We start from the raw sequence: 142,989 nt of genomic DNA, 5'->3' as shown, positions 1-142,989 counted from the left end.
AGCAACAAAAATAATTTTAAACAATTTTTTACCAAGTTGATATACAGCTACAAAAATATTTTTAGGGGTAATATCTGCTAAAAAATGTAGCTACTAAAAAAATGACTTACCAAGTGGCTACTACACGTTGTAGCAGCTACATGGACAGTTAGCTGCTACAAGGTGTAGCAGTTAACTGTCGAAATAGCTGCTACAACTTGTAACAACATTCGATGTCCAAGTGGCAGTAAGCGTTTATAGCTGGTGTCGGCCTTGCACGTCGTAGTATAAATCCTTCCTTCTACGACCACCATTCCAAATTAGCTGCTATAAGTTGTAGCATCTATATGGATAGTTAGCTGCAAAGTTGCTGTTGCAACGTTCAGCAGCAAAGCAAAGGCGTTGCATCAGTAAAAATAATTTCAAATAATTTTTTACCAAGTTGATATACATCAACTTAAATATTTTTAGGGGTAATATCTGCTAGAAAATGTAGCTGCTACAAAAATGATTTAGCAAGTGACTGTTATACATGGTAGTAGCTACATAGATAGTTAGCTGTTACAAGGTATAGCAGTTAACTGTCGAAGTAGCTGCTACAACATGTAGTAGCTACCTTTCCAAGTGGATGCAACCTGCAGGCGTTTGTAGCAGGCGTCATCCTTGCACGTTTTTGTATTAATTTTTCTAATATATGTTCGGATCACGGTGGGGAATAACAAATTAAAATGAAACGAATTATCATTGGATGTGAAATAAAAGGAATTAATGATGTCGTCCTTATGATCGAGATTGGAAAGAGGTGGTAAGCACAATAGCAGATGTCAGACGTGGCGTTGCCAGTGAAGGAAGAGACGAGAGCGAGAGAGAGAGCGGTGAGATAGAGAGTGACGAGACAAGTATCTTGCAACGCCTTTGCTTTACTTTACTTTCTCGACAGAAGCACGAGGTTCGACGGACAACGAAGAAGGAAGGCGCGAGAGAGTGAGGTGAGGAAAATTTAGAAATTGAAAATTTTCACTCGATGATGTTTTGAAAAGAAGGCCAAAGAAGAGAAAGAATAAATAAAATATTTTTTTACAAAAAAAATCGAGTTAACAATATCACATCTGTGTGTCACTCAGATCACACACAAATAGTAGCTTAACATATCATATCTCTCTATATATATAGAGAGATATCTTATTCCTTAGAAAAATAGAACAATAAATATAGATGCTATAGCCAATAAGATTTCTAGTAGAGAATTCACTCACATATTGCTATTTTAATGCTACTATTATGATATACGTAGAAGTTGCCGCGTTGCTTCATCACCAGCCCCGCCATCGATGGCCACCGCCGCGTCCGCTCGGCTCCTTCGCTTGTTGCTGCCACCGCTCACATATTGCTATTTTAATGATACTATTATGCATACAAGGATTTACAAATACACACACTTTAAGGGTAATCTCGCCAGCAGACGAGCATGATGATGCAGCGACGCACGATGTAGAACTTGCCGCGTTGCTTCTTCGCCAGCCCCGCCATCGATGGCCACCGCCGCGTCCGCTCTGCTCCTTCGCCTGTTGCCGCAACCGCTGTCATCGCTGGCATCGCGTTTTCTCAGTGCAGCTTCCACTAATTATCGCGACCTCGCATGCGAGCTGAGATCGATATATGCATCCTTCGAAGTGTATAGTAAATTAATTACAGGGACAGGATCACAGGAGTAGTGTAGGGGTCCGATACCAGATCTAGATTTAGACGAGTGCCGTACGTAAGACTCCAAAAGGTTACAGTCACCGAGTGTTGCATGGTCTGAGGAACCATCACTGGTGGAATGGACCAGGTTCTGAAGAAGTTGAAGGAGGCCATTAAAAGATATAGGAAGGTAACCAGACCCCTACCTTACGTGTCGATATGGAGGAGGAATTAGGGTACAACGAAGTGACTGCGAAGGCAGATGGAGGTCAGATTTAGAGAGAGACAGGGAAGAGGCGGTTGGTGGACATGCAATTAGTGCGTTCTGATACTGGAGTTAATAATTAAGTCGAACAAATCGACTGGGAGAATTATTTCGATATAATTTTTTTTTTTAAAAAAATAATTTATTCTGTTAAGTGTTAAATACAAAAATTAATTAATTTCAGTCAAATCTTTAAAAAAAATTCAATTAACTTAATTTTTGACTAAATTAATCGTTATTTATTGGTTAAATTTATTTCATTGTTATTAAAAATTCAATCAGTTAAATTAATTTAAAATTTTTAATTTATTCGATTTCGATTAATTCAATTTTAACACAATACCTCTAATTCTTCCTCCAGTTATAGAAGTAGTTAGAAAAGGAGATAGAATTATAGTCCTTAAGATAATAGTGACGAAAGAAACTATGAACATAATTAGCGTATATGCACCACAAGTAAGTTTAGATGAAGCTACCAAATCAAGGTTTTAGGAGGACTTAGATGAAATATTACAAAATATTCCACCAAATGAAATGATTTTAATAGGAGGTGATCTAAATGGGCATGTCAGAGCGAAAAATAAGGAATATGAGAGAGTACATGGGAGTTATGGGTTTGACACGAGGAATGAGGAAGGGGAAACTATATTAGATTTTGCGATAGCATATGACCTTATTGTTGGAACCCCAGGGTGTTTTGATGTAATCGAACGAGTTAAGTTAGATCCTGTTTTGTCTAACCCTTGTGTCTAAGTGTACAGGAGCTTAGGAACACAAGAAGTCGAGCGGAAGACGAGGCTAGCGAGAAGGACGACACGAGAGAGAGCCGACGGGCTCGGTGCGTCCGAGGGACGCGGTGACCGCGGAAGAGTACATCGGCGGACGAGAAGAACGTACGCAACGTTCGAGGGATGAGAAACTGGGAAGGAAGGTTGCTCGAGAAGAAGGTCGGAACTTGGGTTCGGGTGAGCCCTATTCCGGATGGCCGAGATCACCCAAGCTAGTGGAGCCTGAGCGAAAAGACCCGGACCGAGATGAGCTGAACTGGAGAAGGGAAAAAGTCAATTCCTGTTGACTTTAGGGCTCCGGGCGCCCGGAACAGCCCTGGGCGCCCGGAACCCTTCCGGGCGCCTGAACTGAAGATATTGACCAGATCGAGTCAAACTCGATCTGAACGTTGGGGGATAAAGTTTTATCCCCCCAGGGCGCCCAGAACCCTTCGGGGCACCCCGACCAATGCTATAAATATAGCACTGATCTGCACAGCTTATTCATCTCTCACTCGTAATCAGTTTTCTCTGTGCTTTCATTTCTATTCTTTTTATTTGTGCTATCAACGCTGTAAAGAGGCTACTCCGCCCGAAGGATGTCATCAGATAGTGCGCTTACTTTCCTTGGATTAGCAATCCCCTGATTGCAAACCAAATAAACCTCTGTGTCTGATTTGCATTTTATTAGTCTCTTTATTTTCGATTACAAAGTTTTTTTGAATTAGTTGAATATCCGAGAAAGGTTTGTGATTTTTTTTTGTAGGGCAATTCACCCCTCCCCTCTTGCCGGCCTCCAAAGGGACCAACAACTGGTATCAGAGCCGAGGCACTTCAGGAGGACTAACCACCGATCGAAGCAACGAGATGGCCGGACCAAGCATTGTTCCACCAAAATTCGAGGGGGACTTCTCACACTGGAAGCGTCGTATGGAGGTATTCCTAAAAACTGATTTCGAAATTCGATTAATTATAAAGTATGGGTTTGTATCTCCGACGGATCAAGATGGAGAAGAAAAAGAAGAGAGCCATTGGACAAAGAAGGAGCAGAATGATTCCGTAGTGAACAACCATGCGGAATATCACTTGCTGAGCGTGTTGCTGCCTCAAGAAGTCAACTACATCGGAAGCTACTCGTCGGCCAAAGAACTCTGGGAGAAGTTCCTGGAGCTCCACGAAGGAACATCCGAAGCTAAGCTAGCAAGAAGAGACATCCTTCGGAATAGACTGACGAACATCCGTCTGGAGAAAGGTGAGAAGGTAGCCGATCTACACGCGAAGGTAAAAGAATTGATTACCGGTCTTGAGAACCTTGGTGAAACGGTAATAAACCGGGACACCATACGCTACGCTCTCAACGCGTTTCCCAGAACTCCAGAATGGACGTCAATCATCGACGCCTATTACATTTCAAAGGACCTGGAGGTAAGTACCTTAGAAGAACTGTTTTCTACTATGGAATTGCATGAAACCAGGTGTGCAGGGACAACTAAGGAAACAAGCCAGATAATGGTGCTGAACGCAACCAAAAGGGATAAACCCGAGTCAGACTCAGAAGAGGACCAGGAAGCATACATGGTAAGAAACTTTAAAAAAAAATTAGATCTAATAAATTCAAAGAAATACAGAATAAAAAGAATCTTAGAAATAGAAGAAGGATGCGTTTCTACCAGTGTCAAAAGGAAGGACACCTAAAAGAGGATTGCCCAGAACTAAAGAAGGACAAAGGCAAGATTCTCAAGAAGCACAAGAACCTAAAAGCTACTTGGGACGACACTTCATCATCTGAGTCCGAGATTCAAGAATATGCCGGGCTGGCGCTGATGGTAAGCTACGAAGGACAAAGTACATTAGAACCCAGCATCGATGAAGGGGGAGCGACCTCAGATGAGAACAGCGAAGCAGGGGGAGATTCAGGCTTCAAGTCTGATATGGTAAGTGAGGTATGCTTCTTACCCCCTGATCAACTTTACTTTGGAATTAAGTCTATGACAAAATCCATGTTTAAATTAAAAAATAAAAATACTAAATTAAAAATTAAAAACTTAGAAATAAAAAGAACTTTAGCAAAATCTTGTCTAATAGAAGACTTTGATAAAATAAAATTTGAAAATAATAAATTAAAAGAAGAAATCGAAAAATTGAAAAATTCCACCTACTCAAATATTTCTACTTTTAGAAATTATAGAGGTTTAAATTGATACTATAGGTTTCATCAAAGTCAAATCAGAAAAATATCAAAAGCCTATATATCTAGAAAATATTTAATTAATCATATAGGTAGGAACCTCTACTGGGTTCCGAAAACATGTTTAACTTGAATTTAAAATTAAACTTAGCATTTTCAGCGAGAAAGTTAAACAAATAGTTTCTTTATGAGGCTTTGTCTAAGGAAGTGGTTGTTGCTCCAATAACCAAGAAGGTCTAGCGGCTCGTCACGACCTCGAAGCCAAAATACTGAAATCAAATGTTTAATTAACTTTCTGGAAAAAGTATTAAAGTTAGAGTTAAATAATGTTTTAAAGTTTTTAAACATTTATTTTGAAAATTTTGTTTAACTTAGAAAATTTTTCTGTTGCAAATAATGCTTTAAAAGAGTTATTCAATTTGTTTTAGAAAATATATTAAAAAAATATTCATATTTTCAAAAACTTAGAATTTTTTTTTAGAAAATTTTTACGTTACAATTTTTTTATTTAACTTAAAGATTTTTTTTAAGGTATCTATTCTGTTGCACAAAATTTTGTAGAAAAATTATTGTTTTACTTAGAAATGTTTGCAAACACTTAAAATCCTTGAAAAATTATCACAGTTTCTCTAACATCATTTTTTTTTTATAAAACTTCAATTTTTATTAGAAAGTTAATTCCGTGGCACATGTTTGAAAACTTCGATAAATGTTAAGAAAGTGTTTAAAAATTTCATTTTTTTAAGTTAGATTTTCACCTTAGACTTGTGTAGGAACCCCATTTTTTTTAATGTGATCAAAGGAGGAGAAGTATGTTAAGTCTAGGAGGAGGTATATAATAATTGTTGAATTGACAAATCTTGGACTTATTTGCATATTAATTATTTTTATTGCATTTGTTTTACCCTAACTTAACTTGGGTTGTTCACATCAAAAAGGAGGAGATTGTTGGAATCCCAGGGTGTTTTGATGTGATCAAACGAGTTAAGTTAGGTCCTGTTTTGTCTAACCCTTGTGTCTAAGTGTATAGGAGCTTAGGAACACAAGAAGTCGAGCGGAAGATGCGGCTAGCGAGAAGGACGACACGGGAGAGAGCCGATGGGCTCGGTGCGTCCGAGGGACGCGATGACCGCGGAAGAGTACATCGGTGGGCGAGAAGAACGTACGCGACATTCGAGGGATAAGAAACCGGGAAGGAAAGCTGCTCGAGGAGAAGGCCGAAACTTGGGTTCGGGTGAGCCCTATTCCGGATGGCCGAGATCACCCAAGCTAGCGGAGCCGGAGCGAAAAGACACAGACCGAGACGAGCTGAATTGGAGAAAGAAAAAAGTCAATTCCTGTTGACTTTAGGGCTCCTGGCGCTCGGAACAGCCTGGGGCACCCGGAACCCTTCCGGGCGCCCGAACCGAAGATATTGACCAGATCGAGTCAAACTCGATCTGAACGTTGGGGGATAAAGTTTTATCTCCCCAGGGCACCCGGAACCCCTTCAGGGTGCCCCGACCAGTGCTATAAATATAGCACTGATCTGCACAGCTTATTTATCTCTCACTTGTAATCAGTTTTCTCTGTGCTTTCATTTCTGTTCTTTTTATTTGTGCTGTCAACGTTGTAAAGAGGCTACTCTGCCCGAAGGAGATCATCAGATAGTGTGCTTACTTTCCTTGGATTAGCAATCCCCTGATTGCAAACCAAGTAAACCTCTGTGTCTGATTTGCATTTTATTAGTCTCTTTATTTTCGATTACAAAGTTCTTTTGAATTAGTTGAATATCCGAGAAAGGTTTGTGGTTTTTTTTTGTAGGACAATTCACCCCTCCCCTCTTGCCGGCCTCCAAAGGGACCAACACTTATATTAGCTAATACGTTTTTTAAGAAAAGAGAAGAACACTTAGTCACATTCAAAAGTGGGAATAATAAATCACAAATTGACTTTCTTATAGTTAGGAAGAAGGATAGAAAGATTTGTAAAGATTGCAAAGTCATCCCTGGAGAAAGCTTAACTACCCAACATAGGGTAGTAGTGTTGGATATACGCCTCAAACGTAGTATCAATAGAAAGAAAATATATACAATTCCTATAATTAAGTGGTGGAAGTTAAAAGATGGAAAACAAAATATATTTAAGAAGAAGGTAGAAGTACAAGCATTAGGTGAAATATACGATCACTCTAATACAACATGGGATAAGATTGTATCAAAGTTAAAAATAGTAGCTAAGAGTGTACTCGGTGAGTCAAAGGGACATGCACCACTAAGTAAAGAATCTTAGTGATGGAATGAGAAAGTACAAGAGAAAGTGAAGGAAAAATGAATAATTTATAAGGAATTATATATTTGTAAGAACGAGAAAAACTTAAAAAAATATATAATAGCCAAGAAAGAAGCTAAAAAGGTAGTGAGTGAAGCAAAAAATGAAACTTTTGAACGGTTATATCGAAAATTGGATACAAAAGAAGGGGAAAGAGACATTTATAGAATAGCTAAAGTGAGAGAAAGGAAAACAAGAGATCTTAGCCAAATAAAATATATTAAAGATGAATGTAATAGGGTATTAGTAAATGATGGAGAAATAAAAGAGCGGTGGAAGAGGTATTTTCATCAACTTTTTAATGAAGGTTTAGGTGACCAACTTAACTTAGGTAATTTAATTAGGTCAAATGAGCATAGAAATTTTAATTTTTATCGTAGAATTCAAACATCAGAAGTAAAACAAACTTTAAATGAGATGCACAATGGAAAAGTCGTTGGACCAGATGATATTCCAATAGAGGTATGGAAGTGCTTAGGGAAACAAGGTATTGAATGACTTACAAAATTATTTAACATGATATTGAAAACGAAAAGAATGTCTGATCAATGGAGGATAAGTACTCTAGTTCCCTTATATAAGAACAAGGGAGACATACAAAATAGTGCAAACTATAGGGGTATTAAACTAATGAATCATACTATGAAACTTTGAGAAAAAGTAATAGAAAAAAAAATTAAGGAAGAAGACCACAGTGACAGAACATCAATTTAGGTTCATGCCTAGAAGGTCGACAATAGAAGCTATACATCTCCTTAGACAATTAATTGAAAAATATCGGGAGTAAAAACAAGATCTACACATGGTATTCATTGACTTAGAAAAAGCTTATGATAGAGTCCCAAGAGAAATTATATGGAGAATTTTAGAAAAGAAAGGTGTTAGTGTAACATATATTGAACTAATTAAGGATATGTATGAGGATGTAACGACCAGAGTAAAGACTTCAGGCGGAGTAACTAAAGCATTTTCAATAAAGATAGGGTTACATCAAGGATCAACCCTAAGTCCCTATCTTTTTACACTAATTATGGACGAACTCACTGCGCACATTCAAGACACAGTACCGTGGTGCATGATGTTTGCAGATGATATTATTTTGGTAGGTGAGACACGTGAAGGAGTAAATGCTAAGCTAGAATCTTGGAGGGAAACACTAGAAGGGAAAGGTTTTAAGCTTGGTAGAATAAAGACAGAATATATGAAATTTAAGTTTAGCAATATTAGAAGTAATGAAATAATTGTTAAGATAGGAGAGGATGAGTTGCTCGGAACCGAGAGATTTAAATATTTAGGATCATTTTTATAAAATGATGGAGGGATTGAGAGAGACGTCTTGCATATAATACAAGCAGGATGGTGAAATGGAGGGTAGCGTCGTGTGTTTTATGTGACCGTAAAATGTCTCTTAAACTTAAAGGTAAGTTCTATTAAACCGCTATTAGACCTGCTATGTTATATGGAACTGAATGTTGGGCTATGACTCGAGGACATGAGCATAAGATGTGAGTTGCAGAGATGAGGATGTTAAGGTGGATGTGTGGACATACGAAGATGGACAAAATAAGGAATGAGAGCATTAGAGAGAAAGTCGGAGTTGCATCTATTGAGGACAAACTCCGAGAGACACGTTTAAGATGGTACGGACATGTACTTAGACGACCAATAAATACTTCATTTAGGCGATGTGAAACTATGAGAAACATGCATATCAAATCAGGAAGAGGAAGACCAAAAAAGACTTGGTTAGGAACAATAAAATAAGATAAAATTTATTTAAATATAGATGATGATATAATAAGAGATAGAGCTCAATGGCGTATCACCTAGTGGGAAAAGACTTGATTATTGTTGTTGTTGTTGTTGCCTCTAATTCTTCCTCCAAGTATTACTTCCAGAATAACCCTACTTCAAAAAATGAACCAGTGATTGGTTAATTAAAATTCAGGATAAAAAACATGTAAAATATAGTTTTGGATACTTAAACAATCATTTATTAAGTTCACACTGCAAAATACGATTATGGATGATAAGAATCTATAAGAAATTTTGTAAAATTTTTTAATATTTGGAAAATTTATTATAGTCCTAAAGGCCTACCAAACCTGACGGGCCGAGATAATCACGGTCATGGGCCTAACGTCTCAATTTAGCTCCTCTCTCCCATATTCTAAAGAAATGAACATTTTCATGTCCCAAAATTTGAACCAAGGAGAACAAACGTGTCGCTGCATCAAATTTAGAAATCATAAAAAAATTGTTAAGTTATCACAAATATAGTACATAATTAATTTTGGAAATCATAATATATAAATCCTTTTAAAAAAATACAAGACACGTATGAAAATACACTCTACAGACAATTAATAGGCACCAATAATTGGAAGAATTCTTCAATGTGAGCTCAGTTTGCGATCAATGATGAATACATATTTTATTCCGCGACAGGAGCGCTGCGCTGTCGCTTTATCCACACGATACCTTCCGGAGAAAAGACACAGAGAACACAACAAGTGACATGAAGAGAGAGCTTGAGATCAACTTTACGCAATAATTCCTCATCAATTGATTTCATTAAATAATCAAGCCATGTGTTTCTTTTACAAAATACACTTAATGCTGCATTATCAACATATTAATTAATCAATTAAGCCATGTCGCACGCAGAGAACAAATTACAAAACAAAAACTAGGATCCCATTTTATCAGCACCACTCGTTCTGCTAGTGTTCAGTATTATTCAAACCCTCTCTGACATAAAACATCTTTAATTTATTTTCATCTTTTGGTTATCGTGGCACAGGATCAAGCCAGGACAGATTTGTCACTGACAAATAAATGGTTCTAGAAGATGGCATATCAAGCATTAATTCAAAAGATCCTGCAAGTGCACAAAGTTAAATTTATATTAATATCAGAAAAGTAAAATATCACGTGTTGAGGACCTCGATGGAAGTTGTCCCTCGATTGTGGTCCTTCGTGAGTCTCACGTGAATATCACGTGCGAATGTGGCCAAATGTGAACTCTTGAATCATTATTGGAAGCTCTTCACTGATTAATGCCATCATATCATTGATCGTTGGTGCAGCTTGCAAGCTTCAATTAGTGTGATCTGACTTAAAGAGAGGAACCAAGAAAGCACAAGTTCACAAAAGGGGAAGGTACATATGGAGAAGGCGACTCTTGTCTACAAATACAATTGATGCATAGTATAATTGGAGGATGGTGCAGGGCCCTCTTAAATTATTTTCCTCGAACAGCTTGTTGCTTGTAAATTGTAGCTGGTAGCTTGAGTAAATTTATAATAAAATGACTTTGAAATAAAACATTTTCAATGAGGCGACTCGAACTCCAAAATTTAATATTTTCTTCACAGTTTGTGAATGTGTGTGGTGAGAACAGGCATGACGAAACTTGCCACCAACCTGGCGCACAATTTGGACGGTCGATGTCAAAAGTACGTCTCCCTCGTGCCGTTCAGCGACCTTCTTGTTTTTCCAGAGAGCTGTTTAAACATCGCGCTACTGTCTGTCCAATTTGACCTCAACGTCTCGATGCGCCTCCACGTTGCACCGCGGATGGTTCCGTGACTTGTCGTAATCCAGAACCTTACGGGTGATCCTACCGCATCTAGACACGTGGTTGAATCGAGAATCTACAACGCAGCTACTTGGTCTCCGCGGCTCAATTGCGTATCTTATTCTCAGTTAATCGTTGTCAATTTTGATCGAATTATCTAAATGAAGGGATTGACGCGGTTGCTAATGGCGGGTTAGGAACGACGATGCCTCGGGCTATATTAATCGATGCATTGCCGACTCTTTTCCTTCCCTTTCGCCTTCTCCTTCGATCAAGCTGCTTCGCAGAGGATCAAAATACTTGCTTTCTTCTCCTCTTTGTTGGTCGCTAAACTTCGCATTGCTTCTGCGCGTCGTCCGCCCCTTGATTTCTGTAAGTTTCCTTCCTCCGCTTCGGTAATCGAGTCAAAAATTGGCTCTTTCTTAGCAGGATTTCGATTTCGTTTTTTTTATTGACAGTCTGTGAAGATATTGGGAATGTATGTTGTGTTATGCTTGGAAAGTGATGATTGGCCTAAAAAAAGACGAAAGATTTGATCTTTTAGCTTTCTTTTTGTCAAAGTTGAGTTTTTGCTGATTTTGGTTTTATAATTTTTCAAGCTTGTGAGGTATCGATATGGAATTTGAGGGTAGGTACAAGAAGGTTCAATCTCAGGGTGGCCGATTTGATTGCCTTCTCTTTGGTGAGTCTTCGCATTTGCCTGCTTGGAGTTTTCTTTTTGTAACCTCTGAATGCAAATGAGATGTTTATAATTTTTCCTCTGAGATCAAGCTTTATTAATGCAGATCTTGATGACACACTATATCCATTGAGTTCTGGCATGGCCGCAGAGTGCCGCAAGAACATCGGAGGTAGAGCAAACTGATGTATCTTTAATTCATTGTCTCTATGGAGTTTTCCTTCTTCTCTCATTCTTTTTTAAGAAGATCATTTCTTCATTTTTTACAGAGTATATGCTTGAAAAGCTTGGGATTGAAGAGAGCAAGATACCAGACTTGTGTAGTGTACTGTATCAGAAATATGGAACAACAATGGCTGGTCTAAGGGTACTTTCACAAAGTTGTTTTGTTCAAGTTTTGCTTAGTAGGTGTAAGCTTGTACTAATGCAAACTTTGCTTCTTTCTTCTCAGGCCATTGGCTACAACTTCAATTATGATGATTACCACAGGTTTGAATTTGACTGGATTCTTGTCTGATAGTGTTTATAAATCAAAGACTGTTTTGATATCTTGTGGTTTAACTTTAACAGCTTTGTTCATGGAAGATTACCTTATGAAACATTAAAGCCAGATCCTGTTCTAAGGCAACTCTTGTTGAGCCTTCCAATTCGCAAAGCCGTAAGTTTGCAAGACTAAGTTATTCAAAAACTCTGTTCGCAGCTAATTATCCTTTTTTCATTTCACTAACAAGTTCATCTATCAATTTGCTTACACATAGATATTTACGAATGCCGATCGAGATCATGCTGCCAGAGTTCTCAAGCGGCTTGGTCTGGAGGATTGTTTTGAGGGAGTTATTTGCTTTGAGACGCTGAACCAGCCATCCTCTTCCTCTGGGGAAGAGACCTCAAGCAACATCTTTGACATAGTCGGTTACTTATCGACACCTGACCCTGCAGTTGATCAACCAAAAACACCAATACTGTGCAAACCATCCGTAGAAGCCATGGAGCAAGCTCTCAGAATAGCAAATTTTGACCCCCAAAGAACTGTGAGATACACAAGCTGGATGCCTTGATCTCTCATCTTCAGCATGAATTTAGTTAATTGTGCTAAAATAAAAATCTTTTGCAGGTTTTCTTTGATGACAGCGCGCGGAATATTCAATCTGCAAAAGCAATCGGACTCCACACTGTCTTGGTAAATATTCAAAAATTTGCTTCTTCTTGTGGACTATATCAAGCAAACAGTTTATGATATCAATGAGCCATTGGTGGATTTAGGTTGGCACTTCACAGAGAGTCAAAGGCGCAGACCATGCTTTAGAAAGCATCCACAACGTAAGGGAAGCATTGCCTGAGCTCTGGGAGGAGGCCGAGAAATCCAGCAACATTCGACCGTCGAACAATGTCACTATGGAGACCTCTGTGACTGCCTAAGCTAATTCTTCTACCTTGTCGTTGGCTTTGTTCATATGTTTCCTTTTCTTTCTTGTTAGATGGCTCTTATTCCACGATCATGTATTTCCTACAATGCCTGCAATATTCCACGATCATTTTCATCAGAAACTTCAGAGTATTCTCCTCTTGAACCTTCCTGAAAATAATGTTTGGTGAAGCCATTAACATTTTGCTTGACTTCAAAGGGAAGAATCAGAGTTGAAACAATTAAAATAAAGAGAGAAATGCTCCGATCTTAATGGGCCAAAGAACAACAATTATAGTCAAATCAAAGTTGGATTAATTAATTGATAAACAGCCCATTGGAGTGCACGTCTTAGTCTGTCTCTGAAAAATCAGCGCTCCCTTTCAGGTCATCAATTTCCTTGAATTGCCCCATAAAAAAAAAACGTGATGGAGGCCACGAGCTAATTCAATAATCAATTTGCTGAGCGGAAGTGAGACCAAAGTGCATTTTTCTGTAATGCTCAAGCAGTTCCGTTTCCATGGCGTTGCAAACACTGGAGTGCGAGCAGAAAGGCCAGTGAAGGTCAAGATGCTAGACACCAATGTGCTCAATAAGCTTAACTTGATGCAAGCTAGACTAGAACACAACTTGAGAATGAAAAATAATAAATATACACACTAAAATTCTTAGAATGAATCCATTCTAGAACAGAAAGGGATGAACAACAACAACACAATGTACAACACATAACACACTCATAAGTTGCTAAATGTAAAACACTGTATGAGTTCCATCTTTTCACTTCCCGTGAGGCATTTTTGTGCTTCCTCTATAGCTGCTCAACTTCTGTTTGGTTTTAGGACTCCTCCCTATGTCTTTAGCATCCTGAAACTGCTCTAAAGCAGTGACAACTTGATCCATCGTTGGCCTTTGCTTTGCTTCCATGGATAGGCACTGGAGCGCAAGAAGTGCCGTTTTCCGAGCTCCTGACGGCGAGTACTGCCCTTCCAATTTCGGATCCAAGATGTTCATAGTACTTCGCTTGCTCGCAAGCAAAGGCTTCGCCCACTCTACCAAATAGTGTTGTCCTGCCGGCCGGTTCTTGTCGATTGCACGCCGTCCCGTCAGCATTTCGAGAAGAACAACTCCGAAGCTAAACACATCGCTCCTAGAAGTCAAGTGACCTGTTAGAAGAAGAGTGAATCAATAAGTTGGAACATCTCTTAAGAACATACTCAAGCATGAACATCTCTTAAGAATAGGGACGGTGAGGAACAAGATATGTCGGAAATTCTTAAACTGATTGAAAGTATTGTGACTAGTTCTGCAAAAATTTAAGATAACAAAGGTGAAGCAAACTACCGGTTGCTAGATACTCCGGCGCAGCATAACCATATGTACCCATCACCCTTGTAGATACATGGCTTTTGTCCCCGGTCGGACCATCTTTCGCCAATCCAAAATCAGAAAGCTTTGCGTTGTACTTCTGCACAACAATACAAGGCACAAAGATTAGCATTCAAAGTGAGTGAAAACACATTCAAATGGAAGGGACCGTAATGAACTACACACCGAATCAAGAAGCACATTGGAGGTTTTAAAATCGCGGTAAATGACTTCCGCCTTGCCTTTGTCACTATGCAGAAAAGCAAGTCCTTTTGCAGCTCCAAGAGCGACCTTCATGCGAAGATTCCATGAGAGTGGCTGATAGTATGAACTCCCTGTATTGTAGAAGAGAGTTTTTAACCTCTTGTACTTAATTTACTCTTAGGAAACAGTCAGAAAAAAAAAAGCAATGGAAATGAGATTTATCCAAGAAAAAAAGTGGGATTTTATCATTGATATTCTCATCAATAAATGATGTAAAACGAGCCATGAACCTTTGTCTACACCGAAAGACCACTTTCAAATCCGGATATTGGACGATGAGGCAGGCTCATAGGTGAATCCAAACTCAAGGTCGAATTGCAGAACACTGTGGCTCACTGCGATAGAACACCAAACACTGGCTTGATTCAGTAACCGACCGATATAACTCCAACCCGTGAGTAACAATTCCGACAAATGAGACTCTTGTATTGCACCGTTCGAAAGAAGGAACAACATTCTGAGACTATTGGTGAGTTTGAAAGGAGGAAAAGCTAAAAGAAGGATTGAGAAAGAACATTGCCACTGCAGGAATAGTTATTTCTACGAACAAAACAAAAACAAGCAGGCACAAGACTTCAGGAACACAAGCATGAAGAATGAGACTAGAATTGCAATAGCATAGATCACAGAGACAGAGACTTACTCCGGAAAAAATGATTCTCCAAGCTGCCTCTCGGCATAAACTCATACACCAGAAGCCTTTGCTCATCCTCCAGGCAGTATCCGATAAGCTTTACGAGGTTTGGGTGCAACAGCTGACCCAAGAAATTAATCTCAGCCTACAAGAGTTGCGTTGAATTTGTTTTTAATTTACGTCGCAGTTAAAATCCAACCAGCAGTTCAGTGTTAATGAAGTTTGAAGGAAGGAACTGCCACTCACCAACCACTCCCTGTGACCCTGAAACCCTTCCTGGTTCAGTTTCTTCACGGCAATGACCATTCCAGTCCCAGGCTTGGCTGCTGCAAGCGTGTTCTCATCAATCCAACCCTTGAACACAGAGCCAAAGCCTCCCTCTCCGAGAACACTGTCCGGCCGGAAGTTCCTCGTTGCGGTTCTGAGATCATTGAAGCTGAAGCTCTTCAGGTTCGAAGACGACAAGATCTCGCCCTCGGTCCGAGACAAAGAGGAAGCAGAGATGATCCTGCTGCTGGAACTGCTCAACACATTAGCTTTCCTAGTGCCATGTTTTAAGTCACCTACAAGAAAAGACATTATGATCCTACAAGAATTTTCTCAAATGCTCAGAACCCAGAAAAAAGGTGAAGTTTAGTACCGGAACTGAAGGCTGCATCGGCGGGGCTCTCCGCCTTGATTTGTTTAGCCCAGCAATTTCCCATGAAGATCTCTGAGCTCTGTCAAGTTACTCAGCTCTTTTTAATCTGACTTAGTGACAATATAACAGTGGCCAAAGAGAGGGAGAGGCTTAATTAATAGCAGAAGCTGTGGACCTACTCAGCAACTAGTTCAACTTGATTTAAAGGGAGGAGAATGAACAGGGAATGACGTGGGCCATTTGGTTTCATCTGTATAAAATCTAAAGTGATGGCCATGATTAAGTAGCATCACGAGATTGAGCTGAGGCATCTAGATATCAAATCTATTGTACTAGATTTTGTTGAAGGAGGCCTGGTTCATTGTATCAGTAGTCCAAGCTAACATCTTTTAGCAGAAAGCTACTGCAGCTAACTAACATCTTAAAGTTGCACCACAAACAAACCTAAAGTAAAAATTTTAGAAGACACCTTTTTTCAAACAAAAAATCACTAGAGTTATTAAGGTGATTTGGTAATACTATCTTGATGGATCTAAATATATCAGAGGCTGAAATTCATCATTTTATCCCCAACTTTGGATGCCAGAGCTTACAAGGCTCCAAAACTGCGTTGGACTTTGTCAGAAGTGGAGGCCAGGCCTCATTTGAAACAGTGAGTTGGTTTGAACTATCCTCCGTCTGCATGCGCTGCAGTTTGGCTGACGTTGACTCTTGTAGCAGAGTGCAAGTTATACCTTATAATATGGAGAGCTTTCGATTCATGGAGACTCCATGACAGAGGGCGTTGACCACAACTTGGACGATGCATTGTGGAGATATGGTTGGGGAAGAGAAGCGAGGACATAGCATGTGGATGCCTTTTGGCCAAAGGCATCTGGTTAATCACAAGAATATTTTGGCATTCGAAAAGAGGTCCAAGGATCTTTGTCTTTGATAGGCGACTGCATGTAGTTCTTCAGCCTTCGGGCCAATTGAGACAAGTCAAACCTCATGCATAATGCTATGTACGATTTACAAGGCAGCTCTCGGAGTAAGATTAAGGTGACGTTTGATTCTCTCCTAAAAATCAGAATGAGAATAAGTATTATAATATTATCGAATGAGAATGGATATAAGCTTGGGTATCATTCTTAAAAATAATATTTGATTAGTTGAATATTTTCAATCGGAATGAATCTAAATTTCTTTTTTTATCTTTAGAGGAAAATAAGAGAAAAAATTAGATGGAAGAGAAAGTTGAAGTGAAAGAAACATATGATGAGAAAGAAAGTGTGATGAAAAATTTGAAGAGAGGGAAAGTGTGATGAGAAAAAAATGAGGAAAGAGAACGTCATAGCAGAGATTGAAAAGAGAAAAAGTATGATGAGAGAGAAAGTATGTTGAGAGAGAAAAGTGATGGGAAAGAAATGAAGAAAGAAAAAGTATGATGAGGGAAAATGAGAGATTGAGGAGAGAAAGTATGATGAGAAAATGTGATGAGAGAGAAAGTATGATGGGAAAAATAAAAAGGGGAAAAGTGTGATGAGAGAAAATGAGAAGAGAGTGTAATGAAAGAGAATGAAGAGAGAGAAAGTGTGATGAGAGAAAATGTAGAAAGAGTATGATAAGAGAGATTGAGGAGAAAGAAAGTATGATGAGAGAGAAAGTATGATAAAAAAATGAGGAGAGAATGAAGAAAGAGAAAATGATGAGAGAGTGTGTGTGTGATGAGAGAGAATTTAGAGAGAAAATGGTAGAGAATGTGTGATGAGAGAGAATGAGGAGAGAGAAAGTATATTGAGAGAGAAAATGTGATGATAGAATGAGGAGAGAGAAGTATGATGAGAGAGAAAGTATGCTGAAAAATGAGGAGAGAATGAAGAGAGAGAAAATGATGAGAGAGTATGTGTGATGAGAGAGAATATAGAGAGAAAATGGTAAAGAATGTGTGATGAGCGAGACTGAGGAGAGAGAAAGTGTGATGATAGAATGAGGAGAGAGAAAGTATGATGAAAAAGAATAAGGAGAGAGAGTGAAATGAAAGAAAAATTGAACAAATATACTAAGGGTTTTTTCGTCCAAAACTTAATTCTCATTCCCATTCCATCAAAACTCAAGGGAGGGGGTGAGTTTCATCCACACACAAATTTTTGGGTTTCATTCCAAAATCTTGATTCCATTCTCATCAACCAAACACAAGATTTAGGAATGAATCCATTCCCTCATTCTCAAACCTTTACACCAAACGCCACCTAAGTTGGTTAGGGTGAGTTAAAGTTATTATTATAGGATAAGAGTTTGAATATTAGTAAAGTTCAAGAAAAAAATTCTTTTTTATTAATTAACTATAGATTTTTAATTTTTCTCTTCATAAATGATCGTGAGATTGATCATGTGGGGTCGTTGGATGGTAGATTTTACATTTTACTACCATATACTATTTATAAGGTGATGAAATTGAAAGTACAGTTAGGAAGATGGGTAGGTTGATACAATTTTAATAGCGAGTCATGTCATTATAGTCATGCTCGTTTGAACAATATTATTGTTGATCCTATCTGAAAGTGGAGAAGATGACACGCTGGGTAGGTGGCTCTAATGTTGATCGTGTAAAGACTCTAAGCTGGGAAAAAATGACTCCGAGCAACCCTATGTGTCAAAAAGAACATCAGCAATTGGGCCAGGGAGAGGGTTCCCGGCACAAGCACTCTGATGCTCAAGTTAATGACCGATTGAAGCTGTAAATAGTAGATAAACAGTGAATGCATAATGTAGCTTGTGTATAGCATTTGCTTATGTAAGCATACTTGTGCCTGTAAATGGAGACTCTCTTTTATAGTAATTGTTTGTCTATACACGAATCTCAAAGCGTTTTCGAAAAAGGACAAACCATAAAGTTGCTCTGACACCTTTCTCAAAATAGATCTACAAATTCTGTGTTTGACAGAGTGGAAGCTTTTAAAGTACAGCTTGCATATGGAATATTCTCTATCATCCATGACATAAAATGCTAAAAAGGAATGTGAAGTCGTTGGGTTGAGGGCCTTTAATATGGTTAGCTGGCAAATCGACGAGCCCCTTCCATAGTCTTATCGGTTGTCGCTCATAGGAACGACTAGGTCAGATTTGATAAATGTTATCAGGGACTCATCCTTCATTCAGCCACCCCAGTCAGACCAAGTGTCCAATTTGTTTAATCGAACCATAGGTACGATCGACTAGATTACTCATCCAAAATAGTTAACTGCACTATCCCTAGGTGATGAAGAGGACCTGACTCTGGATGGTATTGACTTGGCTTAGAGTTTCATCAATATTGAGAGACTCAGTATCCGATCGGTACAAAGGTCCGATCAAATAACCTCTTGACCTAGATGATCGACTGCGCTAGCTTGAGTGTTGACCACTCCTTAACTTTAATTGCTATGTCAGCCAGCCTCTTTGATTTTGACCGGACTCAAGGGCCCTATCTTATTTGTCGTATCACAAGTCTCCCCTTCAAGTCTAGTCGAAGGAGACGCAGGTTTGATTGACTAGACAATTGTGTTTATTTGTGTTCTTTGTCCTCTGATTAAACATCCACTCTTTTGTTCTGACTCCTGACACTAACTAATGTTATACTTAGTTAATGGTGCTTCTCACATCTCGTATTTCTCGACCGAATGCTCATTCTTTGTACCATTGCTTGGCTTGAGCTGACGTCGCTCTAGCACCTAGGAAACAGGGGCACGTCATGTTGGTGTTGGAAACACTAGATAATCAAACTTGTGTTTTGATATTTGGCAAAGGTTCAAAGTTAAGCTGTGTTGTGATCTAACAAGTCTAACTAAGTGTACAAGAAAGTTTTAAATGATCTTAGACAAGGTGAAAATCCTAGTCGAGGCTAGGCAAAGAAGTCCTAGTGGACATTAGGCAGGTGAAAAGTCCTAGTTATGACTAGGCAATAAAGTCCTGGTCTATGGGACTGAGCAAAATCTTGGTAGGTTGAGGACGTCGGACGAAATCCTATGGTCGAGGACACTAGGTGGAAGTCAGGGTGACTGGATACTCGCGGGGAGATCTAGAGCAGTTCAAGACTGACCAAATGCTCACAGGGAGGCTTACACTATGAGAGTAATAGTGATCCTTCGTTTGAGAGAAGGATTGCTGGTATTCAATCAAAGTCTCACATTAGAAAAATTTGAAAAAGATTATAGACTTAAAAAGATGTAAGATATTTACATTGGAATGAGACATTTTGAATAGAACCTAAGAGCAAAGCCATGAGGGTTTAAGCCCAAAGTGAACAATATCATGTCATTATGGAGATATATAAATATCCTTTTAAATTCATTATCTTTTCTAAATCTTTCCAATATAGGACTTTGATTGAATCTCAATACGTCATTTAATAATTAATGCTTGATATGATGAGCATGTCTTTTTATTATAAGCTTGTTTATTGTCTCCCATCCCTCCACGTGTCGCATGCCTGTGATGAGGAATATCTTATGTGATAGGTGACTATTGAGATTTGATGTAACTGTTGGCAGTTTAAATTCAACGATATAGATTGAACCTCTCTCCTCCATCCCCTTGATCGCACGGTTGTGAGTGGCCATGACTAGGGTTTTTAAGGTTCACCCTTTTTAAAGTTTTCTCAATCATCTTCTTCTTCGCTTTCTCCTTTCTACTATCACCGGTGATTCTCCAAGCTTTCTGTTCCTATCATAAGTTCGTTTTCTTCTGTCCTTCATTTAACTTTCTTCCTCTTCCATGGCTTTCAATCCCCTTGTCATTACTCATGGGCTCTACACCTCTACCGCCTCTAACTTCAATGGCGGGAAGGTGGACTAGATGCATCTCATCTATCACATCCCACCCGACCATCGATATCACATCATTATCCCATCTGGCCATGACTGCCCTAATCTTCCTATGGCCGACTATCTTACTTTCTTCAAAGACCAGCTCTTTACCGGCCTTGGTTTTTTTCCTTTCACCATTTTTTCTCAAAAGTTTGTTCTTACATTCATATCCCTTTGCAACAACTAGCATCTAATTTTATTAGGTTACTATACAGGATTATTATACTGTTCCATCTGTATCGAGTCCCACTACACCCCCAAATTTTCCACTACTTTTATTATCCGAAGAAGTCTGAGCCGGGCATCTTCATCTTCTAGACTCAAGTGGGTGCGGTGTTTTCAATAAGATGCCTTCATTTAATAAAGGATGAAAGTCTCATTACTTCTATCTTCAATCGGTCCCTCCAATGTCCTTCCCAACCAGGTGTCAATTGGAATTGTTCAACCCTCCCAAGTTGGCTATGTATCGATGGGAGCTGGTCTACCTCACAACATCCACTCAGCTATCTGATCTCAAATACCACATCCATAAGTTGCTAACTGAGGGTGTATTGTACATGTTTGGACTGAGTCCCATCGGAGTCCGATTGTCTGATAACTTTGGTAAGGAATTCAACCTCCTTTCGTTGTTGAATCTAACTAATTTCCTTTTCTGTTTTACAACCAAAACTATGTTGAAGCTTTATTGAGTAACTCCACGAAGCTGGCAGATGAGGAGATGAACGCTCGTTGGGAAGCTGAGCTGGAGAGCCATGAGCTTATGCCAATTGACCAAGACAAGGAGTCGATCGGCAGAGACGAAGCCAGTCAAGTTACGAAGAGTGATGTAGCCACGAACACTAAGGAGTTACCACCCCCTCGACCGTCTTTATTACCAATGGTGATCCCCTCTAAGTTTGCTATTTTTGATGGGCCTTTGATTCACCGCCAGTGACATAAGTGACATCGATTGACTACGCTTGTCCAATCGGCTACACCCGCACAAAAAATGTCCACTAAAACTCCATCCACTCTCTAGTCATCAGAGTGAGGAGAGGCTTTTATCCCTATCTTTCCAGAAGTTGGAGTTGTTGGTGCAATCAACCTCTAAGATTTTAATGTCCGACAAATATATTTAATAGCGTTTGATCAAGGAAAATCCTAGTCACGGCTAGGTAAGGGTGAGAAGTCAACCGAGTGACTAGTCCTAACTGTTGTTTAGAAGGGAGGTCCTAGTTGCGGTTAGGTAAGGGAAATCTCAGCAGATAATGGAAGCCAGGTAGAAGAATTCGGTAGGTCCGAAGGACCCAATATCTAATCCTTGGTGGGTCGATCCAATATTGAGTCATGGTGAGTGAAGTCAGGTGGAGAAAACCCTAGAGGAGGTAACTCTAGGTTCTGGTAAGTGAAGTCATATGGAGAAAATCCTAGGGGAAGGTAATCTTAGGTAACGAGAAGTCTTGGAGGAGTGAACTCCAAGCAAAATTGATTGAATGCTTTTCGGTCTACCACACACGGTAGATTGGACTAGCGGATCTAGGTAAATCTAAGTTTAGTTTTACTATAGTATTTTACATTACTGTTATTGTTGTTAGCTAATTTAGTATTACAGAAAAAGTCTTACTGGGTCAATCGATCAGACACTGAGCAGAGAAAGTCCAAATAGGTTTGGAGAATCAAATGTTTGGCAGGCAAGTTAAGGTAAGAAATTGGAGTGGAGCCATGGGGAGTGTTGGTGCAACCTTAGGTCAAGGTTGACCTGGTTGACCCGACTCGAGTTGACGTGACTCGAGTTGTATTTTGATGTTTGACTTGGGAAGATTGTCGGTGCAACCTTAGGTCAAGGTTGACCTAGTTGTGTTGCATGTTGATGTTTGACACTCGTGAGAGAGTTCTATTCTTGATGTGGGACAAGAATAGATGTTTGGGAGATTATTGGTGCAACCGTAGGTCAAGGTTGACCTGGTTGACCTGATTCGGGAAAAGTCCAAGTATGGAGACTTGGCACGGAAAAGTCCAAGCAGGGAGCTTGGCACTGGAAAAGTCCAAGTATGGGGACTTGGCACGGAAAAGTCCAAGCAGGGAGCTTGGCACGCGAAAAGTCCAAGTATGGAGACTTGGCACGGGGAAAGTCCAAACAGGGAGTTTGGCACGGGGAAAAGTCCTGGTGAGTGAAGCCAGGCAGTCGGGAAATCCTGGTGAGTGAATCCAGGTGAAAATCCTAGTGAGTGAAGCTAGGTGAAGGTGAAAGTCCTGGTGAGTGAAGCCAGGCATTCGGGAAAATCCTGGTGAGTGAAGCCAGGTGAAAATCCTAGTGAGTGAAGCTAGGTGAATGGGAAGTCCTAACTGGGATGTTAGGCGGTGTGGAAAAGTCAGTGAAGCGAAGCGGTGAAAATCCTAGTGAGTGAAGCTAGGTGAATGAGAAAGTCCTAATCGGGATGTTAGGCGGTGTGGAAAGTCCCGGTGAGTGAAGCCGGGCGGTGTGAAAATCTCGTGAGTGAAGCCAGGCTGGGAAAGTCCTAACGGGATGTTAGGCAATGGGAAATCTCGTGAGTGAAGCCGGTGAAAGTCCCGTGAGTGAAGCCAGCAAGGAAAATCCAGATGGATCGGGGATGATCGGACTTCGGTGTTGGAAAGTCCAAGTAGGTCAAAGGGATTGACCGGACACTTGGCGGGAGTTCTAGCGGTCAAGGGAGTGACCGATGTTAGGGATGAAGTACCAATAGGTCGAGGTTGACCGGATATTGGTTTGAAGTCTTGGGACTTGGTTTGGGCCAAACCCAAGCTCCGGATCGGTCACCAAACCGATCCATGATACTGTTTGCTCGATCGGTGCCGGTGACCGATCGATATCTGTTGATTCTTGCCATCGATCGTGACCGATCGCCAAACGAGGCAAAGAGAGGCGGTGATCGGTCCACAGACCGATCAGGCCATGTCCTGATCGGTCTGGGGACCGATCAGAGACGATGTCGCTGAGGTTGGGATCGGTCTGTAGACCGATCCAGCTGTGGCCTGATCGGTCCATAGACCGATCAGAACCCGCACAGAAGGTGGGCAGCTTTCTGTGAAGAAAGCTGATCGGTCTGGGGACCGATCAGAATAGGTCCTGATCGGTCCCCTGACCGATCCAGGCACTAGCCGTTGCGTCGCAACGGCTAGATTTCTTCTGTGTTTTCTTCGCTTTCTTCGCAGGTTATAAAAGGAGGGCTACGGCTGCGAGCCAAACGTTCCTGCTCTTCTTCTGCTGAATCTTTTCTGCTTCCTGCTGAGCTTTGGTTGAGCTCTCATTGTGCTGAGTTCTGTTGAACTCGTCGAAGCTCTGCGTGAGTTTCCTGCTGGTGTTCTAGCTGCTGGATCCGAGAAGCTGCTGCTTCATCAAGGTTCCAGTCGACAACAAGAGGCAAGCAAGGGTATTACAATTTCTATTGTTCTTGTTTGTTTTCTCCATTGTTGTACTCCTTTGTTTGCTGTTGCAAAAGAGTGTGGCGAGGTTTCTCCACCCATAAGGAGTTTATATTAGCCGGTTCTCCGGGGACTCATCCACCGACGGATTGACCGGACTCGTCCACCTTACGGACACGCCGAGGAGTAGGAGCCCTAATCTCCGAACCTCGTTACATCCATCGAGTTTGAGGTTTGATTTCTTTCTTTGTCGCTTCTATTGTTTTATTTCCGCTGCGCTAACTCGACATTGTAGAAAGAATCGAACGAATTGGGGTCGGCTATTCACACCCCCCCTCTCTAGCCGTACGAAAGGATCCTAACAAGTGGTATCAGAGCAAGGACGCTCTTCGTCGGATCAACACCCGTGGGAGCAAAGCTAGAGATGGATCAATTCGGAGAAGACATCACGATTCCACCCTTCTACAACGACAACTTCACATATTGGAAGGTAAGGATGATGTATTTTCTTAGGACTAATATGTTGAACTGGTTTTGTGTACAAGAAGGTTTTACTCCTCCAATGGATAAAGAAGGAGAGCCTCTAGAGAAGAACAAGTGGACAAAGGAACAAGTCCATCAATCAACGATCAACAATGAGGTAACTAAAACAATTGAATTTTCATTACCTACTAATATTTTGCGTAAGATAGGTGAATACAACAATGCCAAGGAGTTGTGGGATAACTTGGCCAAGTACCATGAGGAGAGTTCCACTTCAAGCCATGAAGAGGAGCCTAGTGAGCCAAGTAGCTCACATCATGGAGGGAGCGAATTGGGAGTTGAGGGCTACTCAACATCCAAGGAAGAAGAGGAGGAGAGTTCCTCTTGCTCAAGTTCGGAGCAAGAAGAAGAAGTTTCCACCTCCGGAAGGGTTGAAGAAAGCTCATCTCCATCCACAACCCTAGGTAACTCAAACACTGTGATTTCAAGCAAATTACACATAATGTGTTTTGAGTGTAGGAAACATGGACATTACAAGAGTAAGTGTCCAAAGAGGGTAAGAAAGACTCCACCGGCGCCAAAGGTCAAGGAAGCCGGAGTCCCGAAACGCAAGGGCAAGGAGCACATCGTGTGCTTCCAATGCAAGCAAAGGGGACACTATAGGAGCCATTGTCCGAGGGGGAGGCAACCTCACAAGGGCAAGAGACCGGGCACATCGATAGGGGGAGCTAAGGCAAACCCTAAGGTAACCTCTAAGGTTCATTTTTGCAACTCTAATAAAATGCATGCTAGGAATTTTATTGCACTTGTCGATAATAACAAGCATGATAACCTTAGGAATCAATACATGTGCTTAGGTGCAAAACATGTGAGCCTAGATAAGGATAACACTAGGAAAGCCAACCCTAGGATCAACCCATCTAAGGCTAAGGATAACCTAGGTAGGAATCCTAAATCAATTAGACACATGCCTAGGAATACCTCAAGGAAGAGTGATAAATCAAAAATTGAGGTATTAGAGAAGGAGAATCAAGTCTTGAAGTCAAGACTTGATACTTTGGAAAAGACTCTTAAGAATTTGGAGAAGTCATCTCTAGGCTCTAAGAGTCAAAAACCAATGTCCAAGGACAAGAAAGGTTTGGGTCACAAACCTAAGTCCCAAATGGTCAAGCCCACTTACCACAATGTTCCATTTGATTATGGAACAAAACCTAGGGCTAGGAAGACCATTACCAAGGTCACAAGGGGAGTCACCCCTATAGTTGACCTTGATGAGACCCAAATGACCAAGGCTTTAAAGCCTAAGAGGGTCATTAGGAGGGTTGCTAGGGAAGTTATCCCTAGTGAATATTTAGTGAACCCAATGAGCTCAAATAGGTATTGGGTTCCTAGGAGCATCTTCTCTACCCCATAAATGGGTTAGAGAGTGTCAACTCAATAAGAAGGGTAGTTAACCCAACTTTGAGGAAATTGACACTCAAGGAGCATTTTCAAGGTTTTGAGAACTTTTGAAAATGAAATGGAATTATCATTTACTCCTTTGAAGAGCTAAATGTGCCTAATGGTGGAAATATCATTTTTAATCTTAAGTGGCACAATTTGAGGAAAACCTAGAGAAATACCATAATTGGGATTTTGGTTTTCTCTTAGGGATATATGGGCAATCTAGGGTTAGATTTTAAGTTAACTAAGAGATTAAGGATACTTAGATAGGTAATCTAGGTATTTTATTTGTGTTAACTTACCATGGTTGTTTGCCATATGACATGTCATGACATCATGTTTAGTTTTATCATCATTTGAAATGTCATGATAGTGCTAGGCTAGTTTATATGTCATGCTTTATTTAAGTTTTCAAACTTTATGCCATGACATCATGACATTGGCACATGTTTTTACTTATGATATCATTATATGCCATGTCATCATCTCTTGCATTAATAATCAATTGAATTGGTTTAAGGATGAAAAACACATTTTGATATTGAGATCAAAGTGTAGTTTAGAAAATGCATGAGAACTTAGCCTAAGTTGACTTTAACCCATATCTCACATCAAATTGACTTGAATGTGGTTTGATACACTTTAGATGTGTGTGAGATATTAGGATCATGAGTTAGGATCAAGGTGCATAATTCTTGTACCTAGATGACCCTAATTCAAGAAATGGAGGATCATAGGGAAAGCTTATGTACAAGTCATGTACATTTAGCCCTAAGATTATGGTCCTAAATTCAAATGGTTTTAAAAGCATTTTAAAATTGATTTGAAAAACCTTGATGAAGCTTTCCTAGTGATAGCATTCATCATTGAACATTGTGATACAAAGTTGACTTAACTTTGAACTATTTCAAAGTGGTTGAACTTTGTATCAAGATTTGAAAATGGAAACTATTTTCATAGAAAATTATTTTTCCATGGTAGTGTATGATATGAGGAATGTATCCTCAAAATTTCACAATTTTTCGAATTTTCTGGAATTTATTAGGGGTTTCTGAATTTCGGGAGAGGAAAAATCAGAAATCCCTGTGATCAGTGTCTGGATCGGTCGCTGGACCGATCCAGGGAGGGCTGGATCGGTCACTGGACCGATCCAGAGTGCTGTGGATCGGTCTGGTGACCGATCCAGTGAGGTCTGATAGCGTGCCAATGTGCTGAAATTCGACTGCATGTCTGAAATTTCGGCTGAAAGTTGGGTTTTAGATTTCTAAAGGTTTGAAACTCTCCAAGACATTGTTGGTGCAATGGTCAAGGGGGAGTTGGCCTTTAGGGGGAGTTTTAACTATTAGTCAAGGGGAGTTGACTTTTAGGGGGAGTTTTTACTCCTTGAGGATTAGTGATATGGGATTATCACTAAGTGGATTGTTGAGCTTAGTATCAAGGGGAAAATAAGAGTTTCAATGAAAGGTATGGGACTTTCATTAGGAAGAAACTCTTGACCTTGATACCCTCCTTATTCTTTTTGATGTGTGTCAAAAAGGGGAGAGTGTTCATTGGAGAATTATTGGAGAACCCAAGTTAGGTTATCGGTTTAACCTAAGCTAGGGGAAGATTGTCAAGGAATGTTCGAGGAAGAACATTGGAATACTTTTTGATGTGTGTCAAAAGGGGGAGAATTATTAGAGAACCCAAGTTAGGTTATCGGGTTAACCTAAGGGAGAATGTCTAGAGAATGTTCAAGGAAAGAACATTGGACATTGGAAGATGGTTGGAAAACCTAAGTTAGGTTATCGGGTTAACCTAACTTGATTATGATTTTGTCAAACATCAAAAAGGGGGAGATTGTTGGTGCAACCTTAGGTCAAGGTTGACCTGGTTGACCCGACTCGAGTTGACGTGACTCGAGTTGTATTTTGATGTTTGACTTGGGAAGATTGTCGGTGCAACCTTAGGTCAAGGTTGACCTAGTTGTGTTGCATGTTGATGTTTGACACTCGTGAGAGAGTTCTATTCTTGATATGGGACAAGAATAGATGTTTGGGAGATTATTGGTGCAACCGTAGGTCAAGGTTGACCTGGTTGACCTGATTCGGGAAAAGTCCAAGTATGAAGACTTGGCACTGGAAAAGTCCAAGTATGGGGACTTGGCACGGAAAAGTCCAAGCAGGGAGCTTGGCACGCGAAAAGTCCAAGTATGGAGACTTGGCACGGGGAAAGTCCAAACAGGGAGTTTGGCACGGGGAAAAGTCCTGGTGAGTGAAGCCAGGCAGTCGGGAAATTCTGGTGAGTGAATCCAGGTGAAAATCCTAGTGAGTGAAGCTAGGTGAAGGTGAAAGTCCTGGTGAGTGAAGCCAGGCATTCGGGAAAATCCTGGTGAGTGAAGCCAGGTGAAAATCCTAGTGAGTGAAGCTAGGTGAAGGTGAAAGTCCTGGTGAGTGAAGCCAGGCATTCGGGAAAATCCTGGTGAGTGAAGCCAGGTGAAAATCCTAGTGAGTGAAGCTAGGTGAATGAGAAAGTCCTAACTGGGATGTTAGGCAGTGTGGAAAGTCCTGGTGAGTGAAGCCAGGCAGTGGGAAAGTCCTAACTGGGATGTTAGGCAGTGGGAAAGTCCTAACTGGGATGTTAGGCAATGTGGAAATCCTGGTGAGTGAAGCCAGGTGAAAGTCCTGGTGAGTGAAGCCAGGCAAGGGAAAATCCAGATGGATCAGGGATGATCGGACTTCTGGTGTTGGAAAGTCCAAGTAGGTCAAAGGGATTGACCGGACACTTGGCAGGGAGTTCTAGCAGGTCAAGGGAGTGACCAGATGTTAGGGATGAAGTACCAATAGGTCAAGGTTGACCGGATATTGGTTTGGAAGTCTTGGGACTTGGTTTGGGCCAAACCCAAGCTCTGGATCGGTCACCAAACCGATCCAGTGATACTTGTTTGCTCTGATCGGTCTGGTGACCGATCAGATATCAAGCTCTTTCGTTCTTGATCGATCGGTGACCGATCGCCAGCGAGGCAAAGAGAGGCGGTGATCGGTCCACGCATCGATCGGTCCATCGATCGGCGGGGACCGATCGAGACGATGTCGCTGAGGTTGGGATCGGTGCGGGACCGATCCATCTTTGATCGGTCCGCACCGATCGTAACCCGCATGAAGGTGGGCGGCCGTGAAGAAACGATCGTCCGGGACCGATCGAAATAGGTCTGATCGGTCCCCGACCGATCAGTACCAGCCGCGCGCCGCAGCCAGATTTCTTCGTGTTTTCTTCGCTTTCGCAGTTATAAAAGGAGGGCTACTACCGCGAGCCAAACGTTCTCGCTCTTCTTCTGAATCTTTTCGCTTCTGCTGAGCTTTGGTTGAGCTCTCATTGTGCTGAGTTCTGTTGAACTCGTCGAAGCTCTGCGTGAGTTTCCTGCTGGTGTTCTAGCTGCTGGATCCGAGAAGCTGCTGCTTCATCAAGGTTCCAGTCGACAACAAGAGGCAAGCAAGGGTATTACAATTTCTATTGTTCTTGTTTGTTTTCTCCATTGTTGTACTCCTTTGTTTGCTGTTGCAAAAGAGTGTGGCGAGGTTTCTCCACCCATAAGGAGTTTATATTAGCCGGTTCTCCGGGGACTCATCCACCGACGGATTGACCGGACTCGTCCACCTTACGGACACGCCGAGGAGTAGGAGCCCTAATCTCCGAACCTCGTTACATCCATCGAGTTTGAGGTTTGATTTCTTTCTTTGTCGCTTCTATTGTTTTATTTCCGCTGCGCTAACTCGACATTGTAGAAAGAATCGAACGAATTGGGGTCGGCTATTCACACCCCCCCTCTCTAGCCGTACGAAAGGATCCTAACAGGGGAGATCGTGTCCCGGGAAGAGAAAAACCTTAGGTCGCTAATCCAACTGAAGAAACTAGAAAGATTTTCAAGTTGAGATTAAGACAGTTTTACCGTCAATTACTACTCATACATCATATATCACTGTACTAATTTTGTTTTGCAGAAGTATTTATTTTAACTCTATTTTACAGGAACTAAAGTTATCGATAGACCGAACATCAGGATCAGTCGACCGAACCAGGTTATACAAACCAAAAAATAGGTACAATTCATTTGTCTTTGCACCTGGCCAGGGAGGATGAATCGGTTGGAATATGGTCGGGCCCTCCACTTGGGTCCCACGCTCGGCCTGAGGGCCAGTCATAGATACAACCAGGTCATTGGGAAAAGGATATTCTATCATTGTTTATTGTTGTTGCACTAATTTAGCCACTCGGGCGGCTATGAGCAGTTCCAAATCTTCTTGTGGCAAAGTTATTATAGTGAGTCATCTAGTCTCATTCATCTTCACGTTTCAGATGCAACAAACGATACCAAATTTTATCTTGTCTAAAAGCGAAGAACATGACACGCTGGGTAGGTAGCTATGATGCTGACCATGTAAAGACTCTAACCTGGCAAAAAATAACTCTAAGCAGCCTTGTGTGTCAAAAATAATGTCAGCAACCAGGCCAGAGAAAGGGTTTCTAGCGCAGACACTCCGATTCTCAAGTCAGTAATCGATCGAAGCTGTAAACAGTAAATGAACAGTGGATGTGTAATGTAACTTGTGTATAGCATTTGCGTAATGTATAGTGGATGCGTAAGTTGTACATGCACTTGTAGATGGAAACCCCTTATATAGTATTATTGTTTGTCTGTGCATGAATCTCAAAGTATTTTTGAAAAGGGAAAAATCATAAAGATACTTTGACACCTTTCCTAAAATAGACTTGCAATCTCTGTATTTGGCAGAGTGGAAGCTTTTAGAGTACAACTTACATATGGAATATTTTATGTCATCTGTGGCACAAAGCGCCAAAAAGGAATGTGAGGTCATTGTGTTGAGGGACCCTTAACATGCTTAGTTAGCAAACCGACGGAGCCTCTTCCGTAGTTCGATTAACTGTCGCTCACAGGAACGATCAGGTCAGATTTAAGGAATGTTGTCGGGGATTCATCCTTCGTTCAACCGCCCCAATCAGACCAAGTGTCCAGTTTGTCTGATCGAACCATAGGTTCGATCAACTAGATTACTCGGCTGAAATAGTTAATCGCGCTATCTTCGGGTGATGAAGAAGACCTAGCTCTGGATGGTACTGACTCGACTTAGAGTTTCATCAATACTGAGGGACTCAGTGTTCGACCGTCATAAAGGTCCGGTCGGATAACCTCTTGGCCTAGACAATTGACTGCGTTGGCCCAAGTGTTGACCCCTCCTTGACTTTAACTATCATGTCAGTCGGTCTCCTAGACTTTGACCAGACTCGGCGGCCCTATTTTATTCGTCATATCAATTGCAGATTTGCAGTCATCACTATTTTAGGGAGAACTCTATCTGTGATGATGACACAAACACGCTGGCTGGGAAGGAGGATATCGAGGAAGCTGAGGATGTGCCAGACGAAGAAGATATATACTTCCCTCAATTGAGGTTTAAAAACCTAATGGAAACTAGCACGGATAATATAGGAACCCCACTTAGAATGAAAGGGTCAAGTTTTCCGCTAAGGTGGAGGTCAACGTCTAGATGGGTCCACTTGAGTCGCCTTCCGATCGAACCATCTGAGAGATATATCCAATTGGACCGTCCTGATGCTAGGGGATTTGGTCCCCTTCATCCTCCTGGTCGGACCATCCCAATCGCAAGGGCTCTTCTCCCTTTTTTCCTCTCGGTTGGATCATCCTGGCCGCAGGGTGTCTGCTCCCCTTCATCCTCCCGGTCAAATCATCCCGACCGCATGGGCTTTGCTGCCCTTCATCCTCTTTGTCAGTTAGTCTTGATACCAGGGGCTCTTATCCCCTTCATCCTCTCGGTCAGATCATCCCAACCACAGGGACTCTGCTCCCCTTCATTCTCCCGGTCGGATCATCTTGATCGCATGGGCTCTACTCCCCTTCATCCTCCTGACGGGAACATCTTGATACAAGGGCTTTGCTCCCCCCTCATCCTCCCGACTAGACCATCCAGATACCAGGGACTCTGCACCCCTTCATCCTCCCCGTTGGACCATCCCGACCACAGGGGCTCTGCTCCCCCTCATACTCTCTGTTGAACCATTCCGATACCAGGGGCTATGCTCCCCCTTATCCTCTCGATTGGACCATCCTGACCGCAGGGGCTATGCTTCCTCTCATCGTCCCGATCGGAACTCTGACTCCCAAGGCTCAGTACCTTTCAACTTTTTATAAGATGGACATGCCTATAAGCAGACCCATCAGTCTATAATCAAATATTAGACTCCTTTTTTACTAACTCATTATCTCACTATTTAGGTCAGGCCAGAAGGTCCAATGAGTCTTTCAACTCAAGAGTTCATTCCATAATTAATATTGCGCGTAGAATTGTCAAAGGCATGTGGAACCATATCTTTATATAGAATACATGATACAAGTAATGTATGGGCAATGAGATTGCACAATACAATAAAGATATGATCTATCCCTTACTCTAATATGACATTTAATTAATGCGAGGATATTAAAGGTGTTGGAACCCCAAGGTGTTTTGATATGATCAAACAAGTTAAGTTATGTCCTGTTTGTTTTAACCCTTGTGTCTAAGTGTGCAGGAGCTTAGGAGCACAGGAAGTCGAGCGGAAGACGCGGCTAGCGAGAAGGATGGCACGGGGAGAGAGCCGATGGGCTCGGTGCGTTCGGGGGACGCGGTGCCGCGGAAGAGTACACCGGTGAACGAGAAGAACGTGTGTGACATTCGAGGAACAAGAAACCGGGGAGGAAGGTTGCTCGAGAAGAAGGCTAGAACTTGGGTTCGGGTGAGTCCTATTCCAGATAGCCGAGATCACCCAAGCTAGCAGAGCCGGAGCGAAAGACCCAGACCGATACGAGCTGAACCGGAGCAGAGGTCCCGGACCGAGAAAAGTCAACCCTGTTGACTTTCCTGGTCGGGGCACCCGGACCCGACTTTTTGACCAGATCGAGTTTTGACTCGATCTAAACGTTAGGGGATAAAGTTTATCCCCTCAGGGCGCCCGGACCCTTCGGGGCGCCCCGAACAGTGCTATAAATAGAGCACTGATTTCCACGGTTTAGAACAACAACTTGTAATCCAATTCTTTCATTTCTGCTTTTTCTTTTGTCTTGTCAACGCTGTAAGAGGCTACTCCACCCAAAGGAGATCATCAGATAGTGCGTCATATTTTCTTTAGATTAGCAATCCTCTAATTGCAAACCAAGTAAATTCTCTATATCTGATTTCATTTAATTAGTCTCTTTTTGTTTTGATTACAAGTTTTATTATTAGTTGAAAATCCAAGAAAGGTTGGTTTATTTTTTTCAGGGCAATTCACCCCTCCCCTCTTGACGGCCTCCAAAGGGACCAATAAGAACCAACAAGTGGTATCAGAGTCAGGACGCTTCAGGAGGACTAACCACCGATCGAAGCAATGAGATGGCCGGACCAAGCATTGTTCCACCAAAATTCGAGATGGACTTCTCACACTAGAAGCATCGTATGGAGGTATTTCTGAAAACCGATTTCGAAATTCATTTAATAATAAAATACGGTTTTGTAGCTCCTACAAATCAAAATGGAGAAGAAAAAGAAGAAAGTCTCTGGACGAAAAAGGAGAAGAATGATTCCGTAGCAAACAACCGAGCGGAGTATCACTTGTTGAGCGTGTTACCGTATCAAGAAGTCAACCGCATCGGAAGCTACTCATCAGCCAAAGAACTCTGGGAGAAGTTCCTAGAACTCCACGAAGGTACATCCGAAGCCAAGCTCGCCAGAAGAGACATTCTTCGGAACAAATTGACAAACATCCGTCTGGAAAAAGGTGAGAAGGTAGCTGATCTACACGCGAAGGTAAAAGAATTAATTACCGGTCTCGAGAACCTCGGTGAAACGGTAACCAACCGGGACACCATACGCTACGCACTCAACGCGTTCCCCAGAACTCCAGAATGGACCTCAGTCATTGGCGCCTACTATATTTCAAAGGATCTGGAGGTAATTACCTTAGAGGAATTATTTTCTACTCTTGAATTACATAAAACCAGATGTGCATGGACAATGAAAGACTTAAGTCAGATTATGGCACTGAACGCAACCAAGAAGGATGAACTCCAATCAGACTTAGAAGAAGACCAAGAAGCATATATGGTAAGGAATTTTAAAAAATTCTTTCGATCTAATAAATTTAAAGAAATACAGAATAAAAAAATCCAAGAAATAGAAGAAGGGTTCGTTGCTACCAGTGTCAAAAGGAAGGACACTTAAAAGAAGATTACCCATAATTAAAGAAGGACAAAGTCAAGATACCCAAGAAGCACAAGATTCTAAAAGCCACTTGGGACGATACTTCATCATCGGAATTCGAAGTACAAGAATATGTCGGACTAGCACTGATGGTGAGCTATGAAGGGCAAAGTACATCGGAATCCAACATCAATGAAGGGGGAGCGGCTTCAGACGAATGCAGCGAAACAAGGGGAGAGTCAGGCTTCAAGTCTGATTTGGTAAGTGAGGTATGTCTCTTACCTCCTGATCAGCTTTATTTTTGTATTAAGGCTATGACAAAATCCATGTACAAATTAGAAAATAAAAATACCAAATTGAAAAATAAAATTTTAGAAATAAAAAGAATTTTGGAAAAATCTTGTCTAATAGAAGACTTTGATAAAATAAAATTTGAAAATGATAAATTAAAAGAAGAAATAGAAAATTTGAAAAAGTCTACCTGTTCAAATATGTCTGCTTTTAAAAATTATAGAGGATTAAGCTGGTACTATAGGTTTCACCAATATCAAATCAGAAAAATATCAAAAGCATATGTGCCTAGAAAATACTTGATTAACCCTGTAGGAAGGAACCTCTATTGGGTTCCTAAAACTTGTTTAATTTAAAAATTAAAATTAGACTTAGCATTTTTAACAAGAAAATTAAACATTTAATTTCTTTATACGGCTTTATCTAATGATCCGGTAGTAAGGAGGGGGGACCCCCCTTTAAGCAGAGTCAACGCCACGTGGAGGTTGAAAGGTAAAAGTTCAACCAGGGGTTTGTCCGAGCGGATAAAGATTGGGGCAACCGGCCGAAAGTTTCGAACGGAAGCAAAGACACCCCGGCCGGGAGTCGGGGTTCCTACGCTCATGTTGAACAGGGTTGTATGGCCGAGCGGGTAACCCGCTCGGCCGAAGGCTTAAAGTAATACTGCGAACAGTCTCCACAGAGCACACAACCGGGAATCTCCCGAGCGGACTAGCACATACGACCGGCCAGACGTGAGGGGACTGCCGACCGACCGGACGCTCGGAATGAGGTAAGAAGAGACAAAAGGACAAGGGAACATCTTCTGACAGCGGGTATGTTCAACGATCAGGTCATACGCAGGATCTTACGACAGAGGGTTCCGCTGTCCCATCAGAGATGTGCTCGGACTGTAGCAGTATGGTGTCAGGTAAGCTCTTCTGACAAGCCCATACTGAGGTATGGTTAGTGGACACGTATTCACCTCGGTATATGTGCGTGAGCCTCTTCACAGCTCTATATAAGGAGTCTCACACTTCGCCGGAGGTACGCATTCTCCCGTGTTCGAAGCCACTTCTGCATTTCCTCTTGCCTGACTTAAGCGTCGGAGGGTCGTCGCCGGGAACCCCTTCCCGGCCCGACTTCTTTGCAGGTTCGCTGGAGGTCCACACAACTTGTCGGAGGTCTACGTCAGCCCTTCGGAGAGTGTCTCGTACCCAGCGTCCGTTGATTCAGCATTCGGACAGGATCATCTAAGAAAGTGGTTGTTGCTCCAATAACCAAGAAGACCTAGTACCTCGCCACTGCCTGGAAGCCAAGTATCGAAATAAGAGTTTAATTAACTAACAGGAAAAAGTATTAAATTAATATTTTTTTAAAAAAAATATTTTAAAGGGTTACTCAATCTGTTTTGAAAAATATTTAATTTTAAAATATTTTTAAGTTGCACAACAAATTTTATTGTTAATTTAAAAGTATTTCTTTTAATTTTTAAAAAACTCTTCCAAATGCTTAACAATTTCATTTTTTTTAAAAAAAAAATATTTTTCCCTTAGAAATTTTGCCTTAGAAATTTTTTTTCTTACTTAGAAATTTTTTTTTTCTATTGAAAATATATTTCTTGTTGGAGTTTCAAGGTTGCAAACATAGTCCCACATTGAAAACACATGGGAAAGATCGTAGGTTTATAAGAGAAAAGATATCTTTACTGGCATAAGGCCTTTGGGGTAGAGTCCAAGAGCAAAACCATGAGGGCTTAGACCCAAAGTGGACAATATCATATTATTGTGGAGATATCTAAATTCTTTTCGATCCTACATTTCTAACTTAGAAATTTAACTTAGAAATTTTTTTAAGTTACTTATTCCGTTGCACACAATTTATTTTTAACTTTGAAAATTAAATTTTCTTTTAACTTAATTTTTTTTTAAAAATTAACCTTAGACTTGTTAAGGAACTCCGATTTTTTATGTGATCAAAGGGGGAGAATATTAACTCCAGGGGGATGTATAATTTCATTGAAAAATCATATTTGCACTTATTTGCAAACTTAATTGTTTTTTACTTTATGTTTGTTTTACCCTATCTTAACTTGGGTTGCTCACATAAAAAAGGGGGAGATTGTTGGAACCCCAAGGTGTTTTGATGTGATCAAACAAGTTAAGTTAGGTCGTGTTTGTTTTAACCCTTGTGTCTAAGTGTGTAGGAGCTTAGGAGCACAAGAAGTCGAGCGGAAGACGTGGCTAGTGAGAAAGATGGCACGGGGAGAGAGCCGACGGGCTCGATGCGTCCGAGGGACGCGGTGCCGCGGAAGAGTACACCAGTGAACGAGAAGAACGTGCGTGACGTTCGAGGGACGATAACCCTGGGAGGAAGGCTGCTCTAGGAGAAGGCCGGAACTTGGGTTTGGGTGAGCCCTATTCCGGATGACCGAGATCACCCAAGCTAGCGGAGCCGGAGCGAAAGACCCAGACCGAGACGAGTTGAACCGAAGCAGAGGTCCCGGACCAAGAAAAGTCAACCCTATTGACTTTCTTGGTCTGGGTGCCCAGAACCATTCCGGGCGTCCGAACCCGACTTTTTGACCAGATCGAGTTTTGACTCGATCTGAACGTTAGGGGATAAAGTTTATCCCCCGAGGGCACCCAGACCCTTTGGGGCGCTCCGAACAGTGTTATAAATAGAGCACTGATTTCCACAGTTTAGAACAACAACTTGTAATCCAGTTCTTTCATTTCTGTTTTTTCTTTTGTGCTGTCAACGTTGTAATAGGCTACTCAACCCAAAGGAGATCATCAGACAGTGCGTCATATTTTCCTTGGATTAACAATCCTCTGATTGCAAACCAAGTAAATCCTCTGTGTCTGATTTCATTTAATTAGTCTTTTTTTTTATTACAAGTTTTATTATTAGTTGAAAATCCGAGAAAGATTGATTTATTTTTTCAGGGCAATTCACCCCTTCCCTCTTACCGGCCTCCAAAGGGACCAACAAAAGGGCCCCGCCCCCACAAGCACATGTACGTGTTAGGGTCGAAATGTGCTAGAGGGGGGGTGAATAGCTCGTCGTCTTGCTTCTTGGTGATGATAGACAGCGGAAAATACAATAAATAAAAACACAATGCTAACACGAAGGATTTACTTGGTATCCACCTCAAGAAGAGGTGACTAATCCAAGGATCCACACACGACACACACTCTCCACTATGAAAATACTCCTTTACGGTAACTACCAAAGACGGAGAAGCCTTGTACAAACCCACACAACAAATACAACTCACGCAAGAAGAAAATACAAAATATGCAAATAAAAACTCCTTCTTCTTGTTTACTTGTTGCTTGTTGTTGCCTCTTGAACCTTGGAAGTGTACCTACACTTGTCTCCAAGAGCCTTCAAGATCTGGCTGTGAGAGAGAATAAAGTGTTGTGAAGATCGGAGAAGAATCGCAGTTGTAGCTGTGTAAGTTGGCGAAGAAGAACGCTTGCCAACGGATATAATTTGCGTCAACAGTTGGATCCCAATCGATTGAATTACTCTCAATCGATTGGGGAGGCTTTGGATCAATCGGTTGATCGATCCAGAGCGCTTCTGTGCTCTCTGGAACTCGCTTGAATCGATTACCCGATCGATTCACTAACCCTCGCGCGATTCCAGTCTCTCAATCGATCGCCCGATCGATTGGAGGCTGTGCGATCGCGATGCTCCCCCAATCGATCAATGGATCGATTGGGAGAAGTTTTTATCGCGACACCTCACCCAATCGATCAACCGATCGATTGGGCATGAGTCAATCGATCGGTTGATCGATTTGGCCCATTAGTGACTTTCTAAATCAAGTCCAAAGTCCCTAGAACCAACGCCCGGTCAACCATGACCTGTTGGGACATCATGTCTAGCATCCGGTCACCCTCGACCTGTTAGGACTTCCTCACCATGTGTCCGGTCAGTCCCTTTGATCTACTTGGACTTTTCTCCTTGTGTCAAGTATCCGGTCAACCCTTTGGCTTACTTGGACTTCTCAATACCAGGTGTCCGGTCAACCTTGACCCACCTGGATTTCCACGTGTCTGGCTTCACTCACCAGGACTTCCCTTCTGCCTAGCTTCACTCACTAGGATTTCCCATCTGCCTGGCTTCACTCACCAAGACTTTCACCTAACTTCACTCACTATCAATACTAGGTGCCCGGTCAACCTTGACCTACCTGGATCTGACTTCACTCACCAGGACTTCCCTTCTGCCTAACTTCACTCACTAGGACTTCCCATCTATCTGGCTTCACTCATCAGGACTTTCACCTAGCTTCACTCACTAGGATTTTCATACTGCCTAGCTTCACTCACTAGGTCTTTCATCTGGCTTCACTCACCAGGATCTCCCAACTACCTGGCTTCACTCACTGAGACTTCTCCTCTGCCTAGCTTCACTCACTAGGTCTTTCACCTGGCTTCACTCACCAGGATTTTCTAATTGTCTGGCTTCACTCACCATGACTTCCCAGTCAAGTATCCAGTCAGTCTTGACCTACTTGATTCTTCTTCACATCTAACTGGTCAACCTTGACCAGAGGAGAATTGTACCAACAATTTCTCCAAATGAACGATTACACCTGCAATCTTCATGTATTATCAGTCTCTATGTATTGTCAAACATCAAAATCCAAATATCAAAACTCAAGCTTGAGCAGGTCAACCTTGACTTAGGGAATATATTGCACCAACAGTACATGTGTTTTGCATACATCTTGTATTATTCTACTATCCATCTTTCACATTTTTTCTCTATTTCACTGATTTGAACGTTAGAATGATGGTGCCAAGAGATCCCCTAGCACGCTGGCTAACGCTCCTGGTTTTTTGCTCCACCATCTTGTGATCTTACAGATGACCCCCTTTTGAAGTGTTTCTCCTTAGGAGTCTTCTTACAGTTAACTTCAAAATTATGTATCCGTGGTTCATTTTTCGTCGATTTCAAACGGGATAGTGAACTAAGGGGGCATTTGGTTCCTTCCTAGGAATAGGAATCGGAATGGGAATCATTGTATTGTGGAATGAGAATAGATATGAGCATGGATATCACTCTTAAAAGTAATGTTTGGTTACTTACATATTTTCTATCGGAATAAATCAAAATTTCCTTTTTTACCCTTAAAGGAAAATAAAAGAAAAAATTAGATGTGAGAGAAAGATGAATGTGAGAGAAAAATATGATGAAAGAGAATGATGAGAGAAAAAGTGTGATGAGAAAGTGTGATGAGAGAAAATGAGAAAAGAGAGTGTGATAGGAGAGAGCATGATGAGAGAAGATGAGAGAGAAAATATGATGCGAGAGAAAGTATGATGGGAGAGGATGAAGAAAGAGAAAATGTAATGAAAAAAAGAGGAGAGAGAGTGTGATGAGAGAGATTGAGGAGAGAGAAAGTATTATGAGAGAGAAAGTGTGATGAAAAAAAAGAGAACAGTGAGTGTGATGGGAGAGATTGAGGAGAGAGAAAGTATGATGAAAGAGAAAGTGTAATGAGAAAAAAAGAGGAAAGAGAGTGTGATAGGAGAGAGAAAGTGTGTGATAAAATGATGAGAGCGAAAATATGATGAGAGAGAATAAGGAGAGAGAAGTGATATGAAAGAAAAAATAAATAAATATATTTTGATATTTGATATTAAGAGGGAAAATTTTAGTTTTAGGTCAAGGGTATTTTTGGAATAAAGAAATATTTTGATTGATGAAAATAGGATAATGACTCATTGAAGGGGAGATACATGGGAATGAGTTATTACCCAATTTCAAGGATTCATTCCCTTATTTGTATTCCTATTCCTATAATCCAAACATTAATAATACAATCAATAATTCCTATTCCTATTCCCTACTCCTATTCCTCTAAATCAAACGTCCCCTAACAATTTAATTTGAGCTGGTCTTGTAAAAAAACAAGATGTTGCTGCATCATTGTGATGGATGCGTTGACTGAGGTCTGAGGGGTATGCATGTTCGGTGAAGAAACGGATGAATTGATTAATGTGTTAAATTTTTAGGGTAAAATAGGGATTTTTTTTTTTTGATGAAAACTTAAAATAGATGTTTTTTTTATGGTTTTAATAAAAAAGGATGATCCAGTAAACAACATGACAAAGTTACAAAGGTTATTTGACCCCTGTTCACTCTTCGTAGTGATGAAAATCATCGAAGAAGAATTAAGCCAAGAAGATGACCAGAGGATTTAGAACCAATAAACTTTTTTTATGGTGACAAAATGACCATGGAATAGCTTCCAACTTCATCTTCGCTTTTGATGCTGTTGCTGCCGCTGCTACTGCTTCTTTTGGAGTCGATGGGGAAGAAGAAGGGGTAGATCTCGTAGCGCACCATGCAGCTGCTGTACAACACACGGCATCCCTTCCGATGCACGCAGAAGTCGGCAAACCTCTCCACCGCCGACGCCGTGCACTGCCCGCACGCCAATTCCCCGATGTCCCGCGTGCACTGCGCAAGCCCGTAGATATTCACGTACGGCGAGAACCCCGTCGTCTCCCTCCCCAGCCCTCCGGTCCCCGGCGCCACCGCCGCCGCCCGCGCCTTCCTCATCACTTCCCCTACCGCCGCGTCGAACGCGTCGCCGTCGCCCGTCACATTTTCCACGTTGTACAGGATGAGCGAGTAGCCGGTGTCTGACTCCCCGATGAAATTCTCATCGTCGTACCTCAGGAAGCAGTAGTCGTACCTGTTGAGAACACAAATCCATAAATTGATTTTCTTTCTTAACAACAATTTAATTAATTCGTCAATTAATTTTAAAATGATATATATACCGGAGTACAAAGTTCAACAGTACCAGATTCGGGCGTCGGCTAGGTGCGGGCACGCCGCCGGGAGGGCCTTGGCGGCGTCTTGGAGGCACGCCGAGCAGTCCTGCGAGCTGACGTCGGCTCTGCACTGGGCGAGGCCGTAGATTGTCGTGGCGGGGGCACGACCTGAGGAGGAGGTGGCGAAGCCGCCGATTGAGGCGTGTGCGACGATGTCGGATAGCACAGTGTTGATGCGGGCCTGGGTGGCGCCGGCGTTGAAGGGGTTGGCACAGTAGTAGCCGATGGGGTTGTCGGCGTAGGCGGAGAAGGGGAGAAATAAGCAGAGGAGGATAAGGTGATAAAGCTGAATCAACGCCATGCAGCCGATTCAACAATGGCTGTGTGTTTGGAAGGCGAGCATGGTCCTCCACGAGATGGGAATTTTATTTGATCTCTCGGTGCTAGCCAGCATTTTTTTCCTACAATGACGTGGCAAAAATCGATTTTTTTTTGCCTAAGTATTTTCGTCAATTCATTTTTAGATAATACGAAAAAGATATACATGACTACTAATTATTATAAAACATAAGAAGATATATTCAGACATCTCATGATATGCTACATGTAGCAGGAGTTATTAAAGAATATTTTAGTATAATCCTATTATATATTTATAATAATTTTAAATAAGTTAGAATAATTTTTAGTACCTTTAAAATGAAAAATATGTTTGAATGCTGTTTAAATATTTTTAAATCGCACTCATGATAAAAATATAATATTTTTTAAAAAAAATGGCCTTAAAAGGTGCCCATTAAAAACAATCTATCTAGTAACTGTGGCACTACTTCAAATTAGTGGTTGTATTCAAAGACGCTGATTTTGGTGGGGTTCTTGATGGTATCTGTGATGGGATGCATGGGCATTGATAGTGGGCCGGAGTACTATGGAGGAGACTGAGCTACAAGAATACATATTCCGTAGAAATCTCTTTTGCCAATGATTTGTATTAGGATATCTCTTCTATATAACGTTTATTATATAACGAACTTTTATATATATATATATAATCCTATTCGGAATATGAGTTAGACGAAAGTCAGATGAACTGCTATTGATATTGATAAAGAAACGATTAGGACAGTCTTATTATATGTGTCACAGAGAACGGACCCTTATGTGGTACTGACAAACGACGGTCACTGAGCCGACGATACTTCGGTACTTTAAGCTCTGCGCATACTCAGACAAGCACACAGAACGTTAGAGACCAGACACCAGAGAAAAAAATCCTCGACGCAGACCCTCCGACGTTCAAGTCAGGTACTTTTTCCCCATAAGAATAATATACGAAGGAAAAAGAACTGTAGAAGACAAGTGCGAATGTGCGAAAGAGCATACCTACTTAAGGGAGAGGACCTCCCTTTTTATATGACCGTGCGTACCTCTGGAGCCTGACTGATGTCAGAGAATGTCGGGTGTCAGGATATGTCGGGTGATGGAGGACGCGTAGTACCCTCCCATGGACTGGAAGAAGGTTCCATTCGCAGATGACCGCAAACAATTGGAATAGTCTCTGACATATAGCAGTTATTCTCTGACAAGCGGTTACGATTCCCTGACCTTGTTGTCGCCTAGTGTCTTCTGTCTCGCCCGGGTGTAACTAAGGGCAGCTCGGGATGATCTATTAAGTATAACACCGGGCTCGAATCTTGATGAGAAGGGTGAGCTGTGGCGAGAGCCTCATCTTCCCTTTTGGATTGCCCAAGAGCCGACCAGAAGTCGGTCTACCGAGAGTACCAGGTCTAGATATGTAAACAGAGATGAGAAAACTTGACCAGTCAGAGCAGGTCAGGCATTACCCTTGGTCGCACACCGTGTATCAGATCTGGGATCCCGATCTGTAAGCACTCGACCGGGCATCATGCGGGTGATGATGTCCTGCAGAAAGACCTGGTGGCCAAAATAGCAGACCTATCTGCCAACACCGACCGGGAAATTACCCTGCAGAAGCAGTGGGAAGTAGCTAGGGCTACTCTCAAGTCTCTTCAGGCAAACTTCTTAGCGGCCAATGTCGAGACCGCGGCTATGCATCAAGAGCTGGCTAAGGTCCGGGGCGATGCGGACAAGGCCAAGGACGAGCTAAAGGACTACCAAGCAGGCGAGGCTTCTTATCTAGAAGCTCACAAGGCCTCCTTCATATCTTCCAAATAATTTGGGGGCTAAGATAGCCAACCTCGTTGACCAGATGATCTGCTATGGCGGTGCAGGGGCCTTGCTATAGCTTCAAGAGAAAGGTTTTCTCCAGTTGCCCCCTCCTGACAACTTCCTGAACTGGACTCGCCTTCTCAGAGAGCTCCTTGATGAAGTTTTTCCTTCTTTTGAATAGCCCAGGTTCGCTTGTAATTGCCTTCATTTTGTAAGATAATGTAAGGCTATAAACTTCTTGGCAACTATGAGTATGACACTCTGTTAAGATGTTGTGAAATTTTGTGCAAATGAGCTCGCTATCAATGTATGACGTGGTATTCAAATATCTACGGGATCCAGTCAAGTCCCTTGGACCTTTTCTCTTGTTATGTATATTTGTTAAGTGATGACAGCCTCCGTGGAAGACTGGCTAGCTTATTACCTGAACAGGCATTATCCAGGGTCGCTGCCCCTGATCGAGCGTTGATTCTTCTTATCCACTCTGTCTCCTCGATCGGGTTATCTAATATAGCCATTTAATTGGTCACGAATCATCACGATGAATAATGATTGCAGGGTCTTCTCACCTGCCCACGTTGAGATTGCTAGAGCCTTGCCCATCTATGAAGTCATAAAGACGTCCACTTTAGTTTTCCCGACGCGTCTTTTGCTGCAGCCTTTTCTGACAAGACCCTTCTGCACGATTTGTGAAGGCAATCAAACAGCCAACCTTATTCCTATGTTCATGATTAACGTTAGCTTTCTGGTCTACGGACCGTATGATCGGCACTGATGTCGAGGTCCTTTGCGCCCCCTTGACAACTATAAATATCCTTCTTCTATCGCTCCACTGAACCTTTTGCCACTAGCTTAAGTATTCCTCTTATTTCTGCTACCCTTTGTGTTCTGGCTCTTTTGCTTTGTGTTTGCAACCTTTCATGGACTCCCCTGCGCCTACATACGCTCCTGAAGTCTCGACCTTCACTGGTGTAGATTTGGATGATCTCCGCTTCATATATGAAGTCCTCATGGCTATGCATATCATCATACCCTCTGAGGTTCATAGGGTCTCTTCCCTTCCGGCGGGTTATGTGACTTTTTTCAAGGAGCAGTTTATCGTCGGCCTCCGTTTTCCTATCCACTCTTTCTTCTCTGATTTGAGTCGTTACTTTCACATTCCTCTTTGTCAATTTACTCCCAATTCCATGCAGATCTTGTGTGGGTTCGTTCTCCTTTGTGAAGTGTGTGACGTCCTCTGGACTCCCCGTCTATTCCATTGCTTCTTCACGCCTCGTCGCCATAGCGAGGGCCTTTTCTGTCTTCAAGTTTGTACTCGTACTACCTTCTTTGCTCCCCTCCCATCCTCAGAATTAGAATGGAAGGATAAATATTTTTTCCTACATTTCTCCATCGTTGTGGAGTGGCCTACCCAGTGGTGATCAGTCCTTCCTTCGGCGCCCTATCTGGGAGATTATTGGGCAGACCCCAACTTTATGGAGGCATTCATGCAACTGGAAGGTTAGTGCTTCGACTTGCTCATGCTTCTGACGGAAGATGTGTTGTTTCTGTTCAGGTTCAGATGCATCTCTTCAGAGCTACCACATTTTCTAGGCAAGGATTACCCTAGCCTGGCCTGCCTTTGCCATCTTATTCTGATTTTAATGCTCTCTTGCAGCGAATACTCTAACTTGAGCATCCCTGATCAGGCCTCTCCCCCTAAGCGATTTGGAAATAAACCGCCACGGACGCATAATTTTGGATAGACAGGGTCTTTCACATTCTGCTCCGCCTGCTTTAGGGGTGGCTGCCCCACCTATTTCTCGTCCTGCCGCTTATGCAATCTCGCATATCCGTTATGTTCCTGAACCTATAAGGTGCACTCCTCCAGTTCCTCCTGCTCGTCGGCCCTTGACTCTATCAGAGTAGTCAGATTCGGATGAACAACCTCTTTCGTGGTAGCCTAGACGTAGACTTATAGAGTCGTGTTTAGTAGCCGAGGGCCCAGTTCGACTCGAGCGCCCAGATCAACTCTGTTCCCGCTCCAGCTTCCCGAGTCCCGGTCAGCTCTACTGCTCCTTCAGAAGGCCAACCCTGGGACCCTCGAGGAAAAAACCCGATCGTTAAGGAAGAGATTGCTACAAAGAGGCCTTCTGCGCCAGCCTCCCAAGCTACCCCAGCTACTCATGTCAGGCCTTCCTCCTCCACAAAGAGACCTTCTGTGCCAGCATCCCAAGCTACCCCAACTGCCCAGGTAGGGCCTTCGGCGTCAGCATCCCAAGCTACCCCAACTGCCCAGGCCGGACCTTTCTCCTCCTGACCATCTACCTCTACTCAACCTGACCCTAACGAGACCACTATTGGGCCATCATAACCTCAGCCTTCTTGCCATCGCGGTTTCTGAGCCACTAAGCCCTCAAAATGGGGATTGCATTGTCACCCAGCTGCCAAGGCTAGCAGTATTCTATTGCGGGGACAACTAGCGACTCATTGGGAGGAGAGTATGTAGTAAATGTATACTCTTCACCTGCTTGCTCAGTTGGACCGATTCTCCAAAAGAGCTATGGCGAGAAGCCCTCACTCTCTCTTATTGCTCCTCTTCTTTTTATTCTAACTATTTGCTTATCTGCACAGACGTTTACCGAGTCATTACTATTGAGTCAGACGTTCTCCCACATATATCGACAAAATAAGATCTTAAAGGATCGTGTTGCCAACTTGGAGTCTCAACTATCTGACCCTTCCTCAATTGTCTTCCAGTTAAAAGCAGACGTAGAGACTTTATGGAAAGCAAATGCATCCCAGGAACAACTCCTAGGTGAAGCCTTAATGGAGGCTAACCGGTTGCGAGATGATAAGAAGAGACTGGAGACTTTGCACCAGTCAGCAAAGGCTAAACACCAAGAGGAGCTGACCCTCAAGGAGAAGGCACAATTAGAGTTGATTCAACAAACTGCAGCTCTGGAGGCCACTTCAAGCTCATGTATAAACACGAGATGGATTGCCTGACTCAAGAGCTAAACTCCAAGGATATGCTCCTTATAGACCATAGAAGGGATCTGGAGTCTCAAGCAACAGAGCTGGGATCCTTACACGCAGAGCTGTCTCAGACCCAGTCTGCCTTATCCAGCTCCGTTATTGCCTTAGAGACTCATCAGGCCAGAGAGAGCGATCGTCTACAAGCGAGTCAAGAAGAATACTTACGTTCTTCAGAGTTTGGCTCTCAAGTGGAGGATCGCTTCATCCAATCTGTGGCCTATGGTGCAGTAGGAGCGATCCAACAACTCAAGGAAGGAGAGTATCTGCCCCTGATCCTTCTGAAGACTTTCTAGACCATCGTCGGATCCTCAAAAAGATGCCCAACGATGTCTTTTCTGAATTTAAATAATCCTTCATATTATATATGGTACATCGGTCCGACTTACTTATAAAAGTTAATTTTCACTATCCTTGCTACTACTTCCTCTTTGGATTTTATGTCTTTTCTTTAGTCCTTGCTCAATAGAGCTCACGTTGTTTAGCACTAGCACTGGGACCTGAGTAGGTCTTAAAGAAGACTCGACCATATTCTAGGCCGAGTTACCTCGACTGGGCATTTTATGCCCGGACTAGTCATGCTGTCTCGATCTCAAATCTTACAAAGGAGTGACCTACTCAGGTACGATAAAGCTGGAGGCAGTTAGCACTCCATGGGCGATCCAACCTTTTACCCCGAGCGTCTTGCAGGTAGTAGGCCCCTGACGCTAACCTTTTAACAATTGTATATGGTCCGTCCCACTGAGGTGTTAATTTAGCTACCTCTCCTACATGCTTCTGTTGGAATGTATACTAAAAGCCTAGTTTTTTGTATAAACATTTACTTAGAAATAAGAATCATATTGGTCAAATATCTACAAGTTAAGTGTAGTTGTTCAATTAATTTATATTGTAGATAACATAGTGTGTGGTGTCACACACAGAAGATCATGTTATCAATTCCTTATAAATTATAAATAATAACTTACGACTAAGATGGAAAGGAACAAACCATTGAAATAGTCGTAATTGATAGATCGAGTAGTGCAATAGAGGGGGGTGAATATCGCGCTTTTAAAAACTCTTCTTTTCGTATTTTAAACACAAAGTTAAGTAGCGGAAATTAGAAAGAGACACAATTCGTTTACTTCATTCGGAGCCTAGCTCGACTCCTACTCGAACGCCCATGGTCCTTGACCGCACCGATGGGCAAAGCACTATAATCTTTCTTTCTGAAATCCTCGGAAAGAAGTGAATCGTACAATGGAGCAAGATAGTAACACCCTACTATCTTGCTTAAATAAAATTACAATGCAAGCTTAAATTAAATTATACCGACAAGTGAATTACAGATGAGGCTTAGGTCGGCACTCCGGATGATGTTGCTTGCTGAGCTGACGAAGATGAGTAGCGTGAGCAGCTTGTAGAGGAGCACAAGAATTGATCAGAAAGTTCTATACAGCCTCTGACTTCGAGCCTCAATTTATAGGTATGATGGATATTCGATCGACCGATCCCTCTGTTTGGTCGACCGAACCAGCTCTGATCCCTTCCAGCTGGAGTCTGACGCTGGCTCGATATTCTACATTAACTGACCTTCAATGGTTCGATCGACGGAACAAGCATTTTCCTTGTTCGTCGAAATCTGCAAGAGATCTTCTTTTAATGCTATTTAATGTTGATTGGATCGGTCGACCGATCAAGCTTCGATCAGACTGTGCTTCTCTTTGGTCTGAACTGATCTCTGGTCTAAGTCAAGATGGTTCGATCGACCGAACCCGATCAGGCCGAATCTGCAAAATAGAGTTAAACAATATTCCTGCAAAACAAAGGTTAACACAGTAATATAATGCATGAGTATTATAGACAGTAAAACTGTCTTGATCTCAACTTGGAAACCTTCCCGGTTTCTTCAGTTGGATCAGCGACTTAAGGTTGTTCCCTTTAGGAACCTGACTTCACTATTGCTCCTCTAGTTGCATACCTCAACTTACCTGCCAAACATTGGTCCTCCAGACCTGTTTGGACTTTTGCCTGCTCAGTGTCTGATCGCCCGATCCACTAAGACTTTTCTTGCAATACTACATTAGCCAACAACAATAATAGTAATACAGAATACAATGGTAAACCTAAACCTAGATTTACCGAGATCCGCTGGTCCGGTCGACCGTGCGCGGTCAACCGAAAACCATCCGATCAACCTTGCTTGGAGTTCACTCCTCCAAGACTTCTCATTACCTAAGGTAACAATCCCCTAGGATTTTCTCCACTTGACTTCACTCACCAAGACTCAGTATTCGGCTACCCAGGGATTAAGTCCTCCAGACCTATTCACCTGGCTTCCACGATATACCAAGATTTCCCTTACCTAGCCTACAATTAGGACTCAGTATTCGTCTACCCAGGGATCAAGTCCTCCAGACCTATCCACCTAGCTTTGACGATATACCGAGATTTCTCTCCTTGCCTAGCCTCCAACTAGGACTTCCCTTGCCTAGCCTACAACTAGGACTTCCCTAGATCAAGCTCTATACTTAAGCATACTTAAACATATTTGTCTGACATTAAAACCTTGGAGGTCGATTGCACCAACAGTAGTGTAATTAGGTATTAGTTTATCTTGACTGATAAATTACACTAGTACACTCTGAGTGTATTGAGCAGGATCATTTAAGGTAAGTCCTTTTTATACTGACTTAATAAAAGAACAAGACCTTAGTTATTATGGAAGTGTGTGCTCTTAATCCTAATATAATAACAAGCACATATATTTAGTATTTATTTCTTTGACTTATCGAAGGGTGAGATTTAGCTCGATAAATCAATAGACCCTATAAGTTGGAAAATGATATTACTTATAGTGTGTGTTGTTGATTATAGAAGGAAACTGTGTCTTAGTAATCTAGGTTGATAATGTCCCCAAGAGGAGCTCATAAGGATTGTCATGTTAAACCCTGCAGGTGGACTTAGTCAGACATGACAATAAGGTTGAGTGGTACTATTCTTGGACTAAGATATTAATTAAAGAGAGTTGTCAGTAACTCAATTAATTAATGGACATTCAATATCTTAAACATAGGGAGACTAACACACTCATGATAAGAAAGAGCCCAAAATGTAATTTGGGATTGGTGCGGTAGTTCAATAATAATTCTTTAGTGGAATGAATTATTATTGATGAAATTAAGTTGAGTGTTTAGGGCGAACACGAGAAGCTTAATTTCATTGGGAGACCAAAATCAATCCCTCCTCTCGGTCCCTATCGTAGCCTCTTGTTTATAAAGTATTATATCCACGTATATCCACATTTATACCCATCCTAAGGTGGTCAGCCAAGCAAGCTTGGAACCCAAGCTTGGACCGACCAAACAAATAGGATGAGCCAAGTTGTGTGGGCGGCCCTAGCTTGAATCCAAGCTTGGTGTGGTCTGCCACATTAAATTAAAAAAGATTTTATTTTTTAAATCTTTCTTATGTGGATACCATGGTTTTAAAAGAGAGTTTAAAATTTAAATCTTTCCTTTTATAGCTTTCTACAAAAGATTAAGTGAAAAGTTTGATATCTTTCCTTATTTGTAGTTAAAATGAAGATTTTAATTTTTGATAAAACTTTCCTCTTATGAAACCATCCTCATGATTTTAAAAGAGAGTTTTAAAATTAAATCTTTCCTTTTATAGTTTCTACAAAAGATTAAGAAAAGATTTGATATCTTTATTTATTTGTAGATTGAAAGAAAGATTTTAATTTTTGATAAAACTTTCCTTTTACGAAACCATGTTCATGATTTTAAAAGAGAGTTTTAAAATTAAAATTTTCCTATTATAGTTTCTACAAAAGATTAAGAAAAGATTTGATATCTTTCCTTATTTGTAGATTGAGAGGAAGATTTTAATTTTAAAGATAACTTTTCTTTTTGAAAATCATCCGGATGTTTTAATAGAGAGATTTTAATTTATAAAAGTTTCTTTTTATAACCAACCATGAAGGAAATTTTATAGTGAAAATTTTATTTTAAAAATTTACGGAAACAAATAAGGAAGTTTTAATTTTGTATTTAAAACTTGCCTAAATTGGAGCTCTTAAGGTGGTCGGCCATAGAAGGGGTTAAAAGGAATTTTTATTAAATTTTCCTTATTAACCAATGGCAAGGAAAATAAAGAGAATTTTAATTATAATTAAATTTCTTTATTTGTCATGATCAAGGATTATAAAAAAGAGGGTAGGGGTGCCTTCATGGGTGATAACTCTCTTCTATTTTTCCTCTCTCTTTTCCTCCTTGGTGGTGGTCGGCCCTAGCATCTTCTCCTCCTTTTCTTCCTCCTTTGTGGCCGAATCTCATCAATCTCAAGGAGCTTGTTTTGGTGGCCGGATCTAGCTTGGAGAAGAAGAAGAGAAAGGAGGATTTTGTTTCCTAGTTTTCCTTAGAGCTTGGTTGGTGGCCGAGACTTGTTTTTCTTGGAGAAAGTTGCTTGGCCGAAACTTGATAGAAGGAAGAAGAAGGACTTGGGTGGTTCTCATCTCGGTAGATCGTCTCCCACATGACGTCCGAGAAAAGAAGAGGAATACGATAGAAGACCAAGAGGTTGTTGCTTACAAAGAAAGGTATAACTAGTAATTCTATTCCGCATCATACTAGTTTTCTTTGTATAGATTTGAAATACCAAACACAAGAGGTTAGAGATTCTAGATTTCCAGATTTGTAATTCGAAGTTGTGTTTCTTTTATTTTATTTGTCGATCTTGTGATTCGATTGTTCCTTTTGGTTAAACCTGAGGTTATATAAGGAAATTAAATATTGAATTTCGTTAAGAGACTTTGTCGAGGCAGTGGTGGATGTTCTCATACCCAAGAAGGTCATGTACCTTGCCATGTTTGACCTGGGAGCTGATTTCCAAAATTAATATTTAATTAAATTTGTAACTTAGGTGGATTTGGATCTATAATGTTAAGTATCGTTTGCGATCCAAGTCTAAACCACAAAGAACAGATAAGTTAAATTTAGAATAAATAATGTTAAGTTCCGTTTGCGATTCCGAATTTAATTTCTAAAGAACATAATAGGTTGTTAGGAAAGGTTCGACACTTGTACAAAATTTTGTGCAGTGGAACCGGTACGATATTCCTAGGTCCAACCAACAACTTCGTCCTTTTCCACACTAAGTCCCCTCCTCCGAAGAACCAGAGAATCACCCTCCTATTGTAACTTTGACGCCTCCATTGCCGATATGCAGTTAATTGGGCAGCTGCTCATTCTCGAATTTCACTGATAAAGTTCAATTCTGAAAGTCGTCGCTCGGCATTTTCTGCGTCATACAACAACATTTTGACGGATGACACCCCAACTTCTATGTGCACAACTGCCTCACTCCAACACCGTAGACCAGGTGAAATGGGGTGAGCCATGTGCTTTCTAGTGGAGTCGTGCAGTATGCCTAGAGGATGCTATGTAACTCTTCCACCCAATCACCGCCTACATGATCCAGCTTGACCTTCAACCCTTGAACTATCTCTCTGTGTGGGGGACCTCCGTCTGCCCATTACTTTGAGGATAAGCCACGGATGTGAAGGTCTGGTTTATTCCAAATCCTTGACACCATTCCTAGATCTTGCGTCCTTGGAACCGTCTTCCATTATTTGAGACCAGCTTGTGCGGTATTCCAAATTGACATAGGATGTTCTTCCAAAGAAATTGAATAACGACACCCTCATTAATCCTGGTCAGGGCTTCTGCTTCCACCCATTTGGAAAAGTAGTTCACTGCTACGAGCAAAAATCGTCTCTGACATGGTGCCATTGGGAACGGTCCTACAATGTCCATGCCCCATTGATCATAGGGGCATAAGACTATTGAGGTTTTCAGCGTATCGATCTACCGATGGGTCAGGTTCTGATGTTTTTGGAAAGATAAGCAGGTATTCACCAATCGCTGGACATCTCTCTACGGAGTGGACCAAAAATACCCAACCAACAATACTTTTCGAGTCAGCATCCTTCCTCTAATGTGGTTACCGCAACACCCCTGATATACTTCTTGCAAGGCATACTCCACCTCATCCGTACCTAAGCATTTGAGCAATGATCTGGGCAATGCCCGCTTATACAGTTGATCCCCGATCAGAGTATATACGTGAGCTCTTCTCCTGATCAATTTAGCTTATTCAGGATCGGCAGGTAGGATGTCTTACTGAAGATAAATGATCATTGGGGCTCTCCGGTTAATCAACTCTTCTATATTGTTCTGTAGGTCTATCTGATCTATTAGGAAGCTTTGAGTTATCGACTAATCCAGCACCCATGTGGTCATAGAGCTAGCCATTTTGGCCAATTCATCAGCTCTCTGATTTTTCGCTCGAGAAATCTTGATCACTGTAACTTTCTTGAAGCCTTCATTCATTTTCTCATATGCTTCTCTATATAGCTGCATCTTCTCATTGCTAACTTTAAAGTTATCGGTCACTTACTGAGCTAGCAGTTGAGAATCTAAGTGAATGATTACCCGAGCTGCCCCCACATGCCGAGCTGCTTGCAATCCTGCCAGTATTGCTTCATACTCCGCTTCATTATTGGTGGCTCTAAAGTTTAATCTAACAGTCAGTTGCATGATATTTTCTTGAGGAGATACGAGGAGTACCTCTACTCCACTTCCCTATTGAGTGGATGACCCGTCCACATACACTTTCCATATTTCCTCCAAATCAAGCTAATGGACCTCCGTCAAAAAAATCTGCCAAAGCTTGTGCTTTAATCATCGTTTGGGGCTGATACTATATGTCATATTCTCCCAACTCAGTTGCCCATTTGATGAGATGACAGCTACCTCTATGTTGGTAAGGGCCTTCCCCATGGTACTATTGGTCAGGACCATGATCGGGTGTGCTAAGAAATAAGGTCGCAGACGACCAGCCATGAGAACCAATCCGTAAACTAACTTCTCTAGGGTCGTATACCGAGACTCGACCCCTTTCAATAGATGACTGAAGAAATACATTGGTCGTTGCATTCTTCATCCCAATGAAACTTGACTGCTCTCCTGAGCACCTTGAAAAAAGGCAGTGCTCGATCTGCAGACCGAGATATAAACCTGGATAGCGCAATTATTCTGCCCACCAACTTCTGCGCTTCTTTCAGATTCTAAGGTGCTTTCATGTCTCGAAGTGCTCGAACATTCTCCATGTTAGCCTCAATTCCTTGCTCAGTAATGGGTATCCCAGGAATTTTCCCCCTCGAGCTCTAAACAGACACTTCAATGGATTTAATTTTAGCTCATATTGTCGTAGCGTGCCACAAGTCTCTTCTATGTCAAAAATCAAATTTATGGTCAAGGTGGATTTGATGAGGATGTCGTCTATATAGACTTCCACGTTCCATCCTATCTGCTCTCGGAAGATCTTATCCATCATTCTATGGTAGGTATCTCCTGCATTTCGCAATCCAAAAGGCATGACGGTGTAACAGAAAGTACTATCTGTCGTGATGAAGCTGACATTCTCCTGATCTTCCAATGCCAGGGGGATTTGGTAGAATCCCTGGTAAATGTCGAGCATACAGATCCTTTCACAACCCGAGGTTGAGTCTATCATCTGATCAATCCTCAATAGCAGGTAACAGTCCTTAGGGCTAGCACGGTTGAGGTCTCGGAAGTCGATGCAAACTCTCCACTTGTTGTTCGATTTGGACACCAGGACCACATTAGAGAGTTAAGATGGAAATTGTACTTCTCTAATGTGTCATGCTTTCAAGAGCTGATCCACCTCAGCTCGGATGATCTTATTTTGCTTGGCCGAGAAGTTCCGATTCTTCTGCTTGACCGGTCAGGAATCAGGCAGAAGATATAGTTTGTGTTCAGCTACCTCGAGTTTGACTCTGGGTAGCTCTTTGGGGGACCAAGCGAAGACCTCTCTATTGCGTGTCAAGCATTTGACCAGATCTATCTTGATCTCGATCGGCAGGTCGCTAGATATGCGGGTGAGACTTTCGGGATGCTCGGGATAGAGCTGGACCTCCTCCCAAGGGATGAGTTCCTCTGTTATAGGTAGAGGTTCCTCTTGGATGACATGGATCCTGCCATCATGGGTTCTTTGAGCCTTACGGGCCTCCACTTTCACCATGTTGATGTAACACCTGCAAGAGACCAATTGCTCTCCTCTAACTTCTCCGACCTGATCTCTCATAGGGAATTTAATCTTCTGATGAAAGGTGGAAACTGTCACTCGGAATTCGTACAATGCCGGTCTTCCCAGAATGACGTTGTAGGAAGATAACGAATCCACTACAATGAAAGTGCTTCTTCACATCCTCAATAGGGGCTCACTACCTAGAGAAATGGCCAACTTAATTTGGTTCATGGGTCTTACTTCATTGCCTGTGAAGCCGTATATTGAAGTGGCCATGGGCTGGAGCTCACTGACATCGATTTGCATGCCCTCGAATGCATTCTTGAATAGCACACTGACAGAGCTTTCGGTATTAACGAAAACTCTGGCCACGTGACTATTGGCTATGACGACTTTGATTATTAGGGCATCATCATGAGGAAGCTCCAACCCCTCCAAGTCTTGCGGTCCAAAACTGATTATGGGTCCGGCAGCTTGTTCCCGGCTACATCCTATGACATGTATCTCCAAGAGACAATGATCTGTCTTCTGGTATTTCCTGCTACTAGCGAAATGGCGCAGGAAAACGGTCTTGAAGTCATGGAAGCTCGGGTGGTTACAATTCCCTGATCTTGTTGTCGCCTAGTGTCTTCTGTCTCGCCCGGGTGTGACTAGGGGCAGCTCGGGATGATCTGTCAGGTATAACACCTGGCTCGAGTCTCGATGAGAAGGACGAGCTATGACGAGAGCCTCATCTTCCCTTTTGGATTGTCCAAGAGCTGACCAGGAGTTGGCCTATCGAGAGTACCAAGTCTAGATATGTAAACCAAGCTGAAAAATTTCGACCAGTCAAAGCAGGTCAGGCATTACCCCCGGTCACACCTCATGTATCAGATCTGGGATCCCGATCTATAAGTACTCGACCGGGCATCATGCAGATGATGATGTCAGACGACCTGACTTCTTCTCTCCTTAACTGCTGACTACTACGCTCCCTTGACTTCTGACTACCACGTCCTCATGACTTCTAACTGTCACGTCCCCTTGACTTCTGACTGTCACGTCCCCTTAACTTTTGACTACCTAACTTTATTGGACCAACATTATTAATTTTTAATAACTCAAATAAAGAGAATATATATCAATTTAAGGCTATCAAATATTTTTCATCAAAAAATACTTATAAAATTATTTTTTTTATTATGAAAACTTTGTTTTTTTATTATATAATGAATTTAAAATATATATATTTTAATTCTGTGGCAAAAATTCCAGGACGCTGACGTTTGTATGGGCTCTAAGTGCTGGTGCATGTGAGCCAGGGCCACTGATGGTTGGCTTCGAAGGAGACCCATCCATTGATATCTTCTTGCCAAGATTGTCATGAACGGCATGCATGCCCTTATCTATATGAGTTTTAATTTATCTAAGACATCAATCGCAAGGGATTAACTTCCTCGAGAGAGAGTTATAAAAGGTTGCTTTATTCTATATATGATTAAAACTTCTCATATGTTAACGTCTGTAGATTTTTTGTGGCATGAAACCATGCACAATATATAATTTATGACTGTATGTTGAGATGCATGGGCCTTGTGTTTGGTCATCAAGAGAGGTTTAATATATATATCATGTCCAATTGAATTCGTAGAGATTTAAATTGCATTCGATAAAAATTATCCTATGGTTTCCCTGACTGGCTTTATTCTGTAATATGTGTGATAACAATAGAAATAAATATAATTGAAATACTCTATTTATTTTAATATTAATTATTTTAATTAAATTTTATGGTTTTCTTTCTCCTAATTGACATATCACATGTTATCTGATTCAATCAATATCTAGTCAATATTGCGACAACTTAATCGCTTGCCAATTGACGAACAGATTCTAGATTGGGCCCACGTTCAAAGTTTGATACTTCGTATGTAATTTATGATCGCGTGCTGAACGCTATTTTATTTATCTATTTATTTTTGGGGTTGTTTGGCGATCGAGAAGAACGATTTATTAAATCGAACGGTGGCGAGAGAAACAGATGTGGCGATCGCTGTTTGGGAGATCGGAAGAAGGGGAAGAACCGAAGAAGCGGCATCGAGCTGTTCGGAAGAAGCGATCGGCCAGCGAAGCGGTGGGAGCTGAAGGAGGAGGAAAGAGGGCGGAGTTGGGCGGGCTTCGATCGAAGCCAGCAGCGTGGCTGCCATGTCTGCGGGGATCTGCGGGAAGCGCCTAGGGTTGGAGGAAATCTTCGGATCTCCGGCATCGCCGCCTCCGTCAGCCAAGAGATCGCGCTGCAGTCGCTACGGATCTGAGGATACACTCTCCGTGCTCCTCCGCATGTTCCCCTCCATGGATCGGGAGGTAGTCTTGCACTCTCGCTTCTTTGTTCTAATGCTCTTTCTTTCCGCCCCTTGCTTGTTGGCTTCAATCTGTGGAATTGCTACGTTGCTTATTAAAATTTTCGAAACTCAATGAATCGAGGAGTGTGTTGGGCTATATAAAGATTAACAGTCGATCCCTTGGAATGGATTATATAAAGATTAACATTGGTAGGTGGAGCAAATTTGAGCAAACAACCACATTTCCTCTCGATTTATTGATAATTCTTTGCTTTTCGTCACAAGGACGTACCTTTTTTGCTGTTCTTGATAGGGGAAACTAGAAACAAAAGAGAAAATGGAAATGAAGGATAGCTGCTTATTTGAGTTATCATGCGTGGCTATGAAGTCCCAAAAAAGATTAGGTTGAGGGACAGGACCTGCTGAGATGAACTGATGAGACTAATACCAGCCTATCCTTATGGGATATAATTTGACAATTGTTTGGTCAAGAGCACATTTTGTTAGAATTTTAAAAATGGTGAGAGATTGAAGTTTTCTCCTATCGTCGGGGTGATTTAGCTGTGTTGTCTTTATGTCGTAACTTCATGATTTTTAATGTTGTTGTTTCTCATCTGAAACGCAACTCACTGAAAAATGTTTGAGCAATTGAGCAGTCCTTGGGAATGTCTTTGTTGTCTGTACTACCCCAAATGAATGAATGCATTGATACTCTTCATGACTTATATTGTTGAAGGCAAGGCTTGAAGAATACCTTTTTTTCTTCATGAGGCACTTACTTTATCTATTGTCTGAGATATTGTGATGTTGATAAGCCTGACAGTGTCATTTTCATCAGAGCTATGTCTTACTTGGCATTCACATGCACTCTCCATTTGACATGCATGAGTTGTTGCAAGATCTATTATCATAGTATGAGCCGTCACAATTTTTCCTTCTTATTAGTTGAACTTTTGTGTAACAAATGTACCAAAAGAGCTAGTAAATAGTAATTCAAATCATTTGAGTAAATGTATCATTCAAATTTTATGAAGAAATTACCTCTTCCATCATTCAAGGATATTTTATCTATTGTTTTCCCATGTCTTAAATTTGCCTAAGGTGTTCTGTTTAACTATTACACAGGTTGTTGAAACAGTTTTGAATGCTCACGATCACAAAATTGATGATGCTATTAAAAGTCTCCATGCTTTGTGCCTTGGTGATGGTTCTGTGAATGTTGAAGGAATTAACTCTATTTTACAATCAAGTGACAACACTGTGCAAGGTCAGCTTCTACTTCATTTGTTTCCACTACATATATCTCAGTTGAGTTGACTAGTGATGGTTCTAATTCTATGTGCAGAAGCCTTGTTCTCTCCTACATATTTGATCTTTTCTGTGACCGTTCATTTCAGGTGTTCTCAAGTCTCAGACATTTGAAGGGAATGCTGAAGTCTCTCAGAACAAGGTAAGTTGCCAACCAGAGGAATCACAGAACGGGACTTCTTGGGGCGATGTATTTGTAAAGGAAATGATGAATGCTTCAGACTGGAATGATGTCCGAACTCGTGCTATGAAAACCTTGGAAGTATTCGAAAGAGACATCGTTACTCGAACAACAGCATACATGGAGGTTGATAGTTTATTGGTGCTCCATTCATCTTACATGCTGATCATTGCTCTTTTCTCAATATTTTCTTGCGGTTATGCAGAAAGAGAACAATTCCTTGAAAGAGCAACTGCAGTGTTTATTAAGAGACAATCAAATCCTAAAGAGGGCTGTTGCGGTCCAGCATGAATGCAGTTTGGAGCATGAGGAGAAGATTAAGGAGGTGCAGCATTTGAAGCAAGTGATTAGCCAGTATCAAGAGCAAGTCCGAGCATTAGAGGTAATTATAATTTACTATTTGTTTTCACTTTGAAGTTGTTTGGTTCAAAAGATAATAAGCTGATGTCTACTAGCTTTCTCTGCATAACCTTCTTGATCTTGAGTTTTCTTCTTCTTTTTCTTTGGTTGGATGATTGGAGGCTAGTTGTTTGTTGCAGATGAGTAACTATACATTGAAGGTCCATCTTCAGAAAGCGCAAGACGCCAGTTCCATGCCAGGCCGTTTCCATCCAGACATTTTCTAGGTTTATTCCTTCAATTGCATGCCTGTAAGCCTGAAGTATCTCTCGTAGAAATTAGTTATATAGGTACAGCAGGTGCAAAGGGGAGCCTTTGTGTTATGAAGAAAGCCTTTGTTGGTTTTGTAATAGACTATTTATATCATCTTCCTTGGCATTCGAATCACGTTATAGAGGGATCAAAATTATTCTTGTTTGTTTAAATTAACAAGTTCTTGTGGATGCCAATAGGTTTGTCTGATTAGAATGCTGATGAAAGCTTGAATTAAATTGTTTCCAATGTTACAGTGCATTGATCTTTCAGGCATAATAATGGTACAAATTAAATCGGAACTTGTTCTGTGGTGGAATTGATCGTCAATCTACCTCGTGTTCGTGCTCCCGAGCGGCAAACTGGTGTAGAAATCAAGAACCTGTGGCGACAGTGAAGCAGAGGCAATCCCACTTGCTCAGCTGCATGATGCTCTCCTTATTCACCTTGTATATAATATAAGATAAATATTTTCATGTTGACACGATTTTAACTTCACCTTACTTTTTTTCTTTATCCGTCTCCATCTCATCCTACACAAGAAGGGAGTATGAGAAATTAAATCTTCTCCCATTGCCATCCTTAATCAAGCTTCCATCACATATAATCTCATTTCATTAATGCAAGTAGTTCAGACCAAAATTTTCATTTATGGAGCTACAATTTTACTGAGAGAAATAAGGAGTTTGGGTGAAGGGTGTTTAGCTACATTGTATTGTGGAATTTAGATTGGAGTAGTATGGTTTTTCAAGAGCCTCTAGAGACGAATGGGTGGAAGTCAAGACCAAGTGTCGTAGGGATGGTAGTTGGGGTTTATTTAGATGAACCAAAACCACCAAACAAGAGAAAGACAATACCATGGGGCAGAAATCATGTTCTGCTTAGCACGATACCATGTTTAAATGCATGGACTGCAAGTTTGACATGCCATTTGAAATCTGGTTGGCTTGCAGTGTGGATGAAGGTTGCCACAATTTGTCTTCATAATGAAAGTCTCATGTTATCTCATCATACTCTAAACTCGAAATGATCCTCTGATTAACTGATTGGAGAGCTTCTAGATATCTCAACACTAACCTTTTATCATTGTTGGCAGCAAGAAAGGAGCTTCTCATCGAGCATGGCTTCGTGGCCAGAACAAGTGTCCATGTATTGATGGCAGTGGCTATGTCTGAAGCGGCAACTATAATGACTCATCCATGTGCGTTACTGTCTCTGGAGTAATCACCTATCCAATACTGCAGTCGATTTTTGTATCCATGCCATCTTAATCAGTCACAAAGAATCAATATTGTAATGACTTTGACCTTCAAGCCATGAGAAGGAGACTTGATCTGTAAAATGAAGCCAACACCATCAATGAAGTAGAGTAAGAAAATCAAAGTGAGACCTTTAATGACACTCATAGCTCATCATGCTACATCATTCCTTCACTATCGCAAGAGGGCTATAAAATCATATCGATATCTGAATTCTCACTGGCACTTTCCTCACTTTTCTTGTAACTGAAGCTTCGCCCACATATATCCTTTCTTGAGGAGTAGCTAGATTGGATAAGAACAGGGGAGAACGGACGACGAGGCCTAGCCATGAGTTCCGGCTGCAAGTCTTCTTTGAGTTGTATCGACGCCCATGCACCGGTGAGAGCGACGTACGTGAACCTCTACAAGTGGCCAGAATCTGATGCGGAGTTCGTGAAGTCAGTTACCAGTGGAAGAAGAGGAACAATCCTCGATGGCAGTGCTAAAGGCATCAACCTCCATGGAAGGAGGAAGTGGAGTGCAGAGCCGGCAGTGGTCGACGGTTTCTCATGCAGACAGATTTATCTCAGGAGTTACACTTTCTCCAAAAAGGAGACCGTTCCCGAGAAGACACTGCGTTGCCTTGGACGAGCCAAGGAGAGAGCTGCTGCGTTTCCTTTCCTCCAACCGAAGAGCGAACACACTGCAAGTGGTGTAACCGGTGGCTCCGCTAGTAAGAAACAGATCAAAACAACTAAAAGGACTAGGAAGAAAAAGAAGAAAGCTTGCGTTACAGCAAGCAAGTTAAGAGAGGTCTCCTACGCAACACTTTACTTCATCTTCCGTCGTCTCCTTTCTTGCACTGCTAGCGTCGATGCGGTGGATCGAGGGAGAGAGACATCCCAGAAATGATTGTGAGCAACCTGATTTTTCCCGTTTCTTAAGCTTATTCTTTTGAGCACTGGTGCATCTATCTGTGCTTTTCCACTCTTGATAAGCAGATAATTAAGTTATCTGTGGCTCGATTTTGTGCCTTCTCTGCTGCATAGTTTGTATCGTCGCCTAAGTTTCTTTTGATGTGAAAAAGCTGGTTCTTCCTCTCCATTTGGACATCATGCATTCCCAGATTTCAAGCTAGATTTACAAACAATAATGCAAAACTTTTGACTGAGAATAGCATTTAGACACCAATCTATCTCTGAAGCAATTCATCTTTGCCTTTTGTGCTTGCTTCATCAATTCTTCGCGACTAGTTAATCTTCTTAGTTGGGAAAGAAGTGAGAATTACTCTCATCGGCTGAAACACTGTATGGCCCTAGTTGTGAATTAAGCTACTCGATCAGTTAAAATTAGTTCCTCGATCATTAATTTACATTATCGTCCGAACTCAACACCTCCCGTTAAGGTAATTGGTAATTGTATTGTATTAAATTGGGTACATTTTCTTGTACTCTTTGCCGAGCAACTCGCCGGAGGCTGACCACGACCGCGATCGGCTCAGCGACGCCGTCTGCCGGATGTTCCTCAGCTTCTTGGCCTCGATCCGGTGCGCTATGACCCAGAAGAGCATCGTCCCGATGGTGGCTGCCAGTATGACAGACCCCATCACCGTGACAGCCACCGCCAGCCACCGCTCGGTCCGCCCCACCACAATGAACGACAGCGCCAGGAAGGCGATGCTGATGAGCACGCACGCCACCCACATCAGCTTGTTGATCACCGACATCATCTGCTTCTTCGCCTGGCTCTCGATCACCACCACCGACGTCTGCACCACCACCACCGCCAGCGAGATGAAGAGAGACACCGAGTCGAAGACGAAGAAAATCATGAACGGCGTCTGGTGCGCCACGTTGGCTTCCCCCAGCGTCAGCCCGGGGCTCAGACTCTCGTAGTCGACGTAGTTACCCGGCACCGTGAAGATGCCGGCGAAGGCCACTGTGGCGATCAGCACCGCCACCACCGTATTGGAGTTGATGGCGTTGTTCAGGCCGTCCTCGTGCAGCTTGTTTAGCCGCTTTGCGATGCCCTGCACGCGACGCCTCGTCTGCCGCGTGTGCTCCAGCTGCGAGTGCACCTCGTGCTTGATGTCGCTCACCGTCTGTTTCAGCTCACGTGCCGGATTCGTGCACGCCCCGCCGCCCGGCCGGAGCGTCCTCGCGCTCTCCACTCCGTGCTTTTGAAGTATTCCGGCGATCTCCGAGCTCGCCATCTTCTCCGCCGTGTCCAGAGCCGTTTCCCCTGACTTGTTTATGGCCTTCGTCTCCAAATCCTCTTTATAGTCTAGCAACCTCTTAATAATCTACAAGCAACAAAAACAGGGCAATCAGAATCCAATTTTACCTACTTTTATGTTTACACCCTATAGTTTAAACTATTACATAGACTAATTTTATAATGAACTAAATTATTAAAGGATATTTTAATATTTACAAAGCTTTGAGAATATTTTAATGTTGGGAGGAAGGGATGTTTTTATTTTTATAATATAAATTATAAAGAACAAAATCTTATATTTAAGTTATTAAAAGATAAAATAAAATAATTAAATAAAGTATAAGGAGGGAAATGAAATTTATTCCCGGAATCAAACGGCGACCGGTGAACCGTCTTTTACCTCAGCCCGCCCTTTCCTGGCGGCTATATGCAGCGCGGTGTTGCCCTTCGTGTCGACCAAATTAAGCAGAGAAGGTTCATACTCGACGAGCACCTCCACGAGCTCCAGGATCGTCCCCTTCACGGCCATGTGAAGAGCAGTTTGGCCTTTCTTATCAGTTCTGGTGGCGATCGCTGCTTCCTTCGTTAACAGAGCCTTCACCACCTCTACGTGCCCATTTCTGGCAGCGGAATGCAGCGCCGTCTTGCCGTTGCTCCTCGCGATCAGCGCAAGACTCTTGTCGGCATTCAAGAGGAGGTTCACCATCTCGATGTGGCCCTGCGCTGCCGCGGTGTGCAGCGCGGTGGTGTTCGACAAGTCGACCGTCAGCGAGAGCTCTGGAAGAGCATTGAGGAGCTCCTTCACCACATCTGGCGGATGTTAAGCAATTGTTTGGGAACGAGATTGAATTTACGATCAAAATAAAATTTCACCGGAAAAAAAAAAGAGCAATTTGCGAAAGAATGCCGGGAAAATGAGAGAAGTAATAATACCAACATCGCCTTGCTTGGCGGCGATGTGGAGGGCGTCAAATCCATTCTTGGCCTTGATGCCTGCCATGGAGGCGTCGTGGTGCATGATCATCTCGCGCACCACGTCGACGTAGCCGTACTCCGCTGTGACGAACAAAGGCGTCTCCCCGACCTGGTTCTGCTTGCACAGTAAGTCGACCAAAGCCTCGGCAGTGGCGGCGCCGGAAAGAAGCTCCTTCACCGCCGCCAAGTTGCCTGCTCTGGCGGCTGAATGCAGAGGCGTGTCGTCTCGCTTCCCGGTCACTTGTTTCGCCATCTTTTTCCGGCGAAAGGCTGGAGAATTCATCTCCACAGCTTATTTAATTGCCGGAATTTGTGATTCCTCTTCAATACGGTGGATTAATTTTCTCCATACGAGTTCCTGTTAACAAAAAGCTAACAATTGCATCAAACTCATAATAAAAAACAGGGGAAAGAAAGGATGGGAAAAAAAAAGGACAAAAGATGGCACACTACGTGAATTGATCACATTTCAAAGTCACCACCAAAGATTGTAATATGGAGAAGAAGAAGAGGAAGAAGATGATGCGATCGACAGCTTGAGGAAAATGAAGTACCTACAGAGTTGCGTGTCTCTGCGATCGGAAATGAAGTTTAACCTTTCGTCCTCTGGAGATGGATCCTCGTAGGGTTCAACAGGCTTCCTGCCTCCCAATTGTTGGGCATTGACTATATGTACACCGGATTAACAGGGACGGATCCTTATTTAGATGCACGCACCCATCGATTGTTCTACGACAGCACAGGACCGAGTACTTTTCTATTTTTTGCATGCAAGTGACGAACAAAGACAAGAAGCAGGTGCAATCAGACAATCGACATGGAAAGTAAATCAGATTTCTTTAAAAAAATATGATAAAAAAAAAAGAGAGTAATTTATGAACAGAAATGAGATGTTATCTCTAATTAGCGAAGGTTCCTTTTAAAATGATTTTATATTAAATTTAGTGATACGTAAATTACAATTTAATAGCATCTAAAATGTGATTTAATAGCATCTGAAATATAGTTTAAATATCAACTATTCGCACAAGTCTTAAGTGCCAAGTGCTGTAGCTGCATCAATTTATTTCGTGAAGTACTCGGCTAAGAACTTCTTACAACATACGAAGCATTTTGATTTTTGAGGGTTTACTGTCATAGAAACTTCTAAAAGAGCCATGAAAACAAAACCACCATCTAGATTTTCTAGTCATGGCCTAAGAAATTGGCGAATGTTGCTAAATTGGTGAAGGATCTGCATAGCTGCTGCACATAATGACCCACGCAGCTTGAAGCTCAGCAACGAGTTCCTCCAAAAGATCAGCATTCAGTATCTTCTCCATTTCAATCACAACCAAATCCATATTATATTTCCAGACAAACAATCCTGGCTCAAGGACCTTGTTATCGCTGCACTCTGCTGGCCCTTTCTTTTGTTCAGCCACAATTTGCCAGAGACCTTCGATAAGACTGCCGCAGTCACAGGCTGGCAGACATGTGCTTGATATTAACTGCGGGCAAACACCCATGGACGAGCTAACTAAATCTGCTAAACAGCAACCTATAAGATCAAACAATAATTTTCGCTCTAATCTTGACCATGTTGCAGCAATTCCATCATACTTCTTCTCTAGTTTACTGAAAACACTTTGGTCTAAAGGGCAATCGAGCAAACAGCAAGCGTTCAAGAGCTTACTGTCGTTGATATTTTGAATACCTGACTCCACAAGTATGTCAAGAAGGTATGTGAAATCTCTATCGTCATCATCTCTGAATCCTTCATGTGAATCCCCTGAAGATAGAAGTATGGTATTGCTTCCTGCACAATCTTCATCACTTAGCATGAGAACCTCACTTTCCTCTGCACATGTACCAGCTGATTCCATTTTTAGACGCTGAAGTTGTGACCGAAGTTCTGCGGTTTGGCCAAATAATCAAATATGAAAAGATACTAAAATAAGGGGAAGCTAAAAACAGTAACAATTTTGTAGACTTGCCTTTAAGCTCTGCACTTAATCTATCAAAGCAACCAGAGCTATAAGTTTCATTCTCGGATAGGGTTTCTGAAACCAAGATTGGACTAGGCTGTTCAATGTCATTGGATTTCAGTTGTGATTCTGCTATATTTGATTCAGGTAGAATGAACTTTACTCGAGGATGGCTGCTTAATTTTTCCTGGAGAGATGAATTTGCTTTATTGAAATTGAAAGTAACACATACGCAATATTCAAAATTGTATCAACTTAATTAAAGAAATGAAACGACAACAACAAAGACTGTTCTCATCGAGTTTAGTCATATTCCTTTAAAGCTCATATATAATGCACGTAAGTTGATAGAAGTCTCCTGTTCAGGCAGCTGGAGAAAGCTAATTTTCTGCTAACTTTACTAATGTGTTGTAGTGTTCAACCAGCAACTACTTATACCAAAAGCTTAAATTTGTAGAGGACCTATTAATATATTAATTATTTTGCAAGGATCGTGATCTAACAACCTCGACTCTAACTACATAACAGATTTGTTGGTATTGCTTAAATTACAAGGAAATGACCCAATTGGAGAAGACCTAGTGCTAGATCTGCCATGCCACAGACTGAAGAGTAGGAATACTTCTAAGACATCCATCTGCTGGAAATTATTACACTCTAATTAAGTCTTACTTTATGGAACCATGACATAGTGAAATGAGATCTTTCATCTTACATTAAAGTTGTTGACAAAGTTGATGGGGCATGGTAAGACTTAGATGAGTTTTAACTAAATTGGACTTGATATTTTTGAACTAGAGATTCAAGAAATCGAAGTGAAGAAATTAGATGATAAATGTTCTATAACATGTTACCATAAAAAATAACTTTTGCTAGCCAAACATAAGAAAAGAGCACATAGCATCTGAAAAGAGAGTCGACTTATGTGGTAATGCATGATGGTTGTTTACATGTTTTATGCATAGATTTTTGATAATCTTTCACAGAGTCAACTTGAACATACTAAAATGCCATGATAATATGTTCTATGCATCAGAACATAATGTTGGAAGATTACTACCAATATAATTTGATGACATTAAACTAACAAGATCTCATTAGCATGACAGGAAAAAAAAATCACGATGCTAATCAGTTACTAAACATAGTGTTTCTTTTTGGTCACATGGAACCTGACAACCATAAAAAATATTTATTAAAGAATTAAAATGGTAGAAGGGCACCTGGATTACTATGTGATTATGAGTATGACTAGATGGAACTTGAAATGTAGACCCAAGCTCCTGGTCATGAGTGATCAATTTCCATGCCTCATCTCCAGGTATAGGAATGTAGATACTATCGTTTAGGCAATATCTTCCAGTCATGGAATGATTAGTGGGTGCAGTATTTAACTTAGAAACTTTCTTTCCAAGTCCCTCTGAATCGACATGGATCTCACATTCAGGTAGCATATCTTTATCTTCAATAGAATCATCAAATTGATAACTGTGATTTTGGTGTTCAGACTTTTTAACTTGTGGTATTAGCATGCAAAACTTTGCATCTAAAGAGTCAGAGGATTCTACATCAGGTACATTTCCAAGTATAGTCTTACCACCAACTAATTTTCTGTCAATTAATTTTGGCATGCCTGAATCTGGAATTGATTTTGAGCTTGGAGAGAATCTGGAACTTCCAAATCTACAGGCATCCTTGCTGCTAATACCCAAATGACAGATTTTGTCGAAGAGTACCTCATCTCTAGACAAATTTTTAGCAGAAATATTCTTGCTAAAATCTAGAGTATACTTTGTTGTCTCTTCCTCAAATGGTTCAGAATCTTCATTGGGCGTGCTTGAACATCGAGAAATATAACTACTATCATGAAACTGTTGGGTGACATTCCATCTCTTAGAATAGTGGCTTGGCTCCATAGCAACATAAGATTTAGTTTTTATAGTTGATGAGGTAAAGCTGCTAACCAAATCCCCATAAGCATCAGGGGACTGAGGAAATGTGTCTGAGTGGACGAGTTCTGCAATACATGGCATCATCAATGAGTCCCTAGTTCCAGCATACGCACCGGTTTGAGAGGTAAAATTCCATTTTGCAAGTCTATTCCTATTGTGCCTCATTTTTCTTGTGATATTCCTATATATTCTTTCTGAACCATCTACTTTGTTATTCAATCCGTAATTACAATGGAACAAATTCTGTCCATTTCGCTCTCCATGAAACTCCCGAGTTCTAGATTCTGCAATTTTTCTGTCTTTTTTAGAATCAAACCAGAGGTGATCATGTTTTAAAAAACTAGCCTTTGTGACCTTTTCTGCTTTCTTGCGAATTGGCTTTAAGACAACAATGGGAACAGGAAGAACACCTGTTTCAGATCTGCCCCTTGATGGTGGGGGATTATATGGAAGAGACCTTCTGTCTTGCTCACTATGCCATTTTTTAAGTCTTGTTGCATATGGCATATAAGAGCCTGTGATTTCAGAATGTAGATGATAGAACCTATCATTACCCTTTTCTGTTCTGCATGGCCTACACTGAACTTCATTGCTCCGATGCTCAGTACTACCTTTATATGGTTTTAGTACAATGATCCTACTTGACCGAGACGAGGATGGTGTATGTTTCAGATCTTGAAGATGCCTTGCAAATGGAGACTTCGAATCTTGGATATGTTCCAAAGAAATATCTTTGCCAGAATCTGTGATTTCAAAGGCACAATCGAATTCCTTACAATCGTGAAGCAGTTCTATGGATGATTGCCCCTTTACACCCACAAATTTCTTCCTTGCAATACTTGCATCGACTTCATATACTCTTCGTTTATGAGTTGCCATCGTATCAGAGTGATTTGTATGCTTCCTACTCTTGGGTGCTTCGGTTACTTCAAAAACATCTTTGAACTCTTGTTTCTCGGTGTTTCTCCAAGGCGAGCAGTTCTCACCATCTGCATAATTACCCAAAAGACTTGGGTATGAGGTTATTTGGCAGTCACTGCCCATATCTTTCTTTCTTGGGGGGAATGCATCAAGACCCATCAGTCTTGCAATTAAACTGGGTGGTGAAGGATGCTTAGTTTCTTTCACTTTTGACAATTCTTCCTCTAACAGTCTCATTTTAGGAATTTCAATAGTTTTCTTGGGAGATGACTTTTTCCATATCTCATCAGCAAACTGGAAACACAAAAGCAATTGATCAAGGACATGAAATTCAAACAATAGTTTGGTAAATGTGCAGCAAAATGATATCGGCTTAAAATAATCGTTACAACTCAAATCTACTCCAAAATCATTAATACAACATTTTTGTTAAAAAGAAAATTTCTGGTTTTTACACACTTAAATTTTGCAATAAAGCATCAAATTACACAAATAATTTTAAACTTTGCAATGAATGAAGGGAACGGGATTGATTGGTATGACTTCTGGTAATGAGAAATTAATGATGAGACTGATACTTACAGAATCTTCTGCAGGAAGGACTATGCTGCAACCAGAATCAATTGCAGCCCTTTTAATATTTGAATCTTTTCTGAACCAACACTGACCTGAAATGAGTATCTTAATATGAAATTCAAGTCTCCATACTGTATGATAGCTTTTTAGGGTCAAAAAACAAAACACTATAGAAAAATATCAGGATCCAATCATCTGGAATAATGATCATAAAGAATAATGTCAATATTATAAGATTCCTAATTTATCAGACAAACTATTTCAAGGAATTTCACATGTAAATGGCAATCACAATATTTATTCATGTTTAAATAGGATCTACAATTTAACAAATAACAATCCCTTACAATATTTTGTGAATTATCTCTGAAGGAAGAAACCAAGAGAAGCAAATAAAATCTGACAGTAGGAACAAGAATCTGGAAACAATTTCCAAAAGGAAAAATAAGTTATACTTTGGCACATAAAGAAGTTAAGTGGCACATAATATTAGAAAGTACATCCATGATTTAGTATCCGTTTCCATGTTAGTCATAAGAAAACATGTAAAATTCAAAATATGGGGGGAACTGTAAGCTAGTTACATCTGTCATAACTGCATATGAGCCTTTATGTGTGAACTATAATTAACAAAGACAAGCATTTGAAGCCATTTTTCATCCCTTTCAAGTTGATGGACTAGTTAAATCATCGGGCTAGTCATAAACAGTTCACGTCAACCTAGTCATAATCTTGCTAGGTGATCCAACCAGGAAGGCTGCGCTAGGGAAGGGGAGGCTCCCTTTAAGGAATGCTATTAACTTTGGCCTAAGTATGATTTTACGTACCCTTTTAAGTTAATAAGACAGTTCAAACATCAACATCAGACTAAGTCAGGATATCTAAAAGCTCCTCAAGCAATAGAAAAATGCACCTAAAACCCTTTGAGAGGTTTGAGGATCTTATAACTTCTTGTTGCTGAGCTTCTTTTTTTTCATAGCATCGATGGTTTATTGAAATCCCAATCAAGTAAGACTTGAGGAAGACAGAAGCACTATTTATCGAACAAAGTGCTCGTTTTTCTTGGAACACCTAGACACACACACACTTGGAAGACCAGAAAGAGCGTAAGCATCCTAAAGAGCTAAAAAAAACTGTTAGTCCGTTCGGAAAGCTCGCATCTTCCTACACATTACTTTTTGTAAAATATGTCTCTGAATAAAATGGAAAACCAAAAAGAACTGAACACTGCAACTACGAAACGGGACGGAAAAAAAAAGTTCCTGGCTTTCTACGTGGTATCCTATGCAGAAAGACTCGCTCTAAAACGTACAGAAAAATCAAATCTTTGCAGCAAATCGGAACTCAAACGAGAGAGAGAGAGAGAGATTAAAGAAAGGTACCTTCAAGTGGATCTGGGTTCACGAAGACCCGAGGCCGGGCGAACTCTACCGGCGACACTTCCCGGCGCTGTAGTCTGCTGCTCTGATTCATTTTATTCTCCTCCGGAGCTTAAGCATCACAAGTTAGGCTCTTCTTTAGAAACAAAGGAAGTGGGTCTGCAAGAACAAACGAAGCGGGACGAGAATTGGAAAGATGGGAATCGTAATAGCAAGAATGATTAGATTAAATGAGGGTTGACGCAACGGCTCGGAGCAGCGTGCAATAAATGAGCGACCGCATCGGAATGCAACGAAGAGAGAGAAGAGAAGAAAACAGATACGAAGCATTGAAAAGAGTACCCGACACGACATTCCACTCTTTAATTTCGCACTCTCTCCCTCTTTCTCCTCCTAGCTCAGCTGATTGCTCTTTGCAGCTGCCTTGTTTTGGAATACTACTGGCAAAGCCTGTGCATCGTAGTTTACTCAAGCATGCCTGTGGCTGGTGGAATCAGCGTGAGAGATATTGCTGAGCAGTCGCTGTGGATTTCCATGAGATCCGTGCGGTCTCACATCCGACGATCATCGTGTTTTTTGTTTCCGAAATATCTGCATCAGAATTGATGTCGCCATTAGCAAATTAGCAATTAGCGCAAGTGAAAAAGGTTAGCTAGAACAAGAATCTACGTTATGGAGTTTCAGATTCTCGAGGCGGGAAAATTGTTAGAAAAATCAACAAACGACAGCAGAGCATTAAAGATTCGAAGTTAATATTGATTCCCTCAGTTATCCTCGCCCCCAAGGACGCAATTAAAAAAGATCTGACCCTGATTTATCCAGTAGTCGATGAAACTCCCAATAGTTGGACCGAATTGATCATCTTCTTATAGTTGGATACCTGAACACTCCCAATATACTATATTTAACAAGGAAAGAAACTCTAAATAATTTTTGCTTTAAACATGTTCTATTAAAGTAAAATTATAAAAAAACAAAACATTTCCCCATGGGGAGCCATTTTATGAATCAGCTTACTTATGATCCCAAAAATATAAATTGATGACACACTGCGTTTTTTACAGAACAATTGCAATTAACTATTCTTATGTCGGAAATGAGAGCATTTACAAAACAACTTACATCCAAAAAAGTATTTATGATATTTTTTAAATTGCAAATTATTTGTGAATCAGTTCTCAATATAAAATAACACAGATTGACACTGCCATGCAAATTGTTTAAGAATCAACTGTCAGTTGCCGGAGATTTTCAGGACTTAATTGAATTAAATTACATGAAAGAAATTTAATTTATATGTTGAAATGACCTAAGTTGATAATCTCAGACTATCAGCAGGAGCTGGTGTCTGCTAAGTGTTGAACGCAAATTTCACAGTGGCCAATCGGGCGAAATAGGCTAAGGCCGATCGAGAGATGAGGCTAAGGCCGACCGAAAGTAGAGGTTTAGGTCGACCGAGCGAAACTTAAAGCTGATCGAAAGTAGAGACTTAGGCTGATCGAGCGAAGCTTAAAGCCGACCGAAAGTAGAGGCTTAGGCCGATCGAGCGAAGAGGCCGACCGAGTGAAGAGCATACTTTTGTCAAGTGAGTTGCAGACTTCTGCCGAGCGAGTTGTTGTCGAACAAGTAGCATGCTTTTACCGAACGAGTTGCTGCCGAACAACAGAGCAAAGCCTAGAAAGTGGTCGGATGAGTGAACTGAGTAAACCGAGGCCTGCGACGAACGTAGTTTCCTTGAAACAGATTTGCCCCTCCTCCGGTTATGCTTTGAGGCTTTCTCGGGTCGTTTGTTTCCCAGGATACAACGGTAAACCGTGATTCTCCCCAAGCACTGAGGGTCACGACAAACTGAGAGATACTCGAACTATCACGGGCACTCCGTCGAGCAAAAGTTGCACAACAGACGAGGGAATGTAGGTGGAGAGTGTCTACTGTTTTTCTATGTGTGTAACCTTTTGCCTGTGGCCACAACCTCCTTATATAGGAGCTCAGACCAATAGCAGCGTTAATGATAGTTTAATGATCATTATTTGTCATTTGTGTAACGCTAACGTTTCACTCGGTTGTATTAATCTTTCTTTCGCTTGGGCAAATTTTGCCCCAACTGGTTCGACATTCCGCGCGCGTAGGTCGTGCCCGCATATGAGTCAACACGGTTCAGTGCAATTCGGACCCAGGATTTGCACCCCCCTTGCGCATCCACGCGTGAGAGAGAGTCTCTCCCCATGCATTTGTTCACATCCTCAATGCATGTGAATCAATATAAACCAACCTATTTGCCTTAGAGCTCCCAATGTAAGACTAAAGTCGCATTCACAATGGAGCTCCATGTCTCTTCCACCTCTTCTCCATTCTCAAATCTCCAACATCAGCTTTCAATCTAACAATCACAAGTTGACACTGATATGGGTTATAGCAAACGAATTTAGAAGATTACGTGACGGTCACAGTCAAGATGATGTCATGGTCAAAATCAGAATAGAGGAACACTCCTATCTGATTATGTTAATCGCCCAACATCAAAGTTCTCAGGTCCTGTCCGAGTGGCTCCAAAGAAGAACGCTCGGATAGGGTCGATCGACTATAAAGTTGGCCGAATAAAAAGATTCTAGTATTTATTCTGGAATTCAAGAAGTAATGTACTTTGTTAGTCAAATAGCCGACCGAGTTCAGGGGAGCATGGTCGGATGAAAGGATGATCGGGCTCTAAATACTCAAGCCTTCTAAAACCTCTTTATAATCGTTCGACCTGATAAAGGTCGGTCAAATATAAGACTTTCTTTGTACCCCCGGTCGGACAAAGACCAGGTGGACTTAAAGATACTTAGCCTCATAAAGTTGTTAATATATCATCGGTCAGCTAAAAGTCGGTCAAACATAAGACTTTCTGTGTATGCTCGCCTAGTCAAATATCAGGCGGGCTTAAAGACACAACATCACAAAGTTGTTATCAGTCAGATAAAGGTCGGTCAAACATAAGACTCTCTGTGTATGCTCGGTCGGACAAAGATCGAGCGGACTTACACTTATCCTTAGGAGATTTTACATATATAGCCGATTGGGCAGAGATAGGCTGGGTTTAAAATTACCTGATGTCATATTGTCTCATACATAATTTATCACATAGCTCCTTGAATTGATTTCTGGCATATTGTGGCCACCATATTAGTCTTTAAACAAATCTTTGCAGTATTTAACACACGACAATACGAGTTAAAGGTGCTCCATTTTAGGGGCTTACCATAAATGCCCAGTCAAATGAGAGATCAACCGAAATATATTCAATAAAAGATATTTCAATTAAGCAGCCGACTTAAGGACCAGTCAAAATATATTTAGCAGACAAGCAGCAGACAACATTATAATAGCCTGTTAATGTTGACGGGGAATATTCCTTGAAGATTCCCTCACTAATTGATCCGTTATAACAAGTATACTCCAACAACTTCACCAAAGGCCTAAGTCATAAGCAACAAAAAAGGTACATCTGTGGATAGAAAAAAAATTTCTCGGACTATCATTATGGATCACCTAGACTATACTTTTTCAATCACCTAACAAACTCCGATGCAAGGGGTCACCTCACGATCACGAAAGTTTTGTGAAAGGTGGTATATAAAGGGGATCTTATCCGTTGGCAAGATATGCAATTAACATCATCTAAACCTTACACTCATCCTTTGTTGTTCTTCATTCATCCGTTGGAGATTGTACTGACCTAAGCATCGGAGGACCTTATCAGGGATTCTTTTCCTGGTATTTGGTCACTAATGATTTGTTGGATTGTCGGATTGTGTGCAAGATCATGGAGGAGCTTCATCGTTGGTTAAAGAAGTCTTTCATCGATCAACAGATCATCCACTTGAGCCAACGTGCTATCTTCCTAGTCTTCAGACAAGATCAAACACACTATTTTGAGTAAAAAGATATCATATCAGAGTTTAAAAGAATAACAAAATTAAAATATCTGAATACTAAAATGAGAATGTATGTTGAATTGTAAAATAATTTTCCGCTTAAAAAAATATTTTATGTTGTTTCTCAGAGCACAACTTGTTTACTCTATCAACTTGTAGTTAGAAATTGCAAATTCATATTATTCTGAGAACAAAAACATAATTTGAAGACAATCTGCGATCTGAAAAATGACACATAATATATTTTTTCTAGGTTACAATCAACCTGCACTCTTATTTGCAAACAACTTGGAATCTGAAATTGATTTTCCAGTTCAAATCAAGGTAGATTCAACACTCCAATGGATTGTGTTTTAGGCATGTTTTCAGTGAAAAATTCTCACATTTCCAGCATAATAAACAGTGCCATGACTATTTACATCGCTTAATCCGGCTCATTAGCAATTCGGGTTGAATTGTCATTCAATATAAAATTATGTAAATCTTGTAAACACTTAAGGAGGACAGCAGAGGATGAGTGTAAGGTTGGGAGAGTGGAAAGTAAACACTTAAATTGTCATTCAATATAAAATTGCCTATTAAACTTATTAAAAATATTTTAATTTGATAAATAGATCCATCAGTAAATTTTATTTCTCGTAATAATAATAACAAGAAGTTGTTTTCAAATAATTAAATATTTTAATTTGATAAATAGATCCATCAGTAAATTTTATTTCTCGTAATAATAATAACAAGAAGTTGTTTTCAAATAATGGCAAAGTTCAAATGGTTTGTGACTATGAAATGTAAAATATTATTAAAAAAAATGCTATGAAACTTTTAAAGAAAGAAAAAAAGACTGATAATTGACTCTTACATATCAATAGGGATTTCATAAATTATAAATTAAAGGATGATCCATTACATGAAGATTTTTGATTTGGATAGACTCTATTTTTAAATAGATGGAGTTCATCCAAATCAAGGGTTTAAAAAAATGGATCATCTTCTGATTCGTAAATTATTTATGGACCAGCGGATCTGTCCTCCTTACATACCCCACTCACGATTATAATTACTTACCAAGAAAATGATTAAATACAAAGAAAATTCATATAAAAATTAAAGAGGAAATCCTACAACAAATCAATGAGTGTGTGTAGATGTAATGGTCAAGTGATTGATTCTCGACCAACGGGTGTACTTATTGTTTTTTAAATGAAATACGGCACAACTCACTCTCCTCAGTCCCCACCTTTTGCCCAATTGAATGAAGTGTCAGTAAGAGACTATAAATACTGGGCAAAGGCCACGATGCAACAGAAGACAAACTACGGACGAGGCAGCAAAAAGGAAACTGCTTCCCTCTGGATTCACAATAATTGTATTAAAGTTGGACGATGAACGGAAGAGGACGAAGAGTTATCTGAGATATGACAATTAGACAAGATTGGATCATTTGATCTCGTCGCGACGCCCACGGCCATCTTCGCAGACTCAGCCATGCCTCCGTGCATGCCACCGCTTTTCATTATTCTCTCCGACAGACTGAGTCGATGTTGTCAGTAACTGTAACCGGTGGCAGCGGCACCCGTGAATAATAATATATCGCACCCTTCTACGTGGATGCCCACAGAACCTGTCGATTTTTGTCTCACGGGTTAGAAATTGAAAATATTTGATGAAGTGACGATACAAATTACAACATGCAGAACATGATCGAGGCATCGAGCGACTGGTTTTAATTAACTAGCGTTTACAAATAGATGTAATTAGATCGATGAAAATTTGCCTGAAACAAATGACTTGACCCAGTTCGAGAGCAATGGCATGAACAGCATTTAAAATGACATGAAGTCCGAACTGCAAGAATGATTATGTCGTTTGGAAAGTTTGAGCGCAATGGGGCGAGAGACCGGGTGGAAGGCGGCGACGGCTATTGCCGTGCAGAAGGGGTGAGGAGCCGATCAAATTTGCGGCCGAGCAGGGAGGTCAGAGGTGTCAAATGAGTTCGGCGCTGTACGGCCCATTAATCGGGCCAGGCCTGAAATAGTTATTTGGGCTCAGCCCGGCACGTTCCACGTAAATCGCCATGGGAGAAGTTGGGGCACTCCGGCTGCTTTTAAAGATTTTAAAATGAATAAATTTCAAATTAAAAATATATTTGTCAGAAAAAAAAAACAACGTAAGATTGCAACTTTCAGTTATTAAATAAAAAAAACAAAGCCCAAAAAACAACTGGGGAAGAAATAATAGTAATATAATAAATTAGAAAACAATTAAATTAACGGCGGGACGGCGCGGAGCACGTACCGCTCGAAGCGGGTATCGCGACGCGTGTAGCCGCTCCCTTTGTCGGGTACCGGAAGGCCTCGCGCGCGACGTGGTGTGTAGGGCGGGACCCTAATGCCATGTGCGCGCACAAGCGGACAACCGCATGCGGCGCGGCCAACCGACCCCACCTCTATGATTAAGACGCGTTATGTGCAGTGCAGGAAAACATTAAGCGGGTGCGCTCGTTTAATTAATTCAACACCAACTTCAATTGAGTCCAATCAATTCGTGTTATTATTATTATTTTTATTATTTAAAAAAAATGCATTTCTTCTACCAGAGACTAGAGTTTGAAATTTGAATAGTTTTAGATTTATCCCTAAAATTTGATAAAACTACATTTTGCTCTTTAAACTTTCAAAATTCATACCATTTACTCAGATTTAATACGGAAATTGCATAATATAAATATACATATGACATGTAATTCATGTCATTATTTCCTTATGTAACTTAATTTTGTTAACGATTAGGGGATCTTATATTAAATTTGAAAGTGTTTTTAAAAGCAAAGAGCAATTATGAAGAGTAATATATTTGTGTTGCTACAATTTATAATCTTACATTCAAATTCTAGTAGCACGACAGAGTTAGTAGTATGACCGACATAAATTTTAAAATTGAAATTTATCACTACTATTTTAATTGAACAGGTATTGTGAATACAATTAATAAAATCAAATGCTAATGTCATTATTAATTCATATCAAATAACGCAAACATAATTCTAATAATGAAAAAATAGATCAAATATCAAAATTACTAACCCTAATTCAAATATCTATATCATATGTTTATTTAGCTAACATATTGACGTTCAAACTAGGATGGTAAACTAGCTAAGTCAAGTTCGAATCAGCTTAGGCTTGAGTGCAGCTTAACTCAATTTATACTAGCTCGATTCAAGTTCAAGTCAAACTCGATCAACTTCAAGTTCAAGTTGAGTTTTGATTGAGTCGCTCATGAGCAACTTGACTCATTTATGTCCCTAGTTCAAACCTCACATGTCAAGATAAATAGATACTTGAATCTAACAATTTAATTCCTCCAAATGGGGAGCGCAATCAAAAGATGCTGGGCATCTGGGTTGACTGTCGCACGCGCTTCCCGATTTATCCTGATGGCCGATGGAAACTTCCGTGAGATCAGGCCGATCATCCCAGAGATAATCAATGAGACTAACTGAGATTATCATTTGAATCTAACAATTTAAATTGGGCATTCATTCTTGTCCTTATTAATAAAATGTTACCACTAGAGTTGATTTAGAACTAAGTGAATGTATACGACAAGTGCATGAATTAACATATTTGTATAATATAGTATTTACTCAAGCAACCTAATTGGGCACCCTCATAGTGGCATTTACAAGGTAGAGTATAAAAATATAATTTGTCAAAAAGATAGAGGTCAAATGAAAAGGTTAGCAAACTTTAATGGCAGACTTTCTAAAAATGAATAATTAACTAGGTGAGCCATTAACATAGTTAAAGGTTGATATAGACCTAAAAGTGGACACTAATTGCATGCAGGTCACGCTAGGTTTCCTCACGAAAGTCATAATAATTCAGATAAGGAGAGTTTGTCTACTGCACGTTGGCGGGTTATCAATTTGGGGGGTCACGTACGTCGCTAGTCACACCACTTCTGGTTTGGGTTACCACTTCGGGTCGAGTCGGAGGATGCACAATTGGGTCAACCGGTAAAGTAGTTGGAGTGGGCACAACATAATGAAACGAGATCGATCGCCCTACGAATGCATGATTTGGAAAATTAAAGGCACGCAGGGGTGTGGTTAAAAGGGAGGGAGGGAGGGGTCCCTCGACCTTTGGGGGGTCTCCCTTTAATTGGTGCAGTCTTGATCCTCGGGGACCAAATAGTATGAGCCTAACCTTAGCCTTGTGGGGGGTGAGCATGATGAGCCTATGAATCCATGTGAAGAGGGAAGGGACCAATTAATTGAGAAGGAGCTGCAGTTCACTGTGCTTCTGCATGTGTGTAGTGTAGCTAGGGACCCCCTACTTCGTAGTATAAACACTGATATTAAAGCTTAGATTAGATAAGATCGACTAATTCAATACAAAAAAAATTCTTTTTAATTTTTAAGTACGAATAAATTCTCATTCTGAAAGCATCATTTCAAACGCCGGCCAAGGTGTTTCCATGCACTACGAGGTTGAAAGTGTAATGTGCTTGCGACTTAGGGTTTAAAATCGCGAAAAGACAAAAATAAGAGAGAAAAATGAAACCAACTAGGAAGCTCAATCGGCAAAGTCATCGACATCAAAAACACAATTGACTTCTATTTTAGTGTGTCAAGCTATGTGCGAAATGCAACAACTATCTTGCATAGGCCAAGACAACGTGAGACATGAATCCATACTTGAGCTCTTTCCATCTTTAATTAAACTCTATACATGTCAAAAATGGATCAATTGAATTGAAGAAAATAAACGATTTTTAACTATGGTTATGCCAATCAATTGGAGTTTAGGAAAAAAAAGAAGGGAAAAAGAAATCATTGAGTAGCTAGGGATTCAAACATCAACATTAATGTGGTTGGATAACAAGTCAAATACAAGAACAAGAAGAGGTCACATTGATGGGGGCCTTGCTTGAATCCTATGCTACCAACTAAATATATATTTACCAACAAACAAGAATGTTAGGTTCTTGAAGAAAATATACACTCTGCAAATCTAAAGATGTTCTTTTGCTAGCTACATTAGTGATGAAAAGTCTATAATGAAATAAATAAATGATTTTGGTAAAAAGAAATACAAATTTATTGACAATTTGCTTTCAGCCCGAGTCAAAATGTTTTCTATAAGAACTCAGTAGCAACAGCCACAGTCACAATTAATATCATTTTCGCAAGAGCTTACAAAACAGAGATGCATGACAGAAGATGCGCTGAACAAGACCCACAGATTTTGATGTCTCAGTATCATACAATTGAAGCATTCTTTCCTCCTGTAAATAAAACTCACACATTCCACTTTAATTCATAATCAGTACTAATGTTCATTCCAAGAGACATGCCAAAAGACAAATGAGCAACAACAACACAGTACAATGTATCAAGTGCACCTGCTGGCTGCTGCTTGTCTTATATACAAACACAACAATGGTCCTAAAATTATTCTTTCAGCAGGAGAATAATTAATGAACTGTACACAGAGCAATAAACAACATATCTTCACATGCAGCACCTTCTGGTTCATGAGAGATACTGACTACAACATTACATGTAAGTGACGTAGTGAGTTTAGAACTCAGTAGGTAATTTGAGTACAGCTATTTAGTGAGCAGATAAGAGAGCGAGAAAATTAAGAATGGAAAGTTCATAGAGATGTATAGGTCAACTCTAGAGTTAGTTCCCTGACCACAAACATGCACTGTTTAGTTTCCAAGTTAGAAATTAGAATGTGCATACAAGGAAAAAACTTACACCACCAGGACTTCCACAATCATACAACACATGCAATGGAATGGAAGTCTTGATTACCGAGTCAATAAGTTAGACGACTGTATACATACCCTGGTCTTTACTCAACCTATAGCATGAAAAAGACAAAGTCGATACCCATGTTCCTGCATACAAATTACATCTTAATATGCTAATAAAACATCTCTATGGAAATTAGTATCCTAATCGGCATTGAATCATGCAGTGCCCTTGGATGGATTTAAAGGATGTGAATTTTGAAAAATGAAAACCAATTCATGACTATGGCGAAAGAAACAGGTCAGTATGTTAATGACAACTTTATCTGCCGAGAGGTTTTCTGGAAGTTATACAGACTACATTAAAACAAAAGAATATATATGGAATTTGAAGACCAAATCACAAAAATTAATTAATTCCTACTATAGATAGCTAGAGAGAGTAGAGAGAGAGAGGCAGAGTCATGGTTGTGGGGCAGGGGAGGGGGCCTTAAAGGACGGAGAGGATTCCTGAATCCTGAGTTCATCTTCTATATATAAGATCATTGCAAGACCACCTTCCATTCCTGACACAATTCCACATTCCATTTTTCTTTCCTCCCATTTCAAAATTCAATTTTCTCAAGTCCCTCCTCTTCTATCTTTCCATCTATAGTTGCTGTCAGACATCGACATATATCGTTCGATTTGGTTGCGTGCATCAAATCTTCAACGCCAACGCCAAGAAGTCCATAGAACTAGCATCTGCAAGGGAAGAAGATTTCATGGGGATGGGTGTCGATGCTTGGTCTCTTGAAGACGCCATGGCCTCAGGTTTCGCTCCTGTTTGGGGTTTTCATGAGGTGATCTCTCCTTCTTCCTGTCTTCTCTTCTCTTGCTAAGTTTCACCGAGGCCTCGCCCTTCTTAATACACTGGTGATCCTGATTTATAACCATTATTTGCCGTGACGCAGTCTGCTCTTCTGTTTTCTCTTGTTCCTGAAGATGTGACCGTGTAGAACTGGGTCCTGAAGTAATGATCCAACTTCTGCTTGCTCTCTGTGTTACTGTTTAGCCAAAGAATTCTTATATTACATTATATTATATTATTTTATCTCTTCCACCAACTCTCATCATTACCTTTGGTCTTTATGTGCAGCAAAGATTCTCTGCAGCCAATCATTCTGTTCCCATAATTTGATTTAACTTTTAATTTTCTTCTCGCCTGGTCCATGAAGTGTGTGATAAATCATCTTGTGATAATCAAATCTATGCTTGGTCTGACTTGATCTGCCTTTTTTTCCTTGATTAAGCAGAGCGTGGAGGAATTAAAGCACAAGCTTCTATGTGCTACCTTGGAACTGGAATCACTCCGCACTAATGCCAAGGAAGAGATGAAAAAGAACGAGGAGAGCATTAACCAGTTGTTGCAGCTGCTTCAAGTGATCACTCACGAGCGAGATGAGGCCAGAGAACAGCTACAGCTTTTGATCACAAAGATCACACAGCCAGAGAGCCCACCTATGAGGCAGACGAGAGCCAGTTCCAGTATCACTGAATCTGACAGCCTTTCTGGCACCCCCAAGAAGGATCCTTCTTATGGCGGTTCTCCTCGGCATTCTCTTTTCAATGTGGCTGCTTCTCCAGAATTACCAAGTATGAAGTTGCAGTGCCAAGAACGTGAACAAGATATGGCTTCTGCCGTCATCAATGGCCTCGTTACTAAGCCGTTGCCACAGAAGGGGAATCTGCTGCAAGCAGTTCTGGAAGCAGGCCCTCTGCTGCAGACTCTCCTCTTAGCAGGGCCACTCCCTCAGTGGCGTAATCCTCCACCTCTGCACCAGTTTCAAGTTCCTCCAGTTTCTGCCATTGCTCACAATTCTTCATCTCTCAGCCAAAAAGTTGTGACGAGTGCAAATAATTTGGCTCACAGTTCTCCTAACATACTCGTTAGTGAGAAATCTAAGGAAGAATCAAATACATACTCCTCTGATTTCCTGAAGGGACCAGTGAGTTTGACCTGCATGAGAAGTTATGACAACTTGAGCTTGAAAAGGCAGAAGACTCAATCCACAGGGGGTGCCTGATGAGAAAGATATGCTCTTTCCTAATTTCCAACACACCCTTCTGGATAGGAACAATTAGATTTAGTTATACTTTACATATCTATAGCTAAGTGCAGGAGTTTGTTTTATTCTACTTTTTTTTTAAATTTTTTTTTGGTGAAGAATGCCTAGTTTAACTTTGAATAATCTTAGTTAGGTGCTATATTTTTGTAGAAGATTGTGTAATATTTCATTGTGCTAGCAGCAGGCAAATCTAAATGCATATTTATCATGTTTACTAAGATATTATACAATCAAACTGCTTGATATCAAAGAGTTCCATCGTCAAAGTCGTGGGATCCATATCCTGTTTTATGACTACAAGTTTATCGACTACAAGTTTATGACCAAGATTTCCTATGGCCCTCAAAGGATACTCAATTCTTGTTCTCTTCTAAAAAGTAGTCCTCAATTCAGAGAGCCCTTATTTTTCTAAATTTAATCTACGCAGCTGTTTCTTTACTCTAGTCTTTTCAACAGTTTAGAGCTTTTCTGCAAAACTGAAATGTGTCATTTGTGTACTATTTATTTATTCTAAGATTTTTGTTGTTTGGTGGTTCCTTTTGTTCAAATTTTAACACCTTTATATTCACATCCTTTATATTCTTGTTAATTATCAAACTCATCCCATTACGGTCATTACTTCTCTAAGATTGCTACCGACATCTAACTTTCCTGTGCCTGTTCCTGTTGACATGATAGGATGCCTTGGATGAGATAAATGGTCCATCAATCCAAGAAAAAAATTTGAAAATTTCTCAAGAAAAATTCTAACATTTGCACTCAATATTTTAGATGCGATTAATAGGCATTTACCCGATTTGCAAACTCATGCTGAAAGAGTAGAACTATCAAATGAATTGACTAGAGATTTATATATCTCTGGAACAATTAATTATACACAATGCAAATCTCACTAGAGTTAAAGGAATACTTGATAACATGCATTAGGGTCTGATAAGTGAACAAAATTCTTGCATTTAATTAATAGGAAATATCATAGAATTCCATCAGTGTGCTATTACAAAATTTGTACATTGTAGGTTGCTATGATGAAATGCTATACAGTTAGGTTGATGGCATAGAGAACTCAGACCAGACATATGTAATCAAGTAGTTGGAACTTACAGCAATGTGAATAGTTTTCAAGGGCTTTTTTCACTTTTGTTTGTACTAATTAACATGACTGCATTGAAACCATGGCAAAGTAGGAATCCAATTTATTAAACAACGTGTAGGTACTTGAAAAGAACTATAGTTATTGGTTAGCATTGGCATGAGTACACTGACCTAACTTTTCTTTTGTGCACTTAATCGGATAGCTTTTTAGTAAGTTTCTTTGCTCTTTCAAACACTGAGTGATATAAGTGCTTACATGGGATACAGAAAGGGATGGGAACTAATGCTCCATTCCCTACCAAAGTCTGGCAGGATTCTTCACTAATAGTCGTTTAGATAAGAAGGCTTGACTCTCTAGAACTGAATTGATGAAGCTTAATTAATATGCACCAAATTAGACTTTTGAAATTACCAAAAAGACAAATTTTCTCATCTACCCAAATGCACATGAATCTCAAGAGAATACTATTTGCAAGCAGTATTTTCATGCACTGGAATAAACTGAGCCCAATAACAGATATGCGTATGATGCGAAGAACTACATGTTGATAATGTGGTTCTACTAAAAAAAATCAATGGCAGTTTAGCTGAATGATACCTTTATGTAAAAAACTAAAAACTTTTAGTGTTGTGTTTTCAAGAACTGAAAGCATTAGCTTGGTACAAAAATTAGCAGCTACAGACTTCGCTGTACATAATTAGTAGAACAAGTAAATAAGCTGATCTTACCATATTGAATCAGCTACATTCCTCTTGGATTTTTTTGCCATGAGAACACTGAACTTGTTGCAAAATCCGTAACATCACTGGAGACCCTGACAATATCATGCTCATTTTATATATTCTCCACTTGTGAAATAAATTCTTGGAGGTCCTGCATACAGTTATTACGGCCTCCATCACCAAGTATGCTAAAAAAAATTCCTGCTGCAGCTATAGAGCATATTGCAAATTGTTGGAGATTCATACTGTATTCTGCTAGGCATTTCTCGTTGCTCCACCAAATTTCACAAGATAATCAAGAGTAATAGTCCCTGAAAGAAAAGGATCAATTATCTGCTCGAGCTGACCAAGATTTTGGCAATTTATCGTCCACTCAACTATGTTAACCTGATTTCTTCGTAGTGCTAGGTTGATCACAGGCCTTACACACATACCTCCAGGAGAACCACTCCAAAAGCATACGCATCCGAATTTTCTGTTAGCAACTGCCTTCTAAAATACTCAGGATCGAGGTAGCCAAAACTTCTCTTTACTGCTGCACTCCCATGAGTCTGGTCTAGTGAATGACCTATCTTAGACAAACCAAAATCAGCTACCTTAACCGTCAAATTCTCATAAAGGAGAATGTTGGTTGTCTAAACATCTATGTGGATGATAGTCTCAGTAACTTATACGAAGGTAATGCAAAACTTTAGCACCTCCCGATGCATATTTTAAGCCTTTGTTTCAGTGGCAGCGCTGGAAGGTCTGACCCCCATATAAGTGCTTGCTTAGAGGGCCCCCTAGCCATAAATTCATAAGCGAGCACCATCTCATTAGCTTCATGGCAATAACCTATAAGAGATACCAATTGGCGATGTGGAAGCTTGGATAATATCTCAATCTCTCTCCTCGACTCATTTAAACTTTGTTGAGATCCGGGGTTTCACCTTTTCACTGCCACCATGAGTCCTTTTCCAAATACTCCTCTGTACACCTTTCCAAATCTGTCAATGCCGACAACCAACCATTCATCACAGTTCTTGGTTGCTTCTCATATCTCTGAAAAGTCTAGTAACTGGTTGACACCATGAGAAGGCACTGACAATACATTACAATCTGAGTTGCCTGAGTGAGTAGTTGAAGCTACAGCCAAAAGAAACCAAGCCAAATCTGATTCTTTTTTGTACCTTATCTGAAGCACAAGCCAAGTATTGCCACAATGACAAGTAGAAACAGCATTCCAACCAGGCTTACTGCAAAGACAAATGTCTGAACTTCTGAATTTCATGATCTCCAGACCATCAAGAATAATTGCATTAGCTGGTAAGTTCATCAGATCATGAGAAGTTCCTATTTGAATCAAAATCCTATCTGAATAGACATTTGAACATCAGCAATAAAATCCACAAAGTAAGCTTTCAATATCCCAACTTTGTTTGATATATCAAAGGAGCTTAATGCAGACTGATTGTTGATTTAGACGCCGAACAGAAGATTTGCTGCTGTTGTAATAAAATCACAAAAATGAAACCGCAATATTGAAATTCCAATTCTACCAAAAACAGACAAGAGATGTTGAAATTCTGGTGACTATATTGCATTTACTGTTTCATGTGTCGTGTCAGAGGATTTCCGATGTATATCTGATCAAAATGGGATCAGTTGAGGCGTTCTGCACAGAAGTCGGAATGACCAAGAATGGATGATCATTCTCTCATAGTTTCCATAAAGAATCATTACTTGAATCCAAAATTGGACCGCCCACATTGATGGTAAATGCAATCTTGCATCCCACATGAGATGGAATCTCAACGGACGCAACAGAAGGTATCAGATCATCCCGCAGCGAAAAGATTTCTATGAGATTAAGGAACGCGATGGAAACATTCGAAGGAACTATTTTGATCAATAGACGCTCTAACTCGAATATGTATTCTTTTAACATGCATTATTACCAAGATCCGTCTTTGAATAAGAAAAGTTACGCAGGAGAGTATAAGCATTCGCCATAATCGAAAAAGCTGCGAATTTCATGACATAAAGGGAACTTCTGATGGGATAGAAATACAACCTCACGAAGCGCCGACCCTTCTGCTTCATATGGAACCTGTATTCGGCTGCTTCTCAAAAAACCCTAGCGCTGCCGCAGACATCGGATGAGTCGGCTCGAACAACGTCGTCAGAAATGGGCGAAAGCAGGAAGGATGACGAAGCATCAGGTATAGTGTCAGAGAGAAAGTATCTTGTCATCTCGTCGCCACCGCAGTTGATCAAGACGTGACCTTTGGAGGGGAAATAGAGCTTCAATGGGCCGCCGACAAGAGAGAACGCGACAGAGCAGGAGGAAGAGAAGGTGGATTATGGACACAGCTGAGGTGCGATCGGAGATTGCAACCGAGATCTGAAGAAGTGGAAGAAGGATGGGCCCTTGCAATCCTTCGGACAGGAAGAGTTGTTTGGTGGATGGGGAGGCGGTACTACTGCTCACTGTCGCCATTAAGCAGGCTCCATTTCGAATAAGCCTTCAAGTTTCCAAAGCTTAACTGAGATAAACCTCAGCATCCACATCCTCAGATAAACCTCACGATCTCCAATTCTGATACTGATTCTTACTACTCTTGTTTAGTTGGGATTTAATCCAAATAACTTGAATTTTTGTTTTAACTACTGATAAATGGTTATGAAGGAGACAACACAGATAATTCATGATGTGAATTCTTATATTTTTCTTTTTAACTTGACAGAAAATGTAAATCTAAACCTTGTACCGTGTTTTTTTTTAATCTTTTCATATTCTAAAGAAAGTGATTTAAAAAGAAAACAAAAAACAGTAAAAAATACGACGATCGTTTGAATTGTCAAGACAAAATGGAACTTAAAATTTATGTAAGTGCATTTTGAAAATTAGTTAAAGTCCGAGGATAAAAATGTAATATTCACATCAAATAAAAATCCGAGAGTGGTTTTAGCTTGGGCCTTCGGTTGTGCTGATGAGCTCTCATGAAGTGGCCCAATCCATACAAAATTTACATAATCTGTAAAATTTTACGCAGAAAATATTGGATGATAGATATGTCTTTATAACAAAACGAATGAGCAGAGTAACCCTAATTTAAAAGCAGCAAGGAATATTAATTTTTCGTCCACAGTTCATAATCATAGCGTGCTCCATGCAGCTGATTTTATATGACGTGGAGCTGTCAAGTCATCGTCATGCCATATGCAAACTAAACACCTCCAACCACCTCTCTCTCTCTCTTTCTCTTTCTCTATATATATATATTAATGCTTCCCTTCTTAGTTCTTAACTAACACCCTCATGCACTTGATTAAATCCTTCCTCCTCTTTAAGTAGTTAATTAATTAGTAGCGGGGAGGATGCTCCTAGATAGTTAATCGATTATGGACATTGCATTTTTTTAGTTTAACAAATATTTTTTCTGTAAATATTTTCAAATATACAATACAAATATGTTTTATTTCTTTTCCAAGAAGACATAGATGCAAACCAATGATATATTCGTTAGCTCTGTGAGTTAATAATGATCTTATCATCCTTGTTGTCTAGGGTCATTGTCTAGTGTCTAACCTTTCACTAGTGCGGTTGAAGGCTTTGCTTGTTTCTAGGACCTTAATTTTATTGAGACCCTTGATTTTTAATAATTTAAAATTTATTTATATTCGATTTTATTGAGGCCCTGAATGTTTTTTTTTTTCTTTACTTGGGGTCTCAAAAATAATTAAGACTATCTTACCTTTCATTATCCAATGCTATTATATATAGCTACAACACAACAATAGTAGATATATCATCTTCTATTAAGCAATGCTGTTATCGGATGATTGTGTAATATATCAAGGGATTCGTGATAGATCAAGCGAGATCACATATTCAATCCAATCAATAACTCCTTTAAACTTCAATCAATCAATGGACGATAAGCTTAGGGAGGGTTGGCAATTGACAAGCTTCAAAATTCAAACTCCATGGGTGAGCAAATAAATGGAGTTGGTCATTGTACGGAAAAGTTATACATATAAGGAAAAAAATTGGTTGAATAAAAAAATTACACAAATACGGAAAATTTTAAATAATATTTTTCTTGAAATAACTTTTTTTTTCTCATACACCTTTTATATATATATATAATTGCTTTTTTCCCGAGACCACGAAACAAATCTTGGAACGGCTTGACTGATAATTAAATTCCTCAGAAAAAATATGGACGACAATGATTTGATGCCAATCTCTTAGATGGTGATGCTCCAACTAATTCAATTCAAAGTACGAACCAAAGTTCTATCTTTTACAGCATCATTTCATAACTTATGTAGCAATATTTTATGAACAATTACTGCTGCAGTTTACCATGCAATAATTCTTTGGACAATTAAGTTGTGTATAGTTCACTAAAAAAAATCAATTATTAACGATAAAATATCGTTATATATATATATATATATATATTCTGGAATTAATAGAGACAGAAATATATTATCTGATTCTAATTAGAGACGAAATTTAAATCCCGTCTCTATATAGCAACGGATATTATATTTAGTAGCTAATTATCATTATGGTAATTAATTATTAGTGGCGGAAATAAATTTCCGTCGCTAATATCGGGATCAAAATTAAGACTCAACCCCGATCTTGTAATATCCTTGCGTTCTAGATCTCTCCTGCGATATCTCTAGCGACCGTGACCTCTCCAAATTCCAACGTCCCCTCCAATTTCCAGTGTCCTCTCCTCGTCGAACTCGATATGACCTTCTCCCTTCCCTCTCCTCTCATTTTAGGCAGCCAACTTAGCCGGTCGTGAGCTCGTGACCGCCATGAGCTCTCGGTCAGGGACTTAGTCGACCGTGTGCTCACGGCTAGATCTGGCCTGACCACGACGTCAACCTTGGCCACAAGGCCTCGATCAACTAGCTGGTTGTAAGGTTTACTGGTTTAGGATAAAAATATAAATATGATTATAGAGGATTTTAACCTAGTTGGGCTAGTTGTAAGATTTTAACCTAGTTTGATTTCTTTGATTGAGCAACTTCTCGTAAACTTATTTTTTATGTGTTCATGGCAGGCTTAGTTAATAAATGGAATCATGTGTATAGTACATCTCTTATATTGATGGATGTATGCTTAATAATATGCTAAGTTTTGTATTACCTAGCTTGTAGTATCTCTCTTGTATTAATGGCTAAGTAATCAATCTTGTGCTCTTAATGTTGTAAATTTTATGCTCATTAGGATACAATATACATGAACAAAAAAGGTAGATCCGTTACCTTAGCAGCCCCCCTAGTGCCGGTCCCACGGATATGGAGGGAGGTTACATGAACAAAGATTGTATGTACAACGGATCAAAAAATGGATTTATCCGAGATGAATGTTTTGCTGGGGTTAAAGAGTTTGTGAACTTTACAAAAAGTCATCTAGAATGTATAAATAGTGTCTAGTTACGTTGTCCATGTAATCATTCTAAATGTAGAAATAAAGTTTTCCGTGATGAGGACACTGTGAAAGTATATCTATGTAAAAAAGTATTTGCTCCAAATTACTACAACCGATATTGTCACGGAGAGCCTTATTTGTTTTATCAGATTGGAACTTTGGTTGCTTCTTCAGTTGACACAATTGCTCTAGGGGAATCATCATCTAATGAGAATGCAATGCAATCAATGGTTCATGACGTGATGAATACATTTAATTATTCCAATATAGATGAAATGCCAACACCTAAAGTTCAACAACCTGTATGACATGTTAAAGGCTAGTGAGAGAGAAGTGTGAGAAGGAATTTCATTCGGTCATTCTCAACTATCAGCTACTATAAAGTTATTGAACATCAAGATAACACATCATTTCTCAGAATGGTGTTACAATGACATTTGTCAATTGATGTCAGAATTGTTCTATGTTGATCATCTACTGAGTGATTGTTAAGTACGACAAGTAAATAGAAATTAAATAATTATGGTTAATTAAGAAATAAATTTGTAGATTTTTTTTCTTCAAAATTTAAACTATAGTCGTATGATATGTTTAAGGGGATAGATCTATTGGGTTTGGAGAGAGCCTTTTTAGAATACCTATTTAAGCTAAGAATGCTAGATTTTGAGGGATGTCCTAAGGCAATCGTCTTATGATTTTTACTAAATATAGATTCACTATTTGAGTGCATATTATATGTTTGATTGTCTTAAACTCATTTACTGAATGTCCACAATACAATTCATAGCATGAGAGGAATTTTGATTGGATCACAACTAGTGATTATCTCTACATGTGTAATTATAAACGTATTAGAATTTCCCTAGTCGTTGAATTGATGTATTCGGACATCATCAATTCTGTAAGACTAACACGGGTTATACTCCTTGGTTTGCCAAGCAGCTATTTTCTCACTGGATGGGATGTCGAGAGTTAAATATGGATGCTAATTATGGTAACTAGTTCATTGGAGTGACTCGCTATAAGACTTCATATGATTATCTATATATATGGATATGTTTGTGAAGCTATTACTGCAGCCGAGTGCAAGTTTCCTTCGACTTGAGATATACAAGTCATCTTGGTTATGGAGACTTATACCTTGACATCTTAAGAAAGTACCTCATTGAGGTGTGGACCCGGGATGATTGGGTATAAGTCAAAATGTTCAAAGATGTTTGGATGACCCACAGATGATTCACCACTCCTTGCGAGAAGACGTATACTCTATGACCACTCGTTAGGATTATTACTCAAAGTCTTTGGCCAAAGCATCACATGTTAAGAGTACAAGACTCTTGTACACATGTACGAGTAATTTGAATCTGTAGAACGAGGAAGTATTACTTGGGCTAGGTGTGACATAGTTAGTCTAGTAGAAACATACACATAGACTATGTCCTGAACCAAGTGGGTATAAGACGAGTGAAAGAAACAAGGAACGGCTCATTGTAGTTGCTAAAGGGTTTAGAATTAGTTCTAAGATTAATTATAATTTTTTGGCTAATTGAGGATCATGATGTACTACTAGATGCCACTCATGATCATTCTATAATTAAGTAGTTAATTATAGATGACCAAGATAAACTGGAAGCTTATTGGGTTACACACACTAACGAGTCTCTAAAAGACATAAAATAAATTAAAGAATAGGATTCTTAAATCAAGAGATAAATATTTGGTTGGTCTATACATAAGATAAATATAAAAATATTTGTCATAATGGAAGCACAGATGAGCTACATCTCTTATGGTAGAGTTGGACCATGTTTGATTTAATCATAAATTAGTCATGAATCAACTTGGTTTAATTGTAAACTAAACCAAAGGGTTAATGGGCTAATTTTTGGTTAAGGGATAATGAGTTGGATTTGAGTTTTCTAATCCAACTCATTAAAGAGGAATATATATAGATGTAATGGGAGAGAATTAGATACAAGTTTCATTATTTGATTGATTAAGTTTTGGAAGCCCAATCCTCCTCTCCCTCTCCTCTCTCTCCCGCCGCCAACAACAAGGAGGCTCCCCTCCTTGTTGCTAGTGGTGGATCTAGGAATTCAATCATGGAGGGGTGGCCACGACCTGAGTGCGACGAATTTTTTTTGAACAGTTAATAACTTCTATGTAATTAAAAAAGTATTTTTTAAATAACTTGGCATATAGGAGAAAAAGGTACAATATTATGAAAAAAACTTGTACAATAATATTAAAATATTAAAGCAGTCTACTAACGAATACGTGACAATTGCATTCTTCGAGACTCCATGTTCTGAAAATGTTGTAAAATTGGCTCATTGTCGACAGTATTAAAAACATCTTTCTCGATATAAACTACCAAACTATCATTCATCCATTCGTCTCCAATCCTATTTCGTAAATATGTTTTGACAATATTCATTGCCTAAAACACTCTTTCAACGGTTGCAGTAGCAACTTGAAGAAGTAAGGCTAGCTCAATCATCCAATAAACCAATGGAAACACACGGTTCTTCATTGTTTCAATCATTTTCTTTGTAAGAGCTCCCAAATCTGAAATGCCTTCAAACTGTTCATCTAATCTGACGTTGTCAATATATGTTTCAAGCTCTTATTCAATCAACATACGCTCATTCCAAGAAAAATCATCCTCATAAAAATGAGTCAGACGCACTAACTTATGCACATCAAATCTAGAGAATGAGTTCCTAGGATCAAGGCATGACATATTAATCAACAAATCTGTAGTTGTTTCAGAGAAACAACTATCCATCTCTTGTAGAATAATATCGATAACCTACAATTTAAAAATCAAACAACAAAAGTAAAAATTAATAAATATGTTACTGTTTAAAGGAATTTAATTGATGGTAAACAAAAAAATAATTATGAAGTTACCTCACAAAAGATTTCAACATGGTAGTAGTGATAAAAATTAATATTTTTTCCATCTCTCTTCAAACGACTGCGACTGTTGATGTTATTTGTCATATTATTTATTTCAATGGAATGAGTGTTACAAAACTTCTTCACATCCTCAAGTAAAATACCCCATCCAGAATCTCTCAACTTTTGCAATTTGCATTTCACATTATTGATCAACACACATCACATTCACAATATTTTGATCTTTCTCTTGTAGAACGATTGACAAATGATTTGTGATTGCCAATATACGTTTCATCAATAGTAGAATAAACACAAATTCATACCTCTCCATTCTTTCAACCAAAGTTCTACTTAAACCCTTAGAAGAACAATCACCATCATCAATCAAATTTTGAAGAACCTCTATAACAGATGGCCACATTTGTTCAATATGACATAAAGTTGAATGATGAGACCCCCATCGTGTATCTCCAGGTCTAGCTAGACTAGCTTCTTGGTTTAGTCCTCTACCAAAACTAATCTCTCCTCTTTCAAGAAGTTTAACTTTTCTATCATGTTAAAGTTATCGAAGTTTGTCGGCCCTTTTTGCAAGATGATGCAGGTGTGTTCACAATCGAACCAACAATCCACATGAAATCACAAATATATTGATTTGCTTGAGCAATAGCTACAACCACTAGCTGGAGTTGATAAGCAAAACAATGAACATACAATGCATACGGATTTTCTTTCATTATCAATGACTTTAAGCCATTAAATTCTCCAGACATATTTGAAGCACCATCATATCCTTGACCCCTCAATCTCGCCACTGACAAACCATACTTAGCAAATAAAGAGTCGATTGCCTCCTTCAAACAAGCAGCTGTAGTTATTGCAACATGAACTACAACCATAAATCGTTCAATCACCTCTCCATGTTTGTTCGCATATCTAATAACAACTATCATTTGCTCTTTCACTGAACAATCATGAGCCTCATCAAGTAGTAAAGTGAACCACCTATCTCCAAGATCAGCTAGAATAGCATTTGTGGTCTCAACTGCACAAGCATTCACTAGTTGCTTTAGAATTTTTGGGGCAATCATTTGATTATTTCCAGGTGCATTCATTCCAACAACTGCCACAACTTCTGGGCACTTTGAGCTATACCATTTGAGCAATTCTAAAAAAATTCCTCTATTGGATGATGTCAAAGACTCATCATGTCCCCGAAAAGGCAATCCTTGTAACAACAAAAATTGAATTACTTTTAAAATGGAAGTCAAGCGTTTGCGATAAGCAACTTCAAGCTCATGCTTCCCCGATGAAAATGAATACTCCACACTTTGTCTTTGATTCTTGAAACCCTCAAACTGTATTCTTGCCTCATTGTGTGCACTATCAACTCCACCTACATGCTCATTGAATTTTTCAATTGCTTATTTCCAATTTATGAAACCAGATCTCGTAAACACATCATCTCCTCCAAACCCTATATTACTAGGTCTAAAAAGATAACACCAGAAACAAAAGGTTGCATCCTTTGAAACACTATACTCCAACCAATCACGGTCTTTAAACCAAACCTCTCTGAAACATCTATTGTCTTTACCCATTTTTTTCTTGGGAAATTATGGCCTCGAGGTTGACAAGGGCCTATAGCAACATATTCTTTTCGAGTACGATCTCTAGCACCAACATCATACTCTTCAATCAATTTTCATAAACCAGGATCAGCAACAATTTCTACTTCACTACTCAGATTTTCAATATTTTCAAATAAAATTTACGCAGGAGGAGGAGGAGGTGGTGGTGGTTGTGGTGCAGGAGTAGACTCTTCATCCGGAACAATAGACGATTTAATTGAACTCCTAAGCCTCTTTGCAAAATATTTCAACATTTTCTACAAATTATAATGTATGGGGAAAAATTATCAACATAAAGTAATGTGAACAATTCAACAATAACACAATTAAATTATTTAACATCATTCGTCACACAATTCTTTTAAAAAAATAAAATTAATTTAGCATAATTATTAATATTCACAAATTACAATTAACTAACAACTAATAAAAAACTAATTACATATTCGGAGTTTATACAAAAACTAAATTACAAATTATCCAACCATTAAATATACAAAATCTAAATTTTCAATTATCCAACAATCAAATATACAAAAGCAACTAAACATTTAAACAATCAAAATTTTTAATTGTTAATTGTATCATACATTGTAATCAAGAAACAATCAAATAATTATTAAAAAAATAAAATAAAATAAAACCCACTTACCTCAGTTACCTAAAGGTTGAAGACTTCACCTTTGGGCTTTGGCGCTTTGCCGCTTTGATCGGCACTCGGCAGAGAGAAAAAAAACCTTTGGACGCAAGGCTTTGCCACTTTGGTCGACGCTCGGTAGAGAGAAAAAAACCTTTGGACGTAGGGCTTTGCCGCTTTGGTCGGCGCTCGACAGAGAGAAAAAACAAAGGGCAAGATCACAAAGTTTTGTGAGCGGTGGAAACCAAAAACGGAGGAGAGATAAATAAAAATATAAAAAATAAACCTTTATATATGGAAACGTGTCAACGTGGTTCACAATTAAAAAAATGAACCGGTCTTCGTCTCTTCGTTTTCTCCACTTACCGCTCATCGGCTTGTGTTTTTTCTCCTGCTGCTGCGAGTGCATGTGAAGAGTTTCTTACCGCCCCAATTTTTTTTTGTTCTGCCGGCAAGGGGGGGCGGTTGACCGCCGACGTCGCCCCCCGGTACATCCGCCCCTACTTGTTGCCGTGACCACCATAATGGAGAAAAACTCTCCCTTGTGAGTTTCTCTTCTTTTTCCTCTTGATCTCTCTTCTTCGCTTATGGCTAGTAACTTCTGAAGAAGAAACTTGTACTCAAGGAGTTGTCTTGAGAAGGTTTGAGTAGATACGAATAGAGGTGAGATTCGACAACATCACTACAGTTGATGCCCTTCTCGTTATAGGTCATCTTTAAGATATACATAGCGTAAATTTACTTCCCATAAAATTTTAATTATGCGATCATTTTTGGCATGTTGTATCCTTGTATGTGTGTGGTATGTGTGATGTAATAATTAGAAATTATTATTATTTTATTTTTCACTGCACATGTTTACAAAACGTGTTCTAGCACGCACCCACATCGGGCATATCCCAACAGGGAATTGATTGGAATATAAGCTATATGTATATATTATCTCTCTCGATCACTCTCCTTCTTCTCTTCGCTGTCGCCAATTCATTTCTCTCCGAGCTGACGTTGCCCTTCGTGTGAGGCCAGGACGATGACGCCATCGGCCGGGTGAGAACTGTTATCGCCTCTTCATCCGAGCCTAACCCAATCACCATCTCCTAATCCCATCTCTGGCAGCATGACATCACCGACCAATTCCCACTGCCACCACCAGTGATTGACCAACTGCCTATGAACAACCACAGATCTATCTCCCCTCTTCATCGTTGCTTCGTCACATCGTGTGAGGCTAGCCTAGCAATGCCACTTCCCTAGCCACCACAGTGGTGCGACATGCCTCGACTCTTAGCAGCCACGACAACCGTCGTGATATGCCCCTACCTCGGTAGGTGTCATTTGGTCTAATTAGTTGTAGCTGTCAGCCCTCCATCACCTACACTATTACAGTATACTACCAGAAGAGAAGCCGTAGGGTAATATATTTCTTTACCCTATTAGTTCTATTCATTCAGTTTTGTTTATGTTACAATCAGATTTGAGGAATATTATGAAGGAGTTAGATTCATTGATTGATTAAACCTAGGTTTAATTAAGTGGTTATTAATCAATTTGAGTTAATTAATAGGTAGATTGATTCAAATAGGATTTCTAAATTTAATCATTTGGATGGATTATATTAGGGTTATAGATGAGTTAGATCAAATTTAATCAAGGAATTGGGATTAATTGAAGCTAATCATTAATTAGGGATTAATTAATGATAGTTCAATTAAGATTTTTCCTAATTAGGTTAGGATTTAGTTTAACTAATCGTTGCATATGTGGTTAGCTAAATTGTACATTTCAATACAGGACTCTGATTGAGATGAGCATCTCAACGTGAGAGTTATATAGCATGAGCTACATTTGAGGTGGGTAGTTCTTGCTTGCTAGTGCATGACTCTATTATTTACATTGCTTGTGTAGTAGTTGTTTGTACTTTGATATCTACTCTATGTTACTTCTTGAGCTTGACCTTTTATTACTTGATTTTGTATTTTGATATATTTTGATATCTATGCAGTCTAAATTATTATTCCTTCTTAGGTTGGCTATACATGTAGGATATTTCCAGACCATAGTGTAGTTGTGGACAGATGCTCGAGCATTTATACCATACTATATGGTTATATACATAGGCTCATGCCTATACATATTAGATATTATACTATAGCAAGTGGTAAATGCTGGACCCCTGGCGGCCGGCTAGAAGAGGGTGATAGCCCTGCAAATAAAAATGAACCTTCCTCAAATTTTACAGATTTATTAAAACTGACACTTACATAAAAAGAAATAGTAAGTAAACTAAAGACAGAGGCACAAAAGGAATTACTTGATTTGCAATCAGAGGATTATTAATCCAAGGCAATTAGAGCACACTATCAAAGTCTCATTCAGGTGGAGAAGCCTCTTACAGCTTTGACAACTCAAGCAATAGTGGAACAGACAAAGAAATTGTTTACAAGTCATGTTCTTCAACTACTAGGATCAGGACTATATTTATAGTCCTAATCAGGCTGCCTGAAAGGGTTCCAAGCGCTTGGACGTAGATAGAATTTTATCCTCATTGAATTGGATTGTGACAGCACGTGCTTCGATAATATTTTTGGTCAGGGAACCAGGAAGGGTTCCGAGTGCCAGGACTGGGTCTACACAACCCCCGCTGGGTGAGGCGCCCAGGTGATCGATGCGCCCAGACACAAAAGTCAACCTCTTGTTGACTTTTTGGTTCAGAGCTTTCGCTCTGGTTCTGCTCGCTTAGGTCTAAGTCTTCCACTCTGGCTCTGCTCGCTTGGGTGACTTCGACCATTCTGAATAGGGCTCACCCGAACTCATTTTTCGATTTTCTCGAGTAACCTTCTGCTTTGGCTTTTCATCCCTCAGAACAGCTGCTCGCTTCCTTCTTGTCCGCTAGCGTACTCCGCTCGCTTGGGTGATTTCGGCCACCCGAACATATTTTTTGACCCTCTCGAGCAACCTTCTGCTTTGGCTTCTCGTCCCTTAGAAACGTCGTGCGCCTCCTTCTCATCCGCTAGCGTACTCTTCCGCATCACTTCATCCCTTGGGCGCACCGATCTCGTCGACTCTCTCTCATGTCGTCCTTCTCGCTAGCTGAGTCATTCGCTCGACTTCCTGTGCTCCTAAGTTCCCAAACATTTAGACACAGGGCATCAAAACATAACAGTACCTAACTTGACTTGGTTGATCACATCAAAACTACCACGGGGTACTTACAATTTGCTCCTTTTTTGATATGAGCAACCCCAAGTTAAGTTAGGATAAACCTTAAACAAATAACAGTTATAAAATTGTAAGTACATGATTTTCAAAAAAAATGTAGCCTCCCCCTTGACTTAATCTTTAATTCTCCCCCTTTGATCACATTAAAATGGGGTAATCTATGCAAATAACTGAAAATAAATTGAAACAAAGTCTAAGGGATAAAATATAGTGACTATCATAAAAAAAAATCAAGAAGTTTATGTTTTGAAGATCTTGATTTATAATAACACTTTTGAAAGAAATTATTTTTAATTGTTCAAAAAATTCTGAGAATTTAAAAATCAGAGAAATATCCAAAAGCTGTGATAAAATTTTTACGAAAGATTGAATTGATTTTAAGCAATAATAAAATATTTTCTACAAAAGGTTGTATTAAAAAAATTTAAAGATAATTTCTAGACTCAAGGAAATCGTGGAAAAGTTTCTAAAAATGAAATAGAGCATGCATTTTTACAGAAACATTATTTTTCAAAATTTGAACAAAAATCAAATTTTTAACATTTAAAATATGATAAAAAATCATAGAAAAATAATACAATGGTCAATAAATTTTTAAAAAAATATTTTCTTTAATCAATAATATGAGAAGAATTTTTTAGAAAAGTAAAGTTTGCAAAAAAATACCTCTTTGAACCAATTTTAAATTGAAAAAAATATGATTTTTGTGAGAAAAATTCATAAAAAAATATAATGAATAGAAAATTCTAAAAAAAAGTTCCATTGAGAAGAGATGAAATTATCTTTCTCAGAAAAATTAAATTCTAATTAATTTATAACATAAATTATGTAAAGAAATTTATTTGAAAACATTAGAAAATAAAAACTTTAATTTAGTTAAAAATTAGGGCATGCGAAAAAAATTTAATTTAAGTACGATTTTGGTATCCAATATAAATTATATCCAACAGGATTAATCAAAATTTCTTAGAGATATTTTTTTGATAATAATTTTCTAATTTGACCCTAATGATATCTAAATTGCTAATTTAGTCTATTATTATTTCGAGCTTGTTGAACATATGAGCATGCAAGATTTTTTATTCCTATTTCTAATTTTTTATTTTCTATTTTTATCTTGTCAAAATCCTCTAATACATTGCTAAAGTTCCTTTTAACTTATTATTTTCTTTTAATAATTTTTTATTTTCTATTTCTAATTTGCAAGAACTCTTCAACAACATTTTTATAAATTTAACCAATTTATCCGGAGATAGAGATCGTACCTGACTTACCTTGTTGATTTATGAATCTGATACTCCCCTTGTAGAGCTGCTTTCTTCTGATGTTCCTTTCCCTTCATCGCTGCTTTCTTCTGAAGACTCTCCTCATTCATTAATGCTCATCTCGGATGAGCTTTCATTATCTTTAGGTAGGTATTCGGCTATAAGAGTTGTTTTGGTAACTTCCTCGATCTCGAATTCTTCTGACGATGACTTGGTGTCCATCGAGGAGTTGGATTTGACTTCTTTCGGTTCTTCGTAGAGTTTCAAGAACTTTTCCCAGAGTTCTTATGCACTTTTGTATTTGCCGATTCTATCGAGATCCTGAGCAGGCAGAATGCTCAGAAGTTGGAACTCAGCCTTATCATTTGCCATAAAATCATTGCGTTGCTTCTCAGTCCGTCGATGCTCCTCAAGTTCTTTTCCTTCTTTGCTTTTGGGCATATCAAAACTATACTTAATTGTTAGTAAAATATTGAAATTGGTTATAAAGTATACCTCTATTTGATGTCTCCAAAACGCGAACTCCCCCTCGAATACTGGAGGGCAGATGCTAGCTTTGGCCATTTCTTGTGCTTCAGTTGACGATTAGTCCTTCTAAAGCGACCTTGCTTTGATACCAATTATTGGATCCCCTAGTGATCGGTTAAAGGGGGGTGAATAGCCCTACAAATAAAAATAAACCTTCCTCGAACTTTATAGCTTTATTAAAACTGGCAGTTACATAAAAAGAAAGTAAGTAAACTAAAGACAGAGACACAAAAGGAATTACTTGATTTACAATCAAATGATTGCTAATCCAAGGCAATTAGAGCTCATTATCAAAGTCTCCTTTAGGCAAAGAAACCTCTTACAGCATTGGCAGCTCAAGCAGTAATAGAACAGATAAAGGAATTATTTACAAGTATTGTTCTTCAACTACTGGGATCAGGGTTGTATTTATAGCCCTAATCGAGATGCTTGGAAGGGTTCTAGGCGCTTAGATGTGGATAGAATTTTATCCTCGTCGTACTGGATCACGACAGCGAGTGTTTCAATAACATTACTAGTCCAGGCTCCCGGAAGGGTTTCGAGTGCCCAGATTGGGTCGACACATCCCTCGCTAGTTGAGGTGCCCAGGTGATTCGAGCACCCGGACCCAAAAGTCAACCTCCTATTGACTTTTTAATCCGAGTGTTCCGCTCCGGCTCCGCTCGCTTGGGTGATTTTGGCTATCCAGAATAGGACTCACCCGAACTCATTTTCCGGGCTTCTCGAGCAGCCTTCCGCTCCGGTTACTTATCCCTCGGAATCACCACGCGCTTCCTTCTTGTCCGCCAGCGTACTCCGCTCACTTGGGTGATTTTGGTCATCCGGAATAGGGCTCACCTGAATCTATTTTCCATCCTTCTTGAGCAACCTTCCGTTCTGACTTCTCGTCCCTCAGAAATGTTGCGCACCTCCTCGTCTATCAGCATATTCTTCCGCAGTAACTCGTCCCTCAGACGCACCGAGCTCGTTGAGTCTCTCTCGTGCCATCCTTCTCGCTAGTTGCATCTTTCACTCAACTTCCTATGCTCTTAAGTTCCTGCACACTTAGACACAGGGTGTCAAAACATAACAGGACCTAACTTGACTTGCTTGATCACATCAAAACTACCACATGATACTTATAGTAAAGTATTCTACTAGGTTATTTGTTTTGGATTACCATATGAGACTACTTGATTATTGAAGGATCATTGAGGGCGAGAGGGGGGGAGGTGAATCTCGTCCTTTTAAAACTTTCTTTTTTTTAGTTAAAACTCGAGTGTATAGCGGAAATAAAATAAAGAGTAATAAGACAAGAAACAAATCTTTTACTTAGTTCGGAGCCTTCGAGGACTCCTACTCTAAGACCCACAATCATCGACTACACTCATTGGGAAATCCACTATATGAGAAAATAATATTACAAATTGAATACAAAATGTAAGTAAATAAATGTACCGACACGAATAAGTATAAGAGAAAGTGTAGGTTGTCAGAGACTTGATGACGTCGTAGTAGTAGCAACTTGCACCAACATAGAAGAAGAGCAGTAGAAAATCAGATGACAGAGAGTTCTACATGACTTAGAGCTTGAGGGATTCTTTAATAGGTCTTTTTCCATTAATTGATAAAATGTTTCGTCGATTGAACCTATCTGTCGACTGATAAACTTATCCGTCGACTAATCACTGCGTCCTTCCCTGTTTGTTGTGGTCTGATATGTAAAATCATGAAAATCCCATTGTTCCATCGACTGATCCACCTGATCTGTCAATAGAACCTCTGGATTTCCTTTCCTGCACTTTGATCTAATCATTTTGCAGTTCCCAACTTTTATCCATCGATTGATCCACCTGATCCGTTGATGAAACCTTTGAATCTCCTTTCCTGCGCTTCGACCCGATCATTTTTCACTTTCCAATGTAACTTTTATCCATCGACTGATCCCTTTGATCAGTGGATAGATCCTTTCAGTCAATTGATAAAATGTAGATTTCTAAATTATAGATCTCGAAGTTTTGCACACGTGGCCGCTGATAGAGCCTGATTCCAAGTCTTGAGTAAAAAGTTACGATCCTTTGAAATTCAAAGGGTCATATGATCTTGCAAAATAGTGTTAGACAACAACACAATATTTTTCTTGCAAAATAGAGTTAGAACAAATATAGTATGCAATATGAAGATAGCAAGGGATGTCTTAATCTCAACTTAAAAACCTCTATTGGTTTCTTCAATTTGATCAGTACCTAAGGTTTATCCTAAATGGGTCACGACCTCATTTCACTATCTCTAGTAACTTACCTCAACTCACCTACCAAACATTTGATCCTCCAGATCTGTTTGAACTTTCTCTACTCAGTGTCTGATCGCCTAATCTACTAAGACTTTTTCTGCAATACTAAATTAGCATAATAGCAATAATAATAATGTAAAATAGTGTTGGTAAAATTATACTTAGGTTTACCAAAATCAGCTGGTTCAGTCAACCACGCGTGGTCGACCGGAAATCATTTGGTCACACATGCTTGTAGTTCACTCCTCCAAGGCTTCTTATTACCTAAGGTTATCTCCCCCTAATATTTTCTATTGTCTGTCTTCACTCACCAGGACTTTCACCACCTAGCTTTACTCACTAAAACTTTCACCACCTAACTTCATTCACTAGGACTTTCACCACCTAGATTCAGTCACTTAACTAGGTTAACCTTGACCAAAATCCATTAAACATGTTTGTCATATATTAAAACCCTGGAGGTTGATTGCATCAACAATTATGACCTCGCTATTTTAGTTATTTATGATGATACCATGGAGTTAGTTGAGATGTTACCACTAGATAACTAGTGTTCTCTTAATGAGATTGGTTGATTGTTTTACTTACTGTTGTTATACTTTGTATATGCTAGTGAGATCATACCATAGTGTAGCTAGCAGAGTTCACTCTTGAATATGATTGCCACTACTATTTATTATTTTTGGTTTGTACACTTATACCTCCTTTTTGTCCATGAGACTATTCGTGGTTGAGTGTTCTTCCATAGATAGTGATTGTTTACATATCCTATCTTTCCACGGGACCATTCATGGTAAAGCGTTCTCCCACAGATAATGACTATTTACATATCCTGAATGCCCATGGGACCATTCATGATAGAGCGTCCTCCTACAGTCAGTGATTGGGAAGCTATATAGCTATCTCACCCTGTCCGCCTATGAGACTATCCATGGTAGAACATTCTCTTGTGGATAGTGACTAGTTATATAACCTGACTACCCATGAGGTATATTCGTTGTATTATGTTGTGCTAGTTAAGACTTGTCATATACTTGTTATATGATGGTTATGTATTTGGTTATGCAGGTTTGGATGCCTTGTATATACTCCTGGTCTATTGATTATACCTGATTGAGCAGATTAGTAGAGTGTTATATTATTGTTATGCTTTTGGGTAGTAGATTATTATATTGACGCTCTTACTTTTTAGTAAGTATTTTACTTGAAACTGCATCTTTTGATATCCTTATATATAATATCATGCACTATCTTCTTATATTCACTGAGTTGTTGTACTCACTACCACTTACTTTTCCTTTGACTTTTAGGTTAGCTGATAGAGGATGTGTTGTGTTGCTTAGACATCCTGACTACCAGTTCCACATTACACTCGAGATCATATTTCCCACATTATGTCTTATTGTTTAGTTTTTGCATTTGGTTTTGTTCATGGATTTTAATCTTGTGGTGTATTTATATTTAGTTGTGATATTTGTTGTGTTAAGTCATGTCGGCACACAGTCATTTTTAGCTTTCATGTTGTGAGTGGAATGTGTAAATCCCTCTTTGGCTATGTTTTATATCTTCCATCGTGCTTTTAGGTCCATGTTGTAGACTCATATCATGTTGCATCGTATATTGTCACTAGGGGGTACCGTTCATTCTGTGGGACAAGTATACCTCCAAGGCATGCCACTGATAGCTTCTACAGTACAAAGAAATTAGTGAGGAGTTTAGATTTGCTTATAGAAAAGATTAATTATTGTATAAACAACTGCATAATATTTTAGAATAATGACAATGAACTTATTGAATGCAGAATCTATATTCACCCTTATTATAAGCATAGTAGTCGCATATCAGGGAGGAAGAAGAAAAAGATTGTATAAAAGTTATATATTACTTTCCATTAACTGCTAGATTTCAATGCTTGTATGCATCTGCTGCAACAGCAAGCTATATGAGGTGACATCATGAATATGCACACAAAAGAGGTATGTGTCCTCCTTATGACTCCCCTGCATGGAAACATCCTTTACAATGGAATCACGTAATGGAAGACTAGACTTTCTACAGTTAGATTTCAGTTATTTGGTCAGCCAGGACAATAATATTTATCTTGGCCAGTTATATTAACACAGTATAACTTACCTCCATGCATGGATGTGCATGAAAGATGAATTCATATTTCTTATGTACTTATTCCAAGTCCAAGGAACCGAAAGAGAAGATATATGTTTTCTTGCAACCTCTGATTGTCGAGCTTAATGAATTATGAAATGTAGGCTCAGAAACTTATGATATTACAAGTAAAACTAATTTTACATTTCATGTTATCCTATTATGAACAATCAATGATTTTTCATCATACTCAATGTTGTCATGATGGAGCACGACTGGTAAATTACCATGCTCACATTACATAATAGAGTCTAATATATTTTTATTACCTTACAGTGGGAAGGTATCTTGGTTTGATAATCACCATAAATATTTACCAGTTGAATACCCTTTTAGGCGAAATAAGAAAATTTTCATTAAGAATGTTGTAGTAAAAAAACTTCTATAAACAATCAAGTCAGGTGAAGTCATTAACAAAATAGACAACTATGTATTCTTACTAGTATCTCAGTCTAATTATGATTAGATAAATAAATATATTGTTAGGCAGTGCAAGTGTGGTTAGAAGAAAAGAATCGTTTTCTAGGAGCTGACATATTGAAAGTATCTGCTTATTTGACATAATTTATATGTGATGCATGTTGAAAAAAAATTATTCGAAAATATTTTCAACACTGTGATGAATGTGCCTGAAAGAACTAAAGACACTATAAAATCATGTAAAAAATTAAAAGAACTAGTCAGTAGACCAAAGTTGCATCAGGATTAAACAACCAATAAATTTTCAAAGACTTGTTATACATTAAAAAAAATGGTAAGAAAACTTTATATAGTTGATTGAAAGAAATCAACTATATAATGAACATGGTTCGATGTGTGGATATGAACATGTCAAAGATGTATGGAATGAAGAGTCATGACTATCATGTATTTATGCAAAGAATTATTCTAGTAATTTTTCATGACTTACTTCCTCAAAATGTTTGGTAAACACTTACAGAATTTAGTCTATTTTTCAGAGATTTGGCAATGAGGTGTACTATGATGGCTGATATGCTTCAGCTAGAAATAGATATTCTTCTCATACTATGTAATTGAGTGCATTTTCCCATCCAATTTTTTTGATTCAATGGAATATCTATCAGTTCACATACCTTACAAGGAATAACTAACCGGTCTTGTGCAGTACAAATATATGTATCCATTTGAATGGTTTGAGAAAATTAAATAATAATATTTGTAACACAGAAATACCGATAGTGTCCTCAAAATTTTGAAGATACCAAGCCAATAGACTCATAAATGTCTTCTATTTTCAACTTTCCTTGTAACCAAATGGGTGTATCTATTTCTAGATGGTTAACTCAACAAAAATATTATACTGCAAAAACATATAAACTCCTAAATTGTGATGAGGTCAAACCCTACATAAAGTGAGTTAACTTCTTTAATCAAATATTCATCCCATTATGTTTGTTTGCTATCCCAATTATCTTAAAATTATCTTCCATGACAGCTTGTACGTATAACAACTACAACTACAAGAATCCATCAATGGATGTAAGTGAGATAGTTGAAAATTCAGAGATGAAATTTACATTATAGTTTCAAATCTATGTAAGTTAGAGAATAATTTAAATTTCATACATTTGTATCAAATTCCCACTTAATTTATATCATAACTACTTTTATAAGTGAACGATCGTAGAATATTAAATGTGCAAGATTCCAGAATATTCAATCTTGTATCTGGACCTCTCCGTAAGATACTATTATACTCTTGTTACTATGTAATGACTTCAAATTCCACGTTATACAACGGGATTCACATAGACTAACCTTCAATTTTGGTGTTTATGTAAAAGGATCTATTAACAATAATAATTTTGAATTTGATATTACTGGAGACTTGAAGAAATCATAAAGGTTGAATATCCTACCTTACCTATAAAAAGGCGTGTGTTATTCAAATGTTTTTGTCATGATCTAACTCCAAGAATAGGTACTAGAATCCATTCAAACTATAATTTAGTTGAGATTAATGTAAACAAAAATTTCAACAAGTATGAACCTTTCATTTTCGTAATACAAACGAGTCAAATTTTTTTTTCTCTTGAATATTAGATGAAGAGATGGCAGGAAAATTCAACAATAGCTTGAGCCAACAGAAACACTAAGCTGGCTAGCCCTAGTACCGGATCCACAAAGCATATAGCTGGATCCTGATCGATCGTTGAACATGCCTTAGATTTGGTGAGTTTACAATTACTATATTTATATAAGAATGATGTAATTATCAATGAATTCTAATATTTTGATTTAATTACATTCTTTAATATCGAGAAAAGTAAGCTATAGTGACCCCCTAGGGAGGTATTTACCAAGATACACAAGTCAAAGGATGACGCAATTGTCAATTTTCGATCGTTAGTGATCCTGTCTAAAAACTATAGAGAAGGTGTGTTGGGCACGGTGGATTGGTTGTTGACTGAGAGAAGACTTTTTTTCTCCACAGAGAGGCTTCCTCTCGATCCTATGCACACGAAGACGAGTCAACAAAATGTCAACGCCTAAAAACCAGGGGGAGTCCCTGGTGAAGATCCTCCGACGCTTAAGTCAGTATAGTTCTGGATGAGTGAATGAAGAACATTAAAGAACGTGCACTCGAGAATAAGCTTTTTTCAGATGTTCAGATAACGTATCTTACCAATAGAGAGAACCCTCTTTATATATCACCTCTCATAACCTCCGAAATCATGAGGTGACGAAGAATGTCAGAGGTTGTTGGACAATGGAAAGTGTACAATATAGGCAATGTACTATAATTGTTTGAGGAATCTTCCATTTACTCATATATGTACCCTTTTTATCATTTATAGCCTATGCCATTGCTGAGGCCATTGAAAGAATATGTTGTTATAATTGGTCGGCTAATGAGAGACACAATAATCCTTAAGAAGATTCTAGCAGAATATTCTTTGACATGTGGTTGCTATTCTGACAGGTTGTTAGGATTCTCTTCTCATGTTATCAACTAAGTATATCCCAGTCAGTCCATGAGGTCGACTGTTTTTATGCCTGTCCTTGCATTAAGTTGCTTAGTTATATTCTATAAAGTCTTCTCATGTTGCAGGTTGAGTATATCCCGACCGGCCCATAAGACCGGCTGTCTTTATGCTTGTCCTTGTATTAAGTTGCTCAGTTATGTTCCGCATAGTCTGCTCATGTTGTCGGCTGAATATATCCCAGCTGACACTTAAGACCGATCGTCTTTATGCCTATCCTTGCATTAAGCTGCTCAGTTATATTCTGCACAATATTAGCTATCTGTTGGACAAATAATATGATGCATTGGACATCCTAAAAATCTATTCAAGAAATCGTATAACAAACTGTGCATGCTGAAAATCCATTTAGGCATCAATATGAAGCCGAGTGCCTTAGGCTTGGCCAACCTTTTATCTAGCTGGACCTGCATAGAGATTTATGAGGCTAAGCGCCTTAAGTCCGGCCAACCTTTATTTGGCCGGGAATGCATAAAGAGATTTGTGAGAGTTGGGGAGACCAACCATTATTCTAACCAGACCTCTGGCTAATCGATTGCGAGATGAGTCAAACATTCCATCTGGCCTATAAGGTCGACCGTCTTTAAACTAGGTTGGGCGTACTATCTTTTCAATTTAAAAGTAAAGTACTAAACCCCTTATATTCGACCGGTGTAAGGGTCGGTTGGCCTTCTCCTGAACGACTTACAATTTGGTTAGGCTGGACTTGAAAGCCTTAGCGCTGGACAAACAATAACGCCAGGTGGGGAATGCTCTCTTCCCTTGATTTTCATTGCCACGTCACTTTAGCTTTGATCGCCACATCACCTTGACCTTGACTGCCACGTCATCTTCTAGGTCTACTCGTTATAACCCGTATTAGTCAGCATTAGACGTAAGACTATAAACTTGAATATATTTAACTATTAGTAATGATTAGCTTTTTTAATAAATATCTTATATGAATATTTTTTAATGTAAATAAGAAGAAATCATTGCTAGGGTTACGCAAACGTCTCAACCTTCTACAAAGGGAGGTGAAATGCAGACTCTATCCATTGACCAGATAAATGAGATTTATTATGATCTGATCGGTGGAAGGAAAAAAACCTCCACCCTCTACGATCTTGGATCTCAGGCAAGATTCGTATATAATCGGGTAATGACTCCTAGGGTCAGTGGTCGTCCCAACGAATCATCTAATGGATCCAGATCATCTACTAGAGTAGATGCCTTAGAGTAAAAAAAATTAAGATGTGAAGAATCGACTCTCACCATTAGAGAGAGAATTTTAAAAGGAGCGGCAATCCCGAATAAGATATGAGGAAATTAGACAGGAAATGCGAGAATTCATGGCTCAGATGAGTTAAACGCCGTATCATTTTGACTCTCAAGAGACTCTAGACATTCAGGACCATACTAAGTAGTAGATGACTTAGAGATGTGTTTGATCTTTTACTTTTCTTTTTTTATTTATCACTTATGAAATATGCAAAATATATCTATTATTTTTTTTATATTAGATGCATATCTAATTGTATTATATCAGAAACATTGTAAATATATTCTATATATTACCATTAACAAATATTCAAACTAATATTCATGTGTGTAGAATAATTTTCTATCCATATTGTTCATATTATTAAATTAAATATGTTAGTCATAATTCTATGTTCATTGTCTTATTAATAACCTATCGCATTACTACTAGCTATTCAAACTATTTTTGAAGTGGATTGCCTCACTAGGAGGTGTTGTATTTCGTATTATTAGATTTACATGTATTATACTTTAATTTGAGATGTATGGATATTTATTTTTGTTTTGTTGTTATATTAATTTGATGCTTGCTTAGATTACATTTGATACTTTCTATTTTTGTAAATATATCATTTTGTTGAATTTAATCTTTATGAATGTTATAATGTGTTATCTAATATGTATTTGTAAATGTTATATGTTATTTGTGAAAATGTGTAATGTGTATGTGATGGTGTCGATTGATATATATGTAAACAGGGGGAAAAGGCAAAAATAGATACTTGCGGTTGGAATTTTTTAAAAATTAGTGACAAAATTTTAAAATTTCATCGCTAATTAAAGACTGAAATTTTAAATTTTCATTACTGATTAGAGATAAATTTTTTATTTCTATGATTAGATATGAAATTTAAAAAGTTATGATAATTAGCGATGGACATTTAATATTTCATCTCTAATTAACTACGAAATATTAAACGTCCATCATAGAGATAGAATTTTAAAATTTCGTTGTCAGGTTTATATATAAAATTTTAAAATGTTACGATAATTAGCAACAAGCATTTAGTATTTTGTCTCTAATTAGTGACGGTATTTGATGATTCCATCTCTAATTAGTGACGATATTTTATTATTCCGCCGCTAAGTTTGGCTAAGTTATGATGACACCATTAACAATTTTTGCGATGAAATTAAATATTCCGTTGCTACTAGAGATGGAAAACATATATTAAAAGTAGCGACGAGATTAATAAACTTTCGCTTCTATTTTAGTGACGGGCTATTTAATTTTGTTGCTAAAGTTAGAGACGAATATATAATTTCGTCTCTAACAGTGATGGAATATTTAATTTCATCGTTAAATGATGTCAGTAATCAATTTCATAGTGACGGTAATAATCGGTAGCTAATTGATCGTTATATTCAATTAGAGATCGATTAGATTAGCGATGATAATTATTTGGGTAGTGGTTATCTTTCATATAAAATTAAATGTCTATGAGCCCAGATTATCTAGTCCGTTTTTTCATGTTTCCCTCATAGTCCTCTTTACAATTACGGTCGGATCGTGATTACAATCCAATCGCAATTGACTGCGATCCTTTCCTGGATTCACATTCCCACCTAGGTTATAATTTGGATCAAGACAGACGGTTGGAGGATGCCTAGAGGCCACCAACGGTGAATAGGTGGCCGGGCTGTCGAGCGTCGAGCGTCGAGCGTCGAGCGAGGGGCGGCCTCCAGACGACCTTCGACCATCTACTCTGACTCAAACTATATTCTGGGTGGGAATATGAACCCAAAAAGAGATCATAGTCAATTACGATCAAATTCTAATTACGATCCGATCATAATTACAAACGAAAAAAATTAAAAGTGGGCAAAGAATCTTGAATTGTTTGTCACGAAGGAAACACATTCTTGTAACGTACAATATTTCATACCAACCAGTACATAGTCACCATGCATGCATGTGAGCATCATTCAAGAGCCCTTATTCAAACATGCAATGCTAAAAGATTTGTAATTAGATCATGCATCCAACTTCTTCCACCTATCCTAATTATTGAACCACACACGGTAATGAATATAATATGAGATCCAATTAATTAAAATTTTCTTCTCTCAATAATTAAAATTTTCTCTTGATTGCACATGATGAGGGGTAGCAAACTTAGGCCACAAAGTTGGGTAGTAGGGCCTTCCCTCTGGTGAATTTATAATTAATCCTTTGTTCTAGGGCATTCATGATGCCACCATGTGTCCACAACGAAGCATTTCCCTTAGCACATTTGGTCATGATCACAATTGTTTTAAGTGGGGTGTGATTAGGTGCATAATTACGATAAAGGCGCGATTATCAAAGTCATAGACAAGAAGCCTCCAAATTAGGCCAGGAATTCTTATTATATTAACTATGTATTAATTCTTTACTAATTAATCATGTCCCTGAATGAATCTGTTGGAGACGACGAATTGAAGGCACTTTGGAGAATTAGGGTTAGAGATTCTCACCAGATAAGAAGATAAGGAAAAGAGAAGAAGGACCACTCTTAGCATTTTGTGTTTGGTGTCAAAAAATATTGGTGTTGGTATAAACGACACCAACTTTCCTTTTTCTTCTAATTATTAAGATTGATTTTGTTTTAATTAACCACTCTCAACTAACATGATTTGTTAATTGTAAAATGTGTGAATAACATTGAGTAAGTTATAGTAAAAAAAACTAGTATTATTATAAGACGTACAATAAATTAATTACACAATCGAAGAGTATATTGATATAAAAAATTTGAATTATGATTATTGAACGAGTCAATATATATAGTGAATTAAGTGTTTTTTTTCCTTAGACAAACAAAATGTTACCATATTTGGCAGGAGGGAAACACGATAGTGCGATTCTCCCCACTTCTCCTTTCGAAAAGTTAAAAAAAAAAATTAGGGTCGGAGGTTCTTGGAAGGTTGGCAAAGTGGAATACAGGCAGAAAAAGAGCTAATCTTGACCTTTCCATCACACATATGAAAAAAGTTTATCGGAAAAGAAGTTTTTATTTCTTTATTATTATTGTTCTTCTTATATTATATTATATCATATTATATATTTTGAAGAAAATTTATTATTCTAATCATGCTAAATTACTTCTATTCTTTATTTTATCTTCTCTTATTTCATAGGATCAACTTGACCCGTTTTACTTACAGATAGATCGGACCCGTTAACAGTAGTGCGAATGAAAACGTCTTGACCGTCCGATGAGATCGAATTCGATGCACGTGATCCGAATGGTACTTCTCCAGAGCAGTTTAAACTTTTATAGGGTCAATAATGTAATTTCATCCCAAGAAAATTGAAGGGGAAAAAAAAAGGAATAAAAAGCCTCTTCCTCGTGGGTTGCCAGACGACGAGAATACATCACCACCTTCGTCTTCATAAAAACACACTCACACACACACTCCGATCTCTCCTCCTCTCTCTCTCACTCTCGCTATCTAGTGGTTTGAAGGCTTCTCAGAAGGCGAGCAAAGCGAGAAAAAACCTTGACTCCAACCCCAAGCGATCACTTCTCTCCTCGGTTTATCCATTTGAAGGTAATTAAAGCTCCCTTGATAAATTACTCTTTCGTCAATGGCGGAAAGGATCCGCTTTGGTTTCTTTCTCCAACCTCTATGATTTCTGCGGAGGAAGCTAATTTCTTGACTTTTTGAGATTTAAGATCGATTTGTATAACGACTCTGACCGTGGACGCCATTTTCTCTGTTCAACGTTTCAAAAGCGAAATTAGAGGAAATACATGTCCTGGGTTTCTTCTTGTTTCTTCCTTCCTCTTCTCTGTAGTCACATCCGTATCAACTTTTAGCTTTCTACTATTCAACACTGCGTCATCTCGCAATAAAAATCATCCAGTTTTTTAATTTCTTCTACACGCAGGTCTACGTCTTCCTCCTCACCGGCATCGATGAGAACAGAGCCGACTCGAATGCCTCCAAAGGTGAGATCTTTCTCTCACAATTCAACTCCATACTCTCTAATTATTACTCTCAAACGCTATTAATCGAGTTAATTAATGGGTTGTCGCAGTCATCTTCTTGGCCGAAGACGGTTGTCTGCAAATGGCTCAACTTGAATAATCCGGAGTCGTACTGTGACCGCAACAGTAAGGCACTCCTCTGTTTTCGCAGTCATTCATTAAAAGGTGAAGCTTTTATGATTTCCGCCTCCAACAGCAGGCAATTTTGGGGTGATACAGAGGCGGAAGAGCTGTTCGGACAAGGACGGCAGCGTTCTAACCAGCAGCGAGTTGTCAGGTTCCCATCTCGAACCCAATCATAGCCCAACGCTAGCATTAATTTCACTTCTGCAACTTCAAAAGTTTTGATTTTTTTTTTCTTTTTTGTTTTTGGCGTCCTTTTATGGATTTATAGGTGGATGGTTGGTGGAGAGCTGTGAAAGCCTCGAACGCCCCTGTTTTGGGAAGGAGATGCCGGTTTGCTCCTCGCACGCCGTCGAGGGATTGCGGTGAGGCCTGCGTTATTGATCACAAAGGGCATTTTTTTGGAGTTGCTACTGAAATCATTAATGTGGAATTGAATATTGTTTAATTGATCGGGTGGAGCAGGGTGTTCGTGGGCACATGGAACGTGGGTGGGCGACCGCCCCACGGCGACCTCGACCTGAGAGATTGGCTCATCAGCACGCCTTCGCCGGACATCTACGTTCTCGGGTATTGCGATACTTATTGATGATTCGAGCTCAGCTAATGATTAATTGAATATTCTCACCTCGGTTTCCTAAAATATTGTTTTTTGGGGGGGAATTAACAGGTTTCAGGAGATCGTCCCTTTGAACGCCGGCAATGTCCTGGGGCCAGAGGACAGAGGCCCGGCGAACAGGTGGCTTGCCCTTATTCGACGGATGCTGAACCCAGAGATGCCAAATCCCTGCAGCTGCGCCTCCGGCGATCTCGACAGGGGGAGTATCAAACCCAGAGTCAGCTTCTCCGATTTGCTCTCGCTGGAGCTAGAAGAGCGAGACGACGACGGCCACGGCAGCGCTGGACAGGAGGTGTACTGCCTAGCGTCTAGCAAGCAGATGGTGGGCATCTTCCTCTGCGTGTGGGTCCGCGCCGGCATCGCCGACGCCATCACCAGTCTCAAAGTCTCCTGCGTAGGCAGAGGCATCATGGGTTACATGGGCAATAAGGTGAGTGAAATTTTCATCGATCTCCTTCCCAAAAATGTTCTCATCATATGCAATGCAGGGATCGATATCGATGAGCATGACTCTGCACGGAACAAGCTTCTGCTTCGTGTGCACGCACCTGGCGTCAGGAGAAAGGGACGGCGACGAGATTCGCCGGAACTCCGACGTGATGGAGATCATCAAGAGGACCAAATTCCTACATTCTCACAGGACTAATGCAGCACGAACCCCAGAAACTATCCTGAAGCACGAGTAATCAAGTTTTTTTTTTTTTTTCTCTTTTTCCCTTATGCATCAGAACCCATTAATATAGGTTAAAATTTGACCATGCAGCAAGATCATATGGCTTGGAGATCTCAACTATCGATTAATGGCTTCCAGTAGCATCGAGACACAAGCACTGTTGCAGAGGAACAATTGGCTGGCCTTGTTAGAGAGAGACCAGGTAATTAATTTATAATATTACTTAAGAGGAACGCATTAGTAAACTTAATTAGTTAATGCATATATAATTAAATTGGTGCAACATATTAATTGCAGCTACTGATAGAACAGAGAGATGGAGGTGTGTTTGCAGGGTGGGAAGAAGGAAGAATAAGCTTCCCTCCGACGTACAAATACAAGGCCAATTCTGACATCTACGCTGTTAATCCGGCCAAATCCAGAGAGAAAAGACGAATCCCTGCCTGGTAATTAACTCTCTAATCTTCCACGTATAATGAACTGATCTCTTTCATTAATTATCTCACTCCATGCCGATTAATTACTAATTAGGAAGTCTAAACGCTAGTTTGCTTAGGTAGCCGCATCATTGACTTTGAGTGTTTCCATTGATTTCCCGGTGTTGTTAGGTTTAAGGAATCAAATTAAGAGGTGAAAGGTGTCCAACCTTTCACAAATGTAGTTGAGCCGACCACTAGCTTTATTATAATGATTAATTAACCTGCAATAATCCTGGCTTAGTTGTACATGTGTATGTCTGAATACAATTGGAGTCTCGATCTGCCGCCATCTGTTCGTTAATTAACACACACACTTTCTCTCTCTCTTTTTCTAAAGAACTTTATCAAATAGATAAAAAGGGCGCCTTTTGTGAAATGTTTATGTTTAAGAGGAAAATAGATTAACGTTAATTAGCGTTAATTGCTATACAACAGGTGCGACCGTATCTTGTGGCGAGGGAAGGGGATGAAACAAATGTGGTACGTGAGAGGCGAGTCGCGGTTCTCCGACCACCGCCCAGTTTACTCCCTCTTCTCCGTGCAGCTCAACCAAGAAGTAGAGACAAGCAACGGGAGCTCTGCCGGGTCGTCGTCATGGGGGAAAGTGCAGGCTGAGGAGTTGTTCCTCGTAGCCCGAACTCAAAGCTGCATGGAAGCCAGCAGATACTAATTAATTCATTAACTAATCCTCCCCCCACGCAAAGTGCGCACCCATTTGCTTGAGCAGAAATCCACAGGAAGAGAGTGCAGAGAACTGGCGCTTCTGTCTGGGGCCACTTGGCTTTGGACTGCAGCCTTTGACCTCGCTAGCTAGCTGAGGCAATTCGACAAATACCTGGTGGGCCGGCAGCAGCCTTGACCAAGCGAAGACTGCAGCGTGCGCAGCATTCTTTTCAGGGATGCTCCGGGGCAATGATTGAGATGGTTGAGGGGATTGGAAGAGAAGCGGTGAAACACATGCAGGGACTGGTTTAATTAAGCTCTTTGCTCCAAATTACTGTTCGTCTTCAAATGTGGGATCGTGTGCAGGATGAGAGGGGCACAGCCCAACAGAGTGGAAGGGTTTGTCGGTGTTATTCTTTGTTGAAAAGCTGTGAGGAATAGATAGCTAGGTAGCTCGGGGATGAATGGTGGTGGGTCAGAGACGGCTTTTGCTTCGTCTCTACTACTGCTGATCAGCAACCACTGGATAAGATAACCGTGCAGACCTTTTTTAAGTCACGGATCGCGTTTGTTTATGTATAAATTTTAAGATGAATCTATGCGTGAAATAGAGAAAAATTACACACAATTACCGGCTCGAAGTTTTCTTGCATCTTAGATTTAGAAGCAAAATCAGCAATCATGATTTGGCATCACTGATACTAGGAAAATTCAGATGAAACTCCTACTAGAAAAAACGAAGGGAATCTACATCTTCATCTTGACAAACTACAAGTTACATTCGTGTTACCTTGATAATTACCAATAGACAATATATATATATATATATATATATATAATACGGTGTTATATATATATATATATATATATATAATACGGTGTATGATAGAGGGGTCGGATAATCGACATGGTCGAAAGTCAAGTCCATGTGACGGTCAGAAGTCAAGTCCACGAGGCGGTCAGAAGTCAAGTCCACGTGGTGGTCAGAGGTCAAGCCTTCGTGATGGTCAAAAGTTCGACCTACGTGGTGGTCAAAGGTCTAGAGTACAGGGCAGTCTGGGTCGAGCATAAGTGACATTCAGGGGTTAGGTCTACATGACGAGTAGGAACGCAAAAGGTAGGGCATACGGGTCAAGATAGGCGGACTAATGATTACAAGTCAGAACTTACAAGATAAGACAGGTAGAACAGGATACACGGATCAAGACGTACAGTTCAAGGTAAGCAGACTAAGGTTTACAGGTCGGAATTTACAAGACGAGACAGATAGACCAGGACGTACAGTCAAGGTAAGCGGACTAAGATTTACAGATCAGGATTTACAGGATGGGACATACAGATCAGGACGTACAGATCAGGGTAAGCGGACTAAGGTTTACAGGTCAGGATTTACAAGATGAGACATACAGACCAGGACGTACAGATCAAGGTAAACGGACTAAGGTTTACAGGTCAGAATTTACAAGACGAGACATGCAGAGCAGGGTATGTGGGCCAGGACGTATGATTTAGGACTTACAGGATAAAATACAGAGCAGGGCCTTGCATACGGGACGAGACCTAAGGAACGACAAGCGAAGGCCTCGATTGGCAGGGTGGTAAGCGCAGGTCTGGATTTATCGAAATTTACCGAATGACAAATGCAGGGCTGGATATACAGATTCGGATTTACGTGGCGACAAATACAAGCCAGGGAATGCGCCAGGGAATGCAAGTTTGTGTCCACAGGTCAAGAGTTGCAAGTACGAGGACCTAGTCCAGGGTTAATGGACCAGGGCGAGCACACACTATATGACAATTAAGCCAGAGAATCGTAACAACCTGTCAGAGAATAATCATCGCATGTCAAGGAATATGCTAAGGGTCTAGGGCTTATTGCCCACTAATCCCTCCTTAGACCTATAGGAAGATGTCATGTGTCATTCACCGCCAGACAAATCCTGACACTCGACATTCCTTGACACTCGTTAGACTCCAGAAGTACTCACTGCCATATAAAAAGGGAGACTTTTTCCTTACGCAGGTACACTCACACATCTTTTCACATTTCGTCCTTTACTTTTCGTCCTTTCGTTTCACTGTACTTCTGGGGAAAAAGTACCTGACTTAAGTATCGGAGGGCCTGATCCGGGGACTTTTTCCCTAGTTCTTGGTCTCTAATGACCTGGGGGCTTGTCTGAGTATGCACAGGGGACCTTTGCCTCATCGTCCCAGTCATCACACCTCGTCACTCACACGTGGGAATCTTTCCGGTAGGTACCAGGTCAACAAGGCGTCTCCACGATTTTCCGTCAATACTGAGGATAACACGGTCAGCCTCTGTCTCACTCAGCTTCTGGACAAAATCAATATATAATAAAAGGTTTTAAATTAAAAGCTAATTATTGCAATAGTCTTTCGCAAAATTTAACTAAGTTATTTCCCTTGCATACATGAAATTTCATTTGAACTTAGCTTTTCTACCTAATGAATCAAATAAGATTTATGATTTGATTAAGACGAGTCCAAACAAACTGAATCAATAATTCGTCGAGTGGATAATAATTTAATATTTAAAAACAAGCTACTATTGAAGAAATTTTGTGATCAGACAGGACGAGATTGCAACGTGAGCTCATATTATGTGCACACAATGGAAGTCAATGGACAGGGAAAGTCAAAGGGTACACGTAAGCGCATGATTGAATGGGGCGTCAATAATTAGATCCGAAAAATTTTAAATGGGCGGCGAGGCCGGCGCGACCGTGGACGTCGTTGGCCCATGTGGCACCAAATGCTAAGGCTGCTTAGGAAGCCACGTGACACATGTTGACAATAGAAGGTCAACCGGCTTGACTTCAAGGAGTTAACAACATCTTGATGAACATCAAATCAAATGGGGCTATTCTTTATATGGTGCACTGACACATTTGGTGGTCTCCGGACCCGAGTATCTCACCTCACTCATTATTTATTTTCTTGACTATCATGTTTATCTCTTTCATAATAGTCCTGATGTTGAGAGCGAGCGATTTTAATTTATTTTTTTATTACAGTAACACATTTGTTGGGGTCTGCTTGAATTTCCTTTTTTATATATATCTATGGATTCCGACGATAACATTTGGCGAAGTTAAAATTTATTTATTTAATCTTCTATATGTAACAATTTTTCCCTTAAATTAAAATAAAATAAATTCTCTCTTCTCTTATCTTTTAATTGCATGCATCAATAATTATGATGTTAATTTTTAAAAATCATCATCACAATAACTTAAATATACAAACTATCACTATACTAATTTTTAAAAATCAGCACCCTAGGTGGTGCTGATTTTTAACATGGTGCTGGAATTGGATCAACACCAAGGTGTTAAAGACCAATGCCAAGATGGTGTTGGCTTTAAAAACCAATACCAGATTAAAAATTAACACCATCTAGTGTTGATCTTTAAATACTTGCACTAAGTGAAAAACCAGCACCACCCACTAGGTGGTGTTGATCTTTAAAAATAGGTACTAGGTTAAAAACCTTCACCATTTATGTGACGTTTGGTTAAATGATGGGAATGACTATGAGTATGGATTTGATAGTAAGGTATAATGGGAATGAGAATGAAAATGAAACACACCTAGTTATATGAGTTTGGTTGATTCCCATAAATCTAGAAATCATTCCCAAATTATCATTTCCAAACCCACAATCCAAACACCATCTTTTACTATCATTCCATTTTCTCATTCCCAAATCCATCAACCAAACACCCCCTAGTGTTGGTTTTTAAAAATCAACACAAAGTTAAAAGTCAACATCACTTGGTGTTGGTCTTCAGCACCAAGGTAGTTCTGGTCTTTATAAATCAATACCAAATTAAAAACCACCTAGTGTAGCTCTTTAAAGACCAGCACCAGCCCCCAGGGCATAGTGTAGATGGTGGACGTATGACATTTCTGCGGTAATAGCTAATTGTCGATTTTCAGGAACTGATGATCTGAGGTTTACCCCATCATGCGCATAACTCCTGTGTACCTGTATTTACCTCCCTCAATATCCATGGAGCTGGCACTAGGGGTCGTTAATATGGCAGATCTATATTTTGTTTAAAAACCGACACCAGTACCATTTGCACCAAGATAGTGTTGGTCTTTAAAAACTAGCACCAAGATGATGTTAGTCTTTAAAAACCAGCACCAGATTAAAAACTAGCACTACTTGGTGCTGGTTTTAAAAGACTAGCACCCTAAGATTAGCACCTTGGTGCAAAGGGTGTTGGTCTTTAAAGACTAGCACCACCTTAGTTGGTGCTTATTTTTAAAGACCAACACCAATGCGACATCTTGGTGCTAGTCTTTAAAAATCAACATCACAACGATGACTGGTGTATATAAGCTGTGGTGTTATATGTATATAAAAATAGTACCCTACACACCCTTAGGTGAACTATCATGGGCAACATTCGACGTGGACGATCTGACGCGACTTCCTCTCTCATCTGTATGCAATAATTTTCTCTATTTCCTCTTAAATTAAAATAAAATTCTCACTTCTCTCCTTTAATTGCATGCAATAATAACTTTGGTGCTGATGTTTAAAAAACAACATCACAGCTTAAATACACTAGCCACCGCTATGGTGTTGATTTTTAAAGACCAGCACCAACCTAGTGTTGGTCTTTAAAGAGCACCAACCAAGGTGGTGCTCGTCTTAAAGACCAACACCAGTAACATGTGATGTTGGTTTCTAACCTGGTGTTCATTTTTAATCCATGCTTGTTTTTAAATATCAATACTATATTAGTGCTAGTTTTTAACCTGATGCAGATTTTAAAGATTTGCACCAAGATGGTGTTGGTCTTTAAAGACCAACTAATCCAGTGCTGGTTTTTAAAGACCAACATCACCTTTATGCTAGTCTTTAACACCTTAATGTTGGTTTTTAAAAAACAACACTAGGTTAAAACTAGCAAGTGCTAGTTTTTAAAGGTCAACACTAAGTGGTGCTGGTCTTTAAAAATTATCACCTTAAAGACAAGCATCACTTGGTGTTGATCTTTAAAAATCAGCACCGCAATAGTGACTTATGTATTTAAGGTGTGGTGTTGATTTTTAAAAACCTGCACCATAATTGTTGTATGTAATAAAAATAGAGAGAAAGATAATTTTATTTTAATTTAATAGGAAAAAGAAAAAAGTTATAGATAGATTTTGACCCATGTCGGATGTCACCTACGCTCAAATAAGAGTGTACAGATTATCATTTCTTTATATATATATATATATATATATATGATTGATTATGAGGTCAACCGTGTGGAGCATCTAAGATCAACATATGCCCTTTTATTACGGACCTCCTTATATAGGAGTACACGAGTCAACATAGTTTAGTGTAATCTGGGCCCTGTATTTGCACCATGCACACCCACGCGTGAGAGAGAGTCTCTCCCCATGCATTTATTCACATTCTCTATGCATGTAAATCAATATAAACTAACCAACATACCTTGAAACTATCAATGAGACTAAAATCCCATTCACAATAAAACTTCTATCCTCTTTTATCTCTTCTATTCAACAATCAACTTTACAATTAATTCTCTATATCCATTCAATTCAAATGAAAAAATACACCTCAATTTGCTCTTTAGAACCTCCAATCCCATAATATAGTCTTCATTACAAAAAGTTAACTCTTACCATAATGATCCAATGAATTCCTTTTAATTCTTCGACATTAATTTTTTATGTTCCAAATGAGGCTTAATTTTTCATAGATCACGATGCTTTGAAAATAGATCCTCAAGATTATAATGCAAGAAAAATTTCCTACGGAAAAAATTAGCTCCTTGTATATTAAGCTAGATCATAATGCATGAAAGAATTATTCATTCATTATTGATGCAAATGATACTCATACGCCATCTGGTTTAAACATAGCAATCCGGAAAATTAGATATTAGTAATTTTGCTTAAATAAATCAAAGGACAAAAGAGACTAACATAAAATAGTGTGAATAATTAGAAATTTAATGTTTGGATGATTTTAAATGTACATTATTTAATATTAAAATATTTTTAAGAATATCTAAAAATGGTATATTTATTTTTGTCAAGTATCATATTTTTAAAAGTTGTTTCTCAAATAAAAAATAATCTAGTGAGCAATAAAAATATTACCATATAAACAAAATTTATTTTAGATATGATAAATTCTTATTTTTCGCATAACTTTAAACAATTTAATTGTATTTTTTTTTAAAAATAATTACTTTCAAACTTGCTCAATACAATGAATTTATGTTACACCTTTAAAGAGGAAAAAAATGGAATGTACGCACGTTACCCATTGTTGATTTCTAAACATAAGCAATCTAATTGCTTAATACCTTTTTTTGAAAATTATTTATTGGGGAGTTCATCGATATGGATGTGCATATATATAGCAATAAATTGGATACCTTAATAATAATATAAAAAAATTGTAGTTTGCACAAGGAATTCATTTAATGTTGTTTCCTATTTTTTCCATCACATTTGTAAACAAAAAAAAAAAAAAATATTAACCCTATAAATATGTAAACTACACCAAATCATTGAATAAATAGTATGAAATTTTCTTCTTTCTATGCATATATCGTTGGCGTCAGAATCGCTCAACCAAATAAATCAAAGTATTATCAAAATCCAGCTCGTCTCCTATTTATTGCGCACTTATTGTGGATCTCCTCCAACGATATATATGCAACGCATTCACATAGGATATACAGGCCACAAATTCTTAGAATTCTCATCAGGTTTAATTTAAACCCTATTAGTCATTCTTCTTTCTCATTTTCTCTAAAATTTACATTCTGCAACTTCACATTTCCTTGTGGAAATCTCAGTGTTGAAGCCGGGATTTGATCCATTACCTCGCGAACAGCAATGGCCTTGGAGCAAAGTGGAAAGATCGGATCCTTTGTGACTATTCTAGGGTTCTTGTCCTTCATATTGGCTATTGTGGCAGAGAACAAAAAGGTTCCCTCTGTTATCTCTTGGAATTATATTCTTTAGTATTAAGGTTTAGCGTTTCATTTCGCGTATTCATTTTACAGCCTCCGTTTGGAACTCCAATTCAAGGAAAGGGCGTTGTGATCTGCAAATTCCCAAGCGATCCGACAGTGCTGGTCGGTTCTTTGTCAGTCGTTGCTCTAGTTTTTACGATCATCGGAGGGCACGTCGCTGTGTTCTTCAACTACAAAGGGAAGGCTGTTTCAAACAATGTCTTATTTGGCTACTCCACATTATTCGTATTCTTTGTGATCGCTGAGTGAGTTCTCTCTTCTTTCTTACTGTGTCGGCATCAATTCTGTAGTCACTAACTTGTTATCGTTTTGTTTCAGGATCGTGTCAACTCTAGCCTTTGCGTTCTTGATATGGACTGTCGTTTCTGAAGGCCTACACCGATCGCGCAACGTTCACTACGATCTCACGACGCAGTGTCCTACGGCGAAGACTGGCATGTTTGGCGGCGCAGCTTTTCTCGCCCTTGATGCGGCCATCTTGTGGCTTGTTTGCCTCATGCTGACTATGAACGTAAGAGCTGATCACTTTGAGGACGAGGAGGTTAAGAAGGGAGAGTATGGGCAGGCTTATGCTACTGAATTGGTTAGCCAAGGGGCTTAATTAGCAATACTAATTACGTGCATTTCTTTCTCTTTTAACATTTGTAATTACTAATTAGCGTTGTGTACTTGATTGTGCTATTTTTGAATTATCATTTTAATGAATAATGATAGATTGTATAATCTTATAATGCTTTTTTATTTCAATTATTACATTCATGATTTTAGTATGAATTTCTATATGTATTCTATTTTTATGTAAAATTTTATAGAAAATGAATATATATATTTTTTCTATTGTTAATTTGAACTTAAAATTTATCTCTAGTTCCTCCGTTTTGTTCCAGCTCTATAAGTTTGCCAATTCAACTTCCTTTATTTGATTGACCTTCCTTATGAGCTTTTAGTATTAAGTTTAGAAAGAGATGAATTTGCCCCGTGCAGTTGATACCTACATGTGTGCCTATTATAATAGATTTTATAGTCAATTTCCAATGGATTCGAAAATCCCACCCACTTAGGTGCCTGATCTCCGATCCCTATCCAAAGGATCATTGCACTGATTTATCTTCTTTCACAGTGTCTGGGCTGCTCTGAACTCATGACAAAGTGAAAATAAAAATCATTTTCAATGAAAACATTTATTTGTCAAATGATATAGGAAAGTATTAAAATGGATTTAGTCTATTCTATAGAAGACATCTTTTCTTGTTAAATGGAGCATCCAGTGGATGATGCCTCAAAATCCTTACATATCCCTGAAGAGAAAAGGTCTTATTTTTCTAAACTTCAGTATCCTGCGACAAAAAAAAAATGTCCAAGTGCCATTCAATCATCTACTGATATCAATAGATAATGCGGTGATAAAAGGGGACCCATCCGATACATGTTAATTATCGAGGTGGAAGTCAAAGTCAAGGTGGTTAACGTCAGAGTATCAAAAGGCTTACCTATAACGGATGGTCGGGACAATCAGTGTCCGATCGGTAAGAGACTACAACGATCGGTCGGATAATCAGTGTTCGAACGGGCCAGCCGTCTAGCTCGGATAATACGATAAGATCGCCAGAGGCTCAGTGCGGGATGACAGGACGCTGAGGAGACCGAAGAGCTTGTCTGATTGGGAGGGACAAAACAAGCTACTACACCCAGTCACCGCAAGGAAGAGCAGTTGAGACCGACAGAGCGGAGGAGTCGGCCGAGCGAATATCCCGCTCGGCCAAGCAGCAAGATCATTGCTATATCCCTCGATATCATTTTGGGAGATGGTGTCGCTAACACGAGGCATGGTCAACAGGCGGATCGTACGAGGGAAACTTCTACTGTCTTATCAGGGATATGCATGCCTTGTTAAAGTATAGTGTCAGAGGTATTTTCCTGACATGTTATTTCATAGAACACATTAGAGAATGTGTCAACGCCTCGAAGAGCGTGCACATCGCCACCAAGGCTCTATATAAAGGGGGGGGTCCAAGTATTGACGGAGGTACGCGTTATTCACTGTTTGTGCTTGTGTTACTGTTGCTTCGCTTTCCTCTACATTTTCGGTAACTGACTTGAGTGTCGGAGGACCAACGCCGGGGACCCCTTTCCTGGCTCGGTACTAACATTACTTGTTTTACAGAGCGGGACACGGTCTACATCTAGTCAATGCAGTAGCCACATCCTCAGTTTTTCACCCTCTCATTTTCGGATATGATCAATAGAAAAGAAAAATGATGAGGAGAATATCACAAGATGCCCCTCTTATCCATTAAGTTACGAATACTACTTTTCTCCTTCATTTGTGATATTATGATATTTCTATGTGATATAGGATGTTAAATGAGAATCTCGGGCTAGCGTAGAAGGTAAAGTGAAGGTAAGGTAGAGGTCTAATTAGGTCAAAGAAAGGTAGCGGTCAAAGGGTCACCCTTGGGTAGAGTTCATCCTCTCATCCAGCCCTAAGGCCCCTAATTCAAGGGTCGCTGGTCTAAGGGCCGATCCTGCCTGAGGACCAAGTATCTCAGTCCTAGGTACAGTTAATGACTTGATTGGATCTGACCAGCTTGAGATATTACTTTAGTGATTGGGGACCCGTTTTTAGTTGTGAGGACGCCCAACCGAAATGTTAGGTTGGTCCCTAGAAGTAAGTTTTTCTTTCTCTAGAAGACGAGCACTCCTGTTTATGGCAGGAAGGCCATAAAGACGTTTTGGGCCTGAGCGACTCTAAGAATTGGACTGTATCTCACTCAGAGCTCCAGACTCCTAGTATATATTCAAGCGACCCTAAGAATCAGACGATATTTCACTCACAACTCCAGACTCCCAGTATATATTCGAGCGACTCTAAGAATCGGATGATATTTCACTCAGACCTCTAGTCTTACCGCAAATGTATATCAAAGTAGTATAGAGTGAAAGCCAGCTTTACAAAGCTCAAGGCTCCATTATTATTCGCCTGGCTAGGTCAACGCCCAACCAAGATATATTCAGGGAATAACATTATCAGATAATCCTAACAACTTGTAAGAAAATAACAACCGTCTGTCAGAGAATATTCTTTTAAAATGATGCAGGTCTAGGGAACCTTCCTCGGAGGCGATTATGCTTTCCCTCAGCTGACACATTATAACAACATATTCCTTCAATCGTCTCCTTAATGATGTCAGTTATGAAATGGGTGCACACGAATAGCGGAAGATTCCTCAGACTAGCTATACACCTTCCAGGATGTATATACTTAGTTGCTCAATAACTTCTGATACCCGATATTCTCTATCATCTCATGGTTGTGAAGGTTATAGAGGTGATATATAAACAAGGGGTCCTTTCCAATGGCAAGGTATGCACACTTTGTTACACTAAGCGCGCATCCTACTGTTCATTACTGTTGCTCTAATTCCCGCCTGGGCATACACTAACTTGAGTGTTGGAAGACCTTCGCCATAGACTTCTTGCCTGGTTTTTGCCGTTGATATTCTGTTGGCGCGCTTTGAGTGTGTGTAGGAAGCCTAGTGCATCATTCAAGCATTTTCGATCCCACCTAGAGGTCTTCATCCGGTCAACGCCGTAGCCACCTATCCAGTGCGTCATCTCTAGCTTTCAAACAAGACAAATTTGGCGTCGTTTGTGGGAATCTTCGCCTGAATCTAAAACTCAGAGATGGAAGAAGTTGGATGACTCACCACCGTTACATTGACTCCAGAAGAGCTGGAAATGCCGATCAATGCTCAGGCATAAAAACTAGTGCAGTGGCAACAACAAGTAGTTATTAGTGGTACTCTGCCACCTAATCCCGTCACATCGACGACAGCGCATCAGAGGGAAAGGGGAGCTCGAGAGGGAGGTCCGGCCGAACGTCAACCCATTCCTCCAGCAGTCGGTTTGGATTCTCCTTATGTCCCGCCAACCCATCTACCTCCTGTGCCCCACTCCCTAATCGTGTGCCATTGGGTGCTCTTTCTGTTAGGACCAAAAGTAGCTAGAGGGGGGGGGGGGGGGGGGAATAGCTCGTCGCGTGCTCGTTGCTCGGTGTTGCTTGTTTCTTCAAGAATGCGCAGCGGAAAATACATAAACAAACGCAAACACGCTAACACTAGGAGTTTACTTGGTATCCACCTCCAACGGAGATGACTAATCCAAGGATCCACACCACGCACGCACCCTCCACTATGAAAACACTCCTTTTCGGTAACTACCGAGGGCGGAGAAGCCCTACAAGACTCTTAGTACAAGAAGAAGAAAGGGTAGTAAAGAATAAGCAAAAGCTTACAAGAAATGCAGTAAAAACCCTAGCTTCTTCTTCTTCTCGTTGCAACTCGCCTCTTGACTTGGATGAACCTCCAAGAACCTTCAAGAACTGGCGGTGAGGAGCTTTGAGAGCGCTGTGGAGAAGTTGGCGAAAGATCTGGAGTGAATCGGAGAAGAGATACCGCAGCCATCGCACGCCTGCAGCTTAAATCGACGCCAACGGTCGGAACCCGATCGATTCAAATGTTCCCAATCGATCGGGGAGGCTTTGGATCGATCCACAGATCGATCCAGAGCGCCTCTGTGCTCTAGGAAAAACGCCTGGATCGATCCACGGATCGATCCAACGCTTATCGCGCGAAGCAGCCGCGTCCCAATCGATCCACTGATCGATTGGGACATCTGGATCGATCCACGGATCGATCCAGAGGCTTTCTGTTCGCTGGGAAAAGCCTGGATCGATCCACTGATCGATCCAGCTCCTGGATCGATCCCCTGATCGATCCAGCACTTGGTTTTTGCCCAAAACCAAGTTCCAAGACTCCCAAACCAACATCCGGTCATTCTTGACCTGTTGGTACATCATGCCTAGCATCTGGTCACTCCTTTGACCTGCTAGGACTTCCCACCAAGTGTCTGGTCAATCCCTTTGACCCACTTGGACTTTTCTAGTCGTGCCAAGTATCCGGTCACTCCCTTGACCTACTTGGACTTCCACCAGATGTCTGGTCAACCTTGACCCATCTGGATTTCCTCATGCCAAGTATCCAGTCAATCCTTTGACCTACTTGGACTTCCCAACACCAGATGTCCGATCATCCTTGATCCATCTGAATTTTCCCTTGCCTGGATTCACTCACCAGGACTTTCACCTAGTTTCACTCACTAGGGTTTTCCATCTGCCTAGTTTCACTCACTAGGACTTTCCATCTGCCTAGCTTCACTCACTAGGACTTTCCATCTGCCTAGCTTCACTCACTAGGACTTTAACCTGGCTTCACTCACCAGGACTTTCACCTAGTTTCACTCACTAGGGTTTTCCATCTGCCTAGTTTCACTCACTAGGACTTTCCATCCGCCTAGCTTCACTCACTAGGACTTTCCATCTGCCTAGCTTCACTCACTAGGACTTTCACCTGGCTTCACTCACCAGGATTTTCTTCCTGCCTAACATCCCAGTTAGGACTTCCCAGTCAAGTATCCGGTCATCCTTGACCTACTTGACTCTTCTTCAATCAATATCTTATTGTCAAACATCAAAACCCAAACCAAGACTCAGCTTGGTTGACCAGGTCAACCTTGACCTGAGGGATGTTGCACCAACAATCTCCCCCTTTTTGATGTTTGACAATACCACAATAACACTTACAATCCCACATGTAAGTTAGGCTAATCCTATAGCCTCCTTCTTCATGCCACTAGGTAATGAACACATAAGTTAAGCTTTTCATTCTCCCCCTAAGAGGGCAAACTCCCTCTAGGTAATGAATACCTACCTTACTTCCATTCACAGGTCCTTTCATTCTCCCCCTATTGGCACACATCAACCCCCTACTGATAAAACACATCAACCCATCTTTGGGCACACATCAACCCATGCCCCAATTTTGGGTACACTTCAACAAATCCATTTGTTGAAAACTCTCCCCCTGAAGAGTTGCTCATCATTGGTTACAACTTCACTCGTTGAACCAACATGATAATGAAGGTCCCATACCCTTCATTTATCCTTAACTTCTTCCTCAATGTAGACAAATACCCAACCTTGAGCATTTTCTAACATCTTGAGTTCCCACTTGAAATAATGAGGATATCCACTCCCCATTTCAAGTTCAAAAGCTCGTCCATGAGCATTTTCTTTAAAGAAGGTTAACCACCTTCCAAGGTTCATGAAAAATAATTTTCATGCCTTTAAAGAGTCCCTCCCCCTAAAGACATGGTGGTAACTTCTGTCATTGCACCAACAATGACTTGGAATCCCTAAACCTTTAGGAAACCCAGATTTAGAAGTTTTGAGGTTCAAATGTTCAAAATTTGAAACAAACCTCAACCTAAACTTCAATGAAGTCTTCCTTAACCATTCCATCCTTGTTTTCAACACGAAAACACCCTTTTTATGTATACAAATGTATTTTAAGGGTTTGGAATGGTTACATAGACTAACCATGGTTCAAAGATGATGAAGTCAGGCCTTCCCAGCCAAAATCAGCAACTTGGATCGATTGGAGTTGGGATCCAATCGATTGAACCAATCGAATCGATCCACTGATCGATTCAGTATGTGTGGATCGATCCACTGATCGATCCAGCGAGCTTCTGCTCGCGAGATTTACCTTCTGAATCGATCCACGGATCGATTCAGGAACTCCAATCGATCCATGGATCGATCGGAGTTCTGATAGTTGCTGAAATTCCATTTCAGTCAACTTCAGAAACCCCTAGAAAATTCTACAAAAATCCAAAAATCATGAAATTTCGTGTAGACATTATTTAGGGCATACTTAATCATGGAAAAATAGTTTTCTATGAAAATACATCATATTTTCAAAGATTGACACAAACTTGAAAACTTGCAAAAACTTTAGTGTTTTCTTCAAGTTTGTGTCTAACTATTCAATGGTGATTACTATCAAAAGACAGCCTTCACCAAGGTTTTCCAAAAACATTTAAAAATATTTTCAAAACCAATATCCCATCATGTTCCTTGGGCATAATGCACATGACTTGTACATTAGCTTTCCCAATGATGGGAAAACACATAACTATGTGTTTTGATGAATTTAAAACTCAAAAGAATGCACTAAATCAACATCTTGAGTTTTGTTCATCATCCTAACATCTCACTTGTATCTAATGTGCACTGAAACACATACAAGTCATCTTATAGGTCTTTGTGAGATGTAAGATTTTGGTTTTGCCCTATTCTAGGGATCATGCATATCTATCTAGGCATTTTGAGAGGTAGACATCCACAAAGGATGTTACTTGTTGATTTACTTGTTAAACAAATGTCACTTGTTTATTCCACTTGTTGTAAACAAATGCCACTTGTTTAACTAATGCCATATGTCCTTAATTTTTAAGGAAATAAACATAATGCATGATAATGTTATGACATACATCAAAATAAAATAGCTTTCAAAAGAAAGATTCCTATAACTACATGATGTATGTATGGCATGACATGGTATTTTTGTATTTTTCATGATAAGTCATGAATGCAAAATACAAATAAGATAAAATATGATGTCATGGCATATTATGAGCAAACAATCATGGCAAGGTTTAGCATAAATAAAATATACCTAGATTACCTATCTAAGTATCGTTAATCTTAGCTAATCCTAAAACTTAAACCCTAGATTGCCCAAAGTGCTTCAAGAGAGTGCCAAAACCTAAATGGGCATTTCTAATTCTCTTGATTAATTTATGCCAATTGAAATTAAGCTTATCCTCAAATGTTGGCATATTCCATTTTTCCTCAAGAGTAATCACATAAATCAAGGCCCGGAGTGCCTTAAAATTTATAAGAGAATACCAAAATCTCAACTTGGGATTTCTCTAGGTTTTCCCAATTTATGCCTTTTTAAGATAAAATCAATTTTCCACCATTAGGCACATTTTACTCTTTCAAGGAGTAAATAATAATTCCATTTCATTTTCAAAGGTTAACAAAACCTTGAAAATGTTCCTTAGTGTCAATTTCCTCAAAGTTGGGTTAACTACCCTTCTAATCAGAGTTGACACTCTCTAACCCATCTATGGGGTAGAGAAGATGCTCTTAGGAACCCAACACCTATTGGTGCTCCTTGGATGCTTTAGGTACTCACTAGGGATAACTTCCTAGATACCTTCCTAGTAACCTTGTTGAGCTTCTTAGAAGCCTTGGTCACATTTCTAGGTCAACTCTAGGGATAGCCTCTCTTGTGACCTTGTTAGTGACTTTCTTAGACTTCTTAGAAGTCTTAGTCACTTTGGTTGCAAAGATACTTCTAGGATATCTTCCCTTGTATCTTGGACTTGACCTCTAGACTTAGGGTTTGTTCCATAGCTATATGGAACCCTATGATAACTAGGCACATCCGTTTTAGCTTTGGGTTTGTATCCCAAACCTCTATGACCATTGGATGACCTTTGTCTCCTAGACCTAGGCTATGCTCATTTGGCCTAATAAGATATTTTCCATCCTTCTTAGGGTCTTTTCCATTTTATCAAGTCTTGACCTCAAGACTTGATTTTCCATCACTAAGTCCTTAGTTTTTGGTTTTCCATTAAGTCCATGAGCATTTTTGTTTCTAGGCTTGTAGCTACAATCCTTAGAGTTCTTGCCTAGACTTTTACCTACATTCCTAGCCTTAGGTGTAGTAGTTTTGGCATGTAGGGCCACATGCTTTTCCTTAAAGCCCTCATGCTTCCTATTCTTATGGTAAATCGCATTAAAATGATAAAAATTAGAACTATCATGCTTTTTACCATAATGTAAAGGAGTAGGCTCAATAAATGTTACCTTCTTCTTTACCTTGGAGGCTCCCCCTTGACTAATGCCTCCTTGAGCCTTGACCATCTTCTTCCCCTTGAGGCATTGACTCCGGTAATGCCCTTTTTGATTGCAAGAGAAGCATATGATATGCTCCTTGCTCTTCTTTGTTCCGGGAATGGTCTCCTCAGGCTTCTCCTTGCCCTTTTGCGTCACTTGACCCTTCTTCTTGGCCAAGTTGGGACACTTGCTCTTGTAGTGCCCACTTTCCCTACACTCAAAACATATTATATGATTTTTATTTTTAATTGAAACATTTATACCTTCTTGTGTAGGGATGGCACTTGCTCCTCCATTTGCTATTTCTTGAATCTCGGAGGTGGCACCATCTTCTTCTTCTTCACTTGACCCGGATGTAGAAGCTTCTCCTTCTTCTTGATCCGGCGTCACCAAGGATTGCTCCCCCTCAATCCTAGAGGTGGAGGCTTCATCATCTTGAACATGAAACAAGGAGTATGCTCCCTCCTTGTTCCCTTCGTTGCATTCCCTTGAGGATGAAGCTTCTTGGATTTCCTCTTCTTCGGAGGTTGAGCATCTCTCAACCTCGGAGTCCTCCTCTTGATCTTGCTCCAAAGAGTCACCCTCTCTGGATTCTTCATGATCTTGTACAGTGGAGGGGATCTCTTTATGAAGCTTGTCCAATTTGCTCCATAGCTCCTTTGCATCTTCAAACTCTCCAATTTTGCAAAGGATGGTGCTTGGCAATAAATTGACCAAAAGCTTGGTCACTTTGTCATTTGCCTCGCACCTTTGGACTTGCTCCGGGCTCCATTTGCTTTTCTTTAGAACTTTGCCCTTTGAATTTCTTGGAGCCTTGAAGCCTTCCATTAGAGCAAACCATTGCTCTATCTCCATCATAAGAAAATTTTCGATTCTTGATTTCCAAGAATCGAAACTCGTAGAAGTGTATGGTGGAGCCACCCTTGTGTCAAATCCAAGCCCATCTTGGAATTGCATCTTGAAGTTGAGCTTGATAAAGTCTTGAACTTGAAGAATTTGCTCCAACTTCTTCACCCTCTAGCTTTTCTTGTTATGCTTGACCCTTCCGACGATGATTCCGGTGAAGAGCGGCCTTGCTCTGATACCACTTGATAGGACCAAAAGTAGCTAGAGGGGGGGGGGGGGGGGAATAGCTCGTCGCGTGCTCGTTGCTCGGTGTTGCTTGTTTCTTCAAGAATGCGCAGCGGAAAATACATAAACAAACGCAAACACGCTAACACTAGGAGTTTACTTGGTATCCACCTCCAACGGAGATGACTAATCCAAGGATCCACACCACGCACGCACCCTCCACTATGAAAACACTCCTTTTCGGTAACTACCGAGGGCGGAGAAGCCCTACAAGACTCTCAGTACAAGAAGAAGAAAGGGTAGTAAAGAATAAGCAAAAGCTTACAAGAAATGCAGTAAAAACCCTAGCTTCTTCTTCTTCTCGTTGCAACTCGCCTCTTGACTTGGATGAACCTCCAAGAACCTTCAAGAACTGGCGGTGAGGAGCTTTGAGAGCGCTGTGGAGAAGTTGGCGAAAGATCTGGAGTGAATCGGAGAAGAGATACTGCAGCCATCGCACGCCTGCAGCTTAAATCGACGCCAACGGTCGGAACCCGATCGATTCAAATGTTCCCAATCGATCGGGGAGGCTTTGGATCGATCCACAGATCGATCCGTGGCTCCTCTGGAAACACGCTGGATCGATCCACGGATCGATCCAACGCTTATCGCAGCGAAGCAGCATCGTCCATCCAGCGATCGATTGGGACATCTGAATCGATCCACGGATCGATCCGGAGGCTTCATTGGAAAGCCGGATCGATCCAGCGATCGATCCAGCTTGATCGATCCGATCGATCCGGCGCTGGTTTTTGCCCAAAACCAAGTTCCAAGACTCCCAAACCAACATCCGGTCAACCTTGACCCGTTGGTACATCATGCCTAGCATCTGGTCACTCCTTTGACCTGCTAGGACTTCCCACCAAGTGTCTGGTCAATCCCTTTGACCCACTTGGACTTTTCTAGTCGTGCCAAGTATCCGGTCACTCCCTTGACCTACTTGGACTTCCACCAGATGTCTGGTCAACCTTGACCCATCTGAATTTCCTCATGCCAAGTATCCAGTCAATCCTTTGACCTACTTGGACTTCCCAACACCAGATGTCCGATCATCCTTGATCCATCTGAATTTTCCCTTGCCTGGATTCACTCACCAGGACTTTCACCTAGTTTCACTCACTAGGGTTTTCCATCTGCCTAGTTTCACTCACTAGGACTTTCCATCTGCCTAGCTTCACTCACTAGGACTTTCCATCTGCCTAGCTTCACTCACCAGGACTTTCACCTAGTTTCACTCACTAGGGTTTTCCATCTGCCTAGTTTCACTCACTAGGACTTTCCATCTGCCTAGCTTCACTCACTAGGACTTTCCATCTGCCTAGCTTCACTCACTAGGACTTTCACCTGGCTTCACTCACCAGGATTTTCTTCTTGCCTAACATCCCAGTTAGGACTTCCCAGTCAAGTATCCGGTCATCCTTGACCTACTTGACTCTTCTTCAATCAATATCTTATTGTCAAACATCAAAACCCAAACCAAGACTCAGCTTGGTTGACCAGGTCAACCTTGACCCGAGGGATGTTGCACCAACACTTTCGTACGCCGCTAGAGTACATGGGCCAAGAAGGACTACCTCAAGAATCTTCCAGAGAAGCACCTGTCCGAGAGGGGTGTAAAAGAAAAGCCCTAGTGACTTGTAGTTCTCCTGAGCGGATTAGCACCTCATTCTCTTAAGGGGTGCTAGAAGACAAGCTGCCAAAACATTATTGTACTCTTACAATAGACAAGTACTTGGGAACCACTGATCCTAAGGACCACCTTATGAAGTTTGAAAACACTGCTGATATGGGTCATAATGAGTTGATTTAGAAGATGACGTAGTAGTTAAAGTCAAGGTGATGTGGCGGTCAAAGACAAAATGGATGAGCATTCCATACTTGGTTCTATTGATCATCCAACCTCAAAATTCTTGGATCTTGCTTGTACGACTCCACAACAGAACGTCCAGATAAGGACAATCAGGTGTGAACTTGGTTGCATATAAAGATTTTAAGGTTTTACTATGAAAACAACAAGGTAGAATGTTCAGTCAGTTAACGACCGGCCGAATTTAAGGAAAGCTAGGTCAGGCAAAGGGTCGGCCGTGCTTAGCAACACTTAGCCTAACAAAAATATACGATTGGCCGATCGACTGATCAGCCAATCGAAGCCTGTATTTTTCCAAGATCCTATGCTGAGCGATCAAATTTCAATGGGATGCTAACTGTGACAAAGTTTTTGAGGAGTTAAAAAATTATTTTTTCGTCTTGCCTATACCTACTAAGCCAGTGGTGGACAAACTTTTGTAGGTATATTTGTTAGCTAATGAGCACGTAGTCAGATCAGTGTTAGTGAGATAGGAGGGAAAAGATCAACAACCTGTATACTTTCTAAGTCGTTTATTAAAAGGAGTCGAGTGTCATTACACTGCACTCAAAAAATTAGCGTACAGATTGGTATCAGTTGCTTTAAGGTTAGGTCCCTATTTCCTTTCTTACCCAATTATGGTAATTACTAACACCACTTTGGGTCGAGCACTTGTCAACCCAGAAGCTTCTGGGAAATTCATGAAGTGGACCACAAAGCTTAGTGAGTATGATATCCAGTACCAACCTCGAGCAGCCATCTATGCCCAGACCTTAGCCGACTTTATCACCTAGATACAAAATCCTGAACCTGAAGAGACTTGGAAGATATATGTAGATGGATCATCCATTCGGTAGGACAGTAGGATAGACATTCTTATGATATCACCAAGGGAGGACAGAATGTAGTTGTCCTTGTAGTTAGACTATCATGCTACTAACAACGAAGCTGAATATGAGATATTAATAGTCGTACTACAAGCCGCCCGACACATAGGTATTGCCCGGGCCTTACTCTATTCAGATTCTTAGTTAGCCGCGCAATAGTTGTTTGGTAATTTTGAGATCAATAATGAGCTATTTAAGTTATATGCAGAGACATTTGACAGACTGAAGGTTAAATTTCAAGAGGTAACTATATAGAAAATTCCTCACGGAGAGAATTAAACAGCAGATGAGTTAACCAAACTGGCCTCCACTATAGTCCCATAGATTTTGGATAAGCCCATGGAACATATGTTACTGACCTCACACATCGAGAGGCAGGTCTTTGATTTCATTTTTTCAGATTGGCCTCTTACCTGAAGACCGGGAGAAAGCAAGGATGCTCAAGAAAAGAGCAAGGTGATTCACCTTGATAGGTGACAATCTTTACAAGTGAGCTTTACTCAAATGTGTTAGTCCCGAGGACATACAATATATCTTGCGAGAAGTACATCAGGGATCTTGTGGAAGTCACTCAGGCGGACTCTCATTCGCCCGAAAAGTATTATTGGCAGGTATTTTTGGCCCGCCTTAGAAACTGATGCAGCTTGACTGGTGTCAACTTGCTTATCTTGTTAAAAACATCAGAATATCTTGCACTACCCCATTGAGTTACTGAAGACTTCTATAGTTTCATGCCCGTTCGACCAATGGGGCATGAACATTATGGGACCATTTCCAATGGCGCTCACTCAAAAAAGGTTCCTCTTGGTGGTAGTGGATTATTTTTTCAAGTGGATAGAAGCCAAACCATTGGCCAAGATAATTGAGTGAATGATTATTAAATTCCTATGGTAGAACATTCTATGTCAGTTTGGAATTCCACGTAAGCTAGTTTCAGATAATAAAAGGTAGTTTTAAGGGAGGAAGATTCGAGAATAGTGCTCAAGCTATGGAATTAAATAAGCTTTTACTTCAGTGGCCTATCCTCAGAGCAACGGTCAAGCAAAGCTCACCAATCGAGAGATCATCAGGGGCATAAAACTGAGCTCAACAATGTCTGAGGAAGTTGGGTCGACGAATTGCCTAGTATATTGTCAGCTTACCGCACTACTTTTTGTGAAGCAACAGGTAGAACTCCTTGTTTATGGTAGTGAAGCAGTTGTCCCGATTGAGGTTAGCATTGCGTCCAATTGGCGGCGTCTATATGTCGAGGACAACAATGACCGACACCTTATGGATCTCGACTTGATAGAAGAAATTAGAGATAAGGCAGCAGCTTAGCTAATGTCTTCTCGTTAAAGAATAAGGTAGAACTATAATAGAAGGGTTATCCCAAGATTCTTTTAGGTAGGAGATTGGGTCTAGAAGTAGATTAAACTGGTTGGAGACGTCAACAAGCTGGAGCCATAATGGGTGTTGGAACCGAAAAGTATCTAGAGGGGGGGGGGGGTGAATAGCTCGGCGCGATCTCGTGCTCGTCGTTGCTTGCTTCTTGTGATGAAATGCAGTGGAAAATACAAAGAAACAAACACATCAATGCTAACTCGTAGATTTACTTGGTATCCACCTCAAGGAGAGGTGACTAGTCCAAGGATCCACACACTCAAGCACCCTCCACTATGAAAACGCTCCTTTACGATAACTACCGAAGGTGGAGACGCCCTACAATACTCTCAATACAACAAGAAACAAAGAGAAGCAAATACAAGGGAAAGCTTACACGGGTTACACAAGAAACCCTAACCCTAGCTTCTTCTTCTTGCTATAGATCCGCCTCTTGACTTGGAAATGCCTCCAAGAACCTTCAAGATCTGACGGTGAGAACTCTGTGGAGAAGCTGTGGAATCGCTGTAAAGATCGGAGATGAAAGCCGAGAGATCTGCTGAGGGAATCGCTCGCCAACGGCTAATATCTACGCCAACGGTCGGATCCCAATAGATTAGATTGCTCCCAATCAATTGGGGAGGCTTTGGATCGATCGACCGATCGATCCAGAGTGCCTCTGTGCTCCTAGAAATTTCCTAGATCGATCGATTGATCCAGGACTCATCGCGCGAAAAACCCACCTCTCAATCGATCACCCGATCGATTGGAGGCTCCCAATCGATCAGTCGATCGATTGGGAGGCTTTATGTTCGCTCAACACTTCTCCCCAATCGATCCACCGATCGATTGGGAAGAGAATTCCTACGGGACTCACCCAATTGATCAGTCGATCGATTGGGCATGAGCCAATCGATCGGCTGATCGATCCAGCTCATGATTTTTGCCCAAAACCAAGTCCAAAGTCCCTTAAACTAACATCCGGTCAACCGTGACCTGTTGGTACATCAAGCCTAGCATCCGGCCACCCTTGACCTGCTAGGACTCTCTCACCAAGTGTCTGGTTAATCCCTTTGACCTACTTGGACTTCTAAACACCAGATGTCCGATCAGCCTTGATCCATCTATATTTCTTGTGCTTGGATTCACTCACCAGGACTTCCCTTCTGCTTGGCTTCATTCATCAGGACTTTCCTTCTGCCTAGCTTCACTCACTAGGACTTCTCATCTGCCTGGCTTCACTCACCAGGACTTTTCTTCTGCCTAGCTTCATTCACTAAGACTTCTCATCTGCCTGACTTTACTCACCAAGACTTTCCATACTGCCTAGCTTCACTCACTAGGTCTTTCATCTGCCCGGCTTCACTCATCAGAACTTTCCATGCTGCCTAGCTTCACTCACTAGGTTTTTCATCTGCCTGGCTTCACTCACCAGGACTTTCCATACTGCCTAGCTTCACTCACTAGGTCTTTCACCTGACTTCACTCACCAGGATTTTCCATTTGCCCAGCTTCACTCACCGGGACTTTCTATCTGCCTGGCTTCACTCACCAGGACTTTCCAGTAAAACATCCAGTCAACCTTGACCTACTTGACTCTCCTTCACATTTGAACTGGTCAACCTTGACAAAAAAGGGAAATGTACCAACAATCTCCCCACATGAATAATTACACATGCAATCTCCATGTATTGTCAAACATCGAAACCCAAACATCAAGACTCGAGCTTGACCCAATTCAAGCTCAGTCAACCAGGTCAACCTTGACCTAAGGAATATTGCACCAACAATCTCCCTCTTTTTGATGTTTGACAATACCCCTTTTAAGTTAGGCTAATCCCATAGCCTCAAACTCTTACATGCCAATATATGAATGAGGGTTCCCTTCATTCTCCTCCTTTTTTAGAGAGCAAACTCCCTCTTAGGTAATGAATGCCTAACTTAAACCTTACATTCTCCCTTTATTGGCACACATAAAAAACTCTCCCCTTGAAGAGTTACCCAACATTGTTCACAACTTCACTCGTTGTTCACAACACAATAACGAAGGTCTCATACCCTTCATTATTCTTAACGCTCAACCTTAAGCATATACCACCTGGTATATTCACACACGATTCAAATGAAGGTCAAATACCCTTTATTTTCATCAAATGCTCATCCTTGAACATATACCACTTAAACCAATGAAGGTCCCATGCCCTTCATTTTTCCTTCAAAGCTCACCCATGAGCATGAACAAACAACCAATGAGGATATCCACTCCCCATTGTTTTAAAAAATGCTCAACCTCGAGCATTTACGCTAAGGAAGGTTAACCACCTTCCAAGGTATATGAAAAATAATTTTCATGTCCTTAAAGAGTAGCTCCCCCCTAAAGACATGCACGTAACTTCTGTCATTACACTAACAATGACTTGGAATCCCTAAACATATAGGAAATCCAAATTTAGAAGTTTTGAGGTTCAAAAATTCAATAATGAAACCAAACCTCAACCTAAACCTCAACTTAGTATTCCTGAACCAATCCATCCTTATTTTCATCATAAAAACTCCCCCTAAAAGTATATAAATATGTTCCAAGAGGTTAGGAGTGGTTTTATAGACTAAAAATGTTTTAGAATGCTGAAAATAAGCTTTCCTAGCTGAAATCAGCATCCCCAATCGATTGGAATTGGGTTCCAATCGATTGAACCTGCTTGAATCGATCCACTGATCGATTCAGCTAGTGTGGATCGATCGGTGGATCAATCCAGTGAGCTCCTGTTCGTGAGAATCTCTCTCTCAATCGATCGCCTGATCGATGGGGACCCTTCAATCGATCGGGTGATCGATTGAAGGTCTGAAGTTGTTGAGATTCCATTTCAGTCAACTTCAGAAACCCCTAGAAAATTCTACAAAATTTCAAAAATCATGAAAATTCATGTTGACATTCCTTAGGGTATATACTATCAAGGAAAAATAGTTTTCTATGAAAATACTTTCTATTTCCAAAGATCTACATAAACAACTTTAGAGTTTTCTTCTAGTTTGTGTCTAACTTTTCAATGAAGAGTACTATCAAAAGATAGTCTTCACCAAGGTTTTCCAAAAACATTTTAAAAATATTTTCAAAACCAATATCCAACTATATTCCTTGGGCTCAATGCACATGACTTGTACATTGGCTTTCCCAATGATTGAAAAACACATAACTATGTGTTTTGATGAACTGAAAACTCAAAAGAATGCACTAAATCAACATCTTGAGTTTTGTTCATCATCCTAGCATCTCACTTGTATTTAATGTGTGTGAAATCATATACAAGTCACCTTATAGTTCTTAGTGAGATGTAAACTTTGGTTTTGCCCTAATCTAGGGATCATGCATATCTATCTAGGCATTTTGAGGTTATGAACATCCACCAAGAATATTACTTATTAATGAATGCCATTTGTCCTTAATTTCAAGGAATTAAACATGATGCATGATGATGTTATGACATACATCAAAAAGAAATAGTTTTCAAAAGAAGATTTCCTATAACTACATGATGTATGTATGTCATGATATGATATTTTTATGTTTTTCATAATAAGGTATGAATGCCAAAATAAACATGATGTCATGACATATGATGAGAAAGCAAAACATGGCGAATTTGCATAAATAAAATACCTAGATTATCTAACTAAGTATCCTTAGACCTTAGCTAACTTAAAATTTAAACCCTAGATTGCCCACTATTTCCCAAGAAAATGCCAAAATTCAATTTTGACATTTCTTTTGCTTTTCCTAATTTGTGCCAATTTAAATTAAGCAAATTCCTCAAGATTTTGGCACAATTTACTCTTCCAAGAGTAACAAATTCAAGTTAAGGCTTAAATTACCTTTAGTTTCCTAAGAACATAACCACAATCCCAACTTGGTAGTTCTTGTGATTTTCCCAAATGTGCCAATTTAATTTTAAAATCAAATTTCTCACATTATGACACATTTTACTCTTCCCAAGAGTAAATGATTTATCCATTTTATTTTCAAAGGTCAATAATAACCTTGAAAATACTCTCCGAGTGTCAACTTCATCAAAGTTGGGTTAACTACCCTTCTAATCGGAGTTGACACTCTCTAACCCATCTAAGGGGTAGAGAAAATGCTCCTAGGAACCCAAAGCCTATCGGTGCTCCTTGGATGCTCTAGGTATTCATTAGGGATAGCTTCCCTAGATACCTTCCTAGTGACCTTGTTAGGCTTCTTAGAGTCCTTGGTCACCTTTTCTAAGTCAATTCTAGGGATTTCTTCCCTTGTGACCTTCTTCGTGACTTTATTAGACTTCTTAGAAGTCATAGTCACATTTGTTGTTGCAAAAATACTTCTAGGGATAACTTCCCTAGTATTTTTGACTTGACCATTTGACCTAGAGTTGATTCCATAACTATATGGAACCCTATGATAAGAAGTTACATCCTTCTTAGCTTTATGTTTGTATCCCAAACCTCTATGGCCATTGGATGACCCTTGTTGTCCTAAACCTAGGTTTTGCTCATTTTACCCTTTTAGGATACTTTCCATCCTTTTTAGGGTCATTTCTAATTTATCAAGTCTTGACCTCAAGACTTGATTTTCCATCATTAAATCCTTAGTTTTTGGTTTTTCATTGAATCCTTAAGCCTTTTTATTTTTAGGCTTGTAACTAAAGTCCTTAGAATTTTTGCCTAGATTTTTATCTACCTTCCTAACCTTAGGTTGAGTGGTTTTAGCATGAAAAGCTACATGATTTTCATTAATGCTATCATGCCTCCTATTTTTATGGTAAATAGCATTAAAATGATATAAATTAGAACTAACATGCTTTTTACCATTATTTAAGGAGATAGGCTCAATAAATGATACCTTTCATTTTACCTTGGAGGCTCCCCCTTAAGTTGTGCTTCCTCCTTGAGCCTTGACCGCCTTCTTCCCCTTGGGACATTGAGTACGATAGTATCCCTTTTGATTACAAGAGAAGCACACAATGTGCTCCTTGCTCTTCTTTGTTCTGGAAGCGGTCTCTATGGGCTTCTCCTTGCCCTTTAGTGCCACTTCGTTCTTCTTCTTGATCAATTTAGGGCATTTGCTCTTATAATGCCCATGTTCCCTACACTCAAAACATATAATATGATTTTTATTTTTAATTGAAATATTTATACCTTCATGTGTAGGGATGACATCTTCTCCTTTGAATCCGGAGGTAGAGGCTTCCTCTTGATTTGACATTGATACTCCTTCAATATATTTGACTTGACTTGTGGAGGTGGAAGCTTCTTCATCCTCTTCTTCTCTTGACCCAGATATGGAGACTTCTTTTTCTTCTTGATCCGGTGTCAATGAAAATCACTCCCCCTCAATCCTAGAGGTGGAAGCCTCATCATCTTCATCTTGTACATGGAACAAAGAGTATGCTCCCTCTTTGCTCTTTTCATTACATTCCTTTGAAGATGAAGCTTCTTGAACCTCTTCTTCGAAAGTTGAGCATCTCTCAACTTTGGAATTCTCCTCTTAGTCTTCCTCCAATAAGTCGCTCTCTTTGGATTTTTCTTGGATTGGTACAGTGGAGGGGATCTCATAAATCGTTGCCAATTTGCTCTAAAGTTCCTTGGCATCCTTGAATTATCCAATTTGCTCCAAAATGTGGCTAGGCAATAGATTGATCAAAAGCTTGGTCGCTTTATCATTGGCCTCGCTCCTTTGAATTGGTTCTTGGCTCCACTTGCTCCTTTTGAGAATTTTATCTTTTGAACTTGTTGGAGCTTCGAAGCCTTCCATGAGAGCAAACCATTGCTCTATCTCCACCATCAAGAAATTCTCGATCCTTGATTTTCAAAGATCGAAGCTCATCATTGTGAATGGTGGAGGCACCCTTGTATCGAATCCAAGTCCGTCTTGGAATTCCATCTTGAAGTTGAGCCTTTTTGAATTCTTTAACTTGATGAATTTACTTCAACTTCTTCACCCTTTAGCTCGTTACCCCTTTCAGCGATGATTCTGGTGAAGAGCGACCTCGCTCCGATACCACTTGTTGGAACCGAAAAGTAGCTAGAGGGGGGGGGGGGTGAATAGCTCAGCACAATCTCGTGCTCATCGTTGCTTGCTTCTTGTGATGAAATGCAGCGGAAAATACAAAGAAACAAACACATCAATGCTAACTCATAGATTTACTTGGTATCCACCTCAAGGAGAGGTGACTAGTGTTAGTTAGAGCCCTAGAGCCAATCATATGATGATTATTGTATGGAGTCGATGTATCATATTCCTATATACTTATAAAGACATTTCTTTATGGTTATTATACTTACTTGTATTGGTGCCAAATAACTAAGTACAATAGCGTCCTTGAGTAGAAGGTTCTTATCTATATCAATCGATTGGTTGAATTGATATTGAGATGATATAGAGAACACTACTTTTAATCATTCCTAGTCAAGTATTAATATTCAGGGACAATGTTAATGCGATGAGACTAGCATATAGGTCAACTCGATGACTTGATCTCACAAGTCATGGATATAGAGATACCAAGTTGATACATGGGTATGCATTGGAGAATGTATACTGAATGACCCGCCATGAGAAAGTATCATGGATCGTTATATGAGTGCCATATACTTTCTCATGTGACTATTAGTATGTAACGACCTGGCCCTCTTGGCCCATTCTCACTTGGTTACCAGGATTCATAAACTCTAATACTTAAGCCTGAAGGTTTAGAGTTCGAATCTTGGGGGAGGCAAAAATCCACTGCCAGGGGTGGAAAGTCCTAGTGAGTAATGGCACGGCCAAGGGTCGTCGGTCGATGACATGAGAGGTCGCCAAATGGGCCGACGACATAAGGGCCGACGGTCGACGACCCGAGGGTCGCCAAATGGGCCGCCAAATGGGCCAAGAGGGTCGGGTCATTACAATAAAAGGCACCTTTTTATTGTAACGACCCAGCCCATTTGGCGACCCTCGGGTCGTCGACCATCCACCGTCGGCCGTACCATTACTCACTAAGACTTTCCACCCCTGGCCAGTAGATTTTTGCCTCCTCCAGGATTCGAACTCTAGACCTCCAGGTTTAAGTACTAGAGTTTATGAATCCTGGTAACCAAGTGAGATGAATCTCACTTGGTTACCAGGATTCATAAACTCTAGTACTTAAACCTGGAGGTCTAGAGTTCGAATCCTGGAGGAGGCAAAAATCCACTGGCCAGGGGTGGAAAGTCTTAGTGAGTAACGACACG

The 142,989-nt window shown here is 39.9% G+C and overlaps 11 protein-coding genes and 2 long non-coding RNA genes across 15 annotated transcripts; 6 read left to right on the top strand and 7 right to left on the bottom strand.

The window, feature by feature from the left end:
- Positions 1-1,040: 1,040 nt before the first annotated feature.
- On the bottom strand, positions 1,041-1,803 carry LOC122016998. Its single transcript, XR_006121242.1, has 2 exons — positions 1,711-1,803; positions 1,041-1,625 (listed from the first exon to the last, which is right to left on the bottom strand). It is a non-coding gene; the product is annotated as an uncharacterized LOC122016998 (long non-coding RNA).
- Positions 1,804-10,922: 9,119 nt separating this feature from the next.
- LOC122015601 (uncharacterized protein C24B11.05-like) lies at positions 10,923-12,995 on the top strand. Its single transcript, XM_042572586.1, has 9 exons — positions 10,923-11,144; positions 11,372-11,454; positions 11,558-11,623; positions 11,721-11,818; positions 11,903-11,940; positions 12,022-12,109; positions 12,210-12,482; positions 12,566-12,631; positions 12,715-12,995. The coding sequence occupies exons 2-9, from the start codon at positions 11,388-11,390 to the stop codon at positions 12,868-12,870; spliced, it is 852 nt and encodes a 283-aa protein (XP_042428520.1). The 5' UTR covers positions 10,923-11,144; positions 11,372-11,387; the 3' UTR covers positions 12,871-12,995.
- Positions 12,996-13,486: 491 nt separating this feature from the next.
- On the bottom strand, positions 13,487-15,948 carry LOC122015600 (receptor-like cytoplasmic kinase 176). Its single transcript, XM_042572585.1, has 6 exons — positions 15,763-15,948; positions 15,369-15,685; positions 15,132-15,267; positions 14,411-14,559; positions 14,201-14,324; positions 13,487-14,022 (listed from the first exon to the last, which is right to left on the bottom strand). Exons 1-6 carry the CDS (start codon positions 15,824-15,826, stop codon positions 13,637-13,639), a joined length of 1,176 nt encoding a protein of 391 aa, XP_042428519.1. The 5' UTR covers positions 15,827-15,948; the 3' UTR covers positions 13,487-13,636.
- Positions 15,949-40,471: 24,523 nt separating this feature from the next.
- On the bottom strand, positions 40,472-41,598 carry LOC122016531 (cysteine-rich repeat secretory protein 55-like). The gene is made up of 2 exons (XM_042573861.1): positions 41,235-41,598; positions 40,472-41,123 (listed from the first exon to the last, which is right to left on the bottom strand). Exons 1-2 carry the CDS (start codon positions 41,564-41,566, stop codon positions 40,643-40,645), a joined length of 813 nt encoding a protein of 270 aa, XP_042429795.1. The 5' UTR covers positions 41,567-41,598; the 3' UTR covers positions 40,472-40,642.
- Positions 41,599-56,505: 14,907 nt separating this feature from the next.
- Positions 56,506-59,162, top strand: LOC122017629. Its single transcript, XM_042575290.1, has 5 exons — positions 56,506-56,847; positions 57,951-58,092; positions 58,223-58,440; positions 58,520-58,696; positions 58,854-59,162. Exons 1-5 carry the CDS (start codon positions 56,689-56,691, stop codon positions 58,938-58,940), a joined length of 783 nt encoding a protein of 260 aa, XP_042431224.1. The 5' UTR covers positions 56,506-56,688; the 3' UTR covers positions 58,941-59,162.
- A 1,392-nt stretch (positions 59,163-60,554) lies between these two features.
- Positions 60,555-61,118, top strand: LOC122013556. Its single transcript, XM_042569819.1, has one exon. It carries the CDS (start codon positions 60,555-60,557, stop codon positions 61,116-61,118), a length of 564 nt encoding a protein of 187 aa, XP_042425753.1.
- Positions 61,119-61,512: 394 nt separating this feature from the next.
- LOC122016753 (ankyrin repeat-containing protein At5g02620-like) lies at positions 61,513-63,681 on the bottom strand. The gene is made up of 3 exons (XM_042574147.1): positions 63,357-63,681; positions 62,824-63,233; positions 61,513-62,508 (listed from the first exon to the last, which is right to left on the bottom strand). Exons 1-3 carry the CDS (start codon positions 63,679-63,681, stop codon positions 61,633-61,635), a joined length of 1,611 nt encoding a protein of 536 aa, XP_042430081.1. The 3' UTR covers positions 61,513-61,632.
- A 762-nt stretch (positions 63,682-64,443) lies between these two features.
- On the bottom strand, positions 64,444-70,667 carry LOC122014286. 2 transcript variants are annotated; one of them, XM_042570475.1, is made up of 6 exons: positions 70,536-70,667; positions 70,197-70,352; positions 68,821-68,906; positions 66,589-68,532; positions 65,375-65,552; positions 64,444-65,292 (listed from the first exon to the last, which is right to left on the bottom strand). In XM_042570475.1, exons 2-6 carry the CDS (start codon positions 70,285-70,287, stop codon positions 64,616-64,618), a joined length of 2,976 nt encoding a protein of 991 aa, XP_042426409.1. In that variant the 5' UTR covers positions 70,288-70,352; positions 70,536-70,667; the 3' UTR covers positions 64,444-64,615. The 2 variants fall into 2 exon arrangements, with proteins under 2 accessions (XP_042426409.1, XP_042426410.1); XM_042570476.1 differs by lacking the exon at positions 70,536-70,667 and having other exon boundaries at positions 70,197-70,476.
- Positions 70,668-80,582: 9,915 nt separating this feature from the next.
- Positions 80,583-82,199, top strand: LOC122016196. Its single transcript, XM_042573428.1, has 2 exons — positions 80,583-80,715; positions 81,169-82,199. Exons 1-2 carry the CDS (start codon positions 80,638-80,640, stop codon positions 81,937-81,939), a joined length of 849 nt encoding a protein of 282 aa, XP_042429362.1. The 5' UTR covers positions 80,583-80,637; the 3' UTR covers positions 81,940-82,199.
- LOC122016197 lies at positions 80,695-86,384 on the bottom strand. The gene is made up of 3 exons (XR_006121084.1): positions 83,806-86,384; positions 80,993-81,872; positions 80,695-80,919 (listed from the first exon to the last, which is right to left on the bottom strand). It is a non-coding gene; the product is annotated as an uncharacterized LOC122016197 (long non-coding RNA).
- Positions 86,385-92,691: 6,307 nt separating this feature from the next.
- On the bottom strand, positions 92,692-95,608 carry LOC122013554 (zinc finger MYM-type protein 1-like). The gene is made up of 2 exons (XM_042569818.1): positions 95,497-95,608; positions 92,692-93,533 (listed from the first exon to the last, which is right to left on the bottom strand). Exons 1-2 carry the CDS (start codon positions 95,606-95,608, stop codon positions 92,692-92,694), a joined length of 954 nt encoding a protein of 317 aa, XP_042425752.1.
- Positions 95,609-111,511: 15,903 nt separating this feature from the next.
- Positions 111,512-114,954, top strand: LOC122017735 (type I inositol polyphosphate 5-phosphatase 8-like). Of its 2 annotated transcripts, none has more exons than XM_042575417.1 (11): positions 111,512-111,693; positions 112,034-112,094; positions 112,184-112,259; positions 112,333-112,410; positions 112,528-112,621; positions 112,722-112,826; positions 112,927-113,305; positions 113,364-113,557; positions 113,639-113,750; positions 113,846-113,994; positions 114,463-114,954. In XM_042575417.1, the coding sequence occupies exons 2-11, from the start codon at positions 112,062-112,064 to the stop codon at positions 114,695-114,697; spliced, it is 1,455 nt and encodes a 484-aa protein (XP_042431351.1). In that variant the 5' UTR covers positions 111,512-111,693; positions 112,034-112,061; the 3' UTR covers positions 114,698-114,954. The 2 variants fall into 2 exon arrangements, with proteins under 2 accessions (XP_042431351.1, XP_042431350.1); XM_042575416.1 differs by having other exon boundaries at positions 112,330-112,410.
- Positions 114,955-121,593: 6,639 nt separating this feature from the next.
- LOC122013553 lies at positions 121,594-122,334 on the top strand. Its single transcript, XM_042569817.1, has 3 exons — positions 121,594-121,686; positions 121,764-121,978; positions 122,052-122,334. Exons 1-3 carry the CDS (start codon positions 121,594-121,596, stop codon positions 122,332-122,334), a joined length of 591 nt encoding a protein of 196 aa, XP_042425751.1.
- The last annotated feature ends 20,655 nt before the right edge of the window (positions 122,335-142,989 follow it).

Source organism: Zingiber officinale, chromosome 8B (genome assembly GCF_018446385.1).
Source record: "Zingiber officinale cultivar Zhangliang chromosome 8B, Zo_v1.1, whole genome shotgun sequence".
NCBI classification, from domain to species: domain Eukaryota; kingdom Viridiplantae; phylum Streptophyta; class Magnoliopsida; order Zingiberales; family Zingiberaceae; genus Zingiber; species Zingiber officinale.
The sequence above is the reverse complement of the archived record's forward strand: the minus strand, read 5'-3'. Positions and strand labels throughout refer to the sequence as shown.

Bases quoted from the DNA above. Each gene is read 5' to 3' on its own strand.
- LOC122015601 (XM_042572586.1), top strand. From the start codon at position 11,388: ATGGAATTTGAGGGTAGGTACAAGAAGGTTCAATCTCAGGGTGGCCGA. The intron at 12,110-12,209 runs GTAAGTTTGCAA...GCTTACACATAG, and splicing joins GCCTTCCAATTCGCAAAGCC to ATATTTACGAATGCCGATCG. The intron at 12,632-12,714 runs GTAAATATTCAA...TGGTGGATTTAG, and splicing joins TCGGACTCCACACTGTCTTG to GTTGGCACTTCACAGAGAGT.
- LOC122015600 (XM_042572585.1), bottom strand. From the start codon at position 15,826: ATGGGAAATTGCTGGGCTAAACAAATCAAGGCGGAGAGCCCCGCCGAT. The intron at 14,325-14,410 runs GTGTGTAGTTCA...ATTGTTGTGCAG, and splicing joins CCAATGTGCTTCTTGATTCG to AAGTACAACGCAAAGCTTTC. The intron at 14,023-14,200 runs GTAGTTTGCTTC...TTCTTCTAACAG, and splicing joins GCCGGAGTATCTAGCAACCG to GTCACTTGACTTCTAGGAGC.
- LOC122016531 (XM_042573861.1), bottom strand. From the start codon at position 41,566: ATGGCGTTGATTCAGCTTTATCACCTTATCCTCCTCTGCTTATTTCTC. The intron at 41,124-41,234 runs GTACTGTTGAAC...TGTTCTCAACAG, and splicing joins CTAGCCGACGCCCGAATCTG to GTACGACTACTGCTTCCTGA.
- LOC122017629 (XM_042575290.1), top strand. From the start codon at position 56,689: ATGTCTGCGGGGATCTGCGGGAAGCGCCTAGGGTTGGAGGAAATCTTC. The intron at 58,441-58,519 runs GTTGATAGTTTA...GCGGTTATGCAG, and splicing joins GAACAACAGCATACATGGAG to AAAGAGAACAATTCCTTGAA. The intron at 58,697-58,853 runs GTAATTATAATT...TGTTTGTTGCAG, and splicing joins AGCAAGTCCGAGCATTAGAG to ATGAGTAACTATACATTGAA.
- LOC122013556 (XM_042569819.1), top strand. From the start codon at position 60,555: ATGAGTTCCGGCTGCAAGTCTTCTTTGAGTTGTATCGACGCCCATGCA.
- LOC122016753 (XM_042574147.1), bottom strand. From the start codon at position 63,681: ATGAATTCTCCAGCCTTTCGCCGGAAAAAGATGGCGAAACAAGTGACC. The intron at 63,234-63,356 runs GTATTATTACTT...AACATCCGCCAG, and splicing joins CGCCAAGCAAGGCGATGTTG to ATGTGGTGAAGGAGCTCCTC. The intron at 62,509-62,823 runs GTAAAAGACGGT...TGTTGCTTGTAG, and splicing joins CCAGGAAAGGGCGGGCTGAG to ATTATTAAGAGGTTGCTAGA.
- LOC122014286 (XM_042570475.1), bottom strand. From the start codon at position 70,287: ATGAATCAGAGCAGCAGACTACAGCGCCGGGAAGTGTCGCCGGTAGAG. The intron at 65,553-66,588 runs GTGCCCTTCTAC...TCATCTCTCCAG, and splicing joins ATAATCACATAGTAATCCAG to GAAAAATTAAGCAGCCATCC. The intron at 65,293-65,374 runs GCAAGTCTACAA...GCCAAACCGCAG, and splicing joins ATTAAGTGCAGAGCTTAAAG to AACTTCGGTCACAACTTCAG.
- LOC122016196 (XM_042573428.1), top strand. From the start codon at position 80,638: ATGGGGATGGGTGTCGATGCTTGGTCTCTTGAAGACGCCATGGCCTCA. The intron at 80,716-81,168 runs GTGATCTCTCCT...TTGATTAAGCAG, and splicing joins CTGTTTGGGGTTTTCATGAG to AGCGTGGAGGAATTAAAGCA.
- LOC122013554 (XM_042569818.1), bottom strand. From the start codon at position 95,608: ATGAAGAGGGGAGATAGATCTGTGGTTGTTCATAGGCAGTTGGTCAAT. The intron at 93,534-95,496 runs GTGATTGGGTTA...ATGAGCATGTAG, and splicing joins AGAGATGGGATTAGGAGATG to GTGGAGTTGATAGTGCACAC.
- LOC122017735 (XM_042575416.1), top strand. From the start codon at position 112,062: ATGAGAACAGAGCCGACTCGAATGCCTCCAAAG. The intron at 113,306-113,363 runs GTGAGTGAAATT...TATGCAATGCAG, and splicing joins TGGGTTACATGGGCAATAAG to GGATCGATATCGATGAGCAT. The intron at 113,995-114,462 runs GTAATTAACTCT...GCTATACAACAG, and splicing joins AAAAGACGAATCCCTGCCTG to GTGCGACCGTATCTTGTGGC.
- LOC122013553 (XM_042569817.1), top strand. From the start codon at position 121,594: ATGGCCTTGGAGCAAAGTGGAAAGATCGGATCCTTTGTGACTATTCTA. The intron at 121,687-121,763 runs GTTCCCTCTGTT...TTCATTTTACAG, and splicing joins TTGTGGCAGAGAACAAAAAG to CCTCCGTTTGGAACTCCAAT. The intron at 121,979-122,051 runs GTGAGTTCTCTC...GTTTTGTTTCAG, and splicing joins GTATTCTTTGTGATCGCTGA to GATCGTGTCAACTCTAGCCT.